Source organism: Rousettus aegyptiacus, unplaced genomic scaffold (genome assembly GCF_014176215.1).
Source record: "Rousettus aegyptiacus isolate mRouAeg1 unplaced genomic scaffold, mRouAeg1.p scaffold_m13_p_3, whole genome shotgun sequence".
Lineage (NCBI taxonomy): Eukaryota > Metazoa > Chordata > Mammalia > Chiroptera > Pteropodidae > Rousettus > Rousettus aegyptiacus.
In genome coordinates, this window is record NW_023416306.1 from 166,348,240 (window position 1) to 166,466,691 (window position 118,452).

At 55.6% G+C, this 118,452-nt stretch overlaps 3 protein-coding genes and 1 long non-coding RNA gene across 7 annotated transcripts; 2 read left to right on the forward strand and 2 right to left on the reverse strand.

Moving 5' to 3' along the window:
• Nucleotides 1–32,333: 32,333 nt before the first annotated feature.
• On the reverse strand, nucleotides 32,334–37,185 carry LOC107511227. The gene is made up of 3 exons (XR_001597033.2): nucleotides 36,795–37,185; nucleotides 33,486–33,638; nucleotides 32,334–32,476 (listed from the first exon to the last, which is right to left on the reverse strand). It is a non-coding gene; the product is annotated as an uncharacterized LOC107511227 (long non-coding RNA).
• Nucleotides 37,186–43,676: 6,491 nt separating this feature from the next.
• FAM181A (family with sequence similarity 181 member A) lies at nucleotides 43,677–45,562 on the forward strand. The gene is made up of 2 exons (XM_016145436.2): nucleotides 43,677–43,784; nucleotides 44,518–45,562. The coding sequence occupies exon 2, from the start codon at nucleotides 44,593–44,595 to the stop codon at nucleotides 45,469–45,471; it is 879 nt and encodes a 292-aa protein (XP_016000922.2). The 5' UTR covers nucleotides 43,677–43,784; nucleotides 44,518–44,592; the 3' UTR covers nucleotides 45,472–45,562.
• A 3,663-nt stretch (nucleotides 45,563–49,225) lies between these two features.
• On the reverse strand, nucleotides 49,226–88,378 carry ASB2 (ankyrin repeat and SOCS box containing 2). 4 transcript variants are annotated; one of them, XM_016145503.2, is made up of 10 exons: nucleotides 88,066–88,378; nucleotides 77,938–78,216; nucleotides 70,276–70,374; nucleotides 66,853–67,019; nucleotides 65,918–66,073; nucleotides 63,675–63,920; nucleotides 60,662–60,833; nucleotides 53,351–53,915; nucleotides 52,354–52,507; nucleotides 49,226–49,884 (listed from the first exon to the last, which is right to left on the reverse strand). In XM_016145503.2, the coding sequence occupies exons 2-10, from the start codon at nucleotides 78,141–78,143 to the stop codon at nucleotides 49,748–49,750; spliced, it is 1,902 nt and encodes a 633-aa protein (XP_016000989.2). In that variant the 5' UTR covers nucleotides 78,144–78,216; nucleotides 88,066–88,378; the 3' UTR covers nucleotides 49,226–49,747. The 4 variants fall into 4 exon arrangements, with proteins under 4 accessions (XP_016000989.2, XP_016000992.1, XP_016000991.2 ...); XM_016145505.2 differs by lacking the exon at nucleotides 88,066–88,378 and adding an exon at nucleotides 83,666–85,531 and having other exon boundaries at nucleotides 49,748–49,884; XM_016145504.2 differs by lacking the exon at nucleotides 88,066–88,378 and adding an exon at nucleotides 79,692–83,655 and having other exon boundaries at nucleotides 49,748–49,884.
• Nucleotides 88,379–97,126: 8,748 nt separating this feature from the next.
• CCDC197 (coiled-coil domain containing 197) lies at nucleotides 97,127–110,623 on the forward strand. The gene is given in 10 exon segments (XM_036239553.1): nucleotides 97,127–97,238; nucleotides 100,661–100,760; nucleotides 101,641–101,943; nucleotides 105,190–105,400; nucleotides 105,403–105,436; nucleotides 106,584–106,666; nucleotides 107,719–107,958; nucleotides 108,161–108,446; nucleotides 109,580–109,736; nucleotides 110,342–110,623. Coding segments are annotated over 7 exon segments (1,152 nt in total). The 5' UTR covers nucleotides 97,127–97,238; nucleotides 100,661–100,760; nucleotides 101,641–101,943; nucleotides 105,190–105,330.
• Nucleotides 110,624–118,452: the final 7,829 nt, after the last annotated feature.

A 118,452-nucleotide genomic window follows, 5' to 3' on the forward strand; every position in this document is an offset into this window, starting at 1 on the left:
GGCGTGCGATGGCATGTGACCCATTGTGCCACCTCTGGGGCTTCTCCATGGCTGCTTGGGGAGGACAGCAACACAAGTGAGACGGCGCGGTGTCTGTTCGGAGGGGCCAGGCCCTGGGGTGGGCTCTGACCCAGTGGGGAGCTGTCTCACTCAGGCTGGGAGGCCCCCTTCTCTCCAGCAGGTCGTCTGACACCTGTGCCCCTTACCCCCGAGGGACATGCAGGTCTGAGGGTTTTAAGAGCCCGGAGTCCGCAGGGCTTACTAAGAGTAACCATTCAGGGAGCACCTGCTGTGTGCTGGACTCTGGCGCTTTGCCCTCTGCATCCTGTACATTGTGTGAGTCTGTTCTCCTGAGACCGTGCAAGGTCCTTTCTGACCGATGCGGAGACTGGGCTGGGGTGGCAACTTCCTCAAGGTCCCACGGAGAGTAAGTGCCATAAGGGGGATTTGAACCCCCACCAGCCTCCAACCTCTCTTGGGCATCGCTGCTTCTCTGCGAGCCGGGGTCCCTTATACCGGCCCCTCTGGGCCTGTAGCTCTGTACTTTCTTTAGCATATTCTGGGGGCGAGGGTCACCCTCAGCCCTAGCCCAGTCTCAGGCTTCTGCCTCCTCTCTGCCTGGGCCCCACAGGGCTCTCTGCATGTGGCTTCTCCCTGCCATTGCCCCTCTCAGAAAGGCCTCTGCTCTCCTTGGTCACCCCTGCCCACAGGACCTGCCTTCTGGGGCTGTCACTAGGCCTCAACCTCGCATGCTGCCTTTCCTTTGGGAGCCCTGCCTCCAGCGTGATAGCAAACCCTGGGCTGGGGGTGGTAGATGGGAGAGCTGTGAAGAAAAGGTCACAGTGGCCCACAGCTTGGGGAGGGGCGCGCTGCTGGGTGGGGCTGAGGCATGATCAGGCTTTGGGGCTGAGCAGGGCTGGGGCCCCGGGAGTGGAGTGGGGGGTGGCCTGGAAACGTGCTGTTGGACTCTGGGCCAGCTTCTTGGCCTCTGCCCTGCATGTGGCAGGCGCTCGGCCGGTGAAGGCAGAGGACAGTGCCTGGGGCAGGGTGCGTGACGGTGGCACCGTGACGCTCAGAGGCGGTGGGCAGAGTCTCAGTCCCCACCACCCACACCGCCTGCCATGGGCAGGGCTGCCGGCAGAGGTGACGGCAAGGCAGCTCCTGACTCAGCCACTGAGGAGCCTGCGTGGGAACTCCCCTGGGGGCCTCTCGGCCCACGGGTTGGGGTGTCCTCAGGGGCAGGGCTGTCACATGGCTGCTCCCTGAGCGCTGCGGATCCTGGACGTGGGCGAGGCCTCCTTCTGGGAGCTGGTAGAGCTGTCACCACGGCAGGGCTCATCAGCACTGGTTTGGGGAAGGGTGGTGGCTGCATGTGCTCCATGGGGTCTGAAAAGTAGCTCTTTCGGCTTCAGACATGGGAGACAACCGACCCTGGGGTCATCCCTACTGCGCGGCTTCTGCTGCTTCTTGCTTACCTCCTGGGACAGGAGTCTCGCTACTTAGTCCACTTAGGGCCAGTTCTGGCTTTTAGTTCTTTCTTGGATTGAGCCGGAGGCTTCTTCTCTGTGACATCTTTCCGACAGATTCAGTTCTGCCCTGGTGAGCCAGCCGCCGGCTTTTCATTTTATTTTGCTATTTTTTTTTTAACAGTAGGGAGATGGAGTGGTACATAGATTAGGACAGACAAGCCTTCAAATCCTGGCGCCCTGCCTTACCAGTGCTTTGCGGGCAAAGGGTCTCTCGTCCGAGCCCCCACTTTGTCAGCTATAAATAAAAAGGGAATCAGGAAGACCCCTCCTGTGTTTGCTGTGGGGATTGAGTAAGAGGAAAGTCTCTAGGGCAGAGCTTGGCACATAGGAGGTGCTCAACTGGCAGCAACTTTTGTTCCAATAAATTCTCATTTCTGTCCCACAGAACAATCTCTTAAAGTGTTCACAGTTCTCAAGCGCCCCCCGGATCTGTCACAGGTGAGACAGCCTCCCCCGACACCCTGGTTTCCAGAGCCTCCGTGGTGTGTGCGCGCACACACGCGCGTTGCGTGTGCACACGCGTGGGCCTCTCAGTCACGACTCGGGCCCTGCCCCCGCGGGAGCTTTCCTGGCATTTCCCTCGCCCGCCTTCCCTGAGCTGAGTTTGCTTTGTTTTGTCATTAGCGCTGCCTGGGTCTTTGAAAACGAATCTCATTATAGAAATGACAGCTGGCAGCCCTCGCGCATTCCTTTTTGCTTTGAAATGGATGATACGAAACTATTAGCTCTGAAAGGCACTGCGCAGGGAGCACCCACTCCCGGCCCCAGCTCGGCACCGAAACACTCTGCTGGGGGCTTCATTCTAAGTCCTAAGACTGTTCTCAACTTCTGGGCCAGCACCGGGCTGTGTGCGCTCTGCGTGTCAACTGGAAGATGCCGTTCAGGAATTTAATTATGTCCTGATACTGAGCCACCTCCCCAGAAGGCCTCGTTAGGGGGTCAGGGAACTGAGTTTGCCCTCCCGATGCCTGGTGCCAACCTTGTCACTGTATCCAGTCGGTTCTCCCTCCTGAGTCTCTGTCTTCTTATCTGGGAAAGGGGAAGAATGATATGACTTCTCTCTCGGGATCGTCGGAGGGCCGGAAGGAGAAAGGGGCTGAAGGCCTGGCCCGCTGCGAGGAGTTCCCCACAGCACTGCCGTCCTCAGGTTCTCTGGAGGCAGACGGTCCTCAGAGGGGATGGCCCACGTGGCAGGCCGGCTAGCGGAGGGCTGGAGCCAAGGCTTCCCACAAGGAGGATTTGTCATGCCATTGTCTGAGACCTGTTGTCACTGCTTGCAGCAGAGCCTCAGGAGCAGGGGACCCTGTGTTCATTCATTGTCAGGAGCCTCACTGCGGTGATTGTGAATAGCAGCGAGGTTCCTGGTGGCTTCAGCCCTGGCAGGTGGGTCCGTTCCCCATCAGATGTCACACAGAGTCTTCTCCCCTCTGGCTTGTCTGTGTGCTTCCCTGGCCTCAGTCTTTTGCTGGTCACTTAACAGAGATGGGTTTTAGGGACCAGCAGATATTGATTAAATCGCATCTCTAAATTACTTGGCTGTCTTCTCCAAAACATTGATGATGCTTTTTGGCAAAGGCCCTGCCAACAGAGAGCTTTTCAGTTCAGAGACCAGGCTCCAATGCTACTGGATGCATAGATAGAAGAGTGGTGGAGGGAGAGAGGGAGAACGAGGAGGAGAGAGGGAGGGAGGGAGGGAGGGAGGGAAGGAGGGAAGGAGGATGGACAGATGGATGGGTGAATGTACTGATGGGGATTCAATTCACGGAAGCAGCCATGCTTTCTGTTTCTTTGCCCCAGTCTTCAGGAAGAAGCATCACTCTCTCATGCATGCAGTCATTAGCTAAGCAAACGTTTACTGAGCATCTATTACGCGCCGGGTGACTGGAATCCAGCAATAAATGAGACATCGTTCTTGTCGTCAAGGGGTTTATCGTCCGGTGGGGGACAGGCCTGCTGAGTTTGAGCGTGGGTGAGGGTACCACGCAGCAGGGGGCCGGCGGAGGAGCATCGCGAACCGCGTGCTGTGCCTGCTGCAGAGCGGAACCCCACGATGATCGTCGCGGCTCCATAACTGTCGGGGCTCCGCTCTCAGCCTCTTTTTCTTGATTATACTTCTTATGAGGCTCTTTCTCCTATTTACTTGTTTCCGCATATCTTATGAAGCATTTTTATAACTTATTGTGATACTCCTGGGCTTCCATAGGGAATAAACTTCTTTTTCTTTCTTTCTTTTTTTTTTTTTTTTGACTAACGCCAGGGGTGCACACTAGTCTGGGAGTTGAGAAGCCTATTCTAAGTCGCAGCTACGCCATTGACTTGCTGTGTAGCCTTTGCCTCAGTTTTCTCATTTGTAAAATGAGCCCATGAACCCTAACATTTCTTCCACTTCGAGAGTCAGTGCTGGGGTGTGAAGCTGATCATTTAACCCAAGGCGGGCTCTGGAGTTGCTGCTGGTCTCGTCCCAGATGCGCCTTTCCCGGGTCACACTGGGCCCTTCCTGAGTCACACCGGGCCTTTCCCGGATCACACCGGGCCTTTCCTGAGTCACACCAGGCCTTTCCCATCACATAATTGCCGCAGTGCCTTACTGTACCTCAGGCTTCTGGCTCTGTGCTTACTGGGCCAAACCAGCACGACAGAGGCCCTGCTTCTTCCAGTTAGCTTCAGGCAACACTGAGATATTAAAATCCTGCAGTACAGGGTAGGAAAGAGCACTGGGCAGGGAGTCCACATGCAGGGGTTCCACGGCTAACTCTGCTTCGACCCTCCCGAAAACTCCTACACATTCCCCACAACCACACCAGACATCACCTCCTCTGGGAGGCCTTCTGGGATCACTTCCTGTCCACCTGTTTCACCACCCCCAGCGGGGCCTCCACTGCCTCCTCTGTTTCCGCTCACCTTAGGCTGACCTCCAGCCTGGTACTTGTCACTCTCCATGCACTCTTGGCTGGGCCATTACTTCATCAACCCTGTGTGCCCAAAGTTTGATTCGAGGTCTGGAATCTACAGGGGCTTGGTGACATTGTTGAATGATTAAAAGAACAAATGTTCGAATGATCGGGGGAATTAAATAATGACTCTCATGATCTCTAACCGGAAATCCACCCCTTGACCCCTTCTCCAAACCTCCTCGCATGTAAAGGATTGGACTGTATGGTCTGAGGTCCCTTTTAGTTCTAACACTCTGTAGTCAACTTGAGATATTTCCAGCCCCTGGGCTGCCCTTACACACACAGCCACCCCCGCCCGCCCCCAGCACACACTCGCCACAGCAGCTGCCCAGCACTCGGCCCCCCTGAGCTGTTTGGCGTGGTGGGTCACTCTCTATGTGACAGACGGCAGTGTGGACGTGGGCTCCTTGGGAAGCCATCGGCTCTCCTTGTTCTCTTCCTTGGCACTGTGTCTCATCCCTTGGGCCTTGGGACAGGTGTCTGGTATAAGTGAAAACTGATGGGAATCATGAAAAGAGCAGTTGCACATGGTTCAGGAAAACAAACCGGGAGAGGCTTCCTGGAGGAGGCAGCATTTAAGATTGTCCTCTAGGCAGGGAGGTCTTGAATTCAAGGGCGAGGAGCGTGAAGGTACTTTTTAGACATGGCAGCCTTTTTGCGCTGAGGAACCACTTGAGCGGAGCTGGAGTCTGGGAAGACAAACGTGGCGGTATGCGCAGGGCTGCCAAACTGAGTCTGGACATGGGGGAAATAGCAGCTGAGGCCATTGCAGGGGTCCGAGCGGGAAGCTACGAGTGACGAGGCAGGTTTGTCCCCCTCGTTGTGTTTCTTAAGCAAACCGTGGCTCGACCTGTTTACTTAGTACCTCCTGCCGAGCTGAGGTTTGACAGGTGGACCCTGGGCTTGTAACCTTCTCCCCATTCTGCAAAGGTCCGGCCTATGTAAGTAGGAAGGGAGTCAGTGCCGTGGGCTCTGGGGACAGTGGACAACTGTCCAGGCCAGTGGCTGCCAGGCTGCAGAGCGTACCTCTGGACAGAGGATTCCATCCTAACATGCTATGTCGTGACCCCAGATGCTTCATCCTCGCCCCAACCTCTCTGTCTGCTGCTTGTCATCTACGGGGCGACAGAATGATTTCATGGTCCTGATGCCATGTTGGTCACGAGAGGGGGGCACCTTCGGGAACCCCTCACTCAGATGGGGGGCGTGCCTAGGGAGGGAGCAGAGAATGGGGAGTTGTTGAGTGAGGACGGAGTTTCAGGTGTGAAAGTGCGGGCGATCCATTGCACGGCGGTGTGAATGCACTGAACACGCCTGAACTGTACACCTAGAAACGGTTAAGATGGTAAATTTTATTTTATTTTTTGAGGTGATGAAACTATTCTATATCTCCACTTTAATGGTGATTGTCTGACTCTACGTGTTTGTCAAACTCATTAGGCTGGACACTAAAAAGGGAGAATTTGCTGTATATAAGTTAATCCTTAATAAACCTGACTTAAAAAAAAGCAAAACAAAAGAAACAAAACAAAACATAGTTTTGGCACAGAAATAGTCCACTCAATCATTCAATAGATATTTCTTGAGCACTAACCATGTGCCAGGCACCATTCTAGGCATGGATGGTACCAAGAGGCCTGTCGGGAATTCACATTTTTGTGAGAGTGTAATGAATTTATTACATTTATTTATTATATTCTCACAAAAATATAATGATCAGACAGAATAATAGAATATAAAGGACCATCTAGAAATAGACACAGATAAATCTGTATATATCCACAGAAATCTATATATGTATATATTAAATAAAAGATGGCATTTTAAATTATAGAAAAAAATTATTTTTCAATAATTTCTAACTTTATACTATATCCACAAGTAAATTCCATATAAATATTCCAATGTAAAAAAAAATTAACATTAGACATGTAGAAACCACAAAAGACAAAGAAAACATAAATATTTATGTAATTTTGGCCTAGAGAAGAGCTTTCTAAGCATGGAACCAAAGGTAAATGTACAAGAGAAAAGATGAATAGATCTGACCACAGATAAATTGAAAAGTCTGACATCAAAACACTATAACTAAAACTAAATGTCAAACTACAATGAGAAAAATATTATTTGCAGCATGTAGTGTAGAGCAAGGATTAATGATCTTAATGCATGAAGGAGATCTATGAATTGATAAGAAAAAGAGGGATATTGCAATAAACATGGGTAAAGGATGTAAAATCTGACATTTTAATTACGTTAGCTTTATATTTCAACAGTTCACGAAACAAGTAATAAACATGTTGGCCGAAAACCTACATAATAGATTCTGTGTCACTAAACATCAAAGAAATGCCAAAAAAAAAAAAAAAACAAGGTATAATTTTTTCCTATCAAATTGAGAACAAAGTTTTAAATGATAGCATTCGGTACTATTGAGCTTTCGGAAGCTAGACATTTCCGTGCCCTGCTGGTGATGTAAGTTGGTACAGCCTTTCTGGAAGGCAGTGGAATAACACATATCAAAAGGTTCCTCTTTAGGGCAGTTGTTTACTTATATTGCCTCTCATCTTCGGTCTTCCCACCCCTGACTTCTGCTCTGTGATGCTGGAGCTGGAAGTCTGCAAACTACGTTTTCCAGACACCTCGCTGGCTTCCAGTTGGTGAAAGGAAGGTAATGGCGGAAACTGGGAGGCGAGAGGAGGGGAGAAAGGGTGATCTGTCGGCTTCCGGCTCCGGTCCGCATCCTGCCAGCAGCAGCCATGCCATCTGCACCCTCTGGGGTAGCACCGGTCAGCAGTCTACGCACCAGATGATCCCTGAGGGTTCCAAGCATTGACCTTGACCTTGCACTACCACCCTGCAGGTGTCCAAGTGTGAGCCTCAGGGGGCTTCACCTCCACGCTCCTGAGTCCCTGTAGCGTTACCTTTTCTCTGTGATTCCCCAGGTTCTGGGGGTGGTGGCTGTTCCCTGCAGTTCTCTGGGCGATCAGAGCATCGTTTTGCTTTTCGTCTTCTTCAATACCTGCATCATCCATCCATTCCCTATGTTAAATCCGCCCTGTTTGAAATATGTTATGATTTCTCTTTTCCTGCCCTAACTCTGATTGATATAATCTCTACCCTGGAAATGCCACTCTGAAGAACTTAAGAAAATAATCATGACTGCGCGCAAAAATTTGTGACGTCATTTATTAATGGCAAATAAATAAATAGATAGATAGATAGATAAATAAACGCTGAAAGCCCGCCAATGTAGGTGTTGTGGATTGATTTGTTTCCTCCAAAAAGATACGATGATGTTCTAACTTCTTGAACTACAGAATGTGAACTATTTTGGAACTGGAGTTGCTCTAGATGTAATTAGCTGAGTTGAGATGAGGTCACATTGAAACAGTGTAGACCCTTAATCCAGCATGATTGGCATCCTTACAAGTAAAGAAGAGACACAGAGATCCATAGGGAAGACATCCACCTACTACAGAGTCAGAGATTGGAACTACGCTGCCACCAACCAAGGGGTGCCAGAGACCCCCCAGGACCTGGCAGGGCGGCATGCATGGAACAGATCCTCCCTCTGGACCCCGAGAAGGAATCAGCCCTGATGTCAGACGTCTGAACTCTAGAACTGTGTGAAAATACATTCTTTTTTCGTTTCAAGCCACTGTTTGTGGCACTTTGTTTTGGCAGCCCTGGGAAACAAGACTGAGAATGATTAGATTATGATACAGTCACATAATAGAGAACAGCAAGGATTAAAATATAAAGGAATTTATAATGAAACGAAAAGGTGCTCCTGATGCTAAATTAAAAAAATAAAATTTTACATAATTTGTGTCTGTAATTTAAAAATTAATAAATTAGATAATTAAAATCATGTGCATGGTAAACAACAACCTGATAGATAATTTATGAAAATAATAACACTAGTTATATGTTGCAGTATGGTATGGTGAGCGGTTTTTATTTTCTTTGTTTTGATTATCTTTGTTTCTAAATATTCCTCAATGAGCGTGTCTCACATTTGAACAAAGGCTATTTAAAAAAGTATTTTTAGCATTCCCTCTGATCCTTGCAGGGACCTTGTAAGGGAGTCAAAGCAGGTATAGTCAGGATTCGTGTTCTGTGGGGAAACTGAGGCTCACAGGCAGTGGGGGGAGGGGGCAGGGAAAGGCACTTCCTTCAAACCCATGATCAGACGTTGAAAGGGCACCTGTTCAAATGGGGGCAGGGAAGGCTTCTTTCTTGACCCTTGAGACCAAGCTCCGTCCTGATAAATGATCAGAGATGTCAAGTGGAGAAACGAAAGAAAGCTCTCTGCTATTTTTAACATTCTCAGTTTCCACTGACTAACTCCGCAAAACCTCAAGCAGCTTCCCTGGGAAGCTCGTTTGTTATCTATTTGGCAATTTGTTTTAAATTGATTTTTAACTTTTATTATGGAATTTCCAAACGTTCGAAAGTGGAGAGAACAGCAACCATCAAAGCTTCGCTACACTGTTTTTACCCCTACCCAGCCCCCATCTTTCCTCGGAGTATTTTAAAGCAATTTGCAAACTTCATGTCATTTCACTCGTATTTACAAATTCCATTTCCATCTCAAAAAAGAGGGGTGTGTGGATATTTTCTTACATAACCTCAGTGTTATCATCTCATTTAATAACATAAGCTACAATTCATGAACGTGGCCTGAAATTCGATTCCTAGTCAAGTTTTTACTGGGGGCTTATCTGGGCTCATTACATTCTCAGACTTGAAGGAGGCAGCAACTGCAGAGATGCTTTAAAAGTAGTGATGAGCATCGATGATATTTTGAGATATATGTGACGATTATGATATTCAAAATATCTGTGATTTTTCTGGGTTTCAAAGTATTGCCAGCATTACTGAGGTTTGTGGCCTATGATATAGTTTTTCCATCTAAGTTTGTGGACACTCCCGAATTCTATCTGCAGACCACTGGGGGGGTCCATAGACCCCAAATTAAGAATACATTCCTGTGTATTAGTGAGCTAATAGCTGGAATAAGCTGAGTCCAGTTGTGTAGCCAGGAGCTGAACTTTGATCCCAGTTCAGTCCTTCCTTCCTCTCGGCAGCTGCAGGACTAGCGACCCACCAGGGCAGTCATTGGCATGCCTCAGCGTGCAGCCTGGGAGTGATAATTGTTTGTGTGTTCATCCTTGGGTCCATTGGTCCATCCGTTCATCCATCTATCCATGCATTCACTCAACAAATATTTATGAAGCTGGGCTCTGGTTTGATATCTCAAAGAGCTTCCAGGCTGATGGAAGAGAAACATAATGACAATATAATATTGTTAGTGCTAACAGAGAGATATGAACAAAGTTGGGCTGTGAGGGCATCCCGGGCAGAGAGAATGTCATGTGCAATGGCCTGAAGGTGAGTAGGGGCCTGGCATGTCTGAAAAAAAAAAAAGTGTAGTAATAGAGTAGGGATGCGATGGAAATAAGTCTAGGGTAGAGCATAGAGGGTGCTGTGGGTCAAGTTCAGGGGTATAGATTGCATCAGCCACGGAGGCGTCTGAACAAGGCAATGACATGGTCAGCTCTACAGAGGCAGGAACGTGGGCCAGACAAGGGAGGTCCTGGAGGTGCTGGCAGGAAGGGTAGTTAGGAGCTGTTGGAACGAGGCGAGCGTGAGACGGTGAGGACTGGGCTCAGGTACTGGCCAGTGGTCGTGGAAAGAAGAGAACAGGCATGAAAGAAACTTCTTCAGGAGAAGGGACTGGAATCGATGACCTGGAGGGCGAGGGGCGTGAGGGAGAAGGATTCTGGGCTCTCTTCCCTGGGCGCCTGCTCATACCATGAATCCCTAATGCGGACGTGGGGACACAACGGGAGAGGGAAGGAGATGATGAGTCTGGTTTTGAGCTTGCCGAGTGCAAGCAGGTTCCTGTAGCACCTCGCGGTGGCCTTGTCCGTTGGCTGGAGGTTTGGGAATCGGCCATGTGTTCGAGTCTTCCTTCCTCAGAGGCAGAAGGGAGGGCAGCAGGACGCAGCTGGCCCTTCCTGGATGTGCCTCTGGGTATTGGGACACGCACCTGGGTTCTGTCGAGAGCCCGTTGGGTAAACTGTTGAGTGCGAGCAGGTGGCGGTGAGGGTGAGCACAGCTCAGCTGTGGGTCGGAGGTCAGAGGTGGCCAAGCAGCACGTATTAGTTTCCTGTGGCTGCTGTGACAAAGGACCCAAGTTCTGGAGGCTGGAAGCCCAAAATCAAGGCATTGGCAGGGTGGGGTCCTTCTGAGGGCTGTGAGGAAAGGCTCTGTCCCAGGCCCCCCTCCCTGGCTTGCGAGGGTGGTCGTGTCTCTATGGGTCTTCACACTGTCTTCCCCATGCCTGTGTCCGCGGGGCCTCTTCTTATAAGGACACAAGTCAGAATGGATCAGAATCCACCCCAATGCCCTCATTTTTAGCTTGATTACGTCTGTAAAGACTCTGTGTGTAAACGAAGTCGCATCCTGAGGCACTGGGATGTAGGACTCTGACACATAAACATGGAGAGCGGCGTAGGTCACTAGTCAGCCCGTAACGCCGAATACGAAGCCAGAGCAGAAGGGAGAGCCTGAGTTTATTGAGAGCACGGGAGACGTTGGCCTCAGAGCATGTGAGAGAACAGGACAGTGAAGAATTCTACAGGGCCGAAGGATGGCCGGGCGGACAGAGCAGCAAACGGGAGCCATGGAAGGTGTTCGAGCAGGGGAGAAACCCACTCATATCTTTGGAATGATCTCAAGAGGAGAAGGGGGCAGCTGTGTGACCACCGGGACTCTAGCCCCAGGGCGACAGAGGAAGGGCTCTGAATCTTCTTGTGCATCCTGCCTGGAGCAGACATTGAGACAGGTGGGGCTGCAAGGGACAAAGAGACAAATAGAGCTGCCACGGTGGGGACTTAGCCTTTCCAGAGCAGTCCCCTGGGACGCCTGTGTGTCAGAACAGGCAGAGTCCGGGGATTAGAAGGAGGCGGTAGCTTGCTGGGTCGAGGCAGCACTAATGCCAGGGAAAGACGGTGGCACCCAGCTGATCTGTTATCCCGAAAGCTCTTGCAAAACCATAAAATTAATGGCAAATCGCTTTAACAACAGTTCAGTTAACTCTCGGAGCTCAGTTTCAGCCTTGCCCTCCAGAAGGCGAGCCATAGCTCCGCTAGGAACCCTTGATGCATCGTCTAAGTTTTTTTTCCAGAAGCGAGACTGGTCCAACCCCGCGCTCCCGCTGCGGCCTGCGGTCGGCCGCCGGCTGCTCCATTGATGGCTCTTTCGGGCCTGCCTCTCGGGGACGACCCAATCTGTTTTGTCGCAGGCTAAGCGTCTTTCCCCAGGGAGTTTGTCCTCTGGTGTTGGCAGACTCCGAGCTGCCCGCTGGGAGCGGAGGCGTGTTCGGCCAGCTGCGTAGGAGCCGAGCCTGCTGGTCTCCGCGTTTCATAACGAGCCGGGCGGCGCCGCCCGCCGATGAGACGCACTCGCCTCGGGCATCTCTGCTGTGATTCCTCCGGCTCTGCCCCTCTCTTTGCGGCTCTGCCCTCCCGTTTGTCTCTGCCCTGCTGCTCTCCTTGCCCTGAGTGCTCTCGCGCTCCGCGTGTCTCCCTGTGGCCCAGCTCTTCACGCCTGCCCCGTCGCGTCCTCGTGTCCGTCCACCTCTCCCTTTATCTCTGCGTCCCTGTCCCTCTGTGTCCCCGTGTTTTCCTCTGCATCTCGGTCAGAGCATCTCGAAGCGGTTTTTGTCGTCGTCCCTGGTGGTGGTGGTGGTGGTGGTGGTGGCTCTTCAGCGGGGAAACTCCGGAGTCCTCTTGGAGAGTCACATCTATGCCAGCGCGGCAGAGGCACTGCGCAGCCTGCAGAAAATAAACAAAACTTTCCCTGTTTTCTCCCCCAAACACCCACTAACATCCCGCAGAATAATCGTAGCTTTCTGTTCTGCGCCGTGGCCCTGCTCCCTACCTCTAGCCTCCCAGTCGCTCGCTTTTTCTCTCTGCATCCGTGTCTCTGTCTCTTTCTTGAGTCCTTCTCTCCTTTCTCCCTTAGTCTCTCTCTCTCTCTCTTTCTCTCTCTCTCTCTGTGGTCTCTCTCTTTCTTGCTTTGCTTCTCTGTCTCTCTCTATCCCTCTGATTCTCTTCTCTCTCATTTCCCCCACTGGTCTGGGCAGCCTTAGCCGGAGGCCGGGATGGGTTGGGGGTTCCTTGGCCTTTCCCAGGAGCCGAGGTGCTGGGAGGGCGAGGTGGGAGCTATGTGGGTCAGAGTGAGGTGGAGTGGACGAAACTTTTCCACCGGAAGACTGAGGGAGCCAGAGGGGACCATGCTGCAGCCTCCGGGTGTTCTTCCAAGTCGTGGTGGCAGGTGCAGGTGGAGGGACGCGGGGCCAGCCTGCCAGGGACTGGGGCAAGTGCCGGAGCCCCGCTGACACCCACAGACACCACCGGAGATCAGCGCAGGCCACGTCTGCCAAGAGGACTAATAGACACATAAATAAAGGGAGAAAGGAGTGGAAACGGGCTTTTGAAAGCAATTGCTATTTTTCCTCCCTGCCCACATCTTCCCCTTCTTCTCTCCCATTTGTTTACCCTGTAACTCCTGTCCTTATCCTCCGCCTGAGGCTGCTTCCTCTACCTGGGTCTTTCGAGCAAGGTGCTAACCTATTTCTGCCCTCTGAGAGGGTCCTAACAGGGAGGCCTGGTCTTCGTCCTATGCCTCAGACTTCAGATGTCACCGAGAACTTTCACACGGGCTGCTGCAACAACCCAGCGAGAGAGCAGCCCTGTCCCCATTTCACAGATAAGAAAACTAAGTTCCAGAGAGGGTGAGTGACCTGCCCGACATCACACAGTAAGTAAGCGAAGCTCAAGTGGGCTGACCACCATCCGGCTTCCCCGTGTCACCTGCTCGGAGAGGGGCGTTTCCCAGGAGCGTGCCCCCTCCCTCACCTGCCTCCCGGCCCCGCCCATCCCGCCTCCCGGCCCCTCCCATCCTGCCGTGTGACTCTGGCCGCGAAGGCTCCTCAGGAGGAGTCTGCGCGCCTTGGCCCTGGCGGGTCCTTTGCTGATCTGTCTTCTTTTCCTGCAACCTTGGCAGTTCAGTTCTGCCCGGAGGAACTGGCAGGAGAGAGCTGGCCCCGACACAAGTCTTTCTGGATCCTGGAACGCTGACGGTCAGCGACTTTGGCGGGAGGTGAATTTGCAGCCCCGTCTTACATAAGGAAACACGCAGTTCATGTTTCCAGACACACCGGAACACCGTTCCTCAGCTGTGACCTGCCAATTGCAGGGGCAAAATGAGGACAAGCGGTGGAGCGGGGTGGGCCAGGAAGGAAGGGGGCTTGGGGACTTCGTGAGGCTGCGCTGGCCTTCGGCAGGTAGTGGGTTCAGGCAGCTTGGGGTGCTGAGCACCTGTGAAGAGCTGGCATCCTGCCAGGCACGGCGGGCATTTCCTCTCATTTAACCCTCACTGCGGCCCTGGAAACAGGGGCTGCTGTCTCTGACCTATAGAAGAGGATTTGGAGGCTTAGACCCCAAGGGTCTAAGGCCCCCACACCAGGAAGGAAGGTCTGAACCCAAGCCCTGTTCCCCCTACAGTGCAGTGACTCCCCCTTGGGAGACGATGAAGGCTTCGGTCCTGGGGATGCTGAGGCGGTGACTCGATGGGCATGTGGGGTGTTACATAAATGGTGACATACCACAGACAAAGGTCACACAAAATGACCTTGTTTTCCGGCACTTAAAGCTTCTGACCATCCTCGGAACTTTGGTGTGGCCAAAGCCCAGGCCTCTGCTGGACACATTGTCTGGAGGGAGCCCTGAGTTGCCATAGGGCTCCGCGAGGGGCCCACCTGGGAGAGGAAGCTATATGACTCAAATATGGCACCGCAACATCATACGTCAGAAGTAAGAATTGGGGACAACCTAAATGCCCATTAAGAAGAGTCTAGATGAATAAACGATGGGTCGGCAATTTAAAAGGCTCGGAGAGCTCTCTGAGACTGACGAGGAGCGAAGTCCAGGTGTGTCATTCTGCAATTAAAGCAAGTTGCAAAGTAAGGTGTACAGTGAGATATAATTTACGTTAAAAGACACACGTGAAACACCAAGCCCTGTTCTTCCACGTGCAGTAATAAAAGCGTGTCAGCGTCTATGAGGAGGTCTGGAAGGAGATGCCCCAAGTCGAAAATGGGGTTCCCTCCAAGGGAAGGACTGGAATAAAGGGGTTTGGGGACAAGAGGCATTGGGATTTAAATAGTTTTTGAATTGCTAACAACAAAAATATAATCACGTGCTCCTTGAGTAATCAAAAATAAATGCACGAGAAAATAAAAGGGCGAGAGCAAATCCGCTGTGTGGATAATAACTGCGTGGGATGGCAGCTAGATCCGATGGGCGGGTGGACCGATTCACTCATTCATTCAGCCGACAAACAATCAAGAGCGTGCGTCCTCTGGGACACCCCCCGTGCTAGGCACTGGAGCTGCCGAGATGAGCGACAGAGCCCTGTCCCCAAGAAGCTTAGGATCCAATGAGAACGGTAAGTGGCGAACCCAGAATGACAGTGCAGGTGACAAAGTCATCCCAGGAGCTGTGACAGCCCAGGGAACCGCACGGTCCAGCTGGCCCGCAACTGTCCTGGCGTTGTTGTCAAGAAGGTAACATTGAGGTGGAGATCTGCAGGACGCGTAGGAACCTGACTAGTGGCGAGGGAGATGGTTCCTGCCAGAGGGGACAGTGTGCGCGAATGCCGTGTGACAGCAGAGCCCAGAGCCATCCTCCAGTGGGCCGTGGCCAGCCTTCCCATCAGCTCGCCTTCCTCCTGGAGCCCACACATCTAGGTGACAATGTCCATGAGGGCACCTGACTCTGTCCTCTTCACCATGTCATTCCTCTGATCCTGTTTCTTGTGTGGAAAAGGGATGGGTGGGGGGCGGGGGGGGGTGCGGGGGGGAGGTAGTAATTCCTGCCCCGCCAAGTTTCAGCATGAAAATCAAATGGGATCATGGTTGGAAAAGAGTTTTATAAACCAAGAAGCACCAAACCAATATTATTTAGATTCCAGTCTTGTTTCTAGAAGCTGAGCCCATTGATTAAGGAGAAAGATTAAATTTAAAAAGAGAAACTGATTTTGCCCCTCTCAACCCCAGGCCTCCATCAACTAGAGCAGGCAAAATCCTGTTGCTCCATTTGCAGGGGAGGAGGGGGCGGGGCACAGTGGGGAGGAGGAGGCCTCATCGTAGTCACCGGTCATGAGGACAGCGTCCCTTCCAGCCAGTCTGTGGTGGGGCCAGGCCAGACTCAGGCCCAGCTGTGAAATCATCAAATAGGATTTTCTTTGCCCTCAAACTTGGCTGTTTTCCATTTTTAAAAACATCTAGCCAAGGAAACAAGCTCTTGGAAGATTCTGCATACACCCTGCAAAGAGCAGTTCTGGTGTTCCTTTTGGGGGTACCAAGGGACCCCCATCCAGACATGGCGCGATCACCTCTGGCCCTCCATGGCTTGGGCTGTGAGTAGACGTGCCACTCAGAGCTTGTAGGGTTTGACCTTTTAAGAGTCGGAGTTCTGGGGTGAAGGGAGGTGGTTTAATCAACGGTGAGCAGACGCGAGTAGTATTTCGGGGGACGGCGGCAGCGGGTTCTGAGGCTCCGCTGAGCTTGCACAGTTTCACTCATCTTGGGTTTCCATGCAGAATCTGAGCCCCAGGAGTGGTCCTGGTCCTTTAACAATGTGAATGGCGCTGCTATCCCGTCTCGAAGTCTACCGTGGTCTGTCACGCTTGAGTGTGCCTTTCCCTCATGTATCGCGTTGGCTCAAAAAAAAAAAAAACCCAGTTTTAAAATTTATCAAGCAAAAGTCCAAAGGCAGTGTAGGGGAAATGTATGGTAAGCTAGAGCCTTGGCTTTGTTTCCAGCTCAAGGTACAGGAAGGAGTGTGGGTGGCAGGAAGTTGGGGCGAAGATCTGAATTCCTGGGGTCCTGGCTCACGTTCTGGGGACACGAGACTAGGGTACAGACGGGTAATAAAATAGAATGCGTGCTGCGGGAGCAGATGTGTGCGAGGGTTCCTGAGACCACGTGTAGGTTTGACAATTTGCTGGAAGGACTCACGTAACTCGGAGCTGTTTTTCTTAGGGTTATCACAGTGTAAGACACAGACTGAAGTCAGCAAGGGGTTAGGGCGCATAGAACAGAGTCTTCGAGAGACCCGTTGCCCTCTCCCAGGGGTGTCTTGCAGACGGGGCTTAATTTGTGTAGCAACTATGTGTGACAGCACATACAGAGTGTGGCCAACTAAAGACGCTCACGTGAGCCTTCGTGTCTACATCGGTCATGTAAGCGTGGCCGGCCACCCATGTAGCCGACCCTACTCAGTCTCCAGCCCCTCCAGAGGTCAAACTGATACTGTGTGTCTCAAGGTCCCCACCACAAGTCTCATTGTTAGTGCAGACTATCTGAGACAGCCCCAAAACACTCCTACCAGCAGGAGGTTTCAAGGGCTTGGAGGTCCCTTCCCAAGAGCCACTGAAGAATGTGCAGGATGCGGACAGACCAGTCCCGCTGAGTCAGCCAGTGACTGTGCTGCGGACCTCGGACCTCAGACCTCGTAGAGAGCTCAGACAACCTGGTTTCCTTCCCCTGCTGGGTGAGGCTGGGTGGGGATAGGGGCCAGGAGAGTAGCTGGCCTGGCCGCTGTGACACCCATGGGGTAATGGCTAGCAGGAGAAAGCCACTTACCCAGAGCCCCGACTACACGAAACTGAGGCAAGATCGGGAATGGAAAAGCAGCCGGGAGGCTCGAAGCGCATCCACGCACGGAGTGCAGCTCGGCTGGCTCACATTTCATTGTAAAGAGGTTGTGTAAAAAAAGGGGGCAGCCAGCAAGGGGCTGAGTGGACAGCCGGGCCAGCTGTCTGTGGCCTCTGGCACGGCCACAGGTTTCACGGGAACCGATCTCCAGTATGGAGGTCCCGACCTGGGACAAACCAAGCTGGGGTGGCTCCTCAGGCGACTGAGAACAGCCGAGGGAACTGAGGGTGTTTAACAAAGGGACGAGAAGGAAAATCTCTTATTTTTAAGTGTCTCTTCTTCTTCTTGTCTCTACAGCCACAGCACAGAAGTTAAAATAGGACTTTGTTCTTTTCCGAGATGGGCGAGGCCAGTGGGGAAGATGTGGTACCATCAGAAGGAGCCTGGGGCTCCACCGCCAGAAAAAAAGGGAGTGGGGAGAGGAGGATGCGGCGAGCCACTTCCGTTGGTTCTAGCAGGTCATGGCGAAAAGGGAGCTGAATGGAGGGGCTGGTTTTCAGAAGACAGAACCAGAACAAAGGAATAACCAGGAGGAGGTTTGGGCTCTCAGACAAAAGAACATACTAACAACCGGAGCCCCCAAAGGTAGGCAAGACTGCCTTGACTGGTAGTGAGCTCCTCGTCGCTGGAGCATGCAAGCGGGGGCTAGGTGGCCACCGGTCAGTGACGCTGTGGAAGGCATTCCTGCCCTGAGAGGGAGAATGAACTAAGATGAACCACTCCTCCCACTTTCTCTCTGGGTCACATCGTTCAGGCCTGGGCACCGACCCCCTTTTTCATGTTTAATTAAAACTCCCCAATTTTAAACTTAAGTCCAGGCCACCGCCCTTAGCTCCAGCTTCTCCTGGGACCCATGGCCCGTGAAACGCACACAGCTGTACCAGACCCTTCTCCGCCCAACGCCCGGGACCCCCGGGGGCATAGGGCAGACGTTCCGTAGTGCTTGCCCTTGCCCAGCACCACGCCACGGTGCGCGCCCTGCCCCGTTGCCTGTCTGCCTCCCCCCGGGGCTTTGAATTCCTGGAGGTGGCACCGCGACCTGCTTCGTCCCTGCGCACTCGGCGCCCAGCCCAGGCGCTGGCACAGAGCAGGCGCTCGGAACCTGAGTGCCGCGTCGAACTGCGACGCTCCCGGGTCCGGTCTTGGCTCAGGTGGGCTGCGGCTGGCTGTCCCTCCCCACGCCATGCTCCAGTAGAGCGTGTATTAAATTAATGAACTAGCTCTTCCAGTGCTAGGAAATCTATTTCGCTTTAATGAAATCCAATTAGTGCCTTCACCGTGGAGCCCTGGGCCCTTTCAGACTGGAGAACTTGAACAAGCGGACGCCTCTTCCTGTAACCCAGATGTGCCCTCCCCGCCCCCATGTCCCTTCCAGGAACTGTACTGCCAACGGCGATTTTTCAGCTTCTCTATTCTCCAAAGGCGCATCTGTCTCCAACATTTCCCTCTCGGGATCCTTCGGGTGTCACTCTGCAGTTCCATCCGAACGCTGATTCACATGCCCACCTGCTCTCCCAAAGACACACCCACCCAAGCGTTCATCGCCTAGCAATCCACCCACTCGCCCCTTCCCTATCCACCCATTCACCCGTCCACCCACCCAGCTAGCCGCCCCTCCATCCCTCTACCCATCAACTTATCTGTCCGTCCATCCTCCCATCCATCCGTGCAAACACATCCGGTAACATTTTCTTGAGTCCCTACCTTAGGTGAAGTCCTTTGTCTGGTACCAGGAAAGCAAAGATGAGCAAGACTCAGTTCCTCTCCTGGAGAAGCTTCCGGTCTAGCAAGAAAAGTTGGGTTCATGGCTCCATGGCTGAGAGCATGAGCTCATGCATTAGAAAAATCTGAGGCAAAATGCCACTGCTTAGTGGCTCAAGAACATGGACAAATCGTTCACTTCTCTGGCCTCCTTTTCCCCATTACAAGCAGTGCCCACCTCCTGAGTAACTGGGACAATTAAATGAAATATTCACGTAAAGAGCTTACTCTGAATCCTGGCATATATTAATTGATGAACAGCGATCGCGATTATTATTGCTTACAGTACTATTCCCATGACTACCATCCATGCCCTCATATGTTAGTTATGAGATTTGATTATTTATTCACGTAATGATTAATTTATACACTCGATCAGTATTTATTGAGTATCTACTACATATCTGAGCTGTGCTGAGCTCTGTGCCCCTTCAGGGCTTTAGAATCTTATTGTGTAGATAAGACTGATATACTTGAAATAGCTTCATAGTAACAATAACCACAAGAATGGCTGTAATAATATCAGCTAGTATTTATTGAGAGTGTATTATGTGCCAGGCATTGTTTCAAGCATTTTCTGTGTACCGACTCGTTTCATGCTCACCACGACTCTGAGAGATCAGCCCTGGTGTTTTCCCCATTTTACAGATGAGAAAATCAAGACAAGGGTAAATGTCGAGATTTGAACCACTTCCCCCAAGCAGGCTCAGCCACAATGCATTGTGAGCATGCGCTCCCACTCACTCGAGCTTGAAAACCGCTGCTCTAACGTTAAAAGGAGAGGCTTCGCCACCTGTTCCCTGAGTGATGTCAGGCACAGCACTCATACCCTCCGGGACTCAGTTTCCCCTCTAGGAAGTTGGGGTCGTATTTGCCTCTCGGCTCCCGGGTGGTGGAAGGGAGGTGGAGGGGGGTGGGGTGGGCGCTTTCAGAGTCGGACTACCCCTTGTGGGTTTTTGTGCGACCCACCGGGCTCCTTCGGGGTTTCCAGGCCCTCGAGGTGTCTGTTGAAACTTAAGCACTGACCTTTCCTCACTGGGAGGTGCGTCCAAGACCGGTTCTCCCTGGAACCTTCCTCAAGGATGACTAGTCGGGAGAGTGACAGAGGCGGGTCTGGCGGGAGCTGGCCGTGCACGCTGCCCCAGAGCCCACACGGCGTCTGTGGCTGGTTCCCTGACACACTCTCGGGGGGCCCCCTCACCCCGCCTGACTTTGTGAGTGAGAGACAGGGGTGTTTTGGATGCAGCACCTGTTTCTGTGGGTGAATGACGAGGTCGCCCCTCTCAAGTGGGCACGACCAGGGGTCAGCGTGACAGCTGAGGCATGAAAACTCATCTGTCAGTGTGCCTGTCACCATGACTGTCGCCGTGAGTGAATGCTGTTCACTGCCTTTTTGATGAAGACCGTGTGGCCTCAGAGGGCGAGGGCAGCGCTGGATGGGCATCTGGCTGTCGTCATCATCGCGGCGATCCAAAGTCTGGTCCGGGGAGCAGAGCCCCTGCCGAAGACACAGGAATAAAGGCTGCAGGAGAGGGGAGGCAGGGAGGCTGGCTGAGTGTGGGAGGAGCTGGGGACCTGAGCCCAAGGCCCCAGGGCCATGGAGTGGTTGGGGGCCCCTGAGCCCAGGGGTGTCTGGGGAGGAGCCCATGTCTAGGTACCCAGGGGCACCCGACCGAGGATGCCCACGGGGTGGTCTGAGAAGCTGTACCTCTGAGGACGCGGTCAGTCAGCCCCAGCACTCCCAGCCAAGAATCACGGTCGCCTTCCCATTCCACAGGAGCCTCTCGCACCGGCAGAATCTAACGGGAAGGTGCGTTAGCTCCGTGAGCTGCCGTCACTGCACCACAGGCTGGAGGCTCAAACAACCGAAGGTCATTGTCTCACAGTTCTGGAGGCCAGAAGTCTGGGATGAAGGCAACGGGCGGGTGGGTGCTGCCGAGGCTGCCAGAGAGAACCTGCTGCAGGAGCCTCCACCCGCTGCGGGACGGAGGGGGGGCGGTGCGTGCTGGCGATCCTTGGTGGCCCTTGGCTGCAGAAGCATTGCCTTCATCTCCGCCTTCGTTTTATTATGGGGATTTCTGTGTATGTGTCTGTGTTCAAATGTCTCTTTCTTTATAAGGACATCAGTCCTACTGGATGAGGGGTCCAGCCTACTCCGGCGTGACCTCATCCTAACTAATTACATCTGCAAGGCCACTATTCCTGAATAAGGTCCCATTCTCAGGTGCTGGGGACCAGGACTTCAACATATGAATTTTGGGGGACCATAATTTAATCCATAAGGGTAGAGGATTCTAGCAAGAATCATTCCCAGCTTGAGGGGGATGTGTAGTGTGACAAGATGACAAAAGACAATTCGCGCAGCGAGGCTTCCCCATTCATTCATTCACTCATTCATGCAATCATTCATTCATGAACTATTTACCGAGCGCCTGGTCCTGTGTTCGATGTTGGAGACACAAAGGCGAATCAGGTCTTCTCCTTGCGTTTGTCCTGAGTGTGAACTCACACGTGAACCGGTAAGTTATCGTGCACGACGGAGCGCTCCTGGGAGAACAGAAGAGAAGCTGGCCTCTCTGAGGATGGGCCTTGCGAAGGAGGAGCCCGGGGCACAGGAGAGGGAAGGAGGGCACTGCAGGCCACCCCCGGTCCCGCCCCAGGGGTGAAGAGGAGCCGAAGCAGGGGCCTCGGGAAGGCAGAGGGCCACATCTGGTTGGTGGTCCTGGCCGAGGTCCTCACGCCAAGCACCAGACAGCAGAGCCTGGGGGTGGAAGCGACTCGGGGGAGTGGAGACGAGCGCGTCACGACCCTCAGTTACGCAGAAGCCCCGGATGTGGTCAGAGCGGCCACTCCCGTCTCCCTGTCTGCACGCTGTGGCCTCTGTGGCTGAGCCCTGCCATTCTGGGGGTCCCTCTAGAGTGGGACTTTGCCTTCCTCACCGTGGGTCCACAGCGCCTGGCTCGGCAAGCAGCGGGCTCAGAAGTGAGAGGGCTCCCCTGACCACGTCTGTGGCCGGCAGCTTCCCCAAATGCCTTCGCGTCCCCATCTTTTATGTTTGCGTGACTTGAACCAACAGGTTTGTAACCGTTATCTTGTGTCTGTCTGGACAATAGGCAGGGCAATGGGAAGCTGGTTCCCTCTCTGCTGCAGGTTAAGGAGGAGCTTAGACAGGAAAAGTCCTGGTCTCGGGGCAGGTGGCAGGTCTCTGGGGGAGGAAGCCGGGTGTCCGGTGCCCTGAAGGCAGGAGGCAGGGCTCTGGAGGAGGCGCTGTGGTCAGACACCAACATCGCCGTTGCTGTTACTGCTGCAGGGCTCAGAATCTGTTCATTGAATGTACCCAATGTGTGCTCAACGAATAGAGTCACGAATATGCAGATGTGCCCTAGCCTTGAGCATCCTTTATGACACTGGGAGGAGGTGGGTATCAGGGGAGAGTTGATGTTAATAGGAACGCAGATGGTGCTGAGCTGTTCCGGGCGGAGGGTGGCGGAGCAGCCACAAAGCCACGCTGTTCAAAGGGAGCTGCAGCTCTCCAGGGAACTGGGCTCTTCCTTTCAGCAGAGAAATGGGTCGGCAGAGCAGCTCTACTTCTCGTGCCCTAATTGTGTCCCCAGGCTAATCGGTACCAGGGGTGAGGTGGGCAGGCCCCTGAGTCTCTGGGGTAAACCAGGAATCTCTGCTCTGGTGCTGTGAGGAGGGGTCATGGGCACATCCCTCCTGCCCAGGGCTATCAGTAGACGTTCAGGACAAACAGAACCCGGTTACGAGGGGCCTCCCTCCTGGGCATGAAGGAAGGCAGGCCCTAACTGTAGTTCTGAAAAGGCTGTTGGGCATGAGGCATGATGGGAAGAAGTTAGAGGCTGTCTCTCCTGGGGGACCCCATTCATCCTCATGCCTAGTATGGGATCGCCTGGTCCCTGAGAGTCTGTGCGATGCTCCAGGGATGAACATGCCAGGTCTCTTCTGCTCTTGGGACGGTGAGAACAAGCCCCCGGTGGCATGCGTTCACAGGAGAGGTGGTCTGGGAGAGGAGGCCCAGAAGGTCCCAGAGAAGGAGGTTCTGACAGCAGGCCCATCAGCCCACCAGCCTGGGACCACGGGTTTGGGGTCAGCGCTAGATGGGACCTCTGAGATCACCCTCCAGACTCTGGGCATCTCTGGGTGACAGTTAGAAACCTCTGTTCCCAGGTTCCCGTCCAGATCCACTGGCCAGTCACAGGAGGATGCTGGACAGGTCCTGCCCAGGACACACCTAACTGCTCCTCCCCTTTCTGCAGGAGCTTCTGGAAAGGTGATGCCCAGGTGGGGAGTGAAGAAGGGTCCTCTGTGGGTGGTGACGAGGCTAGGTCACAGCAACATGTTTTGAGTACCTGCTTTGTGCCAGGCCCTGAGAGGGGACGAGACTTTCTTAGGCTGTGGCCGGAGCCCAGAGGAGGAGCCCTAATGCAGCCTGGAGGTGGGGGTCCTCAGGATGGGTCAGCCCCTTCCTTCCTACCGAGTTCAGTGTCCTGATTCCTGAGCCTCACGAGTGACCCAGCCTCTACTTCAGCATCCAGACGCGGTCCAGCGGAGGCTGCTGCCCGGGCACTGACTCTCTCTTCCTGGGTCACTGCTGCCCAGCTCAGACTCAGCCAATGTTTGCTGAGCCATTTCCTCCATAGCATGATCTGCATTTCCAGTCCTGCCAGGGCCACGTGCCCGCTTTGGGGGTGTGCTCGGTGCAAAGTACTAGATCCCAAATTCCAGGCCAGCCCGCCTTTTCCTTACTCTGTGACCTGAACCAAACCCCTCAGCCTCAGCTTCCCCAAGTCAAGTCTGAGAGGGAGGAACTAGCCGAGCCCCACTCAAGCCCTTAAGGACAGTATTTGGACCAGGGCATTTTTGCCTCCTTCGGGCCCCTCAGGGGTTCATTTGCATTCTTGGAATAAAAATGTTGACGGTACTTCATGCTCAGCAGCATATTTAAATGCTTATTCAAGGTTTATTTTGGAGAAGTAAGTCTCAGGGAATGCTGGCAGAGCTGTACGGAGCCTTCCCCGAGGGAGAGGCAATCAGCCCCCCACCGAGGCAGAGGCAGTGGGGCAGAGCCTCCCAGACCAGGGTGAGGCTCCGTCCAATGAGAACCTCGCCCCAGGGGCTGTATCGAGGCTGCTGGGAAATGTCTCATTTTTATATGTAAATAAATCGTTTCTGGAGTGTGCTCTGATCACAGCGGGCTGCTGCTAAAACGCTTTTAAGTGCATCCTTTGCCACTTGACTGCAAACTTAGTTACGCATTATTATCAAGTTTGGTTTTGTTTTCCTCTGCTGAGTTCATGGAATCATCCACTTTTCGGCAGCTCTCTAGCCTGTCCTTTGTACCCTACTTGCATAACTCGGGGGACGGAGAGCCCCCCATCTTAAGGCTCCGCGTCCCGCAGGTGGACACGGCTGGCCGGGGGGAAGGCTGCGTCTCCGGGAGCTGGAGCTGACACCCTTCCTGCAGCTGCCACTGCTGCGCCTGGAGCCGCACCTGGCTCTGGCCTCACAGAGCCGGTTCGCTCGCTCTTTGCTCAGCCGCCCTCCGTACACTGGACCAGGGCTCCGAGCTCCTTGCCAAGGCCTGTGATGCCCCGTGTCACCTGGCCCTCGCTCATTCCTCACCCTCATCTGTTCTCCCCTGTAAGAACTGTGCTCCCAAGCCATCAATCCTTCTGTCCCTCAGACACGCAGAGCACAGCCTCATCTCCGGGCCTTGCCCATGCTATTTCCTCTGGCGCCATGCTTTTCTTCCAAGTTGCCTTGTGGAGGACTCCGGCTCAAAGGCCACTTCCTCAGAGGTCCCCCTCCCCCACACCCGCGGCTGTCTTAGGCAAAGCGTCCCCTAACCCTCATCACTCCACTGTATTTTCCTAGGTCATTTCCTTTAGAGCATGCAACGTTATTTGACTATTATTTTTAAAAATTCAATAGAATAAATTTTAAAGATCTCATTGGCTTTATTCAATGATGCATCAATTAGGCAGCACCCCATCTTGCAGACAGAAAGGAGCTTGGAGAAGCTGTAGAATATGAAGGAATTGTATAGCCAGAAGGGAGAAGAACAAGGAAGTTATATCAGGTAAAAAGCATATTGGTTATTGCAAGGTCGCTTTCCCTCAAGGGCAAGGAGGGCAGATGATTGACGTAGGGGCTAAAAAAATTTCAACACTTTTCCTCCTACCTTCGAAGTTCTTCTAGCTCGGCTAATAACCACATGGACAGATTAACAGGAGAAAATCAAAATGTGAACACTTGTATAAGGGAATTCCTGTAAGCACAAAAACTCCAAAGATAGTGAGGCGACATTGGGTCTGTATGACACTTTGGACAAAGGAGGAAGGGTGGGGGGCGGCGCTTCGGAGGTGAGAATGGGCGATTTTCGAGGAGTTGCGCAAGACCGGAACACACGTGGCACTTGCTGGGCAACTCGGGAGCGGTGGGGCGCGAAGGGGGAGCATTGAGCCGTCAGGTAAAGAGCCGCCCTGACTAATGCTAGGGTGAGGACTCTTAAGGTAATCAAGCCCAGGCTCCCTTCCTAAAGCAGGCTTTTCTAGCTGACCCTCTCGGGCAGGAAAGAGGAGACGGTGGATGGTTCTTTCTGAATCTTGTTTCTTGATACACAGCTTAAAGTCAACATCCCAAAGGGCAGCTTCGAGGTGGCAAACTTTTAGTTGCCTTCACCAACTACTGCTGCTCAGGTGATTCCTGAGTGATTGGTTTAAGATTCCACTTCTGGGAGAGCTGAAGCCGTAGTTAAGTCTTGATTTAGTGGCATGGGGCTTAGCGTAAGCGGCTCCATTTTGTGCCTATGGCCTTGATTCTAACACTATAATGAAGTACAATATGAACTCACTCACCTGTTGCCATCTGCCTACCTAGAATGCGCGTGCCCAAGGACGGGTCTTTGCCTGGTTCCTGCCGCAGCCCCAGGGCTTGCACACAGGAGATGCCCAATAAGTGCCCAATCAGGAATGCAGTAGTCACGCCTTTGGTCTCCCTGCTGCTCGTTCCTCTACGGCCAGCCGCAAAAAGTGGGTTCAAGGTCCTCACGCCCACAGCCTTCTCTCCAGACCAGCTTCCTTTGACCACCTCAGGAGCGTCCTGACTCACGTGGCACTGTACCCAGTCTCGCAAACTCACCTGTTCCGCAGACACAATCTAAGCAGGAGGCCCTGTACAGAAAACAAACAGACAGGAAAGCGATCCGATCCGTCTGGGGCAGGGGAAGGAGAGCAGGTTTCCCTCACCTCTTGGCCCCCTGGCTCCCAGTGTGGTCCCTCAGGCACCTGTGCAGAGGTCAGTTCTCTGTGTGCTCATATGCATGTCCCCCTTGTCTGGTAACAGCACCTGTTTTTTTCCGGGGACTCCCCTAGACCCATTCTCAGACAGGGATTCCATCCACCAGATCTGCCCAATCAGCAGGCGCCATATCCCGGCCACGGTGATTGGCTCGGGAAGGACATGTGACTCGGGTTGGTCCAGAGTCTAGCCTTGGAACTTTTCCTAGAAGCACTGAATAAGAAGTTTGCTCTTTGTGCTGGGGTTGCTGCCGGGCTGGTTGGTTGGGTGTCAGCCAAGATCTGTGGGCATCTGCAGGAAAAAGCCTTCCCAATCATAAAGCCAAAACAGGACGGCAGACTCGAGAGAGAAAAGTAAGCAAGTCCTACTGGCCTTATTTGGTCTCCTGGATCCGACTGGACCTGCAGCACCGGTTACTTAAGCCAAGGGATGTTCTACTTTGCTTAAGCCTGTTTGAGCTGGGCTTTCTCTCATTTATAACTGAAAGAATCCTGACTGATACATTAGGGTCCAAAGAACACGGTTTAAGAACCACCGCTCTACGTCATCCTTAAAGTCAGGCAGAATGCATTTGATCTTTAATTTCTGTAAGCTTGTTTTCATAGATAATAATAATAACAATAATACCTTCGACTTTTAGTTGTTTTCAGTTTCCAACAAGTTTTCAGAAGAATACCATGAAGAAAACAATTCTATTTCTGTCCTGTGGATGAAGAAACTGAAGATTAGTGAGGCTGAAGGAATTGCAAGTCCCCTGACTAATAAGTGACAAAAATGCCTCTGCAAGGGTTTTTCAGGATTTACGTCAAATATGACACAACTGGATTAATATTTTAATTTCATAAAGAGCTTCCAAGAATTGATAAAATAAACCGAGTATGATCCTTCAGTAGATAAATGAGCAATAGAGAATTCCCAAAAAAAGTGATTCGAGAAATAAACAATGGAAAAATATTCAGGCTCACTAGCAATCTAAAAAAAGTCAAATTGAAACAAGAAGGTACTATGTTTCCCATTTTTAAAATATGCAAAGATTAAAACAAAAGACAGACACTGAGTGCGGATCTGGATGTAGAAAGAGTGATGCTCTCCAGGACAATTCTTTTGAAAAGGATTTGGCAAAAGCGTGTCTAAAACATGGCTTGGCCATTTTTCTGAGAAGGGCCAGATAGTAAATATTTTCAGTATATTGAACCACATGATCTCTGTTGAAACTATTCAATCTCTCCTTGTAGTTTGAAAGTAGCCATGAACAATGTATAAATTAATAGGCATGGCCGTGTTCCAATAAAACTTTATTTGTAGAGACGGGTGATGGGCTGCATTTGCCCTGTAGGCCACGGTTTTAAACATTTATTATTAAATTATTACTAAAAAGGATGGTTATAAAAAACATGTACTCACATGGAAACATACTTAGGATATAAAGTTAAATGGAAAATAGCTGGCTATCCAATTTTATGTAGTCATAGCTATGCAAAAAAAAAAAAAAACCAAACAAACAAATCTATAAACAATTATGAGAGAAAGTAAATATACCTGAATTAGTTCTCTATGGCTGCTTAAAAAACCCCAATTTTAGGAGTTCAAAAAACAATGATTACTTCTTACAAGTCTATAGGTTGGCTGAGCTGTCATGTTGATCCGTGCCGGTCTTGGCTGATTTCCCAAAGAATGGCTGAGATCGGCAAGATGGCTCATCTCTGCTGCTTGTGGTCACCTATCCTCCAGCACGCCAGCCCTGGCAGGTACGCCTGGAGGGGGCGGGGCGGGGTCTAGGGTCAGAGTTGACGCTGTCGCTTCCACCACATTCTACTGGTGAAAACAAGTCATGTGGCCAGTGTGAAGTCACATCGCCTAGGGCATGGATGAGTAGGGGCAGGGGTGGCGGAGAAGCGACCACGGCACCAAAATAATATTTCAGAGGGAGGGACACCAGCCTTTTCCTCTCTCATGCCAAATCAGAGGCCGCCTTGGTAGTCTCCCGTGCCGCCCCTGCCCTGGTACTACTGCTTCTGGATCAGTGTTCTCAAGCTCCTGGACCCCTAGACAAATAGGGTCCCTACCTTGATGCACACGTGTGCCTGCTCCACTGAAGCAGACATCAGCCTCTTGGGGCAGCTGAGCCTCGGCGTCCGGTTGAGAGAGTTAGAGAGAGAGCTCCCATGTGACCCCGCACACAAGAGCTCTGCGTTACCTACAGTGTGGTAGGTACATTTGCTAACACTGATGAGCCAACCTTGACACATTATTATTACCTAAAGTCTGTAGTTTACACTGAGGCTCACTATGCTGTACTTCTATGGGTTTTGACAAATGCGCAATGTCATGTGCCCACCATCACAGCATCCTACAGAACAGTTTCACGATTCTAAACCCCACCCCCATTTACTCAGCCCTCCTCCCTCCCCCGGAACCACTGATCGCTACTGTCTCTATACGTTTGCCTTTTCCAGAATGTCGTACAGTTGGAGTCACAGAACATGTAGCCTTTTCAGACTGGCTTCTTTCACTTAGCAATGCACATGTAAGGGTCCTCCGCGTCTTTTTGTGGTTTAATAGTTCATTTCTTTTTATTACTGAATAATATTTTATCATTTGCCTTTTGAAAGACGGTCCCACGCGTGGTCCGCAGCCCTGTCCTTAGGCCCCAAGGGCAATGACGGTTGACCAGGTGGACAGGGCACCTTGAGCTCTCTTGCTTTTGAAGAGGCTCACTCATTCTCCTCCACAATCTGTGGGCTGTGGCTGACCACCACCCCAGGCTGTCTGCCGCACGGCCAAGTTCAGCCACGGGCACAGCCCTCTCTCCCTTTTCTCTGCCCAGCAGCTGGTTTACAATGTGGGGCTCTGTGGGGAGAAATGAACATCTGCTTCGAAGCTAAAACTTGGCTTGGAGATGGCAGACGTCAGCTCACAGGCCGGATGATGGATGGCGGGGACTCGGTTTGCAGTGTATTTACAGCTTATAAGGGTGAGTTGTGCGTATTTTGAGCTTGGCCCGAACGCCTGCTTGCCCGGTTGGCTCGTCAGGCAGGGTCTGTTATGATTTAGAGCTCCGAATCTGCTGGCTTGATTTCTGAAGCTAACTCTTGTTTGTGAAATCCCCCGCAGATATGGGGTCAAAGCGTGTGCGCACGTCAGGGCTGGGTCACCGCTCCAGGCCCCCTCTCACTATACAGATGGGGAAACTGAGGCCCAGAAAGGGAAGGTGCTGGCCCCAGGCCACAGCACCTGGGGTGGAGTCTGGGGGCTGGAGTCTGCTGCCTGTGCGCAGGGCTTAGCTTGCCCTTTAGCTGTGGGATCTTGGATAAGTCACCTAATCTTTCTGTCAGTTTCCTACTCCACAAGATGTGGGTAAGAATGAAACCTACCTCACAAAGAATCAAATAAGCTGTGAGCTAGGCCTCTCGCCCCTGGACCGCTCCTCCTGCCGCACCGGCCCTTCCTTCCGGCCTGTCAGGCTGCCGTCAGGTCCTGGCCCCTGCGTTCCTGCCGTGGATCCCGCAGATCCTGCAGCCGAAATATCTCGGGTGTCTGGCGTTGCCTCCCACCTCTGCAGCCGCTTCCTCTGCTCTGGACCCGGCTTCCCCCTGGGTGACAGCAGTGGCCAGTATCTGGACCTCTTATCTCCCAGGCCCTGTGCTTGTGGGGCTGAAAAGCCTTCTAAGTGTCTCGTGGATTTCTGTGCAAAATCTGAACCGCTGAGCGTGGCCCAGGAGGCCCTTCCGGGGCCCGCCCCTGGGGAGCCCTTCCAACCAGCGCCCGTCCTCTGCTCTCTTCTCTCCGGCCTCATCCAAGTATCTGTGGTTCTCATCAGGCTCGTGCAGCTCTCTGTCCTTTTTCACACACACTCACCTCCTGGAGCATCTCTCATCTCCTGCTTCCCACGCGGACTCCTCCTTGCCCTTGAGGTCCCCGCAAATGCCCCGTCCTCCGAGCTGTCCCTTAACCCCCTGGTGTGATTGCGACGCCTGAAGTACAAGGCATCTGTCCCTTCCGTGGTCCCGAGACAGTCTCAGCAGAACACGGGCCCGTGAGTTGGACCCGGATCTCTGTGCGGTTACGCTAACTCTGTCCCGGAACATTCTAGAAAGCCCGCCACGTGAGTGAGTGAGTGGCGCTGGTGTAGGAATAACTTGAAATCTGCTTTCGCTCACGGAGTCGTCGTGGACGCGCGGCGGTGTCAGCTGCCGCGCATGAGCCTCACAGAGGATTACAGCGCCCGTGGGCGCCCCGGCCCACTCCGAGGGCACCACTTTCCAGGCGGGGTAGTGACAGTTTACACGTCCCCCTCCCTCCAGACTGAGGGCCCCAGTGCTCGAGGCGTCGTGACGGGGGAGACAGCTGTGGTGCCGAGGGGAGAGCTCCGGGCCAGGGCTGCGGGTGGGGGACACCTCCTCTCCCTGGGGACCTCCGTGCTGAGCTGGGTCACACAGACGCGCCCGCCTGCTTGCCCGAGAAGAGGAAGGGGCCTTATTCTGGATTTGTCTGCTCTGCCCCTTCTGCATCTGATTCTCCGGGGGTGGGCCCCAGGCCCCCAGGGGGTCTGACTTGGGGCTCAACATTTGGAATCTTCTGGCCGCCATTCCCATGGGCTTCTTATCCTTTATCATCGTCATATCTCTGAGGCAGGCGGCTATTAACATACCTGTTCAGAGATGAGCAAGAGAAGCTCAGAGATAAGAGGTGACATGCTCAAAACCTGTGTGGGCTTCTCTCTCCAGCCCCTGCACCCCTACACCCCCCTGAAAATCTACGATCTGAATTTTCAGAGTTGGGCTGGGAGTGGAGCCAGGCTGTTTGGACCATGAAGCTGTGACTGGCAGTGCCTGAGGCCACCTGGTGGTAGCTCTGGGAACTGCAGTCGGGTACCCAGGACAATGAAAAGTGGCCTGACCTGTGCGAGCCCCACCTAATCCTAACCCCTAACCTGTGTGCCGCTGAGTGACACAGACCCCTCCATTTATTATGGTGACAGGATGGCTCCACAGAGGCACCAACGCCCATTTAAGGGGTACTCTCCTTTTGATTCAGGTTTAGAAATCTAGAGTCTCTGAGTGGAGCCTGGCTGAGCTCTAAGCAAGTGAAGACTCCTGAGGCCTCCATTTCCCCGCTTTTCGTCGAAGAGGCTGAATTGGATCTCTGGGGAATCCTCTTGGCTCTGAAAGCCTTCTGTGTTATGACTAGGGACAACCAGTGACGGGTTGAGAGGGCTAAAATCATTCTTTTCTGAGACCAAGTTTCGGTATTTGGGGAGCAGTCCCAGACTCCTTCAGCCTGTCAGTGCGCTCTGTCCCTTTCGTGGGGAAAGGAAAGACAGCTGACGTGTGCCCGGTTCTCCTCTTGGCCTCATGTGTTCACCAGGCATTTTTTGAAGATGTTCAAATTAAAGCCTAATTGAAAAATGAGGCTGTAACTCCAGGATAAGGGGTGGCAGGGCCCAGGGCTGCTGACTTAATCAAGTGCCCTAATGTCATTACGTCTGGGAGCGGAGAGCTGTTCCCTGTGACTCGGACATTTTCCAGCTGACAGGGCTTTTCTTCTCCTGTTTTCCACTGCAAACCAATGCCACGTGCGTTCCGTCTCCATTCCAGAGAACTCCCTGGAGGGGGGTTAACACATGGGCGGAGACGGACTTCTTCTTCTTTCTAAAAGGCTTGAGAAGGAAAAGGCTGCACTGGGCTGTACCTGGGGAGAAGGGGTGGCTTACCCCCCAAAAGACCCTGCCTGAGGGGCCAAGCCCAACCCCTCCCCTCCGTGTCTGGGAGATGGGGCCAGTGGCTTGGAGTCATTCCTTTCTTCCTCTTCCTCTTCCTCTTTCTCTCCCAGTCTCTGATACTCTCTCTCCCTCTGTCCCTCTGTCCCTCTGTCCCTCTCTCCCCCTCTCCCCCTCCCCCTTTCTCTTTCAATCTCTCTCTCTCTCCTATTCTCTTCTTCCCTTCTTTCTCTCTCTTCTCTCTTCTCCTCCTCTTTACCAAAAACACTCACAGCAGTGGCACCACCAAGATCGCGAGAGGCAGAGGTGACGTGGCTCTGGGCTCTGCCGTCCGTCCCCAGGTGCTGGCATCCTGCAGGCTCTGGCCCCGGACCTTTGCCTCCGTGTCGGGGGAAATCTGACAAATGAAAAATTCTGATAGGTAAATAACATAACGTGTCCCGACTCTGAATGAACCGTTGTTAATATGTGACATTTTGGCATTTTCGCTTCCAGACTTTTCTTTTTTTTCTTAAAGAAAAATCACTCTCTTTTTTAATTAAATTAAAAATGATACATTTTCTTTTTAAGAGTAGAGGTACAACAACCACCGCCGCCCATTTCCACCGCCCAGAACTGGCCCGGAAATGCCCACTGCGGCCATTTTGGTCCTTTGCTCCCAGTCTTTTTGCTCTGTGTGTATTAAAGAAACAAAATGAATAGTATATTAACGTATTCTCCTTAAAAGATTAGAACATGACAGATACGGTTATAATCCCCCTTGTCTACCCCCCTTTACTCCAGGGACTCCCCCCCACACAGAAAACCACCGTTGTCGGTTTACAGTGTGTCCTTTGAGCCCATTTTAGATGTTTTTCATACAATTACGAGATCATAGGAAACACACGGCATCATTTGGTGTCTTATTTATATCTGGCTGTACTTGACATTTTCGACTGGCTTTGTTCTCTCAACCTACCCTGAACTGTGTCCCTGTTGACCTGCCTCTAGTTAATTCTCTCTCTTTCTCTCTCCTCTCTCCTTTCTTTTCCCTTCCTTTTTACCCTTTCTCCTCTCTCTTGCCTCTTCCCTTATGGCCTGTCCCTTCCCCAGGCCTTTGTTACTGACCTTGAGTGATGAACATGTCCGTCCGTCTGTGTCTGCCACTGCTCTGACCCACCTCTACCCGCCCAGAAGGCCTTTGCCGACCGCCCTCTCTCCTCTGCCTCTGCCTTTCGTTATCCTTTTGTGCTCATCCGCTTCGGCTATTGCATTTATCACTTTATGAGGCAATAATTATTTTGTTCATCTCCCCTCAGGCCCGTGATTATCTCTCTGTTCTTGGCACCGAACCCAGTAGTGTTCAAGGAGATGTCAGTTAACAAATGTGAATTAAGCCGCTTTCATACCCAGTTTGGCTTGCTCACCTCCGGAGACAGGGTGCTCACTACCTGGAATCAGGTTCAACCAGGGGACTCCTCCGTCGAGACCCGCAGTGGCTCCCTCCGGCAGAGTCAGGGTTCTCTTGCGAGGGTGTGCTGTCAGCTCGGCACGCGTCACGCGGGATGGCGGAAACCGTTCTGGAGCAAGAAACCATACGGCTTGTGTCTCTCAAAAAGATATGTGGAAGTCCTGCCCCTCGGTCCCTGCGACTGCGACCTCCTTTAGAAACACGGTTTTTGCAGATGTGATCAAGCGAAGATGAGGTCGTATACCCCGATGAGGTCGTTATCATGGGCCCTCAAGCCAGGGACTGGTGTCCTTCCAAGGGAAAGGGCCGGGGAAGTTGGATGCGGAGGCAGGAAGGAGGCACACAGCGAGAAGGCCACGGGACGGCAGAGGCAGGGACTGGAGCGGTGCAGCCGCTAGCCGAGGCGCCCCAAGGGTCGCCAGCCACCAGCAGAAGCTGGCGGACGGCAAGGAGGGGTTCTCCTCACAGCTCTCAGAAGGGGCAGGCCCCGCGCACGGGGTAATTTCAGACGTCCAGCCTCCAGGGTGCTGAGAGAATACTTTCCTGTCCTTTTGAGCCACCCGGTTTGTGGCACTTTGGTGGCCCTAGGAAACTAAGACGGCTTGTTATATAGCAAAAACTAACGGGCACCCGTATCGAGTCATCCGAAAGATGGACAGTGGGCCATGGGGCAACGCCAGCATTCAAGCGTTGCCCCTCACCCCAGACTCCGAGGTCTCCCCGGCCAGCGCCCTCGGGGTGCAGGGGGCAGTGTTCCCGGAGCCCCTGGGATCGTTTTCATGGACTTCGATCTTCCGGGAGCCTCAGGCTGGCCTCGGAGCGAGCCTGGCTTGTCTGCCCTCTATGTGCCCTTAGCATGACTCACGGGAGAGTCAAGGTAGGGAAGAGGGTAGGGTGGCCTTGGCAGGGCCGGCAATGGGAGCCCCTTGGAGACTCATTAGTGACCCGGGGATCTGAGGGATCTCCAGAAGGCGTCTGTGAGCAGGTCAAGCGAGGGACTGTGGGTGCCTGAGGAGTCCAAATGGATACGGCCCAGGGCCGACGCACGCCTCGGGAAAGACGAGAATACCCACCGCCCATCCCCACGTTGGCGTGGTGTTTTATTAGAGTGTCCGTTTCTATTGCTCGGATGTTCTCTCATTCTTTGAGGGAGGCAAGGTAGGTATTATTCCCATTTTCGGACGAGGAGATCGTATCCAGAGAGAGGGGTCTCCTCTCATGGTTTCCCTCCAACGTTAGCCTTCTTTGCCTGGCTAACTCCTTCGTTTCCGTTAGAACTCAGATCAGGATCCACAGCCCCCCAGCCCCAGGAGCCCGCCCGGGGGGGGCGCCTACCCTGCGCCCTTCTGCTGCTTCCCAGACGTTGCGTGTTTGCACCTAGTCTGTCCGCACTGCACAGCGCCCTCTGTGGGCCGGGGCCGCGTGGCCGGGTCACCTGCCCTCCGCCCTCCGCCCTCCGCCCTCCTCCGCCTCCCCTGACCTGGCCCCTCCCGCCCGCCGGCAGGTGCTGAGTAGGTGTTTGCAGGTAGGCGCATGGGAGTGTGGGTGGATGCTGCGAGCCGACCAATCAACACCGCTGCACCCCGGAGCCAGCCGTGAGCCCCCTGCTTGACGAAACCAGTACGGGGTCTCCAAGGATCCCAAGCCAACTAGGGACAGACAGACTAGACCATCCTGGGGTGGAGGGTGGAGGCCCGAGAGGGCAGTGGGCGGGGGGCTCTGGAACACCTTCGGGGAGCTGGGAGTGGGGGCTCTGGTCGCAACTCAGAAGGGGCGGCGCGCAGGCTGCCAGCCGCGGCGGCCGTGAACTTGGGGGCAGACAGTCCAGTCCGAAAGGCTTCTTCTTCCCGAAACTCCGGAGACCCTGAGCAATTCCAAGGGCGCCCTCTTGTGGCCATTTGGGGCCAAGGCGGAGAGCTCAGAGGACAGCCCTTCATTTCTTCTTGGCCAAGGGTGCCGGGAATGGGCTCAGAACAGGCTCAGAACAGGGGGCGGGAGCACTGGCCTTGGAGTCAGGCTGCTAGTCCTGACGGCCTCACTAGTTCACCAGGTTGCCTTGGGCAAGCCATTCACCTGTCAGTCAGCCTCAGTTTCCTCATCCGATTAACAAGGGGGTTCGATGACATGAATAGCTCTCACAGATAAAAATGCCCACCGCAGGCCGGCTCTGGGCCAAGCTCTCACATGTGTTACCTTGACCCTCCTCCGAGGACACGGCAGGTAGGTGCTGCCCCACAGGAGGAAACTGAGGCTCAGAGACATACATTAGTGACCTATCCTTGGTCACCCAGCTGGTGAGTGGCAGAACTGGGGCTTGCAGCCAGGTGTGTGACTCCGAAGCCCCCTTTAACATCCCTGCCACCCCTGTCTGTGGTTCGAGGGATCTTCTGAAGAGAGGAGAGCCACAGGAGCCATCAGGGTCCTGGCTGGCAGCCAAGACAGGAAGTGGAGTCGGAGTCAGGACCATGAGGCCCCGATCAGCCTCCAGGTGGGAAGGGAGCTGACGGCCCGGAGATGCTGTGGAGCTCCCTGGGGAGAGGAGGCTGCTGGCTGTGACGCCGGAGTTCAGGCGAGAGGTCCAGGCTGGAAACTGAGACAGAGAGTCGTCCGACCATGGCTCGTACTTAAGGCCCATGAGACCCACGAGGTTTATCTGAGCACGGAGGAGGAGAGAGGAGGCCCGGGGCTCATCCGGACACCCGATCCTGGCATGGCGGCCAAAGACGCAACTGCAGGCTGCACCGGACACATGCTGAGCCCACGTCTGCCGCCGCACTTCCTTCCTCGGGGAAGGATTGGCTGGATCCTGCCCGAAAAGTCAGCGGAGCTCTGGCCCTGGAGTGGCCCGCGCCTCGGCTGGCCCACGTCTGACACACACCCCTCCCCCGCCTGCCTCTTTTACCTACACTGTCTCCCCGCTAGAATGCCCTTCCCTCCTTCCCAGCTAAGCCCAAGCCACCTGCACTCATCCTCTAGCCAGAGAGAAGAGGTCTGTGGCAGCTGGGGCCCTGGGTCCTCATTCAGAGTCTGGTGGGAACTGTCACTGCCACCCCTCGTGGATGTCTTTGTACTTGGGGCTGGTTGTGGTCAAGCCCTTGGGCAGTATTTGGGCTCCCTCTCTCCCTCCCCCACCCTCGTACATCTTATAACCTGGTCAGCCCCAAGCCGTGCTTGGAATCCATCTTTCTCTATGGTCCCAGCAGAGTGACTAGAATCACACCCGATGTGCGCATGAATAAAGCGAGGCCCAGAGAGGTGGACTCACCTCCCAGATCAGCGGAGGCAGGACTGGAATGCAGTTCTCCGACTCTAAAGGTGTGTTACATCTGCTTCTAGGTGACAAACGGGCTCCGAGGGGTGCCTGCCACATGCCAAGCACTGGAAGGTCATCCAAAGGGGGCGCTGTTGGCCTGGAGAGCTCAGCCTGAGCCCTGGGGTGGAGGTGAGGGGGCTGCTGAATCCACCGTGGTTTGTCTTCTGGCCTCCCCTTATCTGACCAGCCCTGGGAACAGAATGCACAGGGCAGGCTCCGAGGCTCCACTGGTGAATTATGCAAATGTCTCTCTCCTGTGACAAGACTTTATTCAGAGAATCTTTTTAAAAGTGTGTTTAGCACTGAATTTGAGCTACAGACAGAGTTGTAGTCAGGGGTCAGGAAATGAAAGTTAGATGACAAAGGAGGATCCCCTGTATATCACCAAAGGGGGACAGGGCCGGGAATCCGCGAGGCAAGAGACAGGGGAGAACAGCCTGTCCCCGCCTCGTCGGAGGGGCTCTGTGGTGTAGACACAGACTGAATCCAAACCCTAGCCTCTCTGCTGCCTAGCTCAGTGACCAGAGGAGCGTTCTTCTACCTCCTCGAGCCTCAGTTTCCTAATCTGTCAAATAAGAAGGACAGTGCCCACCTAAGAAAGTTTCATTCATTCATTCATCGAGGATTAAATAGAAGGGCAGACGTAAAGCTCACCTAGTGGTATTCAAGGGGCTTCAGGGCCCTGCGCCCTTCACCTGTGTCTTAGAAACTCCCATCCCCAGGAGACAAGGGCTCTTCCCTGATGACGAGCGTGTGTCACTTGTGCCAAACAGCTGAGGGAGAGCTGTGACTAGAAGGGCCGAGCACGGAGGTGGCACCTGCTGTTTACAGGTTCTCATGTGGCTGGGTATTTGAATTCCCAAGGTGGCTCAGAAGCCAACCAATCATTTCGCTCCGAGCTCGGGTTTGTTCATTCACCCATTCATTCGACGAGCCTTTATTACGTGCCCACTGCGTGCAAATAGAGACGAGGGGCATTTCTCCCTGACTTCACCTCGCTCCACTCCTCGCGGTGACCTGTCCTCTCCATTGCACTAACCTGCTCACGGTCTCCATGCTCCAGAAGGCCTGACAGCCCCGGTCTCAGCTTGTTGAGTTGAATCGATGAACTTTGGCCTGGGAAGTGGGAGCGCTTGAGTCCTTGTGGGGTCCTCACCCTTCTCTGGAACACTGTTCCCTCGATTAAAGTCGCAGGGCTGTGTTCCCAGAACGCTAAGCTTCACACCTCCAACTTCGCTTCCTGTGATTTCAACCTGGATTCAGAGACCCCTGGCAAACAGCCAGCCTGTCCCTGTCCATAGCCACATAAGGCAGCACTAGCCGATCAGGGCGTTCTAACTGCCGAGCCCTGCGGGGGGCCCTTGGAATCTTTCCATGGGCACCTGCCAGACATCGCCAGTCAAATCCGAGTTGACAGTTGAGATTAAACGGACTTTTCATTCCTGGCCAGCGCCCTGGGACGGGCGAGAGACACATCGGAAAGGCACCAGAGGCTACAGGCAAGGTGAAGGGCATGTGCCAAGGGTCAGAAATCAGCACAGGGCAGTGGCGGGAATGTGGGGCAGTGGTCCACTGGGGACGCCCGGCAGGGGCACAAAGACACTAGTGCTGTGTCATTCCTGTCACATCAGCCCCTCCCTACAGGTGAGACGTGCCCAGGATGGGCTTCACCCGGGCAGCCTTTGGACTCAGGGGAAGAGACGATGCGGGAAGGCGTGTGATGTCTCTGTCATTGCAGTTGGGCTGCGGCCAGGGGCACGGCGACTGGCCGAGCCGGGCTGTGACTTCTCTGGGTCATCGCGAGGTCTCCGGCTGCTCTGAGGGCACAGCCACCCTGGCGTTAAGCCTCAGGTCTGAGGCGAGGTCGCCAGGGCAGAGAGCCGTTGGCACAGCAGCCCAAGGGGTTTATTTCAACCCTAAGCTTCTCATCCCAAGGAAACGAGAAGCTTGCTTGCTCTGATTCCAGCTGACAGCATGCCCCGGGCTGGTCTTTGATATTATGTAAGGACGTTACATAAATCATCTCGTGATGTCTGTGTCACATGTCCAAGAGGCACTGGGCAGCCTTCGCACACTGCCCACCCCTCCCCTGCCCCCCGCCCACCCTCCCGGATCTTCCTGGGTCTTGGGGTGGGCCCTAACTCTCCAGGTCTGGGGCGGCTGGGTGCGTCTGCATCACCGCGACTAGCAGAGCTCCTGGGGGGAGTTAGGGCCTGCGTGCTGGTTAACGGTTGTCAGTAGGGAGCAGCGTAATGCGGTGGTCATGATCTAGGGTCTGGCTCCCGCTGCCAGCATCCCAGTCCCGGGTCTGTCATTTACTGCCCAGGGGACCTTGGGCAAGTTTCCTAACTGACGTGTGCCTCAGTTTCCTTATCTATTAAAACGGTGATCACGGCACCTGGGGGGAACAAATGGCCCAGTACGTGCTATGGACTTCGCTCCGCTGGTAAAGTTCAGTTCCAAACCTGTCCGTCCTTCGATGACTATCCTGAGTTTGCAAGACAGGCTTTAAGAACTACCATTTCAGCGGCTTATCTGTCTAAATCCAGATTTTCAAAATTCTGCAACTGAAACAAATGGCCAATGTCAGACCATGAGCCGTAATGCCTGATTTCAAAGTCCCCTGTCATCGGAACGGCCTCCTTGTCCTCGTCCACTGTTTACATTCACGTGTGTGCAGGAACCCCGCGTTCCCGGCACGGGGCTGTCGCTGTTTGACATATGGGGCTCCCCCATCGTACTTTTTAATGGGCTTCTCTGCACACATGTCATTGGGAAGCCCACCGCCTTAGCTGACCTCCCCGGCTCCCTCTGGCTTGAGCAGTGCCTGTCACTGTCAACTGCCACCTCTCCCTTTCGGTTTCCATCTGCACGTGTGTTGGCGAAATCCTAGAGGTGGGTTATGTCAGGCGACATCCGGAGATTCTGGATGGGTGGCTTCTGGTGGTGTGTTTGGGAAACCACGGAAAGTTAGGTTCCGTCATTCTGTCTCACTGGTAGGTGAGCAGACAGTGGCTGCTGAGTCATCAAGACAAAGTCAATGTCCCCTCCAACAAGCTGTCCCCAGGACGGAGGAGCAAGCTAAGTAAGCCACCCCACGCCTTCTGGTCCCAGGCACATAGTACGTGCCGAACGGAGTTGACTAGAAGCTGGGAGTCCCCGTCGCTGAACGGTGTGAATAAACCTGAGGTGAGGTTAGCACGGCTGGAGTATCAGAGATCCGCGGCAGTGACCGCCAGTGGTCGGGAAAGGGTACTCGAGGTCGAGTTAGCTCACTCGTTGCTCATAGAGCGTGACAGAGACCCTGCTCTGGCACAGGGGGATGCAGTTGTGCAACGGCAGTGGCTCTCAGGGCACCGAGAGTCCCAGAAGAACACAGACAGTTCACCACCAAGAACAATCATCGCAACCGCCAGAGTCCTCCTTTGAGGCCTGCTTTGAGCTGAGGCCGTTCTAGTCACTGGAGATACAGAGATGAGCCAGCCAGGTGGGGCGGGGTGGGTGGGACAAACAATAAACGAAAAACAGACAGGAACAGTTGTTTCCAGTCCACAGGGAAAGATTCTATTCAGTGGAGTGGGCAAAGTACTTAACTCATGAAACACAGAGTACTGAGAAGCTACTCTCTGTTAGACCCCTATACGGGTCAAATTACAAAGGGCCTTCTTTGGTAAGCTAAGGAGGTTAGACTTTATCTTTGAATCCATAAAGGTAGGGATGGGAGAGGGTGTCATGTGTAATGCTGGGCATTGGAAGTCTCCTAGATGTTTGAGCTGGACTTGGGAGAATCCTAGGAGGACAATGCTGGCCCAGAAGCCCTGAGTTGGGCCCAAGATTTGGTGGTTTGAGGCTTGTCTTCGGGAGTGTCACCGACTGTAAATAAGGAAAACAATTCTCCCCTTGCCCGGACACAGGACCACGATGAGAGAATACTGTGAAAGGGCTCTCTAGAATGAGGCATAATTATTATTACTGTTTTAAAACCTGTCTATGAGGCCTCTCAGAAAAACAGAGAGCAGCCTTCCCCAGCGGGGGTCAAAGGCGGTCCCCAGAGGGCTGGCCTGAGCTGGGGGTGCGGCCAGGCCAGTACAGGACTGTAGATCAGGTTCTCAGGCTGCAGCTGCCTCCTCTCCCCTGGACTGGTCTCCCGTAGCCGCGGCACCCACATTCCTGAGTCAGAGGCTGAGAGTCACATTCCGAGGTGCGGACAGCCGAGCTGAACCCAGGATTGATGCAGACAGTCTGGCTGGCCTGTGAGGCCTTCGGACCCGAGCGCACTTCATCGGTGCCCAGTGCCTTAGAAGAAGCCATGTGGTGTGGGGGGACCCGCATGGGCTTTGTGTGCAGACAGGCCTGGCTTCAAAGTCAAGTTCTGCCAGTTATTAGCTGTGATCCCTTGGAAAGTGACTTGACCTCCTGTCTCTCACTGTAAAAGGCAACAGGAACACCCTCGTGGAGCTGTCACAGGATCGGGCGAGGTGCCCCGTGCGCCATCATGGATTCCGGCCTTGGCACGTATTAGGTGCCTAACAAGCATCAGTTCCTTTTTTCCGTTTTTCTCTCCCCTTTTCTCTTCTCTTTCCTCTTTCCTCGAAAAGCGGGAAGAACACACGGGAAGAGGAGCCGATGTTAAGAGCTCTGGCAAGATGTTTTAAGATTCAGATTTGACTCCCACGGAGCTCACCGGCCGGTCGCGGGACGTCGCGATTGGCTGAGAAACATGGGGACGGCAGCACACGCAGTCAACGCCGGATGAGCTAGCGCGGCTGCAGGTGCTGCCGGGTCTGGGAGGAAGCTGGGGCCGGGCGGGGTGGCGTGAGGATGCCTCCCTGCTCTTGGGAGGTGGAAGGCCTTCCATAGGGAGGGACCAGCAGGAGCAGACAGACGCAGAGCGTGCAGGGAGCCGGGGCGGGTGGGGCCGGGATGGCTTGAGGCCAAGTCTCCCACGGAGAATAGTGAAGGTGGTTAAGTGGGCTGGCGCCGGGCTGCGGGGGGATTTGAACGCAGGCCGGGGCTGTGTGTCCTGCGTCCCATGCGGTAGGCCAGCGGCAGCTGTGACGGGAGTTGCACGGAAGCCTAACCCGGTGATCTCGGCCTGGTGACCTCGGCGTTTTGTCCAGCCACGTGTCGTAGGGTGGTTTGGGGCAGAAAAGGTGTTCCTCGCCTGTACTGGTCAGAGTGGGCTGGGTTACGCTGCAGAAACAAGTAATCCCAGATCTCAGAAGCTTAAGATGATGACGGTTTAGCTCTTATCCCCTCGAAGGCTGCTGCAGACAGGGACCACCCTTCAGGCCCCAGGATGGTCAGTGACCCAGGATGGTCCAGTCCAAGGTCACCTCCTTCTCAGTTCATGCTTTTCCAAACCTCGCAGCAGGGCCGTCTCCATCAAAACCTTCGTTTTGCCTGCAGGGACCCTTGGGCCAGAGGAGGAGGTAACTTGGAGCCAGGCCACTGTGGGCAGTCGCTTCGTGCGGGCAGCAGCTGCCCATTGGCCAGCAGGAGGGGGCGTGACCGTCACTGCTGGGTGAGGCCCCGGCCCTGCCCTGCGGGTGCGTCCAGCCTGGGTGGGGACTTCAGAGAGGAGTCCTTGGAGTTTCAGGTTGTGGTACCAAAGTGTGGGTTGGCGTATAGACCACCAGCCACTGGGCCAGGGGGCAGGAGAAGGTGGCAGAGAAGAGGAGAGAGGAGGAGGGGAAAGGCAGGAGGCACAGGGGACCCTCCGGGCGGGCCGGCGTGGAGGCCTCTCCCACCGGCACTTCTCAGGGAGCCTTCCTCCGCCAGCGGCCTCACCTTCCCTCTGGCCAGTCAGTGGGCAGGGCCAACGGCTGGCTCTGGGCTCCCGTGCTCGCTCGGAGCAGCCCTGCTTGCGGCCCCGCCGGCGTTGGCACGGTGACAGTAACCAAGTGTGCAAACTTGTGCCATTGTCCCCAGGCCAGGGGGAGCCATGGAGACTGGCTAATATGACACAGGAAAATGTTTGCTGATGGCAATTCTATGGGCTTTGTCCACCTCTTTCTCCATCATGACGACTCGATTTAAGTCCCTAACTGTTTGACTACAAATGCAAGGGGACCGTGCAACGCCAACCTTTTGTCCGGCCGCGCTGAATGGGCAATTCAGGCTTTGTGCAGCTCAATTGAGGAAGCAAACATAAAGACAAGATTCCTGAGCGCTCCGGCTCCCTTCCCATGGATATCCCAGCCCCTCATTAGAGAGTCCTTCCCGGCTACCTCTGCCCACATCGGTGTGCCACTGGCCCTCGCAGGCCTGCCGGGGCCCATGTCCCAGGGAGCGGGGGTGGGGGAAAGAGAGAGGAGAGAGCCACTCAACTCTCAAGGACAGCGGGGAAGGCCGCCCGCCCGAAGGCCGCCCGGCCGGCTTACCCGTCCGATTGTCTGTCTGCACTGGAGCATGGCAGCTGCCGGCCTGGAGCTTGGGGGTCGGATCCCAGGCCCATCTCTTCTGGGCCCAGCTCCTCCTCAGTCTGGGACTTTTCACACACACACACACACACACGCACGCACGCACGCACACGCACGCACGCACACCACCCCTCGAGAAACCAGGGAACCGAGGTCAAGGGGAGGAGGGCGTGGAGGCCGAGGGAGAGAGCGGGGCTGAAGGGTAGAAATTTACCGGGAAATGATTGCATTTGGGAGCTGTCTTTTTTGTGATGGTCCCCATGGTGACAATTTGTGACGGCAAAGAATGTGGGAACGGGGCGCTGCCGCCTGATTGGGATGCTTTGTATCTGGAGAGGCGCTCCTGATTGGCCTGAGGGGCCCCCCAGCTCTGAGACTCGTCCTCCATTCAGCCCACTCGAGGGCGGCACAACCTCTTCCAGCCGGACGCTCGGAGCTCGCCGGCTGCACCGGGCCTGGCCCAGGTCTGCGGCGGGGAACCTGCCGGGCCACGCTGGGGGGCCCGGGGCCCGCACCCTCGGTCAGTGTGGAGGCCCAGGCCGCCGGGCCCGCCTGGGTGGGGGCGTGGGGCAGGCTGGGGCCCGGGGGAGGGGCGAGGGGCTGCGGGTGGTGGCCCAGGAGGCATGAAATTGCTGCAGATGCTTCTACGGGGAGTCCCTGCTGTCCACAGCCTGTGCTCAGCCCGCCGGGCAGGCCTCGGCCTGAGTGCCAGACAGGGGTCCTGCCTGTCCTGCGTGAGAGCTGGGGGTGGAGCGTGGGGACTGAGGAGGGGGGCCGATGCTAGCAGGGCTGGGAGCAGGGGCAGGAAGGGGAGGGCACCACCAGGGAGACAGGGGGCTTGGCCTTGCTGTGAAGTGGGGCAGTCGCCTCTGCTCAGCAGAGAGCGAGCTTTGCCGGCGCGTCGTGCACGTTGGCAGCGTGGCGTGTGGGAGACACGGTGGGCCGGGAAGGCGGAGGCTTGCGCTCCGGTCCCAGCAGTGCCACTTGGAGCCGGCTCACCTGGGGCGAGTCACCTGACCTCTCTGAGCCTCAGCTGCAAGCAGAGGGTGACAGGCCCACGAAGACTAAACGCGTCGGAGCCTGTCCCATCACAGATGCTCACGAAATGCCTAGTGGCGTGAATGGACAGCCCTCTACCCAGGCCTCTGTCTGGGGTGCTGGGGCTGGGCTCACTGTTCGCAACCACGTGGACTCGGGGGACACCCGGGTGCGGTCGTTTGGGGGAGACTCCAATAGTCTGCCTGTCCCTCCAGGTCAGCTCTGTGCCCCCCCCCCCCGGAGGCCGCCAGCCACCAGCAGGTCCTCCCTCTTCATGGAAAGCCCTGGCAATGGCATCTGACAGCGACGTGAAGATGCTGCTGAACTTCGTGAACTTGGCGTCCAGCGACATCAAGGCGGCCCTAGACAAGTCCGCGCCCTGCCGCCGCTCCGTGGACCACCGCAAGTACCTGCAGAAGCAGCTCAAACGCTTCTCCCAGAAGTACTCCCGGCTGCCGCGGGGCCTCCACGGCCGAGGCGCCGAGCCTCACCTGAAAGGGGGGCCCGAGGATCGGCCTGGGAGGCCACCCCTCGATTCTGGCCCGGATGCCGGCCCCGGCGAGGGTGGGGGCTGCAAGGAGAAGGCTCTGGGGAACCCCTACCGGGAGGTGTGTCTCGCTAAGGAGCAGATCCTGCAGGGGCAGAATCCAGAAGTTGCCAGGCCTGGCCAGGTGCCCATGAGGAAAAGACAGCTGCCCGCTTCCTTCTGGGAAGAGCCGAGGCCCACCCACAGCTACCCGGTGGGGCTGGAGGGGGGACTGGGCCCCAGGGCGGGACCCCCCTATGAGGGTAAGAAACATTGCAAGGGCTTGGAGCCCTTGGGGCCCGAGGCGGCCCGGATGCCCATGTCGCCAAGGGTGCCAGCTGAAAAGGAGCCACTCAAGATGCCCGGGGTCTCCCTGGTGGGCCGTGTCAATGCCTGGGGCTGCTGCCCCTTCCAGTACCACGGACAGCCCAGCTACCCGGGCCCTCCAGGGGCTTTGCCTCCGGGCCCGGTGCCCAGCCTGGGCCTGTGGAGGAAGAGCTCGGTTTCCCCAGGGGAGCTGGCCCACTTCTGCAAGGATGTGGATGGTCTGGGGCAGAAAGTGTACAGACCCGTGGTTCTGAAACCCATACCCACCAAGCCGGCCTTGCCCCCGCCCATCTTCAATGTCTTTGGCTACCTCTAGCTGGGCCGGGAGGGGTGTTGGGGACCCCGGGAGCTCCCCTTATGAGGAGGAGGCTGGGCAGTGGTGTGGCCTCTTGAGAACCTTCCCTCTGCGTGTGTGTGGGAGGGGAAGGGCAAGGTTGGGGCAGGGGCTTCTCAGGCTGTTGCCTTGGAAGCTGTGGGGCTGGGCTCAGCTGGCCCCTCTCCAACCAGGCGCGAGCCCAACAGATGACCCTGCCACCCTCGGTGGCCTTGGCCTGCCAGCCACCCCAGAAACCCTAGTTACACGTCTGTTCACCTGCCACCCACTGTGTAAGCCAATCTCAGTTGTGTTCATTTTGTTCTGTGTAAATATTAAGAAAGTTAAAAGAATAAAGACATTTCTTTTGCAGTTTCCACATCTTGGGTGTCATGAAGCTGAATGGTCCCCAGGCCTAAGAGACGAGGGCTATGGCCAGAGGGAGGGCCGCTTATGGAGGTGGCTGGCTGCGAGGGAGCCCAGAAGGGGCTCCGATGTCCGGTAATGGGCCGTAGAGGCCAACGGCTCAGTTCAAAAGACAGAGGGTAGACACGAGCCACCAGGAGAGGATGCGCTGGTTCTCCGCGTGCGGGGACAGGAGCTGGGGAGGCCGGAACCCCAGAGGCTCCAAACGGCTCTGGGGAAGGCGGAGAGGCAACCCCGCCTCTGCCGTGGGGTGTGGCGCTCACTCCCCTCAGGGCCTCCTCGCCTCACCTGCCGGAAGGGGCGGGGGGGAAGAGATGGTCTCCTCCATGATTGGGCCTCGGAACCCTTCCTGACATAAGGCCCCCGGTGAGTGATTGCTAAGGGCTCTGCCTCCCTGTACTCCAGGGTCCCCTGGAGGGGGACGGCCACATGGAGGGGCAGCTTACTCACTGGGCAGCAGTGGTGGGTGTACGGTGGTTTCTGTCTGGTGGTCTTAGAGCCAGCCTTTGTGGCACCAGGGACCGGTGCTCCTGCGAGAATCTAATGCCTGGTGGTCTGAGGCGGAGCTGAGGCGGCGATGCCAGTGCTGGGGGCGGCTGCACATACAGACGAAGCTTCGCAGGCCAGCCCGCCGCTCGCCTCCCGCTCCACAGCCCAGAGACTGGGGCCCCCTGTCTCAGAGGACTTCAGGGCTGGAGGCCATGTGACACAGCCAGAGATGTCTGGATCATTATCTGGTCCATAGGATAGGGAGTGCTCACTGGGACCCTCGCCTCAGGCTGCTTTGGTTTTAAAAAGCAGGGAGGGGGCCAGGAGCAGGTGTGCCTCCTCCCTCCCCCCAAATACATCATCATGAAGGCCCTTCCAGATCCATCCTGATGAGGCTCAGCCCCTCCGCACGGCACGGCAAAACGCTACAAGCGCTAACCCGGGCTCTGCCGTCTACCAGCTGTGCGCCCTTGGGCAAGTTACTTAATCTCTCTGTGCTAATACTGCCTCAGTGGAAGAATGTGATTAGAAACAGATGTGGGGCGTGGGTCATTGTGGGAAAGGTGTGTGAGTGCCTGACCCTCTGAGTGCTACCCAGTGACGAAAAGCTGCACCGACTGAAAGTCCTCCCTCCCGGTTCCCCAGAGACTAGGCCTGCAGGTACCACCATGCCGATATTGCAGTGACAGTCTATCCACAGGGCTGTCCAACACCCCCCGCCCCCTGCCCAGAGAAAGAGCACGGGGAGGCTTGTGTTCTTGCGGGGGGGCGGGGCGCTGCCGGAGCCCAGCACGCCCAGGCCCCCACGGCCTCTCCCAGGGGCTGACAGCCGGAAATGTACTGTTTGAACACGTGAGGCTCGCGAGGAAGCAGACACCTTTGCTAAGACGCGGCTGGACAGCCAGAAGCAGCCGGCCCCAGGACAGCCCATGCGGGAGCCACCTGCGGGAAAACGCACGCCTGGGAAGGCTTTCGCGGGGATGCTCGCCTGACCGGCACGCGGCCCGAGCGGGTTCAGAGTGAATCCCAAGAACCCGCCTCGTGCTCACGTCCTCACGGCCTCAAGTCCCAGGCACCAGGTCAAACGTGCTCCTGTTCACCACATGGAGCCGGGTTCAGAATTTGAGGCACTTGGTGGTGGTGTGCAGACCAGTCTGAGGCTGAAATCCTCCTGGGGGGTCGTGGGGCTTCGCGGGGGGGGGGGGGGGGGGGGGGACAGGGGAATTATGGGAGTGGTGGCGAGGGTTCCGCAGAGCTTATGGCTGCAAAATCCAGCAGTGTGTTCAAAATGTGTACCGACCCCACAGCCTGAGCAGCGACCAATCAGAAGGGTGCTTGGGAGGAGGCCCCAGGCCTGGCATTAACCCTTTAGCCTCTGGGCTGCGGGCGGTGGGGGAGGGGAGCTGAGGAGGTCAAGGCTGGGCCAGGCCCCTGAAGGGAAAGGGGCCCTGACGAGTGGCTGTGACCCACTGGCAGGGACGCGCGTCGGTCTAAGAACCGGGGCGCGCCGTTTACTTCAGGACGCGGGACCGCTGGGCCTGCGCGCCTGGGTTCTTAGACCGACGCCACCTGCGGGGAAAACGCACACCTAGGAAGGCTTTCGCGGGGATGCTCGCCTGACCGGCACTGTCCATCACTGGCGGCCGCTGCCCCATCGGGCTTCCTTCAGGACTTCTTCGGGCTCTCTGCAGCGAGGCAGGTGGGGCTGGGACCAAGCGCTCTCAGGCTGTGGAACCCCAGGGACTTGCTGTGTGTGTCGGGACAAGTCCCCGCCCCTCTCTGGGCCTGTTTTCCCACGGGCACTGCAAGACACTGCTAACTGCTCTCTGACCCATGGCTTTAAAGTGCTGCTTGGGAGGCTTTTCCTCCTCAGGCGGACACTGGGACTCACTCGTTCCATAGAGAGCCAGTGAGTGGGAGCAGCCAGGCCACCGGGGGCCACAGCCGTGAGGAGCCCGACGCCCCAGGGGAGCGAGCCAAAGGCGGAGCTGGGCCTGGAACAAGAGCTCCCTGCCCGCCCGCCCCGCAGCTCACCGTTCAAAGGCCAGAAACTGTGTCTGATCTCGCTTAAGACGCCCAGATTCTGGGGCGGCCCTGGCCCAGGCACCCAGCGAGGAGGCCGGCTCTGGCGTCCCCTCCCATAGCTTTAATCACACCTGGGGACAGAACACAGGCGCGTCACTGAAACTCCCACGGGAACGGTGTGCCGGTCCCAGCGCACGGGGCTCATCCGACCGCCTGACCTCCGCTTTCTCGCCTGCGCCGTGGAAGACGGGCCGGTGGCGCCTGCCCGACTCACCCCACAGAGCCATGTGGGGACTGAAGGAGGCAAGCGAGGGGACAGGGCGTCGTGCCTCTCAAGTTGGGTGGCTTTGCAAGCGCCGATGATGGCCATCCGTCCAGCACCTGGGCTCGTAGTAGCCAGTACTGCGGTATTATTGTAACTTCTACAGCAGAACGGGGGTTAGCAGGACCCGGAGACGGGGTGCCAGGGCACATGTTCGCGTGAGACAGTCCCAGCTGTCAGGAGACCTGTGGGCACTGAGACCCTGTTTGTGATGAAGTTCCTGATCCATAGCGATTGAACCAGGAGAGACCAACCTTGACGGCTGGCTCCGACCGCAGGGAGGAAGCTACCCCTGTCCTCGGGCTGTCGGGTCTCTCTTGGTGCATAAAGGGCACACTCTCTTGGGTCTTCCAGAAGCCCAAACCCAGGTGGCACGTGTGTTCGTGGGTCTGTGCGCCCTGGCCCCAGCCCCTGCCCCACCCCTACTCCTGCCCGGAGCAGGACTGAGGACCCCAGGCCTGGGTGCGGGGTGGGGGGGGGGCCTGGCGAGAGGGACTGTGCTGTGCAAGGCGGCCTCCGTGCAATGTTTATTGTACCGACGGAAGCCTTCTGGGACCGAGGGTCTCCCCACCCCCGCCCAGGCCACACCTTTGGGGAGAGTTTCACAGAGCAAAGGGGAAGGTATAGGGGCCAACTTTGCAGCGAGGTTGTCTAGCAAAGGCAGACTCACCCCGAAGGCGCTCCAGCCACAGCCCACCCCCAGTTCTGCCCTGCCGGCCTCTCCTGCCCCAGGAATGGAGGTTCCTGCCATTCCTGATGGCAGAGAAGGTCTGGGATCTACTCGTCCGTCTGAAAATAAACCTGGTTTGTTTTCCCCCTACTGGACACATTCCATTCCATTCTCTGCTCTGGGCACAGCTCTGGCCCAGAGACCTGGTGAGGTCACAGTGGCTGCCCTAGTTCAGGGAGAGCAGCCCACAGCCTCATGTGTCACCAGGTCCCCTTGGATTTGGGGACATCGCGGTCCTGAGATTCAGTGAAACAGTCCGAAGAGCACCCCCTCTGCACATGCCCCGGTTACTGGGTACTCTCATACTTCAGGTATCTAATCAGCCTGCCTGGGAGCGGCAATGTGTCCAACAGTTTTATACGGTACTTCCCAATGGCCTTTCGAACTTGAAGCCGGCAGAGGTGGGCCAGGGGTCTCGGAGGTTCTGGAAAAAGGAGAGAAGGAGAAATGCTGATTTGCCATTTGCAGCCTGCAAAGGTTTGCTCCTTCTTCTACATACGCAGCCCAGACTCCCGACACAGACCTTAGCAAACAGTTTCAGAGTCTGAGCTCTTAAGTGGCCCCCAAATCACTGAATTTACCTCTGGGCTCTGGGTGGTACAGAGGGGCCCGGAGCAGGGGGCAGGGACTGGGCAGCTCCCTGCAGGTCCCAGAATCCCACCTGACTGCCTCCCCCAGGAGGCCCCACAGGATGCCTCATCCAGGGGAGTTTTCACAGCTGGGAGCGGGGAGGTGGGAGCAGGGACTGAAGCATATAGTATCGGAGTCATTTATTTCAGCCCTAGGCTCAAGGTCTGCCACAGGGAAGCCATTTGTCAAATCAAAGCACATCATTCATTCATTCAACAAAGACGGCTGACCCCTTCGCTGTGCCCGGCCCTGCGCTCGGGCCAGAGATGCAGAGGCAGTGGCCTAGGGCCCTTGGGGAGGGCTCACACCAGACACTGTCGTCCGAGCAGGGTCTTGATGGGTGGGCAGAAGAAGGGAGGTGGGAGCAGTCTAGGCGGGGCAACAGCAGTGCCAAGCCAAGGAGGCCACGGCCACCCAGGGGAGATTGGGATACAGACGGAACGTGGGGGGAGGACAGAGGGCCCGGGCAGCTGCAGCGCTGGCGGCGACGATGCGTCCTCACTGCGTTTCTGACACTTCTGCTGCGTTTCGATCTCACTTGAGCTAGAGCCTGCCCTCTGGGAAGCTGGGCCCCTTTCTCAGCTGAGAGAAAACTAGACTTGTGGGGAGGAAGGCAAAAGGCCACTGGTGGTTCGGGGACACAGGGCCACCAGGGCTCGGCTGGTGGCCTGGATCGTTTCGGAGACTCTCGGCTTATCACTCCACCTTTCAGAGCCTGTCTGACCTTCCTTCTGGAATAACAATGTCAAAATCGGCCTTGAATTAAAAAGCATATGGAGAATGTTTTGCAGATGGAGGGTGGGCTTTTAGGTAACCAAAAATAGGTATAGGTTAAGAACTATTTATGTGTTTTACCTGCTGTTAATAAATGTATAGTCCTGCACATCCCCCACCCCGCCGCTGACCTGAACATAGTCTAGTCACAAGGGGTTACCCTTCTCCAGCGAGGACGGGAGGAGGGGACAGTGAGGGGCAAGGCTGACAACTAAGCTTGGACCACACGGCCCTCTAGTGGCGGTAGAGGCTCATGGTCATAGTAACTAATTCATTAACTCAATGAATATTTATGTATCGAGCATCCAGAGCTGTACCCTGAGTGAGCAGGCAGGTAAATCTGCAGCCCTCCCACCTGTCACCGGCCCAGTAACTTTATCAAAAGCCTCAGTTCAAGTGCTTCCTGGGCACCTGTATGAATGAAAAAATCCTACAGTAGGTTTGGGTTGAAAGGGGCGCAGGGATCAAAGGGGGAACTTGGCAAGTCAGAGTCAGGGCACTGGGACGTGGAGCACCTGAACAGGCAAGAAGCTTGCACAAACACTTGGCCGGAGATGGAACTGTGCCCCTCAGAGTCACAGAAAGCCGGGGGCAGCTGGGACTCCTCTGGGCAGGCGCCTGTTGCTCAGTATCATCAGCAGCACCAAATTCCACTGCTTGGGACACCTCACCTGCTCAGGTGAGCTCTATAATGCCTAGGAGGGAGTCTCAGCCTCACTGAGCCAGGCTGCCCCATCTACGCAGCAAACAGCAGCTGGACCATAGTCAAACCCCACCTCACTGTGCCAGGCACAGCCTCCTGCAAGCTCCTCGTGTTGGCAGAGCTGGCGGGGGCTAGACACGAGCCTGCCCAGCCTCTTCTGTTCAGACAGGGATGCTGGGGCCACGGGCACCTAGCATCCTCCTGGTTCCAGAGGCCTTGCCTCCCAGACAAGTGCTGCTCCAGGTGTGGTCTGTGTACCGGAAGCACTGGCACCACCTGGGGTGGGGTGGATATTGCGAAATGCAGACTCCCAGGCCCTGCCCAGATCTCCTGAGTCAGCACCTGCATTTTTAACAAGACGTCCGTGTGCTTCGTATGCACTTTGTAGTTCGAGGCCCTCATTCTCTCCTCTACCTCACTGCACCGGCTCTCAGGCCACAAACACAGGCAACTCACTCCAAACGTCCTGATACCCCGCAGGGAGCTGGAACTGTTTACAACGTCCTGGAAAGACTTGGAGGAGGGACTTGAGTTGGTCAAACTGGGTTTGAATCCCAGCTCTGCCACTAACTAGAGGTGCGACCTCAGCCCAGGTGACATCGTCTCTCTGAGGGTCAGTCTCCTCATTTATAAAACACAGACTCACGGAGACAGTGTATGTGACACACAGCACAGAGCCTGGCATGGAGCAGATGCTCTTCAAATGTTAGTGACAGTGACATGTCCTGAGTCTTGGGCCTGAGTCAGGCGGGGACACCTGCCAGCAGCAGCAGCGACAACCCCTACCTGCCTTCTCCTTGATGACGCCCCAGTCCTCGAAGCTGTCGATGTGCTCCTTCAGCCGCGAGCAGAGCTGCACGTTGCCCACATAGTCCAGAAGGACATCGATGATGGGCCCTGCCCAGCGGCTCACCTCGGGGGCAGACAGGATCTCACAGAACTGAAAGAGAGCACACACCAGCGCTGGGGCACCCAGACCTGGGGCACCCAGAGCTCATTCTACAGGTGGGAACCTAAGGCTGGCGAGGGCAGGGGACATGTCTAAGGACAGACACTGGGCACACCCAGGCTAGGCTAGGATCCAGTTCCCTTCTCACATCAGCACAAGCCTCCGCTGCCCAGAGTGGAAGGTGGGCAACTTGGGCTGGACACGCCACCTCTCCAAGCCTCAACTTCCTTGTCCAGAAAGTGGGTATATGGCACCGGGTATATGGCACCGCCTTCAAGGGCATATTAAGGTAATATGAGCATAAACTTTGTACACAGTAGGTGCCCCTTGAAGATGGCCATTAGCCGTTATACTTATCTCCAAGAGAAGGGTATTTCTAACTCCCTTTTCATTTTTAAGTTCTGACTTCTTATCACCATGGACAGGTCCTGCTTCTGGGTCACTGACTTTAGACCAGCCTGCTCTCACCCCCATCCCGTCCTGGTCCTTCCCCATCACATTCGGGGTGCAGGTTTGCTGGGGGTGATGAACTTCCTCAGTTTTGCAGAGTTCCCCGCCAGTCCCCTGCTCCACTGTTTCTTCCAATGCCTCCCCCAAAGGATTTACTGTTCGTGGGAACCACTAAGTTCTAGTGCCTCTAAAGCATTCTAACTATCGAGGTCCGTTGCCTCCAAAGTGTGCTAACTACTAGTCTACACTCTTCCCAAAGCGCATTAACTACTAGTTCACTGTCTCCAAAGCTTATTAACCACCATGCCTTTAGAGAGCAGTCCAAGCTGCTTCCAAAGCGAGTGCGCCACTAGTCCACACCGCCTTGGAAGCGCGCTCTCCTACCTGGACCACGCCGGGGGCCTTGTTGCCGGTGGGCGCGTCGTTGAACCTGCTGGAGGGCGCCGGGGCGGGCGGGTGCGGGCCGTTGCCGTACAGGCACGAGAAGCAGGGCTCGCCGTTGCAGCCGAGGTCCATGAGGAACTTGAGCAGCGACAGGCACTTCATGGCGAACATGATGGTGGCGGGGAAGGAGGTGGGGTGCGTGGCGATGTACGCGTCGATGTTGGCGCCGTGGTCCAACAGCAGCTGCATGGTACGCAGGCAGCCGTGGCGGATGGCCACGAGCAGGGGGTTGATGACGTCGAGGTTGGGGTCGGCGCCGGCCAGCAGCAGCAGCTCGGTGGCGTACACGTTGTTGTTGACCACGGCGAAGTAGAGCGCCGAGCTGCGCCGGTCCTCGTAGAGGCGCGCGCGCTCGGGCGCCAGCGGCGCGTTCACGTCGAAGCGCGCGCCCAGCAGCGCCTCGAGCACGGCGTCGTGGTTGCGCTCGGCCGCCAGGTGCAGCGGACTGATGCCGCTCCGGCGCACGCGCGTGCGGCTGGTCACCGGCAGCAGCATCTGCACGATCCTGCGGGCGGGGCAGGCACGCGCGGGTCACCGGGCGGCGGCAGGTCGGGGCCGGCCCCGCCGGCAGGGGGCGCGGAGGGGCCAGGCTCCGCCTCGCACAGCGGCTGTGTAGGGCGCCCCTGGGCCCACCTGGGACGGCTGACGAGCCAGCCATTCTCACAATTACCACTTTGGGGTCTGCTGCTATCCCTATTTCACGGATAAGGAAACTGAGTCTCGGGGAGTTTCAACCGACTTCCTGAAGTCACATAGCCAGTAAAGAGTGGTGCAGAGTGACCATAAAGGTCACTCCCCTGTCTTGTAAGTCTTATCGCCTCTTACCCTGAAGTCTGACTCTAGCCTCTGCCAGGCTCTCTGCCCTGCCTGGGGCCTGGAGGGGGTGGATCAGTCTCAGCTGCGGCTGGAGATCCCTGGCTCTGCTCTCTCCTGCTGAATGGGGCACTGCCTCCACTAGTATGAGCCTCCTTTACAGATGAGGAAACAGAAGCCCAGAGATAGTATGTCACTTGCCCAAAGATACATACACAGCCATAAGTGCTGGAGCCAGGATTTGAACCTAGGTAGTCTGATTTTCCCCTAGAGCAAGGGCCACATTCTTAACCAGTCCCTTAGTTGTTATGTAGCAGTCAGGGGTGACAGCCGATATGTCAGGGGATTCGTCATTCTTCACGATGCATTAACTTGCCTGCCCCATTTTGCCTTTCCCGCAGCCCTGTGGGGTAACCTGAGCAAGTCTGTGGCCTTCCTTTTAATCCATGTGGCTCAGAGAAATGAAGTGACTAATCGAAGGTCATAAAGCAGCCTGGGAGCCCGACCCCAGGACTCTTGACCCCTATCTTTTCTCTCTCCCTCTAGACCCCTGCCACCTGCAGGAACAAGCTCCTGTCATGATTCCAGGCCTTAATCCATCTAATCCCCGATGACAGGTGACCTCGCCGCCCCATGCGACTCCAAGGAGGTGGCCATGGTAGGGCAAGCAGGTGCCGCCAGGCCCGTTCCCACGCCTCTCTGCCTCCTGGCACGCTGATTCTCCACTTCCTGGAAATCCGATGCCAGCAACCTCCCGCTAGGATCTCAGTGGAAAGTGTTATTATTGTTAGTAATGCTGTTTGCCTAAAATCTGCCTCTAAAACCTCAAAAGGAAATTCATACACCCAGGGGGGCTAATTGCCTCCTAATTTCTATTTGTGCAGGCACAGGAGGCCTGACCTCGCTCTGCAGAGGTGCCGGTCAAAGGCAGGGCTGGGGCCTCACCCTGGACTGAGGCCATTGGCAACAAATGCTCGCTAACAGCCGTAACCTGCCCAAACTGGGAAAGAACAGCAAGAGGGACAGCCTGGGGCTGCTGGCCAGATGGGGCTGGTATCTCCGGCGGGTCACAGCTGGGCTCTGGCAACCGCCTGCAGAACCGAGGGGAAGTGGCAGGAATGTGGGAACGTGAGCAGACAGCGCCTGGAGCCCCAGAGCGTCATCTTAATAATGCAGTAATGGAGCTCGGTATGCCCGCCCTCCCATTTTAAAGAGCGTGAGACCGAGGTCTGGTCCTGAGCGGATACGCGTGAGGTGGGACAGGAGGCGGATGGCACAGCCAGGCCCAGTCGTGGGTGTCTAGCACGCCCAGGGCCGGGCCTCTCCACGATGCCCCAGTCCCCCTAACCCTGGGGATGGCCGTGCTGGTGGCCCTGCTGCCTGTCACTGCGTCTCTCCCCTGGCCTGTTTTGAGGGCTGGAGGAGAGGCTGGGGCCGGGTCGTGGGACCGCAGAGTGTTACCGCGCAAAGCGCACTTTACGAAGAGGAACAGGGGTGCCCGCTGCCGGACAGAGCCCTCGGTGCCCGGGAGGCCCGGTCCCCTGCTCCTCCTCCTTTCCCCAGTGTGGTGGCTGCACTCCCAGCTCAGGCCCTGACACCAGAGCAGACCCCGCTCGGGGCTGTTCCGACGATGCGCGGAGCAGCAGCTCGGCAGGTGACTTTGGACCCCAGTCCCAATAACTGGGTCCCTTCTCGCCTTTTTCTTGGCACCCACCAGTCGTTGAACCATACTCCCCTTGCTCCAGGCTGCCGCCCTGCCATACTACCTGTCCTACCTGAACCCCAGCCACGTGACAGGCAACAGAGCAGAGAGCTACCCCGAGCAGGCGGAACTTAGCACGTAGGGGTCCCACCTTGGGCAGTGGGCCTGGATTACGCCATCAGCTCTGTCTGCCTCCTAGTGCCGGGCCATCTCGGGCCCGTCACTTAACCTCTTGGAACCACGTCTATGACAGAAGAGTAATTAGTCATAATAATAGTGAGGATGAGAACGGTGATAGTTACCCTCGATTGAGCCCCTATGGGTGGTTGTGAGCACTTTCTCTCCCTAAATAATAATCACCATAATATCGCCGAGCATTTGCTGTGTTCCAGGTGCCATTCAAAGCACTTTTACACCTTCAGCTCGTTTAATCCTGAAACTGATCCTATGAGCTAAGTATTTTATCTCATTTACTCGTCGTAATAGCCCAGCAAGGTGGGCTCGCTCTGCCCACTTAACAAAACGCAATTTAATGATACTCTCACTGAGGCTGCTTTTGAGGAGGAAATGAGATCTTACACATTAAGCTGATGGACACACAGTACACACTTGATAAATGGTGGTCGCTGGTATCCTGACCCCCAGGGCGACTGCAGCACGCTGCCCTGCCTCTCCAAACGTGGGGGCGTTCTGGGTCACCGGGTCACCGTGGTGTGGCCTTTGTTAACAATCAGTGTAAATTTGACTGTGGACTCAACTTTCACAAGGGAACCAGCCGCCCACAGATGAGTCCTCTGCCAAAACCACTGAGCTGCACTATGCCAACCCTGCCGTGTGTGTGTGTGTGTGTGTGCATGCACGTGTGTGTGTGTCAGGGGAGAGTGCCTTTTCTCTGAGCCTGTGTGATGCTCATGCTGGAGCCAGCAAAGGTCTACTAGTGGAGCATCGGCCCAAGGGCGTTCCCAAGGGCACAGGAGGACCTCTGCCCAGGAGGGATGCTTGCAGAGGCAAGTCTGCAGCTTTTCTAGGAGATGCCTAAAGCTGGAGCAGGGAGCGGTTCCTCTGTGAAGGAGGAAGAGCAGGCACCAGCAGCTCTGTGCAGCCCCCTGCACTAAGCCAATCCGTCCAGGGGTCTCTGGGTCTTCAGACACAGAATGGAGCTTGCTGAGGGTGCAAACCGCCAGTTCTCAACCACAGTGTGACTCGGAATAGCTCTGGGAATCACTCAAATGCAAATTCCTGGGCCCTGCTATCCAGAGCCTCATTCAGCAGGTTGGGGAGGTGCCTGGGAGTCTGCTGCAGGTGATCCACCTTGGGAAACACCCGTTGTGTTTCCTCAGAAATCACAGGCAGCCAATCAGCTTCCTGCAGGGGATGGGGGTGGGGGAAGGGTCCCGTGCCCACCATCTCCCCTCTTATTTTCTGTGAGGACTTGAGCTCTGAGCCTTAGCTCCCCTTTTAATTAATGGGGATGCTAGCTAGCCTGCTTGTGAACATGCTTTAGAAGCTACATTTTAATTTAATGCATTAAATATTTTCTATTCTGCTTTTTTTTTTTCCCAGAAAGAGTTTTAAGTGGCTTGCAAAGGTAGTATAAATTAGAAATAAAAGAGAAAGAATCTTTAAGAACGAGGGGATCAGAAGTGAGGCCCCAAATGCAAGTCTGTGTTACATGTGAGCCACAAAATAGACTCTAAGGTACTAGTTCTCTGCTGGGCTGCACAGTAAAATCACCTTGGCAGCTCTTAGGAATGTCGGAGAGTGAGTAGGGCCCGAGCATCCTGAATTTGGGACCCCAGGGGTTCCCTCGTGTAGCCAGGGCTAGGAACCACTGGTTTCGATGTTATTCTAAATTCTTTTTAAAGGAATTGCTGTCTGTGTGTGGTGGGGAGGGGCGGACAGGGGCATCTGCTCTCATCTGACAGTGCCTTCAGACGTCCATCTTTGGTGTTGAGCTTTCATCTCAAAAGGCACCTTTGCTAAATGGGAAATGAAAATAGAAAAGGTATGCCTTGGAGGTAACTGAGACTTTGAGATCTGGGGGGGTTCTTTCTCAGGCGCGCCCAAGGGGCACACTCTCCAGTTATATGTCTGAAGAGGTGGCACCAACTGGCAAATACCGGGACCAGCTGCTGGGCACTGTTTCTAGGCTATGGATGGGCGGCGTGTTTTGGCTGGTAGCTAAGCGTGGAATGCCTATGGAATGTCACGTCAAACCCCGAGCAGCCTATGGGAGGGCAGTGTGGAGAAGGCCATTAACATCACATGCCCAGGGAGTGAGCGAAGGGCTGGTCAGGCTGTGGGCCCTGCCCGGTGGCAGAAGCTGCTGGGAACTTGGCCTTGACCTTTTTTCGGACAGTCCTCAAAAAATGGCCTGGCACCTCTCAGTCTTGGGGGGTCAGAGGAAACTTGACTCTGAGAATGGAAGGCGAACAAGCAGGGAAATCATTCTGGGAGTCAGTGTGAATCCACAGCAGGAGACTCCGGGGGGACTTAAACCACTCATTGGGGGGAGGGGGTGGTTCAGGGAGGACCAGCCTTGCTCCCGGGTCCCTCTTGGGCATCCCCAGTGCGCCGTCAAACTCCCTGTCAGCTGGGGCCACACATCTTGAAGGCATCTGGTTGTGACCCAAGGATGCTGAGACAGGCCCAACTCAGCTACTCTCTGGCAAGCCACTTCCCCTCTCTGGCTTTGGTTCTCTCTTCTGCAAATCAGAGGTTAGATGAGATCAACGATTCCCCCGAAACTAGGGCTGGCTGTGTCTCATTGGCTCAGGGATCTTTGCAAAGACAAAGCTTGGGTTCCCTCTATCCTGGAGATTCTGGCTCAGTGGTTCCGGGACGTGCCATTTAAAAAACAGTCAGGAGCGACTGTGCTGTACAAGCAAGTACGGAGAGGCACCGGGCCAGGAGAGCGCCAAGGGCAGCCCCTTCCTCTTGTTCATCCTTTGGATCTTCCTGGGGTCAGGCTCCAGATAAACCATGTTAGTGACTGATGCTGGATCTTTCTGGAGCTGAAGAGAAACATGCCATCTCGCCTGTCACCATTGCCTGACTCGTTGTTTTTGTCCCTGCACTGCTTAACTGATAAGTGATGAAATCCACCCTCTCTCTGTGAGCGAGAAGGAGCACAGGCCCTCTGAGCATCTCCTCCACGGCGTGGCGGGCGCTCCGCTGGGAAAGGAAACTGAGGCTCAGAAAGGTTAGGTAACGTGCCCCTGGCCTCAGCAGGGGTTCCAGCCCAGGCCTCCCGCCCGCGAGAAGGCAGGCTCTCCTCTGTGCTGCATCGGGCATGGGCGTGGGAGGGCATTGGTTGGTCACTTGTGCGGCCAGCCTGCCGAGCAGGGCCTCGGGCTGCTTATGGGCCCATTTCATTCTCTGAAATGTCACTTTCACCCCCCTTTTCCTCTGCCTTAGGGAGGACAGACAACACCCCCAACGTGCATGATCTGTGCCTTTCCCTCTCCCCCCTGCCGAGGACAGGGCTGTTCCCCAAAGTGTGTCATCTGGGGTACACGAGGTGGAATTTTTAGGTGAAAAGATTTTTTTTTTTTTTTAAAATTCTAAGTTGATAATTTTAACAATTTAATAGTGTGGTAACCATTTCCTATTGAAAACAAATTTATTTTAGGTAAAAATGTCTTTAAGGGAAAATACTAAGCGATGAGAGGATTAATGCCTCAAATCAGAAAGAAAGTCTGTGAACGTCAAACTTTGGGGAGACACTGGTGGGTCAAATGGAAACTACCAGGCCCTGCGCATTCCCCACGAGGGGCTGGAGTTCCACCCCCCGGGCACGTCTTCTCTGACCTTTCAACTAGCGGTGGTGCTGGTGGGTGTTCCAACCAGCCGGGCCGGGCTGGGTAAGGAGGCCCCGATTTGTATCCTTCGCCAATTTCTGCGGCGTGAGGACTCGCCCCACGGCCAATCCCAGGCTGTCAGCGAGAACTGACATTTGGCTCCTGTGAGCGGCGTGGGCCCCTCTAGCACATCTCCGCTGCCAGCCCATGCCCATCTCTCTCCTCTGTGACCACCATGGGCTCAGCCCTCACGCTCTTTCATTATGTCATAGGTGTGTGTGTGTGTGTGTGTGCGCGTGTGCACGCGCACGTGCCTACCTGTGCATCTTCCCTCCCACGAGATCACTCCCTGAGAACGTGAGCTGCTCCCATCTCACTCGAAGTACCCGCCCATGGTAAGCGCTCGGTAAAGGCTGGCTACGATCATTGGCGCTATTTGTATCATTGTAGGTATGCCCTGCATGCTTGCGAATTGCCTGGGATGTTATCTTTGCAGCCCTACCAGAAACATCCGATAGTCCAGACCCGTACCTGGCACTTTGAATGGAATTCCTACAGATGTGACATTTGGAGTAGTGAGTTCCTGCTGTCTACGAGCTGTGTGACCTTGGGCGGGCAAGTCACGCAACCTCTCTGTGCCTTAGCATCCTCATTTGGCAACAGTGTCTGCCGAGCAGATTTGTGAAAAGGGTCATTAAAAGTAGAGTTGTTACAAGGATGACGTCAGTTAGTGATGGGAAGTGCTAGTGAGTGGTCACTGTTATCACGCTGCGGGGGGCGCGCGCTCCAGCCTGCTAACTGCTAGTCCTTTTCCTTTGTTTCCCAAAGGTGCGCTCCTCCCTGGCCCGGGCCTTTCTCCTCCTGCGGGTGGGACATTCGGACCCGCCCCCCCCTCCCCAGTGTGCGTCGGGAGGTGGCCACGGGGCCTGGGCTGACCTGTAGTTGCCCTTTTTGGAGGCGACGTGCAGCGGGAGCATGCCGTCCTTGTTGGCCTTGTTGGCGTCGGCGCCCTGTGACAGCAGGAACTCCACCACCGGCTCGTGCTCGTTCTTGCAGGCCTCGTAGAGGGCCGACGCGCTGTCGCTGGCCTGCGTGTTGATGTCCGCGCCTGGCGAAGAGGAGGCGGGTCGGTGAGCGAGCGGGGCGGTCACCGTCCCCGACACAACCTCCGCGTCGGACGGTGCCAGCCGCCGTGACACGCTGGGGTACTTAACAACGACCGTTAAAAGTCAGCGTCACGCCCAAAGCAGCCATGATGACCCGGCGTTTACTGAGCTGGGTGTGATCGGCTCTGCTCGTACCTCTGTGTTACAGGCAAGGACGTCGAAGCACAGAGAATCCGTGCGACTTGCCGCGGGCCACCCAGCTCGGAAGTGAAGAGCCAGAACCCGAAACCAGATGGTCTGATGGCAGAGGCCACGCTTGTGACCCTAACTCCACGCAACAGGCCTCGGAAGGCCCTGCGCTGAGGAAGGCCCTCGCGGCGGCCCTAATAAAGAAGAACCCTAATGACTTTACTAATTGGGATTGGTCCTTCTTTTCCCTCCATTTCCAGGAATAAGAGGGGAATGGCTTCCTGTCTCCTCTGACGAAAACGCCACATCTTGCAGATGGGCGAAGGAATCAAGCCTGGTGGTGACCGTTTCCCTTCAGCCCGATCTCCTGCACCTGCTCCATCTCCTGGTGGTGATGGAGAGAACAGACGAGCACTCGGGTTTCTCTACAAAGAGAGGTACAGCCTGCTCGCCAGTCCCTCCCTCTTCTGGAAGGAAATAGAACTGAGCCAGCAGCGGGCGTCAGCAGGGGCTGACATCAGAAGTATCTGCTAACCACGGCTCCTCTCTCGCTGGGAAGTCCGCTGCTCTCGGGCTTTCTGGTAATTTTTAGTTTCTCATGACTGATTTCTGGTCTAGCGGAACCAACACAGGCTTTTGGGACAGGAAAGGACCAGCCGAAGTTTCTGTCTCATGGCTTACAACCTCCGTGGCCTCAGGCAGTTGTTGGGAGTCTCAGTTTCTTACCTGTCTACCAGGAATAATAGCATCGGGGTCACTGTGAGGAGTGATAAGTAAATATCTGCTGTACATTGTATGTCTGTGTCCCGCCCAAAATGCATGTGTTGAAACGCACCCCCCAGCGTGATGGTGTGAGGAGGCGGGGCTTTGGGAGGTGATTAAGCCCCCCCTGAGGGTGGATTCGTGCCCTTATAAAAGGGACCCCAGGGAGTCTCTCACTTTTCTAACATGTGAGGACATCGTGAGAAGACGGCCATCTGTGAACCAGCAAGTGGGACCTCGCCACACACTGAATCTGCCGGCACCTTGATCTTGGACTTCCAGCCTCCAGAACTGTGAGAAATATGTTCCCGTGGTCTGTGGGTCACCCGGTCCGCGGTGCTGTTACAGCAGCCGGATGGACTAAGACGATCCGCCTGCGCGGTGCCTGGCCCAGAGCAGGTGCTCGGCACGTGGCCGTTCTCCAGGAGGAGGGGGCCTGAGCACAGGGGCTGGCACTGCTCTCCGCCCCCGAGGGAGGGTCAGCCAGCAGCTCTGACTCCAGGTGCTGGTGAAGTCAGGCGCCCTGGAAGCCCGGACCCCACCAGCAAAGCCACCCGCTCAGACAAGGAAAATATTTGGATTCACGGGTGGACTCAGCCCACAAAGGGAAGAGACCCTGACTCAGTGTTGGCAGGAGAGCTAGGCAGAGGTTCGGGGTTAGCCGGTTCCTGCCCATTGAGCATCCTGCCCATCGCCCAGCCTCCTTGCCTGGGCTCCCAGGGCCCTCCCTGCCTGTACCCCTTTGTTCTCAAGCTGCTCAGTCCAATTTCATCCCTGGCTTCATGTAAGTGCCTTGGGTCCGTTTCCCTAACTGCCCAGGGACATGCTAAGTGGCCGGTTCTCTGAGCCGAGTCCCACGGTGGCCATTCTGGAGGCCTGGGTGGAGTGGCAAAGTAGAAAGGAAGTGCAGTTTGGGGTCAGATGGAAGCTTGGACTGTGACCAGTCATGTAACCTCTGAGCCTCAGTCTCCTCATCTACAGAATGGAACGAAGACACTAACTACCTCATACCGCTATGGAGAAAACCCCGCTGGCCTGATCTGCGTTCATGCTTAGCGCAGTGCCTGGCACACAGATGGCCCTCAACGAATTATTCCAGCTCTGCCCCAGGGGCTGGCTTACCTCCGGCCTCCCTGCTGCCACTTCTCATGGAGAGAGGGGGAAAAAATTAAAGATGTTCTTAGGAGAGATCAGAAAATAATGCTCTCGACCCAAAAGAATGTCTGCCACTGCCTCGGGGTTTGCTGCTATGGGACATCATAATGCAGACCATATTATTTTATTTTGTTCCTTTAAGTGAACAAAGAGTTTTCACAGGCAAAGAGTGGAATCAATGACTTGGGATCACATTCCGGCTCTGCCGCTAATTTGCCGTGTGACTTTGAACAAATCATTTTCCCATCCCGGCCCTTGGTTTCGTCACCCACAGAGGAAGAGGTGATCTAGAAGTCGTCTGAGGTTCCTCCTGGCCCTGATATGTGACTCGGTGGGAGGAGAAGTGGTTGGGGTGTCGGGTGACCGATACTCGATACTCGCTCTACCGCTAATTTGCTGTGTGAAAACAGAGAGCTCAGTTCCCCTTTTGGGGCCTCAGATTCCTCATTTGTAAAACAAGGATGTAGAGAGTGCAAATATTCAGCGCGTGTGCCCCTCTCCCCTGAATCTGTGCCCAACGCGGGCCTCCCTCGTGGCTTACAACACGTGTCCCGCTGGGCCTGGTCACAGCCTCGGAGGGCTTCTCGACACAGCCCTGCAAGAAGACACTGCCACTCGGTCGGAGTATGTCCATGAGATGACACCTGAGCTTGCCTTCCCTCATTGCTGACCTCTGAGAGCCTTCCCGGATGTGCGCCCTTCGGGGGCTCCACGACCCGGGGACCCTGAGCACTCACCGTGCTTGGCCAGGAACCTCAGCGCCTCCAGCTGCCCACTCTGGGCGGCCACGAACAAGGGGGTGATGCCGTAGGCATTCTTGGCCTCCACCTTGGCACCTCCGCTCACCAGGACCTCCATGACCTCCAGGTCGTTGCGGGACACAGACTCGTGCAGAGCTGTCCAGCCGCGGTTGCAGCGATGGTTGGTGTCCGCGCTGTACTGCACCAGGAGGCGCACGGCCTCCACGTTCTTGCGCTCGCAAGCTGCGCCCGGGGAGAAGCAAGGTGGTCAGCAGGGCGCCTGGCAGGACCTGGTCAGCCACGACTTCATTCGTCTGTTCATTCATTCACTCATCAGCCATCCACTCAACAAACATCCATCGGGGATGCACTCAGGTTCAGTCTCAGAATTAAACCTGAGATGTACAGCTAAAAGTCATAGTAATAATAAATTAGCAATAATATTTGATGACTTGTGTATAGCGCGGGTTCTGTGCCAGGCATTCCGTTTGAAGCACTTTATATAATTGACTAGTTTAATTCTCTCAACTGCCCTTAGAAGATGTATTGTTATTATTGCCTTTCGCAGATGAGGAAGATGAGGCACGGAGTGGTGGATGGACTCGCCCAAGGTCACGCGGATAGTAAATAGCAGAACTGGGGTTCAAACCCAGGCCACCGGGTCTGGCGTCTCTGTCCTCTGGGATGTTCCTGGGTGCCCCAAACTCGTCTCCCTGCTTCAGTCTTTCACATTGCCAAGGTCAGAAGAGGAGGAGGAGGAGAGAGCCATATTCCTGCTCAAAACCCCTCCTCAACGTCTACTCACTGAATTTGGGGTAAAATTTATCTTCTGAGTACAACTCGTCAAGTCTTTCTCAACCTGCCCAAACCTCCCCCTTATGCCTCATCTCTCTCTAGACCCTACATGTACTCTTGGCTCTGGCCACAGTTACCACCAGGTAGGCCGGACACTTGTCCAAATTAACCACCCCTGGAAGCTTCTCTGAGTCAGTCAGGGAGGTGGTAAGAAGAAGGAGATGCTGCTTGTGTAATATTTCAAACAGGACCCTAGGTGAAGCTCCCTACCTCTCAAAGCCTTGGTTTCCTCACCTGTAAAGCAGAGATAACAAAACCTTCCTGAGAGGATGCCTTGGGAAGACCGAGTGATGCAGTGCATGGAAGGTTCTAGCACAGTGCTTGGCCCATGTTGGAGCTCAGGCAGGACCAGGGCCCAGGGCTCATGTATGAATCGCTCAGCATGCCGGGGGCTGTCTCTGGGATAGCGGAAGACCCAGGCGATGGCTGTGGTGGCCGGATACATGTGAGTCCTGGGAGACGCTTCCGCCTCAGGTCTGCAGTGGACCTGGTTACCGGCTGGCTACCCAGTTTCTGCTGCCTACGGAATGTTCCAGGTGCCAGATACTAGGCACGTGGGAAATTGGGGATTTCTGCAGTTCTTCCAAGTGTAAAGGCCCTCATTTTTGCAAGACCCCAGGCCGATCGCTTGAGCGCACGTGCATGAACTAGATGCTCTATGATGTAGTAGTTCAGAGTGAGGTGCTGGCACCCCAGGTCGGCTCCCCCACTGTGTGATCCCAGGCGCCTCATTTCAGGTCTCTGCACCTGAGGTCCTCATCTGTGAAATGGGGATTCTAGCAGTGCCTGCTTCACAGGGAGATGGATGTGAAGATGCATAAAAGAAGTGTGCCTGGCATTGAGTGAGCGCTCGATAACGGCCGGCTGTGAAAATGATTTGCATTTCGACTCTCGGCACGTGCTAGGGTAGCCAGTGCCTTTGGATGATGTATTGAGTCAGCCGGGAATTTTTGGTTTTATTAAACACCGCAGAGGTACAAATTCTCTCATCTCTCTTTGCCTTCGCCTATGCCATTCCCCTGCCCACCCAGCCAGCAAATCTCTCCTGTGCTCCCAGGTGCCTTGAGTCGAGCGCTTCATCGCCCTTAGCTGCCTGTCGTCTGTGAGTCGATGCGCACCGGGCAGGGCAAGCACTCGGGCATGGATGGTATCTTTTTGCGCTCCGCTCTGTGCTTGTCCCAAGAGGACTTGGGAGATGTTGACTGACTATACGCACTAATCAATGATTCAAGTACCTAAGTGATACATAGAGTGAGGCTGCCCCTTCAAAGTAGACTCCCCGCGTGGGCGATTATGCACCTCAGGAGCGATGCTCTCAGAGTTGCCCTCCTAGTTTCTGGACCCTTCCTCTGGGAAGCCCGCGGGGGGTGGGGGGTGGGGCTCACCTTTGTAGAGTGGTGTCTCTCGAGACTTGTTGGAGATGTCAGGTTCAGCCCCAGCCTGGAGCAGGGATTGGAGGCAGTCCAAGTGTCCCCTGCATGTCGCCAGGTAAAGGGCTGTCTCCTCCTGCAGGGTGCGCTGGTCGATGGTTGCTGGATACGCTGCAGGAGACAGACCAGGACATTCATGAAGGAGGAAGAAGCCTGCCTCCTCCCTAACATGGAAGTGGTCCTGAGTTCCTCCCAATGCTGAGGACAGACTCGTGTGACATCTGCTCAATTTACCGCCCGGACTGCCTTCATCATCTAAACCCTGGACTCAGTAGCTTTCACAGGGCTGTTTCAGCCTCCTGGATATATTAATCCAGCTCGGGTGCCGCCGCCTCTGGGAAGCCTTCCCTGGTTGACACCCCTCCTTCTCTGAATGACCCTGTCCTTTCCTTACCCTCCACCCAGCCACCATCAGAAGCTCAGTCTCACACAGCTGTTTCTGCCATGGAGTGCAGTGGGCTGTCTGGGGGTTCATGCTGGCTGCAGGTGTTACCCGTCCATATCTGGCTTGGGGAGGAGCTGAGGCTCAGAGAGCAGGCATGGCTTGCCCAGGCTCCCACAGCTGTGGGGGACGGCCTTGGTGGGCACGGGCACAGCTGCAGTATTTTCCACACCAAATCAGCCCCTGGAACATTCTGGAATAAGCTGGCAGTGGCTCTCTCAGAAGCCAGCTCTCCCTCCTTTCTTTTCTAGGAATTGGTCTCTCTTGTCCTGAGAGGCCTGGGGAGACTGGAGGGGTGGGGGAGGGTGTTGTTGGGGGAGGGGTGCAAGTCGTCTCTCCTCTCCCAGCCCCGCCCCCCTCAGCCAGGTTGTCTGGGGCTTCAGAAGGAAGGAGCCTTGCCCTTGCGTCCAGCTCCCACCCCCAGCTGCCCCCAGAGCAGCTGCCTCACCTCGATGCAGGGCCTTCAGGCAGCGCAGCTGGCCGTAGTAGGCCGCCTCGTGCAGGGGCAGCCAGCCCTCCTTGTTGGGCTCTGCGAGATTCCTGCCCGCCTTGATCATCGCCTTCACCGCCTCTTCATCGTCTTCCTTGATGGCCTTTAGCACAGGGTCCATGGGCCTGTGAGAGAAAGGGACAGGCCACTCCTCAGGGCACGGGCAGGGCCAGGCAGCCTCTCTCCCAGAGGGAAAGCAGGGCCTGCTGGTGGCCAGGGGACGCACCAGCTGGGGGATCACTGCACCCTGCTTGTCCCAGCTGATCTGGGACAGGTGCTCAACCCCCATGCAGCCAGTGTCCTCTGTAATAAGGAGAATAATCCTTCCAAACCCACACGGCTATGCCCTGGGAACTCAGCCTTGACCTCGGCCCTGACCTTGGCCCCTCCAGCTCTCAGTTCCATCATAGCCTCCTCAGCCTGCCTGCCCCGGTCAGCTTCTCCCTGTCTCCAGTCATGAGCCCTCATATAACCAAGGTCTTTACACGTCTTTGAACGAATATCTGACCACTGCCTGTCTCTCCTACTGGACCACGAGCTCCACAAAGGCAGAGACGGCGTCTTTCTTTTATCCCTCATGATTTAATTCCCAGGGCTCAGCTCAGTGACTGATTCGTAATAGCTGCTTAATAAATATTTGCTGCATGAAAGAAAGGGGGAAAGGAAGAAAGAAGGAAAGAAGAAGAACCAAAGAAAACAATGAAGGAAGGAAGGAAGGAAGGAAGGAAGGAAGGAAGGAAGGAAGGAAGAAAGGTTGCAAGGACAGAAAGAAGAAAGAAAGAAGTAGAGAGGGGGGAGGGAGGGAGGGAGAGAGGGAGGGAGGGAGGGGGGGAGGGAGGGATTCAGAACCTAGGAACCCCAATGCTCATTTCACTGCATCCCCTCTATTTCCAAACAAAGAGCTTCTTCCCATCAGAATTCTGCCTGTTTCTTCGAGAATTTTATTTATATCTTGAATTTTATTTATATTCTTTGCGATGGCCTCTCTAGAGCATTTGCGGGACATACTGGCCTATGGAGGTAAACGTGGGGGGTCTGGATTAAGTTGTGCGGTGTTCAATCCCCCTGGGAGCACCCTAGGGCGTTTCTGAGCCTTTAATCTCCAAGCCCTGGGCTGTGCTGCGTAGGGAAGCTCTGCTAGAAACAAGTCGACACGTGGCAAGCGCCTTCCTTCCACAGGTGGAAACCAAGGGTCCCTTTTAGACAGAGCTCCTTGGTGGTCGAAAGAGAATTAGGGGACCCTTCTGTCCCTGTGGTTTTCAGTGGCCACGTCTAATGCTACACCAAGACCGCTGCCACCAAGAGGATCCAGGCATGCAGTGCCAGCCTCCAAAGGAGTGGAAGCCTGAGCCCACGGGAGGTGACAGCGATAACTGAACACCCTCCCTGAGCTCAGGGCTGCAGCCCTGACCATGCGCCTCTGCCTCTGGGGCCCGTTTGCTCTTTGAGCAGCTCTGAGAGGAAGTTACAGACCCCTCAGAGGAGGATCTTTTATAGCGAGCATCTCTCGGGGGTCTTTCCAACTCCCCTCCTTGCTCCTGACTCTTATCCTCACCCCTAGAACTTTTAGCCGCTGAAAGACTTTAAATACTTGAAGGATTAATAAATTCGAAGCCTTGGCAATCTAAAACTTTGGCATGTCAAAAAGAATTCAGGGCTAATACAAATGATAACTTCTTTGCTTGACTCTTTAAATCCACTCATTTGCTCATTCATTCATTCATTCATCCATTGATTCATTCATTCATGCATGCATGCATGTATTCACTGAGCTCCCTTATGCCGTCCTGAGAGGGTCAGTGAGGACCACGACCGCTGTGACTCCCAGATCCACTCCTGGGGAACATTCTGCACAAATGGTCCCATTTCGCACATGGATAAGGGAGACAGGGACCCCACCCCTGTCAGGGGCCGGAGAGGCCCTGAGGCGACACAGGGCCAGCCCCTTTACCCTCCCACCACTTCCTCCTGCGTGAGAGGCACTTCCTCCTGACTCTGCCTCTCCGGTCTTCAATAGCTTCAGAGCGTAGATGCCGGAAAAGTTACAGACCCAGCAAGGATGATGAGTAACTGACCAGATAAGCCCTGAAGTCCCCATCAACGCCATCACTGACACTTTGATGAGTTCTTCTTATGAGAAGCCAGAGCAGCCTTCGATGGCGTCAGGAAAAGTCCCAGGGGGGTACGTGTCTTGTCTCCCTTGGAAAGTCTCCTGCTGGATCCCAGCTGAAGTGGAAGGGAGGCGGGCTGGCTGTCTGTGTGGCCTTGGAGAGTGTGCAATGTCATGAGGACACTCTCAGGACCCGCTGCCCGGCTTGGGTGTCATCCAGCTATGGTGCAAGGACCCCGGAGTGCTCAGGCACACCCACCGATGGCTTCTCTGTGAGCTCGGCCAAAGTCCCCGCCCTGGGTGTGGGGGTGTGGCTGCTGGGGTGTCAGGCCATCGGAGACTAAAGAGCTGGACAGGACCCTGGAGGCCACTCTGTCCTCTCCAACCTCTCTCACAGAGAAGGGAGACTCAGGGAGACACAGCGGCTCGCGAGCAGGCGCACAGGAAGCCACAGCAGCGCCGAGACCAGAATCTGGGTCTTCCCTCTCCACACAGTCAAAATCCCGCCCTCGGCAGCAAGGGAGTGAAGGCGGCAGAGTTTGAAAAGGGTCAGGAAGGAGAAACAAAACGTCAGCCAACCAACCGCCTCCTCTCCTCGCTGCAACGTAAATGAGCAAGGAAATAGGGGTTCCGGCGATGGAGCCCCTCTTTTGCTCCTAGCTGCTTCTGGGGTTAATATGGGAAGCAGAGAACCAAATAGCACAGAGCTATCTCTCAAGGACACACCTAACCGAGCACCCTGGTCCAGGCAAGCAGAACCCTCCTGTAGCTCGAATTATTTCTGGATTTTAGCACCTGACACTTAGATAAAGGCAACAAAGTGAAGCAAGCATGGGGATGGGCAGGGGGCTGGGAAACTGAGACAAACGGAGGGGGCGGCTGACTCATCACGCGGCTCTGAGCCCCTCTTGGCCACTGCCATCCTAGGGCTGTCTCCTCAGTCTCTCGTGCTGAGTCCCCAGATTTGGAACCCCACGGGGCCACTCCGGCACACACAAAGCCCATTCTGGGGTCATCGAGGGGTTAATCGAAATTGCAGCCTGGCTGATAGTTGCTTGAAGACAGCCTGCGACCACCAAGCCCAGCTCAGCAGGAGCGGCTAGGTAGGTCCCGGGGGACACACCTGGAAGAGGTGTGCCTGGGAGGTCCCTGCAGACTGCCCCTCTTCCCTGGGGCTGTGGGCCTGCATCCCACCCCCACCCACACCCCAACCCCCACCGGTTGGGAGCCTGAGCTTGGATGGCCTCTGGGTCGGGCAGGGGGTCACTCACGCAGGCTGGGAGGTCTTGTTTCGGTTGTATTTCTGCATGACGCCTTGGAACAGACCCATGGGAGCCGAGGCCGCGGGGTTCTCGGGAGGCGCTCTGGATCTGGAGGGTGCAGGGCAGGAGTGAAAGAGGGAAAAATACTCTGCATACGAGAAGCGGGTCATGGCCAGAGGCAGGAACGAGGATGGAGGGAGAGCAAGGGGGAGAGACTGACAGACAGACGCAGGGCGCCGAACCAAAGCAGATGGCCGGGTCCTCTCTGTGTGCTGGACGCAGCTGCTGTGTCTCGGATTATTTTTGGCCCTCGGAGGAAGCCCTGGGAGATTTAAATGACCATATAAGACAACAGTGAGGTTAACCTCACCCTCGCTCCTGCGGTCCCCCTCCCCGGCCAGCCACGCAGGAGGCAGATATGAAGCAAGGTGACATTCTTCGCCCAGGAGGATGTGAGGAGTGTCAGCGGCAGGTCCCGGGATGAAAGGGGCTCAGCCTCAGGGCTGGCCAGGCCGGACCCTGACAGGGGTGGACCAGAGCTTCGTGGGAGTGGGGGACAGGGGAGCAAAGCGAGAAAGCCAAGCAGAGTCTGTGCCCACCCCCCCCCCCACCACCACCACCTTGCTGGCTCCTCGTTAGTGGGGCATGTGCCTCAGGGTCATCAGTAAAGAGTATAAAGTTTACAGCAAAAGGATGCTCAGAAAGGTCACCCAGGCCAGGCCTGGAGTCAGACTGCCGGGGTCCAGCTCTATGCTCTGGCACTTCCTGGCTGTGTGACCTTGGACAGGTTGAAACTCTCTGGGGTTTATAGTCCCTGGAACATCCCAGTCTCAGAGGGCCGATGAGGCCTGAGAGAGTGGAGGACGTAAAGTGCCCAACCAAGGGCCAGGCACGGGGTTCTGGACACGTGTCCGCCGTTAGTTCCATCACTATTCTGCCTCTCTGGGCCTCAGTTTCCCCACCTCGTTAGGGTTTTTTGATGATGGCAGGGGTGACAGGGAATGGGACGTGTGGCCCACACCAGCCCCGCTTCCGACAGGTCAGGCCCTGGTGCCCTGGGCACCCCAGAGGCCCAGCTGGTCTCCTGCCGTCCTCGGGGGTGGCGCCTTGTGGGACTGGGGAGGACAGTGACCAGCACCCCGTGGGGCACAGAGGTGCTGGAATGGTGACCCCAAGAAGGACCGCATTCTTCCGGGACAAGCCAGAAGCTGCAGACTTGGCGGGTACTCTCGGGGAGGCCAGGGCGTGGGGGAAGGGGTGACGGGCAGAGAGAGAAGGGAGCGCGCCTGACTCCACTGCTTCGGCCCATCTCGGGGGGCCCCGGGCCGGCCGCCTTCATCCTCCTCGTCATCCTCCTGCCTTCCTTTGCTCCCACCGACTCATCACCACCTGCTTTCTCCTGTGCACCTGCTGGGTCGAGCCCCTTGGGCATGTCCTCATGTTAAGCCTGGAGGCGGCCCTCCAGGAGGATGTGAGGAGTGTCAGCGGCAGGTCCCGGGATGAAAGTGGGTCGGCCTCAGGGCTGGCCAGGCCGGACCCTAACAGGGGCGGACAAGAGCCAGCGTCACTCGAGTCACGGCTGGCGAGAGGAGCAGTCACCGGCATGGTGCTCCGTCCTCCACGGGCCTGGGCTTCTCCCGCCTCTTTGTCCTCCCTCCGGCGCCAAGGTCTCCACACTGCCAGGCCCTGTGACTTTGTTAGCCCCGCCCCTCTTCGTGCCTCCGTTTCCCTCTTTGCACGATGAGGAGGTAGGAGCAGACCAAGGGGTTCCTCGCTGCTGTTTAGATGTGGGATTTTTGCTGACATGAACTCGCTGTGGAAACTCAGTGTGTCAAGCAGATCTAAGAGACCACATCCTGGGAAGGAAGTGCACAGCCTGGTCCCACCGGGGCCCCTGGCCCCTGGCCCCAAAAGCCCCTGGGGTTCAGTATTAGTATCCGTGCTCGCTCCTGGCCCTGGAAAGGAGAGAGCGCTAGGCAGGCCGCTCTCCCCAGCTGATCCAGGGGTCTCGGCCACCCTCAAAACTGGCCCGTGCGTGGCCCTCCCATCTTTTAAATAGCAATTGAATTTTATGGCAGGTTACTAAGCTCCAAGGCCCGTGACCGTGTTCTGTTAACTACAGAAACGTGTAAAGGACAAACGGCAGATTCACCGTTCTCGCGGGTTGCTCTACTCTTCGAAAGCGTACGCACATCAATAAAGCAAGAACAAACAACGCATGGAGATCCAACTCGTTCAGGTCAGAAAAAAACCAACCCTCACAAGGTTCGTGTTTTTAGCGAGGCAGTAAGCACTGGTGGAAACCCACACACCACCCCAAAGCCAGGCGTCCTCTCCGATGGCATAATAATCATAACAGCCTCAAAGGGACAGTGAGGCTGGGGACGGTGGCGGCGAGATGCCCATGTGCCATCCCTGTACCTGTGCCTCCCGTCTCTCCTCCCCACCGCCAGGCCGGAGGCGGGGGCGCCCCGCTCCCACTCTGCAGAGGAGGGCACAGACGAACTGAGTTCTATTCAACGCGTTTCCCAGCTCCTGCTCGGCCCGCGCCCCGGGCTAGGGCCTGGGCATGCGGAGTGATGGGGCGCTTCCTTCTGCTGATTCTCAAGATGTCTGGGGGCCAGCAGGACGGGAGACAAGGACGCACGCGACCCGCAGAACTGCGGGGAAGGGGCTGAAGGGGGGCGGGAAGGCTCGTTCTGGGGGCCCCGACATTGGTGGTTATCTCGGTGTCGCGGGGAGGCGGGGCGAGCGCTCAGAGCTGCTGAGCTGTGAGTCTCCAGCTGGAGGGGGAGCCAGGCCCCCGACCAGGCCCTGCTTCCCCGCAGGCCCAGAAAGGGGGACTTCCTGTGAAGAAAACCACCTGGGCTGACTCATCAGCGGTGAGAAGAACCTGGCGGGATGTGGCCACAGGTCATGCCCTGGAAGAGGCCCAGGTCGGGCCCCATCCTTCGTGTGGACCGGCAGGTCAGGGGCCGAAAGCACAGCACTGTCACCTGGCTCCCATGGCCCTGCCCTGGCTCCAGACAATGGTCAGCGAGAGTGGGGAGTGAGGCTGGGATGACAATGACCGCTAACTTCTCAGTGAGCCCTGTCTGAGTTCATAAGAGACGTGGGCCGGCCCCAGGGAGGGGGTTAAATCGGGCAGGACCCAGCGGAAGGCAGGCTGAGCACAGGCATCTCAGTGGGTGGGGGCGGGGAAGCTAACGAACGTAATGCCCGCCACCGGGCTGGGATCCTATGTTTGTTCTCTCGTCTGGTCCTCACACCAACCCTGTGCCGAACACGGGCGTCGTGAGTTCAGTGCCCGGCGCACAGTTGGCACCTGATAAATTCAAATGCATGAAGCAAACAAAGAAAAGCCTCTGAAGGAAAACATGACACGCGGCGATCTTGGGGTTGTGTGGCTGCACGCCAAGACTTGAGATCCCTGGGGAACCAGCCACCTGCCCTTGGGGGTAGGGAGAGGGAGAGCTCAGGTGGCATAGCCACCTCTGCCCCCATTCCCGCGACTCTCGGGGGAGTTCTGGTTCTCCCTCACCCACTGGCCAATCCATCCTTCCTGGGCCGGCCCCAGAGGAATCGTCCGTCGAGGAGGATAGGAATTCCAGCTGCAGCAACTTCTGCCCTCCCGTAGCCAAGTTTTGTTGAGCACTTGCTACGTGCCAGGCCTTGTGAAAGGCGCATGGCACAGAGCGTCTCATTTCATCCTCTAGTTCACTTTGTGAAGGAGATGTAATTGGCTCCCTTTTGCAGTTGAGGAAACAGGCTCAAAGCGGCTTGCTTCCTCTAGCCTGCTCGGCGAACTCCTATTCATCCTGCAAAGCCCACCTCCTTCCCTAAAGTGCACAGACTCTTCTGTGTCCCTCTGAAACGGAGGCAAGCCCCTTTGCTGCTCCTTTCCTGTTGGGTCATTATGTACCTCTGCGCCTTTACCGTCACTAGACTGCAGACTTGGGGAAGGCAGGGACCAGGCCTGATTCAGGTCCAGGTGTCACGAGGGCACCTGGCACATTGGAAACACACAGCAAGTGTGGGTGGCCTGACTCGAGTTGTTTATAGCTGTGTACACATCAGTCCAAGCAAGTTCCTGCTTCACGCTTTCCTCCTTGTCTTCTTAGAAACGGAACCTTAAATAAAATGCAGAAGTTCGAAGACTGCGAAGAGCCAGCTCCCTGGACCCGCGCTGGCTGGCGTATCCCAGTCACCTGGGTCTCCCTGTTTCATGAGCGCACGAACCCTACTTCTCCATGGGACGAGAAGTTGGGTCTGCCTTTCTGGGAGCCCTCAGTGGGCCAAGGTGTGGCGGATGGTCCTCATGCATGGTTCAGACTTCATTTCTTACGTTGCGGTGGGAGAGAAGCCAATTGGAAAATGGCTCTAAAAAAGAGCGTTACATTTTCTCTGGGCTGCTGAGCTGGCTGTCATTTTTAGAATCCAAAAGATCTAGTTGACCTTTATGTTCACGGTTGCCATTTTGGTCACAAGATAATGACAATAATTTACATTCCTCGAGAATTTTATTGGTGTCAAAGTGTATGTATTTGCCCCAAAACGTTCACTGGGCACCTACAACGATCCAGGCTCTTTGCCAGGCACTGAGGATATAAAAGTGAGCGGTATCTGTTCCTTGTCCCCAAGAAGGTCACGCAGGATCGTTGGGGACACTCTCAGGAGGCCAGATAATGCCTTCCTAGGTGACACATGAAATGGCCGCATGAGGAGGGCCTGGAGTACTCAGGCCAGAGGTGGGGGATCGGTCAGGCAGCAGAATGTGGGGAACCGCCAACACCCACCCCATCTGATTCGCTCTCGTAAGCACACTGCCAGGTGGGCTCGGCAAGTCGGTTATTGCCATTGTAGGGATGAGGCTGTTGGGGCTCAGAAAGGTTAAATAATTTGCCGAAGGTCACACAGCCAGAGGAAGGATTCGAACCTCCAAACGCACTTCCCTTTCCACTCTGCTCTCCTGCCTCTTTATTCATTCACGCTTTATCCGCCCAGCACTCGCTCACAGACAGTGCTTGCCAAGGGCCAGGCACTGTGCACCGGGCACAGGGCTCCACAGGATGGAGGTGAAGCCCCTGCCCTCAGGAGGTCACAGGTGCATGGCGGAAGCAGAAATTATAAATCGTAGTCAGGGCCTTGAAGGAAACAGCCAAGAGAGAGAGTAAAAGGGGCCACCTACTTGACCTGGGAGGGTGGTCAGACAGGGTTTGCCGAGGAGGCGACATTTGATCTGAGACCTGAAGGTTGAGGAGGGGCCAGCCAGTGGAGCCCCTGGGCACACGTGAGATGTCTTCTTCCTATACCCGATCTGGGTCTACTTGGATGACGACTGTGATTTTCAGGGATGAAAGTGAACGAGGGCTCCACCGTGCGCTGACTTCCTGTGAGGCTGCGCGGGGCGCGTGAGCACAGGCCCGCCTGTCTCCTGTCTTTGGGGCCCCCGAGTCTCCGTGGATGGAGGCACATGTAATGAGCCCCAGACCCCATTCCGAGGCGGAGGCGGGAGAGGACACAGAAAGAGGCCTTTGCAGAGTCGGCGGGGCTGGTTACGGGTCCGGCCTTCAGAGCGGGACGGGCTGCGGGTCAGTTCTTTGCCACGTGTAAAAAGGGCACAGAAATATCCGGCTTGTGTGGCTTTGTAAGGATCCAGTGGGTGGCTGTGTGCCGGGCACATGGGGAGCACTTAGTGCATGTTGGGGGGTGGGGAGGGAGAATTACATTAGAAGCACATTAATGGGATTTCCTGCCCCAGCAGGGCCCAAGCCCCGCCTCCTTTCACAGACGAGAGGGCAGAACTAAACCTGAAAGCTTTCGATCACATCAAGAGTGAGAAGATGCAGGCTGACTCCTCCCTGTCACGTACTTGTGCTCTTAGCTGAGGTCTGCGTGACCTTGGCTAAGTCATTTCACTTCTCCTTGAGAGCTTTCCTCTCAAGGGGCTGGATAAATTTTCACGCCTGCCCGAGGTGGGTCCATTTCCTTACACACTAGGGGGTCAGGGAGGAGGTCAGGGCTGGGCTTCAGGGGCCTGCTCAGTTCTAATGGACTCCCGCACACGGGAGAAGGCCGCGTACACCCCACGGATGTCCTGGCTGGTGCCGAAGGCCCGGTGGGAGGGAGGATGCTCTTCTATCTGATCCCCTCCTCAGAAAGAGGAACCTGTGGCCTGATGCAGGCCAAACAGGCCAGAACAGGAACCAGGGCCTCCTGGAGCGCAGGTCGCCATGAGTCCTTGGCTCTGAGCTTCTGTTTTTCAGATTGGGTCTCAGAATAGGATGTCCTCAGGGCCGGCTCAGTGACCTGGAGTCTTCATACACCTCCCAGCTGCCCAGGGCTACCTGTCTTTTCCTTTAGAAGGGACCCCCTGGTTACACACATCCTGGGCCTTTGCCCGGAGGTAGTTCAGCTTCAGCAAGGGTCGAAGTCACTTGGTTCCGTCAGGGGACAGGCTGAGACACACCATCACTCGCGTTCATCCCCGTCAGCGGGGGCTGGACTTGGGGAAAAGTCTGTTTCCTGTAGCTGCCGTCGTTGCTGTTATTATTAGAAAAGGAACCTTCCGTTCAGAAAGGTGAAGTGACCTGCCCAGGGTCACACAGAAAGTCAGCCGGCTGCTGGAGACAGTGAGACTTGAGGCCTACGACCCAAGATGATGCTGACACAATCGTTCCGGCAATCTCCACCCCCCGCCACCCACTCCAAATACACACGCGACGGCACTCGGTGGTGAGCTAAAGCGTTTTTTAAATTTAGGCATTTCTTTCCTAAAACCATTTTAAGATTCCATGCTTAGTTACGTTTCTGGCTCCCACTTCCTAACAAAGAAGCTGTCCTCTGGACCTGTACTGTCCTGCAGGGTGTCACTGGCCACGTCTGGCTAGTGACGCACCTCGCGATGTGGCCAGCCTGAACTGAGACGTCCTGTGAGTGCAAAATACACGCTAGGTTCACAAAGACGCGCTATGACAAAAAGAATGTAAGCGTCTCTTTCGTAATGTTTATGTTGATGACACGTGGGAATGATACTGTTGTAGACATAAATTAATCTCACCTGTCTGTCTTTACTCTTTAACGTGACTATCAGGACGCTCAAAACGGCGTATGTGGAATTGCAATTGTGGCTCATGTCACATTGCTGTTGCTGTGACATGGTGCTGCTCTAGACAGTCCTGCTGCTGAGAGGATGAGGCCATGCTGGGACAGGGAAGCCCAGCGGGCAGATGTCATTGGCATCTCAGATGTGCTTCCCTGGGGAGGCTGCGCGGGCAGGGTTGCAGGCTCTGACTGGACTCGGAACGTCAGTTTCACTGCATTCAAACACAAAGCCAGAGGTGCGAGGCCAAGCCATCGGCTCTGGAGCCAGAGTTCCGATTTCTGCAACACCCTCTACCGTCTGTGTGCCCTTGAACTAGGTACTCAGCTCTGAGCTTCGGTTCCCTCCTCTGTAAAATGGAAATGCAGCACAGAGCTTCCTCAAAGGTCCTTGAGAGGGTTAAGTGAGGCAAAGAGCTTACAGCACCTACCGCAGCGCTTGGCACCATCAGAGCTCAATGCATTTAGATGACAGAGCGCATCCTAGAGACCAGGATGATGTGGTTTTGGATTAATAGTGTTTGGGATCTGCACCTTACGGATGCCCCCAGGTGGCCTCCCCTCACTCACCTGGTCCAGGGGTAGAAATGGGCAGGTTGGCGGTTGGTACACGCGGGCACGGCCGCCTCGGCAGCGGTCGGCCCCCGCGTCTTGTCGGCCAGGCTCTGCTCGATGGCCATCTGGACCAGCTCGTCCTCGCTCATGCTGCTGTACAAGCTGTACTCCTCGTGCCCGATGGCACGCTGTCCGCCCCGAGCGCTGATCTCCGTGGCCATCCTTTTCCGCCTCTCGCCCCGGCCTCCGGAAGAGACGCTCAGTGGGGAGGACGGAACAGCGAATCAGAAAACCCTGCGAGGAGATGAGAACCACCCGGGTCACTGACAGTTCTGCACGATCGCTATGTTTGCCCTCATGGGCGGCTGCGCCTTTTTCTGGCAATCGCTCGATCGGCTTTTCTCCATTCGTTTTGTCATATGATCCACCCACTTGTTTATCTACACATCCATCCACCCACTCACCTACACAGACATTCATCCAACCGCCCACCCATCTGTTCCTTTATTCATCCTCTCATGCGTCCACCTGTCCACCCGCTCACTCATTTGTCCATCCATCCTCTCGACTGTCCACTGATCCAACCATTTATCCATTTAACCATCCAGTCATCCAGTCACCCATGTTCCTATCCATCCACCCATCTATCTAGTCAGTCATCCAACGTTCATCATCCCTCCATCATCCACCCTCTGATCCGTCCACCTGCTTGGTCATGTATCCATCTCTCTATACATCTGTCTGTCTAACCAACCATTCATCTTTCCTTTCCAGACAGCCTATCTACACATGTATGCACGCATCGTTAACTGAGAAATTATTTGTTGAGAGCCATTCCGTTTCAGGCACACGTGCTATAACAATGATCTCAAAAATCCCTGGGCTTCATGTAGCTCATAGAACAACTCTTACATTCTTTCCTTCCAATTATCCGACATCCTGCCCCAGCATTTCCCCATATCTCTGCATTGTACTAGGGCTGAGAATATTAGAGCTGAATCAGACACAGGCCTGTTACTTAAGATCTCATGACCTAGTTAAAATCAATCATTAATATAATTTGCTGTGTTAATTTCAGGGACTCGCTTAAAGGGGGGGGAAAAAAGCCTGAAGGAGAAATGGACTTTGGTTGAGTCAACTACTTTTAGGAAATAAAGTAAAATCAGCTGAGTCTGATTTTCATTTTAACTGGCTGATATGCGGGGTGTCTGTAGGTCAATGGTTTATAGCTCTGGCTGACCATTAGAATCACATGGGGTCTTTTAAAAACTACCCGAATAGCAGTGCTATGGTTTGGTTTGTTTGGCAAATATTCACTCCTCTCCCTGGAGGCAGAGTGTCCCCACCCCCCGCCGGCACCCCGCCTTCTCGCCACTGAGATTGTGCTTGGCCGTGGACATCCTCCGGCCGATGAATGTTGACAGGTGCTTGTGCACTGGGGCTTGCTCTTCTGCCATCACCAGGACTTCTTCCTGGAGCCACTGCCCTTTAACTGGGCCCCAGAGTATGAACCTACCTGGGGGCAGCCCGAGCCCAACCTGCACCTAGGAGCAGTGCCCATCGGGGCCTGCAGCCTCAGAGCGTGAGAAGAAATGCTTATTCTGGCTACTTTGGGATGCAGCATTCTGGTGGCTCTCATTAACCCATACCTAAAAGACTAGGCTGGGCCCTTCACAAAGAATATGTATAAGTGGCCAATAACCAAAGGTAAGCGTGCTCAACTCCCTGAGCGTCTGGGGGAAATTAAAATTAAGACCCCAATGCAATACCGTTTACGTCCGTCACAGCGCCTCAGGTGAAAAAGACGGGACCCAGCGAGCGTAGGGGAAGATGCGGAGCAGCCGGAAGACTCGCCACCATTGGCGGGAGCGCCAGACCGCGAAAGCGCTTCGGAACACCGATGGCGTTTGCTAACGCGGAACACACCCATGTCCTGCTGGCTCTGTGCCCAAGAGACACCAAAAGACGAGTTCGAGGAGGTTCGCAGCGGTGCTGTGCTATTCGTGATAAAGCCACCCGGAAACTCCCCAAATGGCTGTCAGCATTTGAACGAATTACTACATCATGAATATTCATGTACGGATAATACACACCAGTGAAGCGGACGGACTACTTACTACTACTCCGTACGGCTACTCCTCCAACAATGAATCTCACGAACCACAGTGCGCAAAAGAAGTCAGATGACAAAGAACATCGCTACGTGATTCCACTTACATAAAATTCAAGAAAAGGCGAAACTAAGCTACGGTGATAGAAGTCAGAAGAGTGGTTACTTTTGGGGGGTCACTAGAGATGCTGGTGCTGTGTGACCTCGGCCAAGGCCCTGTCCCTCTCTGGGCCTCAGTTTTCTTAGTGCGCAAGGAGGGTTTGGGCTAGAAGGTATAGAGACCAGCGTGGTCCATGGCGGAGTAGGGACCCAGGCGGGAGTGGAAGCATCTTAGACATGGACATCGGGGGCGTTAAGGTCTAGTTTCGGTTCTGCAACTTCTCAGCTGTGTGACCGACTCGTTTCCCTTTTCTGGGCCTCAGTTCCTTTATCAGTAAAAACGAGAAGGAGACAACCCACTTCACCCCGTCATAAGAGCGGGTCGACGTGGGAAGCCTGTAAGGGGTAAAGCAAGAAGTTGGCGGGGACCTCGCCAGTCCTTCACCCGTTGGCCCTGCAGCCCGGCATGGGCGCATCGGAGGCTGATGCACAGCACTCAGCCATGGCGCCCTTTCCTGACAAGATGCCCAGGGAGGTGAAGACGGCCAGGCGATGGGACGGCCAATCTCCTGCAGCCACTTCTGGACTCACGGGCCCTCCCCCCCGCATCTGATGGTGCCCGGAGCCTTTTCTCTTTGTCAATGACTTCATGCTATTGCCCTGACAGCAGCCCTAGAAGGGAAGGACATTTTTTGTTGAATTAACTTATTCTCAAACACCCTCGCTCCTTCCACAAGGACTTGGTGTTCCTATTTCACAGAGGAGGCAGTTGAGGTTCAGGGAGGGGAGGGGAGGGTTGGCAGGAAGACCGACGGCTGGGAAGTTGGGATTTGGAGGCTGGGCTTCCCAACTCGAACCCAGCGCTCCTTCTGGGGATTCCAGAAACACCGATCCAAGTGACGGGTGCCCGCGCGAGACCTGAGCAGGTGGGGTTAGTAGTGCCGTCCCCACCCAGCCCGGCCACCTGGTCTGCACCTGTGTGGTGGGCACCGCATCAGGTTCTCGGCCCACGCAGATGGGCAAGGTGGGGCCTGATTTTGAAGGAACCTTAAAGGAGAGGGTCTCTGCCTTTGAGAAGGAGAACTCCCCTACCCTACCGTGGGCTCAGCCATGTCTCACTCTCCCCACTGAGATCCCCAGTCCTTGAGTAAGTTGCCCATCTTTAGAATCTAGTAAGTGTTCTTATTAGGGGTCGGTAGCAGAATCACGAGGGTTCAAGTGTGCACAGGCTTGGTGCTGGGTCTCGTGTGATACCAGGCCACTGCGGGAGGGCACTCCCATCACTAGGCCTGTGCAACGATAGGCTGGGGATGCCTGCCAGGGACTCTGGAGACCTCTCCCCAGGGGCAGGATGGGCAGTGCAGCCTTAGCACGAGGGGAGAGTAGGGAACAGCCTGTGGGGTCAGCGCGGCACCTTCGAATCACCTTTGCCAGTTATTAGCTGTGCGACCTCGTAGAATCTCAATTTTTCCGCCTGTAAAATGGGCCTAATAAGAATAGCTATGCCATGGCAGGGTGAGGGTGGGCTGAGGGCTAGACATCCTGGACGATGGCCTGCCCCTCTTTTGGCCTCAGTTTCCCCCATCTTCGTGCTGCCCGGCTTGTTTCTGCAGCCTCTGCCTGGGGGCTGGGCCAAGTTCTAGGCCTGAGCCTGGAGAGAGGCCAACAGTCTCAAGGGGCCCTCCGGGAGACCGACTGGAACAAAAAATAGCCTTTCCCAGGCAAAGCGGGAGCGCGGAGGGCCTTGCCCAGCCCGGGCCTGCAGACGGAGCGGTGCTCCGGGCCAGCTGGGCAGGCGCGGCCGGGGCCTCCAGAGGCTCCTCTTTTGCCTCCTTTACAGCACCCCGACACCGGCTCCAGGGGAGACCCCACCCTGCCAGGTGGCATCTGTAAAATGGGGATAACGGTGGCTGTGACAGGTTCCCCGAGTCGGCACTGGTGAAGCGCCCAGAACAGCACTCCTCTAAGAGGGGCCTCAGTTCTCGCATCTGAGAAACGGGTGTAGGAACACGGGCCCCTGCAGGGCTGCAGCGAGGATTAAATAATGGCATTTGAAAGAGTGGTCCTTCCTTCCCCTGCCCAGAAATCCAGGCTCACTGGCAGCCTGGGAGCTGGCCGTGGGGTCTGGCGCCAGTGGATGAGGTGAGGTCTCAGTGGCTGGCTGGGGGGCTACAGTGGGAGAAGTGGCTCCCTGGATGTCTTATCGAAAAAAAACTGGGGGCGGGAGACAAGGCTGGGAGGGCAGGGGGACAGGAAAGGGACTGGCAGCCATCCTCCAGCATACCAAGCTCCCCCTCAGCCAGGGACTTGGGTCAGGACTGTGACCCCGCCAAGCCACGTCCTGTCCTCGTCTGTTTGCAGATGGAATCAGTATCACTGCTCATTTACTGTCCCTTGCCTCCTCTTTCCTTCTCTTCCCTGCCTCGATGCCTGGCTTGTCACCCTAACAGACACAGTTCATGCATCGCCTCCACCAGGAAGCCTCCCTGATTGGGTGGCTGGGGTGTCCTGAGCTGCCTCCAAGGGCACCCCTCATGTTCTGTTGCTTTAACTGCCTGCTCTGGGCCTACCACCTCAAGAGTAGGACTGTCACATTCACGGCATGGCCCCGGGACATGGCCCAAGGTACACAGCAGCTGTTTAATAAATGCTGGATGGACAGGTGAGAATGAATTATCGATAGGGTCGAACCTTGGAAGCACAGCTATGGTTGAGAAGATTACCGAGCGTCATAGATGGTGTGGCCGCTGGTCTGACTGCCTGGGTTCCCTGCTGGTTCTGCCACCTATTGGCCGTGTGGTGGAAAGCAGGTTACTCCCACCCTCTGGGCCTCACTCTGACCATCTGTGAAATGGGGATAATAAGAGCAAGTGGCTGTGGGGGGTTGTCAGGTGAAATGTGGCAAGGTATGTAAACGCAGAGCAGGGCACTCGGCACCCAGCCGGTGGCCCGTGACACCCTGCTGATCTTCCGTGGCTCCCAAGATGCTGTGATTCTCTGCTCTGACCCGTCCCTGCTCAGACGCTGCCCACTTGGAACTCATTCCCAGCGGGCCGTTTCCTAGGAGACCCCTTCTGAGAGAGTTTGATTCTCCCACACTCTCCTCCGTTTACGAAGAGTGACAGCGAGCCAGCTTCCTCTGATAGCTGTGGCTGGGATACGAAGATGTTGCTGTCAGTCTCCAGCTTGCCCTGGGCAGCCCGCAGGAGCCCGCAGAGCCCGGCTCAGGGTCAGGAATGGGGTCAGAGGAGGGAGATCGCCACGCCCTCCCAAAGCCAGCCCGGGGCAGCGTGGAGCTGCCTGCCACTTCCGAAGCCTGCACTCCTGGAGAGCCCTCTGGCTGCCTCCTCCGTTCCTGCTGGCGTGACCTGCAAGGACCCACAGCTGGTCCCCTCCGCTCCAGGGCTTGAATTTGCATACAAGGTGATCACTGACCAACGAGGCAGTGGATGTTAAGTGAGCACTTAGTTCATTTAACAGTGCCGAGCTCTTAGTAAAGGCCATGTGACTACTTCAGTGAGGGTCCCCTTGTACCTTTCAGGTGTGGGTGTGGACTGTTCATTGTAGCTCCCAGGCACAGCGCTAGCTGAGACCTGCAGACAGGACAACGGGTGCTCGAAGAACCACGGCCACGATGCCTCCCCTTGCGGGTAATTCACGCTCTCACTCCCGTTGTTAGTTTGAGCCACGCGATCAATCTGTGATAAACATATTGTTCCCATTCTAGAGATGAGGAAATGGGGGCGCACCAGGGAGAAACTGACAGGGAAGAGGCGAGGAGCTACATGTTCCGACGTCACGCCCAGCCCGCCTTCGCGTGACTAGCAGCGGCTTCCAGGTGTTTTGTAAGGTTCGAGTAAAGACCTGGGTTAAACCAAAGACGGCAGATAGTGCTCAGAAAGGCGACGTGTATGTGTATGTACAGTACGCACATGTACACACGCATATATGCTGTATATAATAATCTCTCCCCAAAGTTCCAGGGTGTCCCAAACATCACGCGACCCTTAACCTGCAGCAGTCCTAATACCTGGAGCTAGCCTGGAGCCACTTGAGGAAATGGGGAGTTGCCCAGGGCTGCTCCTTGGCCCGCAGGGTCCTCTACCCCACTCCTTGCAATGCTCAGTGAGTTTACCTGGAAACTTATCTTTCTTACCTGCTGTCCCCCTGGGATCTAAAGGGGTCCTAAGAAACCTGAGGAAACACCTCCGGCTGGAGGGCTCACGGCAGCGAACCATCAAAGGGTTCTCGCACCTTCCTGGGCCTGATTGCTTTAAAGCCTCAACCGTAAACGCAACTGGTACTTGTGGCCCCACCCTGTTTCCTGGCTGCTTTCAGGTGCTGCACCATTTGACCTTCTCAATCCCTGGGGGCAAGGGTCTTCCCCTTGCCCGGGTGGGGAGACTGAGGCTCTGACCTGCCTCTCTGCTCATCAGACCCTCTGACAGTGACTCTTTGGGTTGTAACCAGGAATTAGTTACTCTGGAAATTTCTGCTCTGGTTAAGGGGTGAGCCGGCCTTGGGGAGATGGGAGAGTGGAATCCAGGCTACCTCGCTTGACCCCGCCCGAGGGTCCCAGGTCAAAGCCCCAGGGCGGGCCTTCGCAGTGGGGCAGGGCTGGCAGGCCTCTGGCCGCTGGTGTCCAGCGCCTCACAGCTGCCGGGAGTTTAAGCCTTTTGTCCAGACTCTAAAGATTCTAACAAGCCCCTCCCAGCATCACTAATCCCAGACTTCGATGCCGTTTACAAGCTCCGGCTTCCCTCAGGCGCCGGGACCTTAGGCTTCTGAGCTGGGGCCAGGGTTGCTGGATGTTACCAGGGGGTCTGCTCGGGGCTGAAGGCCTCAGCTGACCCCACAATGCAGGCTCTTCTCTCTGTTAGCTGTTAGCCGGAGAGGAAGCTGAGACCCAGAGGCGGGGTGTGACTGGCCCAAGGTCACCCCGGTAGGAGGTGACGACCAGGCTCTGCTCCCACATACCACGCCCTGGGATGGGGACACTCTGCAACCCATTGTATGAGGGGTCAGGGCAGGAGGAGAGACCACGACTCCAACCAGAACAGAAGTGCCATGAGGACCAGCTAGAAAAACGTCAATGAAGGTCAAGTTTTCATTTTGTTTATTTGGTCCCCAAACTACTGCATCCACAGCCTTGTGGGTCACCTTCATCTCAGCCTTCTAAGGGGAGGGCTCTTCTCTCCTTCCTAGCCCTGCAGGGGGCAGCACTTCTTTGAGGCCCCCGGGATGACCCCAGCACAGCTAGCCCCTTCACACGCCCCTCCTGGCCTCTCTCCCTGTCCTTCTCTTGCTGTAGCCAGATCCATCAGTGGGGCTCGGCCACATGCAGGTCTGGACACAGCGTTCCAAGCCCCTGACCCTATTCCTGCCCAGGAATCAGCCAGAGCCAGATTCTGCCCTCTGTGCCAACAGCCTGGGGTGGGGCGAGAGGAGATGGGGTTTGCCCTTCCAGCAATGCTGTCCCCCCCGCCCCCCCATCCCTCTGAAGCCCAAGTGCAGCCTCGCCCAGCCCTGTTCTGGGCACCAGGAGAACAGGGAATGTCACCTTGGCACCCGAGTAGCAGAAGGTTCTGGAAGTTCTAGCTCCAGGCTGCAGAGCGGGAAGGGTCCAGTGGGACAGGGGTGCCCGCCCAAGCCCCCTTCTCACACCCCAAGCTACTTGCTGGGCCAACCACAGGGCTGGCTGCAAATCTTTTAATCGAGATCACACCCAAATCAGCTGGAGTCTTTCTCCTTTCTGTTTCTTTTTTCCCCCTTTCCTACCTTTATTTAAATCTGTTTCTTCTCTCTTTGCTTTCCTTCTTCCCTCTTTTTCCACCCCTCTCTTCCACGTCCTTTTCTTTGGAAAATTCAGGCAGTTTAGGAGTCACTTTACTTTTACCTCATCACTTTCTCTTCAAAACATTTCCCTCGGCCACGAAGCTCTTAACGACCTCACTGACATTCCTGGTCATTAATTAGTCCGAAAGAAGGTGCTAAGGATGAGAAGTAAAGACACAAACCAGGCCTGTGACAGCTGCCGCCTCCAGACAGCCCGACCCTCTGCGGCTCAGAAACGCAAGAACATCGGGCGGGTCCGGAGATATTTTTGTGTCTCCTTCAGGAAGACGCTCTCGGAGCCATCCAGCCTGTCTATGATATACGGGCATCTTATGACGCCCTGACTGTGCCAGAGACAGGTCTGTTTACTGCTCTGTCAGTCCCCTGGGAGGCTGTAGGAGGCTGTGGCTTTGACTGTGGGCCCTGGAGGCCGGTAGACCGAATGGCCAGGATTGGAGTCCCAGCTTCAGCACGTCCTACTGGTCTGGCTTTAGGAAAGCCCCTTCATCTCTCGGAACCTCAGTTTCCACATCTTGGAAATGGGAGCAACCGTCACCTCCGACTCACGAGGTGCTCGAGAAGAGTCCGTGAGGGAAGTCACCTCAAGCACTGGACCCAGTGCCTGGCTCGCAGTGTCAGCGAATGCTCACGGACGTGGATTTTGTTATTCTCCACTGTAAGGCCGCCGGGGGGTGGAGTACACGGGGCCCCTGCCCCAGGGAGTGCGAAGAGGAGGCCCCCTTTCCCGTGAGGCGCTCACGGCTTGGCCTGTTTGTGCAAGAAGGAGTGACGCAAACTAGAATTGTGCCAGGCGGAGGCCGCGCTGTAAACAGGCCTGCGCCAGCTGTCAGGACCCATCCCACTGCCCCGGACGTGGCTGGAGCACCTGCCGCCGCCTGCCTCGCTGTGCGCTGCCCCGGGCCCGTAGTGGCAGATGTCAGGGCTGTGGCTGCTGTGCTGGCCGCGGCTGGCTCTGCCTGGGCCCCTGCGAGCCCCCTCAAGCCCCCGACTCACACGTGAGCTTTCCCTTCAGTGGGGCCGCTCTCTGTCCCGTGAGTGCTTGGCTCCTGCCCAGCCTCCGGTCTCCGTCATTCACCTGTCCTCCTAAGAGTCACCGCCTCCTCGTTCCCCTGGTTTCCTGAAGTCAGGTCCCTCCTGCTCCCCAGCTCCCACCTCTGCTCAAAACCCATCAGAGTGCACCCCCTCTTCTTGCCTGGCCTGGTAAGAGCTGCATCTGCCTCTGTCCCCCTGCCAGCTTCACCCCGACTTCTCACCGTCGTGGCCCTTTGCCACGGCCACACTGTACTTCCTACCCATACACAGACGCACCTTGGCTGGTCTGCCTTTGCCAAGCCGCCCCTCCCCGCTGGAGGGCCCTTTCCCCGCCCCCCTGCCTGATGACACCCCATTCATCCTATCAAAGGCCATCTCCTTATCTCCTTAAATGTGTCCTCATGCTTGCACGCGCACACACACACACACACACACACACACGCGCGCGCGCGCGGGATTCTTGCATCTCAGTATTCCCCCATAACATTTCCCATTCTTTACATTGACCCATAGTTTTGTTTCCAGCTTCTATTTCTTCTCCTAAACCCCAAGTCATGGCAGGCACAGCCCATGGCAACTTGGTTGCTCTCGCCCCCACAATACCGGGCATTCGGAGGCACTCCATAAATGTCACGTGAAATCAACACCCCCACGCATGAATATATCTATTCACCCAACCTCAAAGCATTTCTGAAAGTCGTTTATCTGACACGTATTGCCCAAGGCCTGCCAACCAACAATAGCATCATTGATAATCCATTCTGCATTTCCATATTTAGAAGTGCACAGCAGAGTGACATCTGAGCAAGCGTCCTCCAGGAGGATGGGTAAGTGCATGCAAACGGCTGATTCTATGCCCCCCAAATCTGAAACGAAAGTCATAAGCATGTTTTATGATTCAGGAGAACAGGGGAGAGAGAGAGGGAGAGGCGTAAGAAAGCAGTTTGCCTGGAAGAGATTCCGAGTAAGCAGCGTGGTGGGGAGTGGCAGCCAGCCAAACACTGTCATCTCGGGTCTGTGTGAGAAAGTCGAAAGCATGCATTTACCTGGTAGGCTCTGAAACAAGGGGATCATTCAGGGGCAATAAAAACGATTTTCTTGAGAGTGTCTTAATTCAGCACACGCTCCCTGAGCGCTCTTCTGCCCTGGCCCTGAGCTTCTGACTGCTCTGCCTGGCAGCTCCGAAACGCTCTCCTTTGAAGCAGGGAGTTTATTTCGGGCCCATCGCATGACCAGTGATGGCATGCCAAACTATAAGGTGCTTGACTCTCAGATTTCCTGTTTGGAGATTGCAGGGAAGAGGCTGTGGTCCTGCCTTTAGCTCCTCCAGGGCGCATCGGGTAGGAACCTCACTTCAGAGAGCATCTCGGAGCGTTGGCCCTCACGTGACGTCATTGCTTGTGATCCTTGACACGGAGGCCATATATGGGTATGTTTCTGGAACTACCCAGGAGGGAGCAAGAGGGGAGAGCGATGCAGAGGCTAAGAAACAGAGACGGGCAAAGAGAACGGAGAGGCAGGACTGGGAGGGGAAGAGACGAGCGCGAGGGGGAAAGGAAGCGTGGGAGAGACGAGAAGAGGAAAGAGAACGAAGACGGAAGAGGAAAATTGGGAAAAGACGCCGGAGAGAGAGAAGGAGGAGGAAGACGTGTGAGACTGAGGCACGAATGCGGAGAAGGAAAAAATGGGGAAAGCCGGGGAGACGCAGGGAGAGGGGAACCGTGATGATCTAGGCGATGGAAAGGGAGAGAGAAGGTGAAGTAAGAGAGAGAGAGGGGGGCCTTATAGGAGAGAAAGGCAGCTCGGACGGGGAGGAGGATGGACGGAATGAGAGAAGGAGAGAGAGAAGGAGAGCGGATGGAGGCCCTCGGTGTGGACGGCCTTCGCCGAAATCACTGGGCGCGAAGCAGGTGGCGGAGCCTGACACCTGGGCTGCCGGGGATCCGGCTGCCGGATGCCGTGGGATGGGGCAGGAAGTGCAAACGACAGGAGGACACGCGCGCGTGCGCGCACACACACACACACACACGCGTGTGGGCGAGCCCCGGGCAGAGGCACACCGTGGACGGGGGCCCCTCCTCCGGAGCTGGGAGAGACCATCTACGGCTTCCGTAATAGACCGAATGGCACGAAACGTCAGTGTTGGTGGCAAAGCGTACACGCACGGAGCATCCGGGAGTGTGCATGAGGTGCTCCAGGTGCTCAGACGCCCACACATGCATCCAGATCTCAGGCCGCGGGGTGGGTGGGCTGGAAAGGTACACCGGGTCCGTTTCAAAGGAAAACCATTTCCATGTTAAAGGGCCATTACCTTGGCGGATATTGGATTTATGGCAGGATACTGGATTTGTGATTTCTTACCAACTCAAACTCAGGAGAATTCAGGATGCCTTTAGAGTCACATGGAATCTTCCACCCGAGAATAAATCTCAGTGAACACAGGGTTCTCTGGGGTCGAGCAAGGTCCCGGCGGTCTCACCTGGAGCTGGGAACGGGAGGACAGGACGGGGGGATGGGTGGTGTATCGCCACAGCTGGGGTGGCCCCCCGCACCCCCCATCAAGGCGAGCTCACACCCAGCCTCCCCGCACCGTGCGCCATGGCGGGCAGAGAGGGCCTGCCCTTCTCTTTCCCGTTTGGGACTTCCCTCAGCAGTAGGAAGTTCTAGTGGACTCTGTGGGGTGCGGCTCGGGGGTCCTGCCACTTCCACGGGGTCCCCGGCGAAGGCAGGGCACGCGCCCCTCTGCTCTCTACCGCAGAGCCCTCCCCAGACTTGGGCTTCTCAGGCGGCCCGAGGCCTTGCTTCTCCCTCCCAGTCCAGACGAACCTCTTAAAGTTGAGGGAGCTGGAAAAACTCACTCTCCAAATCCCATTGCCTCATACCTGTACTCCGCTTTTGCAAATCAAGAGCCCGAATTGTGGGGGAAGCATCACAGGGAACGGAAAGGGCATTGGGGGTGAAGAGCGGGGGAGGGGGCTGGCCAGGCACGCTTTACCTAAAAGCGCCAGCGCCACCCTGCTGCAGTCACACGAGCTTCCCGGCCAGCGCTATCGCCACCCCGTTTCACAGGTGAGGGAACCGAGGCTCGGAGAGTTTGGGGAGCATGTCCATAGTCCCACAACGGATAAGCAATGCTTTAGATCTGAGCCAAGGCCAATGCTTTAGCCACAGCTCTATCCCCCATGGAACGGGCCGTCCAGGTGTTGGGGCAGAGCAAACTGGAGACTATGGGCTTTGTCCCTGGTCCTCAGCTCGCTGCAGTTAGGTGGCTCGGTGGCGTGGCTGCTAGTCCACAAAGGCTGAGGCGAAGACAGGTTGGGCCACCTGCTGACACCACAGGTTGCTCATGTCCAGAGGGAACAGGTTCAGCTGAATCAGCAGTTCTCAATCCCACCCGCGCCTTAGAGCCCTGTTACACTTACCCACGCCCGCCTCTACCCCGGAAGCTCTGATTTAATTCATCCGAGCCAAGGCCTAAACGGCGCCGAGGTTTAAAAACCTTTTGTTAAAGCATAACACACCCCCACCCACAGGAAAGTGTGCGTATGGCAAGCGTACGGCTCGAAGTGCACACGCCCAGCATCTGAATCAGAGAGGGACTATGACCAGCACCCCAGAACCCCCTTCGGCGCCCCGCCCCAGCTCTGCACCGCCGCCCACCACCGCCCGCCAGCGAGGCAGCTCTCCCGACGCCTAGCGACGCGGGTTGCTCCGCACCTCGTGTGAACAGCCGTGCCCTCGTTCACTCAGCAGCACGCCGTGAGGTGCGTCCGCATCGTTCCACGCAGTCACGAACCTTCTCCTCGCTGCGTAGTATCCCACAGTTTATCCATTCTACTATTGGTGGACGTTGGGGCAGTGCTCATTGTGGGGGAATTATGAGTAGTGTAGCTATGAACGTTCTAGTACGCACCTTCTGGCGAATGGATGTACCCCTTTCTGTCGGGTCATAGGACAGGCGTATGCTCGGCTTAGGTTGAACTGCCAGGTGGTTTTCCAGAGTCGTTGTGCCAACTTCCATTCCCGTTATCGGTGAGTGAGAGAGAGTTCCCGGTGCTCCAGGTCCTCGCCAACACGTGGTGTTTTCCACCTTTTTTCGTATTGCCCATTCCGATGGACGTTCGTTGCGATTTGCATGTCCCTGATGACAAATCGCGTGGAGCATCTGCAAAGCCCTGGCCTCAGAGACCTCTGGAGCCTTTGCGCTGTGGAACAGGCCTCCAAGGAGGGTTTTTATGAGGACAAAAAGGGGTAAATGAGGGACACAGGCAGAAGCAGACACTAAACAACTGGTCAACCTGCAGGGGCGCAAGGAGAAGGATGCGGCCCCCAAGGGGAAGCCCCCCAGGACTCACATGTGGCCCCAGAGGGGCTCTGCTCTCCCGGTCCCAACTAGAACCTCTTCTTCCTCACTCTCTAGCCCCCTTTACCAATTATATGTTCATTCGTCATGAGTTTATGGCCTGTCTTTCCCATCTGGAATAGACTTTCTGTTCACTGCTGTGTGTCCGTGCGTACGACAATGCCGGGCACACAGCGTTTAACAAACAACTGTTGAGTGGCTGTGCTCATGCTCAGCTGGGAGGGCTGTGGTGCTGTCTGCCAGCCTCGGTTTCACTCTGGGCTACACACACACACACACACACACACACACACACACACACACACACACACCAGGCCTCTCCTCTCTATGCTTATTTCAAGCTGAATACCCATGAATAAAGTTTGTATGTGTGTGTGTGTGTGTGTGTGTGTGTGTGTGTGTGTGTTTGCTGAGAGGCTGTTCACCGAATCCCACACGTAGCAGGGCCCAGAGAGGAGACAATACCGGCACATTTTCCTCAAGACGCTGATCCCTCTTCCAGTGAAGGTGGGTGGGGTGGGCTGGCAGGAGCCGGGATGCCAGTCAGGGCCAAGTGCGGGGACCACGCCCACCCTCCATGGAACATCACCCACTAAAACAAGCACCATTGTGGCCTTGGAGTCACGGTCCCTAGCCCTGGCTGCCTCTCGGCATCAGTTTATTTTGGTTTCAAGAGATGAAGAGGAGCAGATGAAATGCTGATCCTCAGCTGTGCAGCCTTCTGGAGCGGGGGACGGAGCAGGGGATGGAGCAGGGATGGCAGGGGCGGCGGGGGTGGCAGGGGCGGCAGGGGCGGGGCGGGCAGGCAGAGGCCGAGGTCCGTGGAAGGAGGAGGCATCTGTGGAGAGGAGTGAGGGGAAGGCCCAGAACTTCTGACCCTCCATCCGCTCTTTCACACGGTCCCCATGGGAGCTTCCTCCACACGGCAGAGGGTGGCGAACCCCAATTCCATGGGGATAGGAACCCCTGTTGTTGGGATCCTTACAGACCTCGTCATCTGGCTGGTCATTTTTATCCTTTATAATATCCTTTATAATAAACTAGTAAATGCCAAAAATGATAAATTAATTAATTAAAAGGTAAGATAGGCCCTGTGCCCTCTGGGGTGAGTGACAGTGCCTTTCTTCCATTCAGAACCATCTTTCCCCCAACCCCCACCCCCAACCTCCTAGCTCAGGGGACCAAGGCAAACTCCAGGGAGAGAATACAGACAGCATTTCTGTTTACAGAGAGCAGCGTGAGAGCATGTTGGCCTCACGCCCTATGATACCCTAGAGGTGGGGGTGAGACATCACCACCCAGCAGGGCCCCGGGGGACCGGCACGGGGCTGCCTGATCCTGGCCCCGTCCTCCCCAGCACCCCACATCCCTGTTAAGGAAGGAACAGTGGGAGCTTACAAGGGTTTTCATCAACACTAGCAGATCTGAGCTGCCAACTCCAACGTGGCACATGGGGCTCTTTGCAGCCGGCTGAGGCTTTCCTGAGTCATGACTGACCCTTCAGAGAAGGGTGACCAGGACAGAGAGGCAAGGCAGAAAGCAATGGCGGTGGCCCAGCCAGCCTCACAGCCCCCTGCTCTGAATCACACTCCCCGCTGAGCAAACCTCCAGCCTCCCTCGACTGGCAGTGCTGTTACTCTGCACGTGGCACGGAGCAAGGTCGTCGCATGCCACCCTGGGCTCCAGCCCTTGGGTTAGGAGCCAGGCCGTCTATCTATGGGCTCTGACTTTCTCCAATGAGTGTCTTGCCCCTGGAGGTGTCCTGGGCCTGGTGGGGACAAGCTGGGGGCATGACTGGCCAGCCCTGTGCGGAGGATATCTTCCTTCCTGGGAGATGCCACCCACGTGCAATCACAGTGCCACCCCACCCCGTTTCCAGCATGGGCACCAGTATCAGACAACCCCGCCCAGTCCCTGCGTGCCGTAGCCCCTGGCAATAGCCCTTGGCAACAGCCCCTGGCAACAGCCCAGCACCTCCCTGAACCTTAGCTTGGTCTCCTGAAAATGAAGGAGCCACGACTCCTCTCCCCCGCATGGCTCTTAGGAGGGTAAAATGAGATCCCAGGGCTCGAACATCCTACCTAGGGCCCTGCACTCAGGGGACACTCATCCACGGGGCCTCTTCCACCCCACCTGCCCCGTGCAGGGGCCATGCAGGTCGATCCGCCCTGGAGGTTGCTGGCTCTATGGGCTGGCTGGGTCACTCGGCCCCTCCAGGCTTTGATCTTGCTGTGCCCAAGTCACCCTGGAACTCAGGATGGAAGAGAAGCCCTGAGTGGCCGGCAGCCCACGCTTGCTGCTAGGAACAGGTTCACAGCAGAGCTGGGAGCTCTCATTCGACCGGAGAGAAAGGCCACTCCTGCCGCAGCCTGCCCTCCTGCCCGGGGATCGGCTGTGCTGCATGTCCCGCTGGGTGTAGCAGCTCCTCGCTGGCCTCTGGCCATTCGGACAGGACTGGGGCCAGGTCGTGAGCTGGTCCCTCCATCGCTGCGGTCAAGTTGGGAAGGCAGAGGCCCCGCAAATACAGTCCCGGACCCGGCGCCTCCGGGGACAGAGCTCGCAGAGAGAGCGTTGCCACTCCAGATATGCAGCTGTCACCCGCTTGGCGCCCCCACAGGGGCAGCCGGCTGCAGGGCGCTGGCTGCTCTCAGGCCTCCGCGTCCACCTTGGCCTTGCTCCTCGGGGAGTCCACGTGGCCTGTGAGGTGACATTGCGGAGGTGTCAGCCGGACCTGGCACTGCGGGCAAGGCCCGGGGCTCGCTCCGGCGAGGAGGGTTGGGGTTCTGGGGGTGGGGCAGTGCTGGCAATGCCGGGAACGGACCGGGGGCTCTGACATACCGGTGGTGGGAAGGGATAGGCAGACACCCCAATTTACCAGCCCCTCCTGGGAGCCACACGCTTGCACGGGCATCCGATGGCGGAGGCATCATCACTCCGAGAGGGGAACCGAGGACCTCCTGGGACTTGCTCGAACTTGGTGACGGTGACACCTCCCCCTACGTAGCCTCTGTCCCACACAGAACTGAAAGAGCAGAGAGCAAAGACTGTCAGGACTGGGAGGTCCCCAGCCTCGCCTGCTCTAGCATCCTTCTTCTGAGGGACAGGAAACCACGCCTGGAGAATGAGAGGAGCTCAGCAGTCACGGCTTCCAGAGATCCGGTCCCTTCTGTGTTTTCCCACGGCTCCCTCGCAAGCTTACCGCGTGATCTTAGTAGTTGATGATCACATGTCATGACCCTAAAAGCCCAGTTTGGGGGAAAATTGGCAGGAATCCCACCACACCAGAGGGGGACAAGCCCAGAGACAGGCTGCACTTCTTGATGGGCGCCTTCGAGATGCCTGCTACCCCTCGAGACCCCAAGAAGGAGGTTGCAGTTTGCAATAGGCCACCTGGCGAACAGCTTGACTTCCAGCACAAGCCACTTGGGTGTCCAGGTCATTGTATCTTCTCCCTGTCCCCGCTCCAGGAGTTCAGGCTGGGTTCACTGCCACACAGACTGGCTAGTAAGGTGGCTGGCCCAGATGTCCCTGTGGAGCCCCATGTCTGAGACCTCAGACTCTAGAGTCATCTGCCAGCCCCACCACCAGAAGCTGTGTCACCTTGGACAACTTACTTAACCTCTCTGAGCCTTGGCCTCCTGATCCGGGGGTGGGGGAAGATGATAGTATATGCCTTAAAGGAAGGTTGCAATGATTAAAAAAAAAAAAGAAATATACACACACACACACACACACATATGTATGTATTAGAATAAATATATAATAAATATAGACTATATATTTATATAGAATACATGTATCAGAATAAAGACTTATAACTGGTAGAGGTTGTTACCACCTTAAACATCCTGACAGAGACGGGGGACATGGTGGTCGGTTGGAATCAATGGTTCTTTCCTGAGGACAGTTTCTCCCTGGGAGACATTTGACAATTCCTGGGGACATTTTTGTAGCCATAACTGAGGGTGGGAGTTGTTAGGGGCATCTAGAGGCCGGCGATGCTCCTGATTATTTGACGATGCCCAGGACAGCCTCTGCAATGTAGAGTTAATGGTCTAAACGTCCACCGTGGAGGAAGGCTGGCCGGAGGGCTGGCTCGCAGTGGGAGGCCCATGGGAGTAGAATGAGGTGGGTGCTCAGCATGGAGCGGACAGTGAACGGGACGGGGTCTCCCCTTCCACCCCTAGGGGTTGCTGTGGAGTCCACATACGGTGCAGTTGGGAGGGCCAGGCATTTGGATTTCAAATGCTTTGTGATGTTCTGGGGATGTCTCATTGTACTGCTTGTCAACCAGCCCTGAAGATCACTGGCAGAGGGAAGGGCAGAGCAGAGGGAACAGCCTCAGCAGTCACCACGAAGGCTGCGGTTTCTCCGTTAAACAGGAAGGGGGTCCTTGGGTGGGTCTCAGCCCTGCCAGGGCCGCCCCCCCGGGACACACACGCACACGTGCACACCACACACACCGCTTCCATTCCTGAAGCGAGGAAAAGAGCTAGATTCAGTCCACCGGTTGGCGCGACAATTGGCAAATAAACTAGTCTTATAAAAAATGTGAAGTGACTGCTGCGGTCTCTTGCTTTCTAAAAATACAGGTCTCCATCTCTTTCCTGGTGCACGGCGTGCGCACCTGTGGGCTGAGAGGCACCTGACACTTTGAAAGGAGCTTGGGCCTAGCCACCAGGATGCTGATCTTGGCCCTTCCAGAAAGTTCTATACAAATCTTTCCCCTTCTCGAGCCCTGAGACAAGAAGAAAGGGGCCGCATGGTGGAGCTGTTAAGAAACTAGGCCCCTCCAAACTCGGCGTGCCTCCGAATCCAGGCCGAGCGGCTATATGTCACCTTCCCCGTATGTACTTGTTTTGAGATTAACAATTCTAATTGTAAACCAGTGGGAACTGCAATTGAGCTTACCGTAATATTTTCAAAAGCAGAAATTAGACTGGGGAGATGTCTCAGTCGATCTCATCTTCAAGCTGTATTCTTGTTCCCAGGGAAGCCTCGCATTGCCCCGACACGGGAAAAAAGGAACCCCTAGCTCTGTCCCTACATGGCGCACTGATTTTGGAAGCAATGATTCTGGAAGTCTCTGAATCCTGGCATTCAACCACCTCTCCGAAGTCATTTCAAAGTAACCAGGTGTCGGGCAGAATTCGGTTCACCGAAGTCTGTGTTTACTGCACATTTCGTGCACATGGACACTCCCTCGCACGCGGGCACTCACGCCACACGCAGTGAGGCTGACCCTCCGGGAGGCCCCCGGGGACCCCTGGCAGGAGATCACAGGAGTGAGGAAGACCAGGGCCTTTGTCGTCCACATTGTCCTGAGGGGTGGACGTGGCCACCTCTATTTCATAGCTCAGGAGACAGAAGCTCAGGGACTGTAAGATAAACTTAAAAGTCAAATTTTTATTCCCTCTCTCTCTGTTCTTTCCTTCCCTTCTTTACTTCCCAATTTTTCCAGTGCCATTATAGCTGACGGGCATCAGCTCCAAACTGCACTGTCATAGCTCCTGGCCCGGCCCGGCAGAGCGTGTGACCTGGACACGTACCCGGGCCTGCCGGCAGCCAGCGCTGTGCCCCGGGGCTGGATACCTGCAGCTCCCGGCACTGCCAGCCCCTGGGCTTCCGGGGCGAGAGCTGACTGTTCTCGGTGATGCAGGGCCTCCTTTACGGCCCTTCGTGGCTGGCCAGCTGGTCCCTCTGTGCCTATATTTAGCGGCCATGCCTGTCCCATAGGGATCAGGTGTCTGCTGTGCCACACGTCCCGGGAAAGGGACTACTGGAGCCTGAAGATAATCCCTAGGCGACGGCGCCCAGTGGCCTGGTCTCTGACCCAGGCAGTCCGGTGCCTGCCAGGTGAGGGCCTCTGCGTCCCCGTGAGTGTGCTGTATTTTTCTTTCTAAATCTGGTAATCCCATTTGCAGGGCCCTTGGCTGACAGGCTAGCGTGTCCCTGGGGTCATAGGTCACTTCTGACCACCCGACAGAAGGAGTAGGTGGGTTCGAAGACACACTACAATGTGCCATACCAGGATGGAGCTGGGGTCCTTCTTTCTCCTGTCCGGGCAGTGGCACAAGAATATAGCTTGAAGATGAGATGAGATGGACTGAGACATCTCCCCAGTTGCCTGCCATCCGCCCCTAAAATGCCCCCAGGGTCAGGGGCAGAGGCATTCCAGGTCCCTGCTCTTATGAAAAGAGCCTGGCCATTTGCGGTGATGTGGCCAAATTCTCAGCCTAAATGTGAGGTCAAGGTAGAGCCCTGAGGTGGCTGGCAACCAGGACAAGGACAGTTGGAGAGAGAGAGGGCTTAGAAGGATCTGGAGCCCTCTTGGGAACGGTGAACTAGGTTTAGAGTCAGATCAAATTCCCTTTCTGTCAACTCCTAGCCATGTATGTGACTCTGGGCCTCAGTTTCCTCATCCATAAAACAGGGACTGCGATTCTCGTGGGGCAGTCTGCAGTGGGATTAATTAATGACCTGCTCAGGACCCTCCGACGCTAGGTGACAGGGTCGAGGCTGAGCTGAGGTCTGCCCACCTCCAAGGTCCTGCTTCTTGCCCTCTGAGTTAGTAAAGACTTGCTGCTGTGACGCACCCTGAACAATAACGGCTCGAACACTGTCGTTTGTCCCCGTCTTGATAACCTACACGCAGCTGGTATTCTTCATTGGCAAATGGCTTTCCTCAGTGATGATACAGCCCACGGGCTGCTTCCGTGGATGGCTCTGCCGTCTCGTTAATGTGCCAATTCTGAGGTCCCCGTGTTCACGCGGAACAAGGCGGCAGAGGGAAGGATGTGGACCATGGCGCATGGAACGTTTCTATCGGCCAGGCCGGGAAGCGCTGGGCACGGCTCTCGCGTCGTCCTGGCTAGCGCCTCGTCACCTGGTCGCGTCTAACTTCAGACAGGCTGGGAAGCGTTTTCTAGCTCTGTTCCTGGGGAGAAGTGGAAACAGGTCCCGAGGCCGCCCGCGGCCTCTTGCCTGGGAAAATGACCCCACTGAGGAGACTCTGGAGAGTCGGAGGAGGGAGCTCCTGGCAGCCCCACAGGGATGAGGCTGCGATTCGTGCTTTGGGGGCCTGGCCCAGGAGCAGACCCCGAGACAAGGATGTGAGGGTACACGGCGCATTTGGGAAGAGATCCAGCCTACGTGGTGGGAGGGGAGGAGAGTGGGCCGGAAGAGGAAAGTCGGCCGATGAAGGGCGCGTTCTCCAGCCGTTAGCCGGGTAGCCGAAGCCCAAACCCGCAGGGGACTCTGGGAGCCAGCGTGGAACCCGAGCCTCAGAGTCCTTCCGTTAAAGGGGTGGGGAAACTGGGGTATTTAGGCGCACACCCCCGCCAGTGGGTGGTTGAGGGCTGCCCCTGGTACTTGTGGTTGCTCATGTGGCAAGATACGCAGGTGCAAGGCAGGTAGAAGCCTGGAGGTGCGCCCTGAGGGGCCAGGCTGGGGGACCTGGGCAGGGCAATCACAGTGTCTGCTATACGCTGCAAATGTGCATGGGACACTCAGCTTCCTCTCTTGATTGGTCCCTTGAAAGGACAGGGCAGGGGTCAACTCCCAACCTGTAGCCGTGTCCGTCACCTGAGCCCCTGATCCAATGTCTCCCAGAAGCCGGGTTGCAGATCCTGGCTGCGCACTTGGCTCAGACTCCGCGGACCTGAGCTGGAGCCCAGGTGTGGAGCTTCTCGCTTGAGAACTCGGGCGAGTCAGTCATCTCTCCCAGACTGGGTCTGCACTCTGTCCACTTAACGGCACTCACTGGGCGCCCACTAAATACATGGGCTTGCACCGTGCTGGGCCCTGAGGTTACAGCTGGGGACACGGTCACTGCCCAGTCCTCGGGGGGCTCAGGCAGTTACAGCTCTGTGCCCGAGGAGGGCCCTGAGAAGCAGAGAGCACTCCTCACCCAGTCTCAGGGGGCAAATTTAGTGCCTTTGCAGCAATATTTACTGAGCGTCTCACCAGGCCCTGTGCCTGGTGCAGGGGTCCCTACGCCGGAGGCACCCATAGGTTCTCATCTGTAGTGCGTATGCTGATGACCCCCTGCCGAGATTGTGGTGAGAGGGAGATAAGATGGGGACTGCCTACAAAATTCGCAGGGCCCAGTGCAAAATGAAAATGCAAGCTCCTTGTGCAAAAATTATCAAGCTTTTTCAAGATAATTAACAGCAGAGCAGGAAAACAAGAGTCTCTGAATGTAGGACCCTGCATGCTTGCATCTCCATGAGGTCCTACTGCAAAAAGATGTCATAAACTGCAAAATGCTGGGTCCACGTAAGAGAGGATGATTGACTGAGGTCTCTGCGGGAGTCCAAATGAGCAATTGGGTGAGCAGCACCCACCCTGTGCAAGGCCAGGCCCCATGCAGAGGCACTAAGAGGCTCGACAGCTGCTGTGGACCCTATGGAGTCAAATAGTCTGTCTTCAAGAAGACAGCCAGTCCCTTGACCTTGGCCAAGGCCCAGGTATCCTGCTCCCAGGTCAGAGGGCGTGGCAGCCTTTGAACTCAGGACTGGAGGCACAGACTCTGTCCTTGTATATGAGGACAGCAGGCTGCGCTTGGTGACACAAGATGACACCTGGTACAGGGAAGCCCGTCAAGGCCAGGCTACTGGCTGTCGAGTCTCAGCCCCCGCCCTTCCCGCCCATGGCCGATGCCGCTCAGAGCGTGGTGCTCCTGGTACCTCCGGCATGCTCGGCCGGGCCCACCATGGCGCTCCAAGGAAGCTCGTGGGATTTCGTCTGGATACAAACATTCCCCTGGGTGTGTGATACTTGGAACTGGGAGCGGTCTATCAACGAGAGGAACCTGAATTCTGAAAAGATTAGATTTTTCTTTGGGGCCTATCTGAGGATTCTAGCCCTGAAACGCTCATTGACTCTGCTCCCCATGCCCACCTGCCGCTAGCTGCCCGCACGATCTGGCCTGAATTCTTAGCCTGTCTCCTGAGTCTTTCCTGGCCTGGCCCAGACCTTCTGTAGGTCATCTACTGGCTGTTCATCTCAAGGTCTCCTAAGGCTGGAGTCAAGGCTGGGACTCTTACCTGGAGCCTCTGGGGGAAACACCGCTTCCAAACTGTTCAGGTTGCTGACAGGGGTCAGGGCTTGCAGCCACAGGACCGAGGTCTCCGTTTTCCTGCTGACTGTCAGCTGGGGACCATTCTCTGCTCCCAGAGGCGTCCTGGGGCTTTGCCCACGGCCCCTCCACCGCAGCCTCTCTCACCTTGAAACCTGTCACACGAAAATCTCTCAGATTTACCCTTCTGCTTTTTCAGGGCTTGTGGGATTCGATCAGACCCACCCAGGCGGTCTCCCTGTCTCAGAGTCCACTGTTCCAGAAATTCACATCTGCAAAACTCCTTTTGACAGTGAAAGGTGACAAAATCTCAGGTCTGGATGCTGCCCATATTCACAGTCCCAGGGGCCATGGGGCCAGGTTAGGAACTGGTCCACACCCCTCACCCCCACCCCCCTCCTCCTCTTCCTGGCCTTCCTGGGTTGCCTTCCTCACTGCTGCTCCTGCTGGTCTCCTTGGCTACATTCACCCACCACTATCAGCATTTTTAAGAACATCAGGACTCCCTAAAAAAATGTTACTTAAGAGAGGGCTGGGTCCAGGCCACCCAGGGAGCTGGCAAAAGTCACCCCCAGCTGGGGCCTCTCAGCCCCTTGCTCAGGCAGCTCACATCCCAGGGGTTGGGGGCCACGTCCACCAAGCTCAGTGGATGGGCGACCGCCCAGGGTCAGGTAAAGCCCGGGAGACCTTGGAAACTGCTGAGTCGCCCTTGACAGCTGGGGCGTGTTGGTGGGGTGGGCGACCCAGCAGGCAGAACTGGTCCTTTTTCCAGCTTGGCTGCAGAGTGTTCGAGAGAGGGCCCGGCCTTAACTAGAAACAGCCGTGGACCTGCAACGGCACAAATGCTGGATCGGGGAGGGGACCCGCTCCAGGCAGAACAAAAGTCGGAGCAGCAGCTTTGACTTGAGCCCTTACTGCGTGCCAGGTGCTGAGTGCGTGTCGGCTAGTTAAATCCCCGCCACTACTTACGAGGCGCGTACTACTGTTAACCCCATTTCACAGAGGAAGAAACTGAGGCTCGGTGAGGGAAAGGGACTCACCCAAGTCTGGACAGCTCATGACTGCAGAGGGGCTGCGGGGGGAGGTCACATCCGCCTTCAGTGTTGCTACCGCGCTGAAATATGACTCTATCGATCATTTCCTGAGGCCCTAGGAATAACAGTTCATCTTCTCTCACAGCTCCATCAGTCACATGGGCACTATTGTCCCCAGCTTACAGACGAGGCTCAAAGAGAGATCAACTCACCGATGGCGAGGCCGAGGGTTCGTGGGAGAGCTACGACTCACAGCCGAAGCTGTGTATCTGCAAAGCTCCGCGTGTGCCTGTGCATCTATTAAGCACCTGCTGTGTGTCCAGCGGGGACAATTTAGTTCCCGCCCTTGCCCCGCATGAAGTCACATTGCAGCAGGGAGCGAGACGGTGCCGAGTACTAACGAGTACTAAAACAGAACCCACTCGGCGAGGGCAAAGCGAAACCGACGGTAAGCTGGGTCCAGGGGGATTCGAGATGGTCCGGGAAGGCCACACCGAGGTGGTGGCATCTGAGCTGCGGCCAGAAGCGTGAGGGAGAGGGCATTACGGAGAGCTGGGAGAACAGCGCTCCGGGCAGAGGGGACCACAGGTGCAAAGGCCCTGGGGTGGGGCGGGGGGAGACCAGTGTGGGGGCCGGTGTTTGAACTTCGCTAGTAATTATCGGAGGACTTTAAACCAGCAACGTGCTGCAGCCGACTCACACCAGGGCCCGAGAGCCACCTGTTAAATCTTCGGGACGTTCGCGAGCACATCGTTAACGACTAGTCGCTTAAAATCAGCCACGATGGGAGCATTTTCAACATGGAAACTGGCACGTTTCACAGATCGTGGCTGTTGTGTCCCCTGGGCCTCAAAGTGGTTCAGCATTTTCCTGCATAGCACTGGTTTGAGGCAGGGAAATGGGGCGACTGGGTTTGGACTTTAAGGAGAGCCCTCTCCGGCCGCTGGATGCAGAACAGCCTGCAGGGGACAGAGAGCAGGATAAAGGAGCAGGGGGCGCTGCTGCACTGTTCCACGCAGGACAGATGGGGTTTGGCCCAGGTGCGTCCGTGGATGGATTCATGCGATTGCGGAGGCAGAACCAATGGGTCTTACTGAGACGACCCCCAAACCGAAGCTCAGAGTGGGGCGGGGCTGGCGACATCGCACCTGGAGCATGGAGGGTTGTGACCTGAGCTCACCTCTGCTGGGTCCCTAAACTCTTTCTGCCCCCTACACCTCCGTGTATCCCCAAGTTGCCACGAAGATTCTTCCTGGGGACAGAGAGGAAACAGGTAAGGACGTCCCTGGCTGCCCCTCGGCCCTACCTCCCTGTGGTCAGAGCCGCCCCTTCCTACACCTCTTCTCGGGAGGCCAGTTCCTCCCATGCTGCCAGGTGGGATGGGGGAGTCAAGATGCCACTGTGATAGACACTGAAAGGCCCAGCCTCCACAGGGCACACTCTGGGACCGTGGCCAATGCCTCTGGCCTCCCTCCCAAGAGGGCCCAGTCCTAGTCAGGACGACTGCCCAGAGATGGCCTCGGAGGGTTCCAGGACCTGCCTGGGCATTCCCCCAGGTCTGGGAACCTTCCCTGGTGCAGGGCAGCCATGAGGGTAGGAGCCAGGTGGGGGCCCTCGCAGGTGGAGTGGCCACAGCACACTTCCTGGGCCCTGAGCCCTGGTTCGCCTCCTCTTTATCTGGGCTGGGAGGGAAGCATGGGTAGGTCTCAGTCTGTCTCAGGGGTGAGAGGGTGGAGGACTCTAGCTAGTGCCAGCAAAATTCTGGCATGCTCAGTAGGCCACCGTTGTCGTCCGTGCACCCACTCAGCCCCCACCCCTATGCCCGGGCTTCACGCACTTCCCACCCCTTCCCTGAAGCCACCTTTGGCAGCCGACCCCAGACACAGGGTTCATTGGCTTCAGCCTCTCCATCTGTCCAAATTTGCTCTCAGGAAAGGATCCTGTGCTAGGGGTTAATCCTAGGTGCTATTATCTCTACTTTGCCGCAGAGAGGTTATATACTTCCCCTAAGGTCACATCGTGGGTAGCCCTGCCTGGCCCCACAGGCTCAGTCTGCATCCCGAGCATCACTTTCTGCTGGGGAAGGCGGGCCGCGTCCTCTGTGGGGGCATCTGGGGCTGCAGGGCAGTCAGGGTTGGAATTCTGGGCAGGCCGCCTGATCCGGCCTCCCTTCTGCTGTGCTGTGAGACTCAAGCCCTGGGGTCAAATTCCAGCCCCAGGGGCCCTTGTTAAGGCTTTAAAAGGGGATTCTATTGCCATTTAATTGTGGGCCTGCCCTTGAAGCCAGCTCCCAGCTCCCAAGGTTCCCAGCTGTCTGTAAGGAACAGCCTTGCTTTGGGTTTCTATCTCCCAAAGCCCAGGGGATAGAGGCGAGCTGGGGAGTCTGAGGCCTGGGCCTCTCACCAGCTACGTAACCTTGGCCATTGCTGCCTCCGTCCGGCCCTCGGTCTTCTCGCTTCTAAAGCTCCTTTCAGCCCCGATGCGAGCCTCTGGTTCTTACCCTAAGCAGGGGACGGGGGTCTGCGGCTTTCTGGGGAAGGGGCGGGGACGTGGAGGAGGAAGAACCAGAGCAGTGTGAGGGCTCTGAGGCGGGCGGTGGCTTAGCAAGGGAGTGGGGCGAGTTAAGGAAGATTCTAGAAGCCCTAGACCTGGGTTCAAATCCTTGCACAGGACATGTGCAGGTAGGAGGAGGTAAAAAGGAGAGTCCAAGGATAGAGCAGTGAAATTTGGGCAGCCCACAGAGTCGGGGCATCGGGGATAACCTGCCTCGCCCGCAGATGACCCACCTTGAGAGGAAAGGACAAAAATAGCCCAAGTCTCCCCGGAAACCACCAGCGCTCCTCCACCCCTTCTCCTTCGGAGCTGAACTGGTGGGCAGGGGCGCAGAACCACGGAGAATCGGGCCCTCCACCACAAGTGGGTCTGCAATGGACACGGCACCAGGACAAGCCAGCATTGCGATGTCGTGGCCCAGTGTGGCTTTGGGCTCCTGGAGTTGTGACTGAGTCCGCTGGGCCCCTTTCTCCTCCCAGTGTCTGCTGCTCCGGGCTGGGAAAACTGACGCCGTAGCCCGTCCCCGTCTCCCCCTGCCCGTGTGCTAGCCCAGGAGAGGGCCAGTGAATGGCACTGTTAGGGACACTCTCTTCATCTTTTGGCCATAACTGGGAACCAGGCACAGGTGAGTGGCTCGTGCAACCCTTTGCAAGGCTGGGTTGGAACTACCTGGCAACTAAACTAGCTTCCCAGCTTAACCATGAGCTTATTCAAAGTGTCTGTCTTGGTCGCCACTCTAGCTCAATAAGCTCTGTACATGGCCAGAGTTTGTGATGTCAGTTAAATACGTAAATGGGTGGGGGGACAGGTGCGCAGAGAGAGATGGCAGAGCTGCCGCCTCCTCGTGCGGATGCTTTCTGAACCAGTCTCCAGCTCCTACCTAGGGCCTTTCCCTGGATGCCATCGGAAGCCGGCACCTGCTGGCAGTCCCAGGCACCTTGGGGCCCTTGGGATTTGGCGATGATGGGGCCATCTCAATTATGGGGCTGCTGTGGAATGCCCCGTCTGGCCCCTCCAGAGCTGGGGTGCAGCTCAAAGACCCGAGGCTCTGGATTTAATGACCCACGTTCGAATCCAGGCCTGATGTGTGTCCTTCGGCCGGTTACCAGTCCCCGCTGAGCCTGTTTCTTTTTCTCTGCAGCTGGACTGCAGCCTGGTTTCCAAGGACTGTCAGGAGGATCGGAAGAGAAACTGCCCTGGTCGTGAGGGTCGCCATCCGTCGTCTTCCTGCCTGGCCCACGTGGCCCTCATCCTCCCGGGTGGCCTGGGATGGTGAGGGGCAATGCCAATGGCCACGGATGCAGGCCAGGGGTCTGGCCCGAGCAATACCGGTGACGAGGACAGATACCTCAGCTGCTCTTGCAGGAACTCCGTCAGCTCCAGGCCAAGTACAAGTTCTCCCAGGCCCTGCTGTGCCCCCGCCCCAGCCTCAGTGCTGCGTGCCATGGGCTAAGTATCAGGGACTGAGCAAAGATGCCTGAGGAGGCCAGGCCGTGGGATGGTTGAGGGGGGCAATAATGCCTGGACGTAAACCAGGAGGGGCAGCTGTGGTGAGGGAGGCTGGGGCTCAGCTCCCACCTTTGACCTCAGACCCTGGGCCGGTCCCAGCCGTCCTTGGGCTTCGTCGCCCCTCGCGAAGGCAGGGCTGTGGGTGGCCGTTCCTGTGCACCTGTCAGCCCAGCCCCTCTAAAATCAGCCTTCAAGGTTGCTGCCTGGCTGAGTGGAGACCCTGGACCTCAGGCCTCCTTCTCCCACCGCGTGACCTTTCGGTTTCAGGCTGCTGACCAACGCCTGAATTAACTGAAAATAGACGAGTCTGAGCAATTTTATGGAGAAAAGGTCCAACCCTTCTATCAGATTCTATAAGGCTTCCCAGCCCCAGTAAGGTTTGGCATCGTGGCTCATAGGACCCCATGTACTATTTGTAGAGAGAGACAATTTCCCCTGCATTTTCAGGACTGTACGGATGAGAAAATGGCAGAGCCAGAGTGGCTTGTCCTGGGTCACTGAGCCCATCAGTTCTTCCCCTGACCTTGACTGGGTCCAGAGTGGGTGACCTATTGGAGACCCATTTTGCTTGCGGAAGCCCCAAGACTCAGGTGTGGCTAGCCAGCATCAGGTGGCTGTCTCCCCTCTGGGGGCTTCTGGGAGCCCCGACCTCAGACTGAGTGCTTACGATATATATGCTAGGTGCCCCAGGCGTGGTCCTGGTCAGCCTGCGAGGGGGCACCTCTCATTATTACAGGTGGGCCACCTAGCCACGGAGAGGCGAAGCACCTGGCCATATCACCAGCTATTAGGGGTTCGGGCCACCCACCCCCTGCTCGGCCCCCAGGAGAGGCGCCCTACTAGACCCCCATGCCAGAGTGACCCAACTTCACTCTCCCCCAGGTTCCTTCCTCGCGGCGTGACCTCTGGCATTGCTTTGACCTGTTTGTGTTTCAACTTGCACAGACTTAAGCCAGTGGTGCACTTGGGAACCTCCAAACCACATTCTCGTATCTGGCTCTCACCGTCACTGAAATGTGTCCACAGGCAGAGGAACCTGAAGAGAGAGGTGGAGAAGCACAAAGTTTTCGAAGACTATCTGGTTAAGGTCCTTGAGAAAATCCCCCAGGGTGCGCATGTTGCTTTTTTAGGGCTGGGGCACAGCGTGTAGCCGTGCTGAACCTCGAGTTCATGTGCAGAGCTGGGATCTACAGAGACCGAAGCCAGCGTGGCTGAGAAGGGCTCAGCCTACCTGAGCCGGCCTGCCTGGGGAAGCTCGGCCCCGTCGGGGCTAACGGTGTAGGCTGTGGCGGGTTCTCAAGGCCCTGGTCCCTTTATCTGTGCGGCGGGAGCAGCAGCAGTCACGTGGGTCACACGGAACTCAGCCTTAATAAGCATGTAGCACGGTACCCAGCATTTAGCAAGCGCCCAGTAAACGTGAACTATCATTGCCAGTATTTCATTTGTCTTAGGTTTCGCTTTTTGTTTTGCTATCATCAGCTACCATTACAGAGACATCTGAAACGGGTTTTGTTATTATTGTTCTATCACGATTTATGGCAGAGTCAACTGTTCCTTTGTGAGCAAAGGGAAAGGGAGACAAACGCGTATTTTTATTACCATCGTCATTATTATTATTATTATCTCAATATCATCGATAATAAAAATAGCTATTACCATTTATTAAATACTTACTCTGTGCTGAACTCTTTAGTAAATCTTTTTTACCCGCCTACGAGCTTCTGAGAACTGTGTTGCCCAGGCCCAGAGAGGTGAAGGAACTCGCCTAAGGTCACCCAGCCAGGAAGTGGCGGTGCTGGGTCTCGGACTCTGGTCTGACTTCGTAGCCACTGTACCAAGTGCTGTGGAGCTGTGGGAGCCCCAAGAATTCTGCTCTGGAGGTCAGGGAAGGCTTCGCAGAGGAAGCGGCTTCTCAGGGGGCTCAGATGAGTTCAGCGTAGGGGAATGGCATTGCAGGCAGAGAGGTAGCACAGATGAAGGCTGGAGCCATGGCCCTGTGGGGTAGGTTTGGGGACAGTGAGTTCCAGAGTGCCGGGGCACTAGGACCTGGCAGGGAGGTGTGGCTCAAAGAGCCTTGAGCACTAAGCCCAGGAGGGGTGTAGGGCTCTGGGTCCAGCAAGGGGCTTGAAGCAGACCCAGCATCCAGGGCTGCTTCCGGCAGCTTCCTGGTTTGGAGCCTTTCTAACTCAGCAGCTCAGCCCTGTCCAACCCACCCAGAATGAGAAACCGTCCGAGCTGGGAGCCATCACTCGGGATGGCAACAGTGCCTGTCCCGCAGGCTCCTCCAGTCGGCAGTTCGTCCTCAGGGGTGGTCTCCTGCCTCACCCGGCAGCCTCCATCCAGAGTCTGAGCGGGCTAGGCAGCCTTCTAAAAGTTGATGATTCTTTTGAAGTGGCGGGAGGTGAGTGATGGGGCCGGGTAGGTGTTGGACCAGTCCCGCTGTCTTGCAAAAGGCCCTGCATTGGATTGCCTGGCGCCTTCTCAACTTTGGCGCTCCAGCAGGAATTCCGGGGGCAACGGCAGAAGTCCCACCCACTGCAGGGGAGGGGCGAGGGCCAGCCTTCCTGCCCCCCCCCCACCCCACCGCAGCGCTGTCTCCATAGATTACAGCGAAGCGGAGGAGCCGGAGGCGGCCCTGGTGGTGGCCATGGTGGAGGCCCTGGTGGAGGCCATGGTGGAGGCCATGGTGGAGGCCCTGGTGGAGGCCATGGTGGAGGCCATGGTGGAGCGCTATGGAAAGCTCTTCGCAGTCAGCCGGGACATCCAGAAGCACCTGGAAGCCTTCTCCGCGATGAGTCAGGTGGCCCTCCAGAGCCTGGAGTCTCTCGAAGAGAGTCATAGAGCTCTTATGCTGGTAACAGCTGCCGGCAGCCTGGCTCATCCCCCTAGGTCCAGAGAACTGGGGGCATCAGGGCCCCCTTCCCTCTGCACCCCTGGGAAAGGCCTGGAGCTGTGACGGGCTGCTGAGAGTGTCTAGGGGAGGTGTCACTCCAGAACCTTGTTCTGTATCCCTTCCTCTCCCTTTCTGCTGGAACTCGGGGCTCTTCTCTGAGGTTCAGCTTATGCTTAAAAGGTGCTCTTTGTGGTAGAAAAGCCCTGAGCTCTGGATTCAGACAGATTGGGTTTAAAATTCCACCTCTGCCTCTGACTAGATGGACAACCCTGGGCAAGTTTATACCCTCTCTGAGCCTCAGTTTCTTCATCTGTCAAATGGGGGCAATGCAACCTAGATGCTAAGTTGTTGAGAGACACCAAACTCAAACTATGTCAAAGTGAGTGCCCCCAAGAAGTCGTCTCTCTCTCTTTCCTTTTTGGTTAATCTTGTAATAAATAGAACTGACACCAGGAAAGACAGGCATTGCAGGCGGGAGAGACTGCTCTGGGAAAGGCCTGGCATGGAAAATGTGTGCTCTGCTGCCGGGGCCCGGGGACGCAGAGGCAAAGGGGGCACCAGGCCAGGAAGGCTGCTAGGCTGGCTGATTCTTGCAAAGGACCGTTTCCTGACGTTTGCAGCAAGTCTCCTCCCCCTAGTGGCAGCACCGAGAACCTACACCATTTTGTACCTTTATTCCTAGACAGAACTCAGATCCTTCAGGGCTGGGGCGCGGTGACAAGCATTTTACATTTAAACCTCACCCCAACCCCTCTAGGTAGGTGCTTCTATTTTTAAGGCTGAGGCCGGGGGGAGGTGAGTGAGATGAATGTGAAAATTCAGGGTTAGATCCTCTGTTTATTTAAATTTGAACATTTTGTTCAGCATGGATTTTTTTTTTGCATTAACTTTGATTTTTAGAAAACATTGCGTTAAAATATTGTTTACATTAATTACTGAGGTTTTTTTTGATGCCCCCCTTAAATTCTACATCTTAGTTCCAGCCATGCTGTTCTTCCCGTCTCTGCGGTGAGGAAACTAAGGCTCAGAGAAGTGAGGGCACTCGGGTTGTGTCCTGTGTCGTCTGAACACACCCCGCGGGGCCGGAGGTGGGAGTGTGCTCAGGACAGCCCTGTGTCCCCTCGGGCAGGAGGAGGGGGCTGCTGGGAGAGGGCCTGAGCTGCTTCCTCCTCCTCCTGCTCACCTCTGTGCAAACGGCCATCGACAGCACGGCCCAGCAGTGCTGCTCCTCCGCCCGCCTCGCACCCAAGAGCATGGGCCTCTTCTCCAAGCTCAACCTGATTCAGGTGAGGGCTCCCTGCCCCCAGGCTGGGCCGCAGCTGCCATCCCGGGCCTCAGCTCATGATGCATTCGTGCTTAGGCACCCCCCCCAGCCCCTCCCTCCGCGGCTGCGTGGACTCCTGGCGCAGTAGGTCTCAGGGTCTCCATTAGTCTCTCAACAAACAGGAATGAGCACTCATTAAGTGCAGGGTTGGAGGCAGGTGTCAAGGGATTCCTGCCCTGCCTGGAATTTATGTGAAGACCCCCCTTGGCACATCACACACACACAGTGTATATGCTCGTACAGACATTCAAGTGTGCTCTCTGCAACCCTAACGATACACACAGAACACACACTGACACACCAGCAAACACACGCACCAAGACGCACACAGATGTGGTCGCACATTTACACACATGTGCGTACAGTGGGAGGGGACATGTCCAACCCCGAGGGAGCCTCTGCGTAGGGTCCTCAGTTTAAACTTCAGACTCGGACAAGTCCACGGAGCTTCCCCTTCTCGCTTCCGCCGCCAGGACGAACCCCCTCTCAGTCGTGATGCTGATGCCGCAGTATCAGAGGATGAGTGACCAGCACTGTCAGGTGAGAGAGTTTTTTTCCCCCTCCCAGGAATTTATGTTGGACAAAATGGAGACTGTGAAATTTATCTCACTGCTCATGGAACCCAGAGGATGCTGGTCAGGTGACAGCCTCAAAGACCAGGGATCCAGAAGGTGCAGCAGACCCTTCGGGAAATGCCCCAGGAGTCAAGGTTTGATCCCCAGGACCCCTTGACCCAGTGTCCAGACTTCGGAGTGCTCCAGCCTGTACCGACCCCGCTGGCAGCCACGTAGGCCCCGCCAGCACCATGACTGTCTCCTTACCTGCTTGGCCTCCGTGTCTCAGCACTAGCTGCCCCGAGTGGGTGGGAGGCAGCCTGGGGGCCGTGAGAGGGCAGGCAGGGTCCCGGAGCCAGCTGGATTGGTGGTGCTGTTCCCCATACTGGTGGATTGTTAGGGATTAAGAAGAGGCCTGCCTGGGACCGTGAGGGATGGAGATGAGGGTTCCTGGGTTGGAGGCAGCAGCCAGGTGGGGAGGCCCAGGCTGGAGACCTGCAACCAGGATCTGGGGCTGCCTTTCTGTCATGGGTGGGTTCATCTGAGACTGAGGAGCTTTGGATGGACGCCTGGCTATTGGGACTGCCAGAGTCACGGAAACTCTCGTAAAGAGCTACCCAGAGCTCCAGGATGCGTGGGAGCTCACTTGGCACACAGCAGACTGCGGAGCGCAGCAGACTGTGGGTAATGAACTTGTGGGAAGCGTCTCCTCACTGGTTCCTGGAAGCTGAATGCCAAGTCGGTGCCTTCCGCCCACCTGAGGGTCCTAGAGTTGCCTGGAATGAATGCTACACTTAGAAACACCTTGCCAAGGCAAAGTCCCTTGTCCAGTGTTTTCCCACTTGTAAAATTGGGCGAGAGTGTCTAAGGGAGTCCCCTCTCCAGACTGATATTCTAGGTCAAGGCTAGATAAAGCGGAAGTCACTGGTTTGGTTTTGTTGTGTCACTGGGGTAATGTCATCCTAATGACTACCGCAGTCCTGAAAAGAGTTCACCTCTGGAAGTCCGCTGATGTGAATGGACTTGATAAAGGTTGAAAGTTAAGAGCAACTGTAAACAGTGGCGAGTCAGCAAATTAACTTTCAAAGGGTGTTTCAGAAAAGATGCTGCTGTTTAGTCAGCAGACATCGAGGGTCTGCTGTGTTCCAGGTGCTCTTGGGAGAAGGGAGTAGGAGGCTCAGAGGGAGCGTGGGTGTAGGGTAGAGTAGGACTTGGCCACTGAATTAGTTAAGGGAGCTAAATACAGTAACGATGGCTGAGTGTGGTCAGGTCTTGAGAGCAGTTTAAGCACAGGGGATCTGAGGAGGGAGCATTGCTTTGAATTTCTGGTCTCACAGGCCTCTGGAGGGAAGAGGACGTCTTAGGTAGGGCTGGAGTCAGAAGGAGGAGGTTTGGGGAGGGCTGAAGAAAGTGGGGACCTCCAGTATGACTGCAGCACGAAGAACCTGACAGGCAATGGGAGAAGGTGGGCTGGGAAACCATTGTGGCATCCTAAAGGCCGGGCTGCGAGGTTTGGACTTTAGTCCAGAGGCCACACGTGAGGGTATCTTTGTTCGTTTGGGCTAAGTATACAGTATTGTAATAGTATTGTAACAAAATGCTTTAGACCCAGTGGCTTAACAGCAGACATTTATTTCTCACAGTTCTGAAAGCTAGGAGTTCAAGATCAAGGCACCGGCCGGTCCAGGGGCTGGCGAGAGCTTTCTTCCTGGTTCACAAATGACTGCCCTTTTGCTATGTCTTTACAAGGCAGAAGGGGAGAGGGAGCTCTCTGGGGTCTCTTTTGTAAGGCACTAATCCCATTCATGAGGCCAGAGCCCTCATAACCTACCCTCCTCCCAAAGGCCCCACCATCACATTGGGGGTTAGAGCTTTCAACATATGATTGAAGGCTGGGGGTGGGGTGGGGGGGTGCAGTGTGAACATTCATTCCACTGCAGGAACCCTCTCACATTCAGACCTCCCTCAGTTCTCTCTCTCTCCCCACAACATCCACTTTCTAAAGAGATCTGAAGTACCCTATCATCCTCCCTGTGATATGGGCACATGTTAGGCCAAGGATGCTTCGATTCGAACATTCCTCAGGAAGCCTTGTTGCAAAGAGAGTATGGCCCTGCCCCAGAGCTTCTAACCCAGTGGGTCTGGAGTAGTAAGGCCTCAGATTTGCATTTCTGATAAGTACCCGGGTGACGCTGATGCCACTGGTCCCAGGGCCACACTTCAAGAACCACTGCTTTAGAGGCATGGCATACCCTAAATGTCTAAACTGAGGTCTGCCCTACCTGGAGAACCATCTCCTCCGGCCTGGACTCTAGCTCCTCATCTGCATGATAGGGCTGGACCTGGCATTCTGGGAGGGCTGGCCCGCCTCATCTAACTGTCTAACCTCCTGCGAGGTGCTGGACACAATAACACCTTATGGGCCTAGCGCCTGGATCGCTGGCTTTGTGGCTTTACCTGCTAGGGCTCTGTGGAGTCTGGCTGTCCTTTTGACCCCTGCCATCTGCCCGGTGTGTACCTGCTGTGCATTTGTAGGTCTAGTTCAGATGTTTGGTCACACTCCTTGGGAAGGAGGATGATCAGAACAGATGCCTGGTGCGGTAGTGTCTGGACATCCATCTACCCTAACAAGCTCCCAGGTGGTTCTGATACGGACAGGTCTGCAAATACAGAGAGAGAAATTCTGGGTATCTAAACATCAAAAAGAAGGAAACCTGGTCCATGTTTTCCTGGTCTTCAGTCTGGAAGAATTTTGGAAGCATGAAAGCAACAGAAGTGACAACTGACAATAATTCGACAACCAAAAAATTCAAACTACATTGACCTCAGAACATATAAAATATTTAAAGATAATAAACTGAGGGTGGGGGGAACTGCTGAGAAATTTGGGAAAAGAATGATGTTTTCGATATTTATAAAAACTCTTACGAAGTAAAAAATTTGACACAAAGTGTTCATATTCAGCAAATCACAAAATAAGCAAAAATGGCCTATAAACACGAGAAATATTTTTCACCTCACTGAAAATAAAATTAAACTGGCCTTTGGCTCAGTATTTCTAGGTCAAGAAATTTAAGTCAGTAAAACCAGAGCTATTTGGTTCCAAATGACAAAGCTCTCTTCAGCTTTAGCCCCAAAGAGAATGTGTTGGAAAGCCACCTGGTGCCAGGGGGCTGAGAGCCACCAGGAGCTCCGTCAGCAGAATCCAGCCTCTCTTCGTCTCTGGGCTCTGCTCTCTGCACCTTGGCTTCCTTCTCAGGCTCAGCATAAACAAGATCGCTGTCAACCACCTCAGTCCTGCACCTCTAAGTCGAAGTTAGAGAAAAAGAGAGAATGTCTTTTCCCAGTAAGTCCTCAGCAGGTCTCAGGGTTCACTCTGATTGGATCCCCTTGAGTCATGTGCCTCCCTTTCATGAATCCCTGATTGGCCAGTTCTATGCTTCGTATTCTTTCTATCTATCTCTCTAGCCAATCTCTGCAACTAGGAAGGATTCCATGCTCTGACTGGCCAAGCTTGGGTCCAATTTTTGAGTTTTAGTGAGCTGGAATATCTTTCCTGGCTAGAGGCAGTTCCCCTGGAGCCAGTGGTGGATGCCACAAAAACTTCAGGGACTAAAGGAACAGACAGGTGTTTCCCCAAAGGGAAATCAGGCTACTGTTATCAGAGAGGGAGGTAGGGCCTGGCACTGGGCAAGCAAAAGCAAGAAATGTTTGTTACAGGTGCAACGAAGTATCTGCATGAAGATGTCTACTACATTGTTATTTACGGTAGCCAAATGGGAAACAACCTAAGTATTTCAGAGGAAGAGTTCAATAAATGACGCCCAAACTTTATGACTTTATTATTCTAAAGCCATTAAATACATGTTCGAAAATATTTAATGTAAAGAAAAATATCTATAGGGTGTGAAGCTAAGTGAAAAAAAGCAGAGATTTTTAAAATGTAGAATGCATATAAACCTATTTTGGTAAAAACTATATATATGAGGAAGGAAATACACTAAAGCAGTGCTTCTAAGGTCCTGACCCTTGGGAGGAGTGGGATGTACTAGATCCCACCTAATGCAGCAGATTGAACTAGTGGTCCCAAATCTGCCCCCCGCACCCCCATCGTGGTGACACCTACATCCACAATCTTGCCAGAGGCTCATGGCAGGTAGAGTATTCGTTTCCACCCCTCGGCTTTTTGTTGGCCACATGACTTGCTTTGGCCAATAAGATGCTAGTAGATTATGACATGAGCAGAAGCTTGAAACATGATTGTGCTGTGGGGCTTGCCACCATGAGCTTAGTCGCTTGCCTCGGGAAGCCCCCTGGTTCCAGGAGGATGAGAGCTATGGGGAGCAGACGTGGACCCAACCTGCAGCATGGTCCCCCATCCAGTCCTCAGCCACCCCGCAGCCCCCAGAGCGAGAAATAAATGCTTATAATTGTAAGCCAGTGAAGTTTGAGTTTGTTTGTTACGCAGTATTATAGTAATAGCTGCCAAATACACCTGCACACTTCAAATTCCGTGTTCTCTCCAGCCCAAGATTCAGCAGCATGTGGGGACCAGTCCACCTGATGGGCATGAATTGTGTCCCTGAGGAATGCTGGGAGGTAAAAAGTGGCTAGGAACTCTGCTTTGCCATGGTGGCCGTGGTTGGCTCTGGATTGTAGGATTCTAATTTTTAATATTTACCTTATACTTTTGCATATTTCCCAAAGTTTCTATAATAAGCGTGTTTAATTTTTATAACTAGAAAAAATACTTTATTCAAAAATTGGAAAAACTAGTTGGAAACCAACTCTTCTTGGCATCTCACAGATCCTAATCTTTGGCGTCCCCAAGAACACAGCTGATTATCAAGTCCTTCGCCTATAAGACTGTCTTCAAGTCTCTAAAGACGGGGTTCTTGGCCTCCTGCATATTATCTTTTCCCTCCAAGTTTGGCAACTCTAGTTTCTCGACTGTGGCTCCACACTCTTAATGGGTCTCTGTGTGTCTCTAGCCTTATAACATGGTGCCCCAATCGGATTTCCGTTCTCTAAGTAAGGAAATGGGCCAGAAAGGGATGACAGGAACCATCTGGAAGAGGCTTCCTTGCCATGGCCCTAGCTGTAAAGGCGCTGGGCATTCCAGCCTTGCTCCCAGCCCCTCATCCTGGGGGCCATGCCCTGCCCAGCCCTGCTCTTAGCCCAGGAATGGCCGGGCTACTTCAAGGCTTGTACTCTGAGGCTGTAAATGGGAACATCTCAAATTCTTCAAACCCAAACTGCCTGGCCTCAGTATGCCCCTCGTTGCTCTTACTAGGTGTCTCTAGAAGATGCTGCAGAGTTTCTGTGCCCTTTAGTGCCAAAGCTCACTTGTCCCTGGCTGCCAGCTGCTCAGGTTCTCCGCGCGATTCAGTGCCGTGTGAGACAGTTCGTTCAGAATCTAGAGACGGAGTCCTGAGTCCCCAGCTGCTCTCCAGTACCGTGGACGGGGACATGTGAGGGCAGGAGCTGTGTCTTCTTGGCCTCTAATTCTCTGTGCCTGCTGCAGCCTGGCACAGAGCAGGTGTTCAGTTTTGGAAGAGGGGGTGCGTGTGAGTGAATCAAGAGAATTAGGTTCCCGTTGGCTGTCTCCACGGTGAGAACTTCCCAGTGTGGTTCACAAAGGGTGAAGAAAGAGACTAATAGGCTGGGGACATAGAAGGGCCAGTGACGCCTCTTCCAACTCACCCTCCAGACCTCAGCTCAAGAATCACCTCCTCTGAGAGCCTCCCTCTCCCCCAGACAAGGCGGGGCCCTCGGTTACCTGCTTCCACAGTACCCTGCTCTTAGCCCTCCCAGAACTTAAGCGTCGTTTGCATTCGACATTGATTTGTGTGACTCGGGCGGTAGTAAGGAATCGTGCTGTGAAATATCCACTCTGCTTCTCGTGGGGCTTGGGAAAGTGACCCCCAGAGCTGAGTTCACACACACACAACTACCCAGAGTTATAAGGAGAATTACCTGCCCCCCGTTCAAAGAGGACCAGATGGAGGCCAAGAACAAGAGAGGCTGTATCAGTCTTCTAATGCCGTATAACAAATCGCCCCCAAATTTAGCAGCATAACAATGAACAGGCATGACACCCTTATTATTTATTCCTGTGGGTCATCAATCTGGGCATGGCGTAGCTGGGTCTTCCGGCTCAGGGTCTCTCCACAAGGCTTTCATCCAGCCATTGGCCAGCAATACGGTTTCATCTGAAGACTTGACCGGAGGAGAGTCGGCTACCAAGCTCACCCACATAGCTGCTGGCAGATGAACGCCTCACAGGCTGGTGGACCAAGGGCCTCCGTTCCTTGTTGGCTGTTGGCCAAGGGTATCCCCCAGCTCCTGGCCCTAGGGAGCTCTCCGTAAGGCAGCTTGCAACAGGGCATGTGAGAGAAAAGGGAAAGCAAGCAAAACAGAAGCCACGGTGTTCGGGTAAACTAATCTCAAAAATGACATTCCATCGCTTCGTTCTACCCTGTCACAAATGAGTCATTAGCTCCGGCCCACCCTTGAGAGGAAGGGATTATTCTTGCGGACACAGGAGGTGGAGTCACTGGGGGTCGACAGAGGCTACGTGTCACAAGGGTCATGTAACCTGTCCCATGTGTGGAGATAGGACACTTTTCGGCCTCATCCAGGAGCTGGGCTCTCTGCCCCACCCTCCACCTCGCCAGCAGAGAGGTGCGGCGGGGGCTGGAATAGGCGGCTCTCTTCAAGCCCAGGGCTCCCCCCACTCACCACCCCCATTGTCCTCGGCTTTCTGTAGACCACGCCCAATGCTTCTCCTGTGGAAGGCAACGTGTGTTCCTGCCCAAACCCAGGCGCCTGCATGGGGCACAGGCACTTGCTATCTGAGCTGAAAACACATTAGCGTTCAAGCCCAGGCCTGGGGGAACCCCCAAATGAGCAACTAGCTGGGAAATCGGCCCATCTATTACCCTCCTGGGGCCGTGGGCCAAGCTTACGCTGAAAAGCGAGCAGCGCGTGGTGTATAACTGAGCTTTGTAAAATGATTTATTTCTCTTTCAGATTTTCTTGTCTCACATTTGAAAAACTAAGACAGCCTGACATGCAACTGGCTCTCCGGGGACCCTCTCCGGGGGTACAAGAAATACCACGTCCCTTTTGGTTTCCCCCACTAAAAATAACTCTCACTGAGTGTGTCGTCCTTCTGGGCCGGGAAGATGAAAGCAAGCGTAATCATTTGGGGGCTCCCTCCCCATCCTCCCCTCACTCTGTGGGGCGGGGTGGTCCAGTGCTGACACTGGAGGATCCCCCCTCACTGGCTTGGAAGCTGGGGTGGGGGGCGCAGCAGTTTTTGCCGGCGTGGTGCACAGAGGTGCAGAGTCAGTGCCCGTCACACAGCAGATGCGTGGGAGGTCTTCCTTGAAGGACGAATGACCCGCGTGTGGTCCTATCACTACGTCTCTCACCCAGATGGACACGGGGCCTTGAAGGAAGGACCGAGAGTCTCTGCCAGTCGGGCCAGGGTGCTGAGTTCCCTCGGGAGGTCCGGGCCTGTTTTCTCAGGGTCCCACAGGTGACATGCGAGTGAGGAGGAATGCGAGGAGTGACTGCTGTTCTGAGACACCTGTTTTCATTCCTTTCCCAATTCCAGAAAGTTCTACCTACTCAGCCACACCCATCTTCCAGGCCTCCAGTCCCCCAAGTCCCATTGTTCTTTCTGGAAAGGTCTTTTCTCAAAAAAAAAAAAAAAAAAGCCTCTTTTTCAACCTTGGCCAAGGGCAGCCCACCAACTCCCGGGCTGGCCCACAGCTCTGGTCCCTGAAGCGGGGTTAGGGGAGGTGAACAGGGCTAACTCCAGCTCTGCTTTTTTCTGACCTTCCCTAGTGGTGAAGCAACACATGAATTTGTATCTCAATGAGTTTTCCAGCTCAAGGTGCAGGCTTCGGTGTGAGGGGGTGGGGAGGAGGACCCCGCCGACATGCTGCACAGAGGTGAAGCAGGTGAAGCAGCTTACGGCTCGGGGTCCTGGTCCCCTGGGCAGAGAAAGTCAGGTGCATAAAACAGCACAATGTAAAGAGCACCAGGGAAATAAATTCACCTGTGTTGAAATGCCTCCTGCCCACACAGGTATGTCTGCCTGGGACTGTCAGAGGT

Coding starts and splice junctions, on each gene's coding strand:
- FAM181A (XM_016145436.2), top strand. CDS start 44,593: ATGGCATCTGACAGCGACGTGAAGATGCTGCTGAACTTCGTGAACTTG.
- ASB2 (XM_016145503.2), bottom strand. CDS start 78,143: ATGGCCACGGAGATCAGCGCTCGGGGCGGACAGCGTGCCATCGGGCAC. Junction 70,375..77,937: donor CATTTCTACCCCTGGACCAG/GTGAGTGAGGGG, acceptor TGCACCCTCCAG/ATCCAGAGCGCCTCCCGAGA. Junction 53,916..60,661: donor TCCAAAAAGGGCAACTACAG/GTCAGCCCAGGC, acceptor CCCCGCCCGCAG/GATCGTGCAGATGCTGCTGC.